The following is a 144,179-nucleotide window of genomic DNA, read 5'->3' as shown; positions in this document are numbered from 1 at the left end:
AGCAAAACTCCTTTACTACTTTAAGTGTCTCATTTCCTAATCTAATCCCCTCAGCATCAACCAATTTAATTTGACTACATTCCATTATCCTCGTTTTGCTTTTGTTGATGTTCATCTTATATCCTCCTTTCAAGACACTGTCCATTCCGTTCAACTGCTCTTCCAAGTCCTTTGCTGTCTCTGACAGAATTACAATGTCATCGGCGAACCTCAAAGTTTTTACTTCTTCTCCATGAATTTTAATACCTACTCTGAATTTTTCTTTTGTTTCCTTTACTGCTTGCTCAATATACAGATTGAATAACATCGGGGAGAGGCTATAACCCTGTCTCACTCCTTTCCCAACCACTGCTTCCCTTTCATGCCCCTCGACTCTTATAACTGCCATCTGGTTTCTGTACAAATTGTAAATAGCCTTTTGCTCCCTGTATTTGACCCCTGCCACCTTCAGAATTTGAAAGAGAGTATTCCAGTTAACGTTGTCAAAAGCTTTCTCTAAGTCTACAAATGATAGAAACGTAGGTTTGCCTTTTCTTAATCTTTCTTCTAAGATAAGTCGTAAGATTAGTATTGCCTCACGTTTTCCAACATTTCTACGGAATCCAAACTGATCTTCCCCGAGGTCCGCTTCTACCAATTATTCCATTCGTCTGTAAAGAATTCGCGTTAGTATTTTGCAGCTGTGACTTATTAAACTGATAGTTCGGTAATTTTCACATCTGTCAACACCTGCTTTCTTTGGTATTGGAATTATTATCTTCTTCTTGAAGTCTGTGGGTATTTCGCCTGTCTCATACATCTTGCTCACCAGATGGTAGAGGTCTGTCATGACTGGCTCTCCCAAGGCCATCAGTAGTTCTAATGGAATGTTGTCTACTCCCGGGGCCTTGTTTCGACTCAGGTCTTTCAGTGCTGTGTCAAACTCTTCACGCAGTATCTTATCTCCCATTTCAGCTTCATCTACATTCTCTTCCATTTCCATAATATTGTCCTCAAGTACTTCGCCCTTGTATAAATCCTCTATATACTCCTTCCACCTTTCTGCCTTCCCTTCTTTGCTTAGAACTGGGTTGCCATCTGAGCTCTTGATATTCATAAAAGTGGTTCTCTTCTCTCCAAAGACCTCTTTAATTTTCCTGTAGGCAGTATCTATCTTACCCCTAGTGAGACAAGCCTCTACATCCTTACATTTGTCCTCTAGCCATCCCTGCTTAGCCATTTTGCACTTTCTGTCGATCTCATTTTTGAGACGTTTGTATTCCCTTTTGCCTGCTTCATTTACTGCATTTTTATATTTTCTCCTTTCATCAATTAAATTCAATATTTCTTCTGTTACCCAAGGATTTCTATTAGCCCTCGTCTTTTTACCTGCTTGATCCTCTGCTGCCTTCACTACTTCATCCCTCAGAGCTACCCATTCTTCTTCTACTGTATTTCTTTCCCCCATTCCTGTCAATTGTTCCCTTATGCTCTCCCTGAAACTCTGTACAACCTCTGGTTCTTTCAGTTTATCCAGGTCCCATCTCCTTAAATTCCCACCTTTTTGCAGTTTCTTCAGTTTCAATCTGCAGTTCATAACCAATAGATTGTGGTCAGAATCTACATCTCCCCCTGGAAATGTCTTACAATTTAAAACCTGGTTCCTAAATCTCTGTCTTACCATTATATAATCTATCTGATACCTATTAGTATCTCTAGGATTCTTCCAGGTATACAACCTTCTTTCATGATTCTTGAACCAAGTGTTAGCTATGATTAAGTTATGCTCTGTGCAAAATTCTACAAGGCGGCTTCCTCTTTCATTTCTTCCCCCCAATCCATATTCACCTACTATGTTTCCTTCTCTCACTTTTCCTACTGACGAATTCCAGTCACCCATGACTATTAAATTTTCGTCTCCCTTCACTACCTGAATAATTTCTTTTATCTCGTCATACATTTCATCAATTTCTTCATCATCTGCAGAGCTAGTTGGCATATAAAATTGTACTACTGTAGTAGGCATGGGCTTTGTGTCTATCTTGGCCACAATAATGCGTTCACTATGCTGTTTGTAGTAGCTAAACCGCACTCCTATTTTTTTATTCATTATTAAACCTACTCCTGCATTACCCCTATTTGATTTTGTATTTATAACCCTGTAATCACCTGACCAAAAGTCTTGTTCCTCCTGCCACCGAACTTCACTAATTCCCACTATATCTAACTTTAACCTATCCATTTCCCTTTTTAAATTTTCTAACCTACCGACCCGATTAAGGGATCTGACATTCCACGCTCCGATCCGTAGAATGCCAGTTTTCTTTCTCCTGATAACGACGTCCTCTTGAGTAGTCCCCGCCCGGAGATCCGAATGGGGGACTATTTTACTTCCGGAATATTTTACCCAAGAGGACGCCATTATCATTTAATCATACAGTGAAGCTGCATGTCCTCAGGAAAAATTACGGCTGTAGTTTCCCCTTGCTTTCAGCCGTTCGCAGTACCAGCACAGCAAGGCCGTCTTGGTTAATGTCACAAGGCCAGATCAGTCAATGATCCAGACTGTTGCCCCTGCAACTACTGAAAAGGCTGCTGCCCCTCTTCAGGAACCACATGTTTGTCTGGCCTCTCAACAGATACCCCTCCGTTGTGATTACACCTACGGTACGGCCATCTGTATCGCTGGGGCACGCAAGCCTCCCCACCAACGGCAAGGTGCATGGTTCATGGGGGAAGGATGCCTCGTATAAGGAGGAGAAATGCGTACCATCACGTTTCCGACTTTGATAATGGTCAGATTGTAGCCTATCGCGATTGCGGTTTATCGTATCGCGACATTGCTGCTCACGTTGGTAAAGATCCAATGACTGTTAGCAGAATATGGAATCGGTGGGTTTAGGAGGGTAATACGGAACGCCGTGCTGGATCCCAACGGTCTCGTATCGCTAGCAGTCGGGAAGACAGGCATCTTGTCCGTATGGCTGTAACGGATCGTGCAGCCACGTCTCGATCCCTGAGTCAACAGATGGGGACGTTTGCAAGACAACAACCATCTGCACGAACAGTTCGGCAACGTTTGCAGCAGCATGGACTATCAGCTCGGAGACCATGGCTGCGGTTACCCTTGACGCCGCATCACAGACAGGAGCGCCTGCGATTGTGTACTCAACGACGAACCTGGGTACACGAATGGCAAAACGTCATTATTTCGGGTGAATCCAGGTTCTGTTTACAGCAACATGATGGTCGCATCCGTGTTTGGCGACATAACATTGAACGCACATTGGAAGCGTATATTCGTCATTGCCATACTGGTGTATCACCTGGCTTGATGGTATGGGGTGCCATTGGTTACACGTCTCGGTCACCTCTTGTTCGCATTGACGGCACTTCGAACAGTGGACGTTACATTTCAGATGTGTTACTACCCGTGGCTCTACCCTTCATTCGATCCCTGCGAAACCCTAAATTTCAGCAGGATACTGCACGACCGCATGTCAGGTCCTGTACGGGCCTTTCTGGATACAGAAAATGTTCGACTGCTGCCCTGGCCAGCACATTCTCCAGATCTCTCACCAACTGAAAAGTCTGGTCAATGGTTGCCGAGCAAGTGGCTCGTCACAATACGCCAGTCACTACTCTTCATGGACTGTGGTATCGTGTTGAAGCTGCATGGGCAGCTGTACCTGTACACGCCATCCAAGCTGTGTTTGACTCAATGCCCAGGCGTACCAAGGCCGTTATTACGGCCAGAGGTGGTTGTTCTGGGTATTGATTTCTCAGGATCTATGCACCCAAATTGCATGATAGTGTAATCACATGTCAGTTCTAGTATTATATATTTATCCAATGAATTCCCGTTTATCATCTGCATTTTTCCTTGGTGTAGCAATTTTAATGGCCATTAGTGTACAATGCTGCCCAGAGCCAGGCAGTGGTGTTCTCAAGAAAGTTGCTGCCACCTGACCTGCCGCCGGTTACCATCGCGGGAGATCCCATCCTGTGAGGCAAGACCGGCCGCTACCTTGGAGACACACTAGACCAAAGACTGACATGGCTGCCGCACATCAAAGACGTCAAGGGCAAAGCACCAGCGCGACTTCGAGCACTATACCCTCTGCTCAACCCGTTGTCCTGGTCGCCTCCACACCACGGCGTCACACTACACCCGACGCTAATCAGGCCATTGTTAGAATACGCGGCGGTGGTGCGGGAAAACGCGGCCGACACCAACGTCGAGACCCTGCAGAGGGTTCAAAACCGGGCTCTGAAGCTCGCTCTGCGCCTTCCATACAGATATAGCATCCAAATGCTGCACGAAGGTACTGGCATCCCACTACTGCGATTCAAGTACAAGCAGACAGCACGCCAGTTTTATGCAAAGACGAAAAACTACGAGAACCAGCTCATCAAAGACTTGGGCCAGCAGATCCACCGTAGGCCAACCACGCTCTGGCCTGACCTACTGAGGGAACAGAAACCTATCCCACCAGCCTGAGGAAGGTCTAGCAGCCATCCTCAAAAGAAGAATATCCAAGAAGCGAGGCACAACTACCCCAAACCAAAGAATAACTGTAGGAAAAGCTCACCAGGCGCTTAACTTACTCACAGTCAAGCCCAGGAAAGGCTTGTCATTTTGAGAGAGCGACCCGAGTGGGAGGCACGAAGTTTGACCATTGGCGGTAGCGTCGCGACATGATGTGGTCAGTATGTCCGAGCGGTCGAAGCCACGAGCTGCGCTAGGAGGGCCTGCGCAGAGCGAAGATACCGGAGTACTTCACTGAAGTCTGTGTCGGCTACAAGCAGCAGGCCGACATCCCGTCGGTTGGTTGGCAAAATGCGTGTCGGACGACCGTTCGTGGCCTGGCTGTCCTCTTCTACCTGGCTTTCATCGGCGCCACTCACAAGGGAACCTCCCCATCGCACCCCCCTCAGATTTAGATGTAAGTTGGCACACTGGATACGCCTTGAAAAACTGAACACAGATCAATCGAAAAAACAGGAAGAAGTTGTGTGGAACTATGAAAAAATAAGCTAAATATACAAACTGAGTAGTCCATGCGCAAGATAGGCAACATCAAGGTTGTTAGAGCTCAGGAGCGCCGTGGTCCCGTGGTTAGCATGGACAGCTGCGGAGCGTCAGGTCCTTGGTTCAAGTCTTCCCTCCAGTGAAAAGTTTAATTTCTTTATTTTCGCAAAGTTATGATCTGTCCGTTCGTTCATTGACGACTCTGTTCACTGTAATAAGTTTAGTGTTTGTGTTTTGCGACCGCACCGGTAAACCGTGCGATTAGTAAACGAAAGGACGTGCCTTTCCAATGGGAACCGAAAACATTTGATCGCAAGGTCATAGGTCAACCGATTCCTTCACAGGACAACACGTCTGATATATTCTATACGACACTGGTGACGGCATGTGCGTCACATGACAGGAATATGTTATTGACCCACCTAACTTGTACACTTGGCGAATGGGTAAAAAGATTCTTCTACCTTACCCGATTTCGGTTTTCTTGTGGATGTGATAATCACTCCCAAAAAAGTGATGAAAACATAAGAGTTTGTCACATAAACTGAAAATAAAAAATTAAACTTTTCACTTGAGGGAAGACTTAGAACCAAGGACCGCTCGTTCCGCAGCTGCTCACGCTAACCACTGGACCACGGCGCTTCCGAGCTCAGCTTAGCCTAGATATTGCTTATCTTGCGCATGGACTACTCAGTTTGTATATTTTGCTTATTTTTTCGTAGTTGCACACAACTTCTTCCTGTTTTCTCCATTGATCTGTGTTCAGTTTTTCAAGGCCTATCCACTGTGCCAACTTATAACTAAATCTGAGGGGGGTGCGATGGGGAGGTTCCCTTGTCAGTAACCGCTGCGACGCACCGTGGATCCATGGTACCGCTTGCTGATAAAGGGGAGTGACATTCTGTAATCCTCGTGGTGACTTGTGTCATTGTCTACCTGCCTTCCTTATTATTTTCTGGTTTGTACCCGACCCCTAGAGTTTTACTCGGTCGGCTGTTTGGTCGTTAATATAGGCCACAGTATTGTACTAAGATACTAACTGTCGTTTGAAAATTTGTCCCGCTATTATATTGCCTTCTCCTCTGCCTCCCTCACCCCTTTGGGAACTCCCCCACCAATACAAGCAGAGATGTACTCACTCTGCTTACAAATAATCAGTGTTCTTTCTTTCCTTGCGCAGCAGGCGAAGTCTAGAACATTGTACTTATTGTTTTTCTTTATTCTACAGCAGCTACATCGGAGGAACATGCTTCGCTGGCAAGGGCACCACTAGTCATCGTGTGAGGAGCTGCAGCCACCGCCGCCACCTCTCTCGCTCCCGCTGCCCCCCCACCCCGCTGTTACCACTGCCCACAACACTGCTCTGGCATTCACAGATCACAGTTCCTCTGGCAAGTAGGTTACGACTGCAGCAAACAGGCCTCTCACTCTGGCCTGATTCCGCAACATCTCCCCCTCCTCCTTCAACATCAAGACCTCGCTGATCTTGGGAGATCCAGCACACAACCCTCAACACATCACCCCAGGCAGCTTTGTCATCTAATTGCAGTTCTAGTATTAGTAATAGCAACGACCCTGTGGCTAGTAGCAGTTCCCTCTCCTGTCATTTTACTGAAGGACATCAGGTCAGTGACACCATACTGCAGTTATAATACTTGGTGACTGCAGGTGTCTTTGAGGAGTGAATCTAGTTCACGAGGATTAAGAATCCGGCAGGAAGTTACTGCGATCCTGTTGGTTTTCTAAGGGTATGCCTTCCTGTCATTGAAATGGATCTCCTCTAAGTAGTCAATGATCCACAGTATCCCACTATTAGTTGCAGTGTGGTGCACTGTGTCGAACCCCCCCCCCCCCCCCCCTCACCCTCAGAGTTGCCTCTGGTATTGAAGACACAAGTCTTCATTATCTCTGGGGAGAAAATGGCATGATAGCGTGGAGCACATCAATCACCAAGTGGTTTCGTGAGTCCACCTTGAGTGTTATAATGGACTGGTTTTCTGTGATGAAAGTTAGAGGGTCAACTAAAGCACTCAGCCTAAATGCTACACCTGGACATCCATACACATGTCTATGATCCGGTAAATGGAGAGTCCTGCTATATCAAGATTCCTAAGGATGTAGCTGCTAAGAGGGCATGCATTAATGTCGAAAATAGGAAGGATCAGGCTTGCTTTGCATGGCTCGTGAGAGAAATTACATGAGATATGCAGTTTGCACATCTGAGTATGGTAGATGACACGGCATTAATAAGTGTTATAACTTTGATAGTATCGAGTTTCCTGTCAAGATCCAGAACATACCTAAATTTGAGGTGCAGAATACTGAAGTATCGGTTCATGTTTATGGCCCGGAGAAGAAAAGCAACTCAGATGAAGGACAAGCATATGTCATCGGCCCCTCCATTTCTCAGAATTGGCCAGTGAGAGTGACATGCATGTGAACATGCTACTCTTCTCTGAAGATGATAATTATCGTTATGTTTGGATGAAAGACATGTCCTGACTCCTATTCTCTCAATTGATCGACGACAGGTGTAAAATGCATATTTGCTTAAGGTGCCTGAATTATTTTTCCCAGACAAGTTATTAACAGAGCATCTAGTAGATTGTGCTTATAAGGACCCGGTACATGTTGTGTGCCTACTGAGGAAGACAAATTCATAAAGTTAAAAAATGCTCACGATCAGGAGCGATGCCTGTGTGTAGTGTATGTCGCCTTCGAATGCCTTCCTCGCTCCTGTGACCCGCTGTGAAGTGACTCTACTGCCTCACACACCACCTCTACAGAAAAAGATGTACCCTATGTGGTAGCGTACCAAATTTTATTGTCCTGTAATTTGAGTCTTAACCACTACAAATGTTATGTTGAGGATAATCCTGTGGTTTGGCTGGTCACTGAACTCAAAAAACTTTCATCTGAGGTTGATAAGCTTTACAGCGACAACGTTCCCATGACCAAATACAGAAGGAAAGTGAAGGTTTGCACATAACGTGACTGACTGTCATATTTGTGGGCTACCGTTAGATAGAAAAGCGGATATTCCTCATAGGGACCACTGTCATCTTGCAGGGAAGTTCCGTGGCGCAGCTCACAATACGTGCAATTTCAAGTACTAGTTAACAAGGCAAATACCCATTTTCTTCCATAATTGAAGTGGGTATGATGCTCACTTTCTAGCTGAGCACTTGGCTCATTTCGGCATGGAGAAAGATCAGGTCATTGTCCTACCTGAGAGTGTCGAGCAACAAATTTCATTCTCCAAACGAATGACGCCAACAATTACTCTCCGCTTCTTTGACATGCTACATTTTATGAGGCGCCACTTCAGAAAGTAAGTGAAACTCTAACCCGGAGGAATAAACATGCTCCAGCTACATTTCCCGACAAGGAAAAGTTTCAACTTGTGAGTAGGAAGGGGGTTTTCCCATATGAGTATGTAGACTTTATGGCGAAACTCGACGAAACCAGGCTACCTGACATAACTGCATTCTCCAACAACCTTACAGGCGATGCCATAACGGTTGCAGAGTATAAGCATGCCTCGAAAGTTGTAACCTCCCAACATTAAAAAATATAATAACCTCCTAACAGTAAAAAATATAATTATGTCATTCACATTCTAGCGTAACCTACCAACAGAAAAATTGCGTAACCTATCAATAATAAAATGTGACTAATCTCTCAATAAAAATGTGATTCACTTATAAACTTTCAATAACTGACTGTGAATTTAAACTGGTAAATTTTGGACGTCAGCAGTGCTGCGTCATGGCCCTGAAAGATCATACTGAATAAATAGAAAATTCTTACATTATTCAAGTCGCCGGATAACGCGTATATATCTGCTCCTATATGAAACTTTTCTGGCACAGCCCAGTGGAATGCTGGCCGATAGATTTGTCATGTATAAAATGAAACAATTGATTTTTCTTTACAATAATCGTGATGACCATGGATTGAAGAAATTAGTAAATTCTTTAAATTGAGATGAATGATTGTCAAAAGCTAATTTCTATGAGAAAGATTATTATTAAGAGATTTTTTGAAAAACATTTACTTGGGACTTGATATAACAATACTACATATGCGCGAGGCTGCTTTTACCTTATACTACAACACTCAGGCTCCGCCATCGCTCCACACGACCAGCCCAGCCAACTCGATACACCAGACTGCAAGCTACTACTACTACTACTACACAGTTCCTACTGCAGTCAACACTGCTCTCTGGTCTGAGATTCTCTTATAGCTTACATATCGCAGGCAGCGCGTGAGCAATCCATCGAAATTACATCTGCTCGAGTGCGCTAGGAACAAATTCCTTAATGATGCACCTCTTACAAGGTCTGTCGTGAATTAAACATCTCCACTTTAGGAGAGTACGCACAGCTTTACATGGACACAGACGTGACTTGCGGACTTTATTGAGAAATTTCAGAGTCTACGCATTACCACATATTCTCTGGATCCCGCCTTTTATTACATGGCGCCTGAGTTGTCTTGGGATGCAATGCTCAAGGAAACGAATTGCAGCATCGAATTATTGACTGATGCTGACATGGTTCCTTTCTTGAGCTAGGGATCTGTGGGGGACTTTGTAAATGTGTCCATAGGCGTGCGAGGGCAGATAACCCACGGATGGGTGACAGGTTCAACGCATTGATCCCAGTTAAATAATGGAGTCAGATGTAAGTAACTTACATGGACACGCCATTCAACAGTCACTGCCGATTGGTGAGTATTAACGGGTGCCCAAAGATGACTGCAAAGGATTACGTGGAAAAATCGTGGAGGGAATGGCAGCTGTTTCTGATGTAGAGTATGTGGTGGAGGCAGAGCTGACATACCCTAATAGCTTGCATGATGTCCACGCCAATTTGCCACTGTGTCCAGAACAACTAGTTCCATGAGGAGGCTCCATGCCAAAAATGGTAACAACACTGAGGAATAAGTGGAGATACATTATTCGTTATTGTAATCTCCAGTAGTGTCTCAGCTTGGGTATGGAGCTGGCTAGAATCACCTGGGCTATCTCCTTCAAGCAGTCCCCCTGGTTGAAGGAGTGTATTGAACTGAATACGAGATGGAGAGTTTCTACAACGTGTGACTTTGAGAAAGAGTTTTATAAATTAATAAATAATTCAATTTTCGGGAAAACAATGGAGAATTTGAGGGAACGACGCGGAATTTTGAATAGAACCGATTGGGTTGGGCGTTATGGTGTAATAAAATGCATTGCCAGACAAAATTGTCAGCGGGTCACCATATTCAGTAAGAACTATGTTGCTGTGGGGATGGCGAAGACTGCATTAAAGTTTACGAAACCTATTTATGTGAGGACGTGCATACTAGACTTATCCAAATTCCATATGTACCGCTTTCATTATGAGTTTGCGAAAACTCATTTCACAGATCCAAAATTACTTTATGCAGACACAGATAACGTCATCTATTGGGCCAAGAACTGCCATCCATATGAAATAACAAGGTACCATGGTAACGAATTCACCACATCCTCATACACAGCCGATAATTCTTATGGTATCGTTCCACAGAACAAGAAGGCTAGCGGCCTTATGAAAGACGAGGCAAATGGATTGCCGATTATGGTTTGCAGGTCTGAGATCAAAAACATATACGTGTCACACATTGAAAGGTGCCACCTACAGGCGGGCTAAGGGCGTGCATCGAATGGCATCGAGAGCCCTCTCTATCGAAGACTATTTGCAGTGGCTGTACAACAATGTCCACGGTGAGGTATCGCAGTCGCCACATATGGCACGGCAAGCTAGTATTCGATCGAGAGGACACGAGGTGTACACTGTGCTGCAGGCTAAAATTGGCCATTAGCCTGATGACAGGGTTGAAACTATCCCGTACTCACACTACTCACTTGTATCGATAGAAGGGGAGGGGGACTCTGACAGAGGAGGAGAATAAGTGAGTGTGCGTCTGTGTGAGTGTGAGTGTGTGTGTGTGTGTGTGTGGTGTAAATATTTATATATTTTTGTGAATTAAGTACTCATGTGTATACACACACAATGTATGGAAAACAAGTAAAAAACGTGTATGTACGTGCACCATGTTTGAGAAAAAGTAAAAAAAGCATAAACAAAAAATTGTTATATTTATTTGTTAAAAATCATAAAAAGAAAGAAAGATTTGCATATATTTTTTCATAAACGACATATGTGTACCCTATATATTGTATATACACACAGCATGTGCACCTTGTAAATAGAATAGTTTTTAAGTTTTCACCTGCCACTAGCCATTCAAATCAGATTAGTTTTTAACTGTACATATCTGTGTAGCTCACAGTCCATCAGAACTATTACTGTAAAAACATATGCTATTGATGTTGTGGAAATTAGTTTCTAAGTGTATACAGTCCATCACAGTTATTGTAAAAACTATGCTACTGGAACTGTGGAATTTAGTTGCAATGGCAAAAAAAGTATCACCGCATTAGTTTTTACTGTAGATATTTGGAAAGATTATAAACATTCTCATCCAGTGCTACTGAAAAAAATAGTAAAAAAAAATTCTCGACCAGTTTTACTGTTGTAGCGTTTAAGAATTTCTGCATTGGAGTAGCAGGGTCAAGTTGTACCTCAAGAATTATACTGAACCTCAAGAACTGCACTGTACCTCAAGGACTGAATTGTAGTCTCAAGAACTGAAATGTAATCTCAAGAATTGAACTGTATTTGTGTGAACTGAATAAACGAAAAAATTCGTTACTAGATATCTTTGTTGTTGTTTTTTACGAAAAAGCTATCCCCTATTGCATTATGTATGTATATATAAAGGCTGCACATGATACAAATGACAGTAGTTTTTCTGAAGATGTGTGCTATTAAGGAGATGAAGTTTAAGATAGAGAATAAGAAAATACTGGGGCTATTCGGAAAGTAAGGTCGCGAAATGGAAACCACAGTGAAAATCAAAACTGTTTTATTTGCAACAGTTAGCTACATCTTCCAGCTACTTTCCTACACAGTCGCCGCTCAGACTGAATCTGTCGTAGCGTTGTACCAATTTTTCAATTCCCTCGTTATAGAAGATAGCCGCCAGCGCTTTTCGTCAATTTTCTGCTCTGGACTGCAGCTTGTTGTCCGTGTCAAAATATTGTCTTAGCCAGCGCTTCATTTGAGCAGAGATGAACCTCGGGGACAGCCAATTATGGACTGTATTGTGGGTGATTAAACACTTCCCATCGAAAACGCTGTAGGAGCATCTCTATTGCCCCTGCAGAGTGCGGCCGAGAATTGTCGTGTAGAAAGAAACTGCATGACAGTTATGTGGATTGCATAGCTTCAGGCGAAATCTTTCGCCAGGCTCTCATACTTGGCGGGAGACGCTAATTTCTAGCAATCTTTATGTTCTCACAGTGAGCTCAGAACTGAAAAGAGCGACGTGATGCGATCGACGGGCATACTAGACACAGAGCCCAACGCATCTGTGCGAAGCTTCATCAGATTTTCACTGTATTTTCCACTTCGCGATCGATCGTTCCTTACTTTCCGAATAACCATCGTATATAAAATTGTTGCTTGGAATTACGCCTATTGTGCAGCACGAATTGGATTATAGGAGCACCAAAGACATATAGTAAACATGTTTAAACTTATATCTACTGTGCTTGAAGAAAACCACAGAGATAGTATCTGGACGAAACTGAATACTATCATAGTGGAAACAGGATGAAGAAAGTCATACACATATTATGAGGTAAAATTCATTTATTTCTCATCCAGCTTAAAAGTAATTTTACATTTTCGTAAGCAGATACAGAACACTGTTTTCACACATCTTCTTCCGAGTTGATAGAGAGGAGGACAGACGTAGAATTCCAGTTCTTGAGTAGCAGCAAACTTTAAGGTACGACGCATCCATTAAATCTCCTGCTTCCTCTTCAAGTAGATGATAGTCGGATAATCGAAGCGACGTCACCATATCTTTATAGGGTATGTCAGGATCATCCCTGTAAATTCCGTGGTGGAAATGTGTTTACCAGTTTGCACTCTTCCGTGTTTTAGCGCACTTCACATCCTTGAAAGACGTCGCTGACACAATGCTCGTTGGGAATCTCTTTTATTCTATCATTTGCTGTGCATGCCATATCTTTAAATATTAACTGTCTACGCTCATCATCATACAAACCATGATGTAAAGAAGTAGCTCATTACAAAAGTAGTAGCACCTCACTTGGCTACGGAACAGACATTATTACTATTGAACTTTTCAGCTATACATCCGATACAGTACATCTTAATTGATAGTGGCCCATCAATGTAACATCGCGCATTCGAGTCATAGTACTTAAAGCAGGGCCCATACGTTTAAGTGGGTTCAGTCCTTTTAAACACGTCAGGTAGCAAATAAAATATATGCGCCATATATCACATAGTAATGGAATAGTTGTGTAGGTGACATGTAGTAATCAAAAGCGTTCACGTGGCGACGACTCTTAATTAGTTTCATATTAATATCCTAGATCACATTACACACATTTCGTCACCAGCTCAAACACACTGTAAGTAGAAAAGTTCTCTTCTCCCAGCGAATCCGTTGTTCTGAAGTCTAACTGTTGTAACATATTAAGGAAATAAGAGGTCTAGAATAGTTCTCTAATGTGTGGCTACAGTTCTGTTCTTGAATAAGTAAAACTAATGCAGTCACTATCCAACTTCAATAGCGATCTAAAGCATGACCATATGTTGCACAATACACCCACTACCACTCCTCAAATTCACTATTACAATTATGGCATTACCTAATTCAGAGACATACTGCACACACTTGAATAACTGAATGACGATGGATTCATAGTGATTATCCAGTTACATACAGCTGGTGCTGTGAAAGGGAGAAACAGACAAGTCTACTGTACGCTTGGAATAAAGCGTTATTTGCATTCAAGCCTATAGGAGGTTTCTACATAACATGGTATTCCTTTACGAAAATCAAGCTTCTGCACACACGATATAGGATCTAAACAGATCTGTGTCGTTAAGGAGCCGTTACTCGCACATGTAACAAACAAAATCTTTCTAAGACGCTCTAACACACTCCTTTGTTTTTTCATAACAAACTCAATGTTGCCAGCTGGAATCGCTCCGTCTTGGAGTGAACCTCCCCCTGCTCCAAAGTTTTAAACAGGTACGGTGCTTAGCAACAGGAACTTAAAAATGTGCTTGGACTAAAACAATTTGGTGGTTTCTCCAGCAGATGGCTTGGGCCCTGAAAATTAACTCCAGATGGATGTAGTCTAGTCTCTATTGGACCCTCAATGGTTTCTCAGTCAGGGGAAATTTGTATGATCTCGGTGGTGGTAGGTAGGTCTACGGTAGTTATGCATGGAATGCACTGACACAAGAATCCCCCCCTCCCCCCCCCCCATTGGCAGTCTGAATATATATAAGATTCTACTGTGTGTCTGGGTTTACAAGTATCAAAAAAGGAAAAAGGTTTCGTGGAAGTGGTAAAATGAATAAAATCAAAAAAGACGGTAGCGCTTTTTAAAATTTTAATTACATCCTTTATTCATCTATAAATATGTGGTGGCGGAAGACTTTTATGCTACTGGGCAGTGTGAAAACGACACCCAGCTGGTGAGAATGTGGACGTATCATATTCTTTCTTTATACACCTATAAATGATAGTCAGAAATGTTATGCCGCTGCTTGAACGGAAACGTACTGTGGCTTATGTTCCGAAGCTATGCGAGGGGTCAACTAGATCTGCTGTGGTGTACAAACAGGACGGGCAATACGGCTGTAACAAAATGGATACACATCTTCTCATCGTCTGGATCGGTGGTGTCTTTTCAAACCTTTCGTCCGCGCTGTTGATTATCTCATAGTGCCCGACGCCTGTGCTTTTATAAAACTTGTTTGATAGAGTTTTGCGGGATGCAGCATCTTCAGCAAGCGCTGACTGGAAGACTTATATTTCCTAGAACTGAAGAGAGTCGAGACACGTAGCTGCTGTGAGTGTGGACATACCACAGTTTTTTCTGGTGCTGTACACATATAAACGATAACTGCACTGCTTTTCTGAAATGTGTGTATGTTACAGTGTAAAATTACTGTGGGTTATGTTGCAGCATGTCCAGAGAAAATTATTGTGTGTCCTATCATTAGGGGGTATGAGAGACGTTTTAGGTGGAAAAATTATGTGCGCTATAGACATCGAAATTTCAACGTGAGATTCGTTCCAGAACCACAGCCGTCAAGAGGAGACATTTCCAGTACATCGGTCGCTGTCAGACTGCAGTGGCAACCGTAATACGTAACTGTAGTTACACTGATAATTACGTGCCTTGTCCCCAATATTCCTGTGAGTCTGGAGATAATCGTAGAAAGCACAGCAGCAAGCATGCAGGTCGGGGCCAGAAACAGTATCTCAGCGGGTGCCTTTGTTGCGGGCTGGGACTTGCCCATCCTTTGTACACCGGTTCTGAAAGCCCGAGAAAGCCTTCCAGTCTGTTGCGGCTTATGAAGATTTGGCTCGCGGTTTCCACTGGCCGGGTGAATAGTGAACTAATACCCAGTTTGCGTTGAGTACCCTTCGGGACCGAGTGTATCGCGTGTTTACTCCACAGACATTTTAGAAGATTCAATGTGACGTGCTCGGAGTATTGGTAGTATTCGAACTCCTACGTGTCAAGTTCTCCCAGGACCATCTCTCTCGCTGACACGCGCTTCCACAGTTGCGGTCACGGATCGTGTTTACGACGATAGTTTCCTCCTCTGAGTGTTGGCGTTGTACCGCGGCCTGGTTCGTGAGTACGTGGGATATAAGAGTGTTTTCAACGATCTCAGACATCTAGCCGTGAATGGATCGTGTTTCTCAATAGATCACAACGGTATTTGTTGTTGTTACTATCCTATCACGCGGTAGACCCTTTCCTCCCTCCTTCTTCGTCCTGCTGTAGCTGAGAGAACCAGTTCACTTAGGAATTCTATAGTACCTTTAAAAAAGAAAAAAACACTTAGCAGACCTGTAGTCGTCAGGAACTCTATAACCGTGAGGGTATAAATTCACGTCGAAATTTTAAATTCCAACTATCATTTCATACGTCACCCATCCCAATCATGACGTGAGATGATAATAGGTTTGGATTATTTGATGAAATTTCTGTCAAAACATATCAATGCTCTACATCTACATCTATATACATACTCCGAAATCCACCATACGGTGTGTGGGGGAGGGTACCTCGTACCACAACTAGCATCTTCCCTCCCTGTTTCACTCCCAAACAGAACGAGGGAAAAATGACTGCCTATATGCCTCTGTACGAGCCCTAATCTCTCTTATTTTACCTTTGTGGCTTTTCCGTGAAATTTAAGTTGGCGGCAGTAAAATTGTACTGCAGTCAGCCTCAAATACTGGTTCTCTAAATTTCCTCAGCAGCGATTCACGAAAAGAACGCCTCCTTTCCTCTAGAGACTCCCACGCGAGTGATACCCTTCATCGATGGTTCGCAAGATATCATCTGAAAAAAGGGCGAGTTGCGTTTCGCAGGAGCGATGCTTTCTAAAGCCGTGCTGATGCATGGACAGCAACTTCTCTGTCTCAAGGAAATTCATTATATTCGAACTGAGAATATGTTCGAGAATCCTGCAACAAACCGATGTTAAGGATATTGGTCTGTAATTTTGAGTATCCGTCCTTCTACCCTTCTTATATACAGGCGTCACCTGCGCTTTTTTCCAGTCGCTCGGGACTTTACGTTGGGCAAGAGATTCGCGATAAATGCAAGCTAAGTAAGGAGCCAATGCAGTAGAGTACTCTCTGTAAAACCGAATTGGAATCCCATCAGGATCTGGCGATTTATTTATTTTCAACCCATTCAGCCGCTTCACAACCCCACGGATGTCTATCACTGTGTCCTCCATACGGAAATCTGTACGAGACTCAAACGGCGGTACGTTTATACGATCCTTCTGCGTGAAAGATTTCTCAAATGCTAAATTTAAAATTTCAGCTTTCGTTTTGCTGTTTATCGATGCAAAATACTTTGCCGTGTCGATCTTTTTTTTATTTCGAGTAGTTTTAAACTGGCGAAGCAAATTGTTTAAACACTATATCAACGATTTAATTACGATTTCCTGTGGCCCATCTTCTGTAGCACCATTAGTGACATTTTCAAGATGTGATATTCCGCACCAAATTTAATAACTTCTGAAGCAGTTCGTGAAATGGACCACAAGAAAGTGCGCCAGTAAGGCTGGGGCAACTTAGAGCCCACGGCGGAATGAAATATCCAATGCACGGGTCTTTCTCTTCTCTCTCTCTTCTCTCTCTCTCTCTCTCTCTCTCTCTCGCTCTCCACTATGTATGCAACGATCTTTCTTTAAACTGTATTTCGTGTCAGACTGCTACTAACTTTGTAACATTATCAATTTGTGTGTGTGAAATAGCTACTTCATCTGCCTTTTATCCCCTACATCACGATTATGTGACCAGAAATTAATTTCGGCAGTATTTCTGGGTCGATTACCTGTCAGGTATTTGCTCTGAATGGAAAGTGTTTCTCATGTGTGCTGGTATGTGAGAGGTTGGTTCATGGCTACAGACCATTTTAGGCGGCGGGGGAACCCGTACAAGAATTTCTCAGCTATCAATATCAAAGAGTTGCCACTACCTGACACTTTTGCTCAGGGATTAGCGCGGTACTTCACGTAGCTGTGGAGCCGCCGACATCTGTTGTGGGCCCTGGAGTGTGTGACAAGACAGCATGTCCAGGTGGCAAGATGGAGAAAGTTTTTCAGATATGTTTAAGCGTCTGTGACACTGTAATTACGATTCCTTATGTGATCTGAATGAAGAAAGTGTCGCAGTTGTTTAAACATTCCTCATACCGCAATCTATTTCGTGACAAATTCTTTAAATAAACTATATTCCATACACCACTTTATAACCCATAAATTGTTTAAATAAACTATATTCACATATTGTCTAAATTGTTTACACAATATACTGTACACTGCAATCGGTTTCCCACCAAATCACCAATCAACTGAGTCTTTTTCCCACCAATTTCCAGATGGAGGACGGGAGGGAGTTGGCTGTTGTGGGGGGTGGGGGGATGAGGAGGAGAGGGTGGGTGTTAGGGGTTTGTTGGAAAAGCACTTCAGCGAAGAACAACAGGTTAAGGATTTGTCAATCAAAAGGACGGATATCCTCAAGGGGTGACAAGTCATTCTGCAGAAGAGTAGATTAAGGACCTGTCAATCAAAAGAGAACAATAGGTTTGCCTCTGAATGTATACTTGTCCCTGAATATAGTCAACCCACACTAACAAACTGTCCTTAGGTCCTTGTTGTCCCACTACTAGTAGTTTCATACGTGAATTTCCTATAGCAACATTCTGTAGCTGCGACAATGCTAATTCAATTTTCTTTATTTCTGATCTTAACATATTCAAGCGACCATGCTATTTTTCCCATTAGTGTGCGTTTTGGGGAAGTTCTGCTATCATACAAATTGTGAGAAATTCCTTTGTTGCAATGATTGCCTTCGTCGGTCTGTTTAAAATCTCGACATAAAAGGTAATGAATAATGCAAATTGAACAATACAAGTCAAAGAACTCTGCTGTCCCGAGCCAAAACAACTGGAGATAAAGTTTCTAAACCTATACTTCAACAAACACAAATAAAAACAGAAATTTAAAAAATGGTAAAAGACACATGTACTATGGTTTGGATTTCTCACACTATTAGTGTGTTTAACCTGTATGATTTTTCCGAAACATTACTGCTGTTATTTGTTTATTTATTTGTTGGATATATTTCATTCCCTGTCTTTGCTTCCAGTTTTTACGCCTTTGAGCACACACACACACACACACACACACACACACACACACACACACACACACACACACACACAGCTTTTATCCAATAGTGTCATGGAAGTTATACCATGACGTCGAAATACCTGTCCTATCATCCTGTCCCTTCTTCTTGTCAGTGTTTCCCATATGTTCCTTCCTCCCTATCTTTTTCTTATCTAGTGGTCAATCCAAGGAATGGTTTGTAACAGTTACAAGTGCAGCTTGTCTCCATTCTGTGCGTCTTTCAGCTTTTCTCTTCATATCTTTATAAGTGTTACATCCCACATCTTTCACGATTTGATCCATGTACCTCAGCCGTAGTCTTCCTCTTGGTCTTTTTCCCTCGACATATCCCTCCATGATTGTGTTCAGGAGTCGTTTATGTCTTAATAGATGGTCTGTAAATTGCACTCTTCTTTTAACAATGAAACTCCAGAAGCTTCTCTTCTCACCTACTCTTTCCAGAACCACTTCGTTTGCGACCTTGTCGATACATTTTATTTTGAGCATGCGTCTGTAGGACCACATTTCAGAAGAATTTAGCTTCTGGTCTTCCTCTGTCCCGAGAATCCATGTTTCACACCCATAGCATGCCACAATCCACACATATGATTTCAAAAATCTTTTCCTGATTTCATGGCTGATGCTCTTAGATGTTAAGATGTTCTTCTTCTTGTTAAAAGCAGCCTTTGCTTGAGCAATTCTACTTCTCACTTCTGCCTTGCTCCTTCCAGCCCTGGTAATATTACTGCCAGATAAGTAAATTTATCAACTTGTTCAAGCAGTTCATTGCCTACATGAACTTAGACTTTCACTTGATCTTTTTTTGTCGCATGCCATTACTTTTGTTTTTCCTTTATTAATTCTCATATTATATTTTTCCCCCATAACTTTATCCATTCTATTCAGTAGGACTACAAGATCTTCTTCACTTTCAGCTAGGACAGCTATATCATCGGCATATCTTATTATATCTATTACTACACCTGTCTGTGAATTTTCCCTTACTTTTTCAGCGCCTCTTCAACGTATAGGTTAAAGATAACAGGGGATAGTGCGCAACCTTGTCGGACACCTTTCCGTATCTGCACCTCTTCTTGTTTTGTCCGTCCACGGATAACTGTTGTCTCGTTTTTGTACAGGTTCCATATCTTTTTTCTATCTTTATTGTCTGTTCCTACTTTTTTGAGTACCTCAAATATCTGATCCCATTTAACATTATCAAAGGCTTTCTCTACGTCTACGAAAGCTATGTATGTTGTCAGGTTCTTATGTAGTCGTTTCTCTATTATTAGTTTTAGAGCAAATATTGCTTCTATGGTTACTCTATCTTTCAGGAATCCAAACTGGTCTTCGGAGAGTGTAGCTTCGACTTTTTGTTCTATGCGTTTTAGTATAATTGAGGTTATTATTTTAGAGGCGTGAGTAACTAGGCTGAGCGTCCTATAATTTTCACATCTAGTAGATTTGCCTTCTTTGGAATGGGGATCATAATGTTTTTCTGAAAGTCTGTAGGTATTTTACCCTGCTCGTACATGTTGAAAATAAGGTTATACAACTCCTGATTCAGTTTTGCTCCTCCAGATTTCAGAAGTGCAGCTGGGATATTGTCTATGCCAGGCGATTTGTTGTTTTTCAATTTTTTCAGAGCTAGTTCAAACTCTTCCTTTAATATAGGTTCACCTATGTTGTGTACATCTACTTTTGTTTCTTCTTCCATGATGTTTTCAGACAGTTCTGGTCCGCTGTACAGTTTTCCTATATATTGTTTCCATCTTCTTACAACTTCATCATTGTCATCCAACATACTGCCATTTTCATTCATCACAGCCCTACACTTATTTCTTCTGTCTCCAAAGAAATGTCTCTCACACTTATAGGCCTTGTCAATATTTCCCTTTCTCATGTTGTCCTCAAATGAAATACAGAGATCATCAAAGTATTTTTCCCTTGCTTGTTTTGCCTCTCTGTTGATTCTGTTTTTCAGGCTCTTGTATTTCTCTTGGTCTTCCCTCTTCACAGAATTCTTTAATTTCCTTCTTTCTTCCATCATATTTAGTAGGTCATTAGTGATCCGTTCCTTCCTTTTCTTTGTACTTTCTTTTCCTATTACTTCTTCTGCTGCTTCTAAAATACAAGTTTTTTATTTTTTCCCAGCAGCTTTGGATGTCATTGCAGCCCTCTGTATTTGTTTTCATGTCTGTTTCTAGTTGATAGTGCTTCAGTGTACTTTCATTTTTCAGGTTTGGCAAATCCCATCAGTACACCTAATTTTCAGTAACCTTCTATAGCTTTTGATTCACTTCCATACAATCCTCCTGTCCGCATCTCGTGGTCGTGCGGTAGCGTTCTCGCTTCCCACGCCCGGGTTCCCGGGTTCGATTCCCGGCGGGGTCAGGGATTTTCTCTGCCTCGTGATGACTGGGTGTTGTGTGATGTCCTTAGGTTAGTTAGGTTTAAGTAGTTCTAAGTTCTAGGGGACTGATGACCATAGATGTTAAGTCCCATAGTGCTCAGAGCCATTTGAACCATTTGAACCATACAATCCTGTGGTCAAAATGTACATTCTCAGAAACTTCATCATCAAATTAAGGTCGACGTTTAATGCTAGTAGACTTCCTTGGGGCAGGTTTAAAGGAGGCTGTTTTATTTGCCATGACGATTTTCGAGAGGTTTTGCCCATAAATGTGAATGAAGTTGTGAATTTGATGTATGTAGTCAACCTACGTGGTATCGATATAACCATGTTCTTTGTAAGTCTGTTACTGAGACCGCAAATGTTGTTCAGAGTGGTTACTTCTTTTGGAGAGAGTAGCAGGCAGTAGGTGTTAAACAATCTAGCCATGTTCTCGGTTTGAAAAGGATGGAAGCTAGCCTGCCGTGTATTGGAGGCAGCATTATATAAGAAATATTTTGTAGTAATATGTTTTGAGGAAAGAAAACAAGATTATATCGGTAGAAGAATGTTAAAAGCAGAAATTTTAAGGGCGAAAAGTTGCAGAGCGGACAAGCGTTCCGTGTGTACAGGCAGGCCAACAAATTTAATTAGTATCAAAGTTCATGTCCACTGTAAGGAACAGTGATTGTTGGAATGTATTGGTGAAAATATATGATAGTTCAGAGGCTTAATAGCAGTAGAATGTCTCAGTAAAGTACTGTCTTCTGAGCCTTCAAGCACTTTTGTCAGGAATCCAGATGCGTTCTTTTTATGTTCATTTGCCGTGTAATTAGAATAACACTTATGACACAGTGATTGTTTGCAAGACTAAAGATAAAGATTAACATTACTCAGGGTCAACATTTTAATCTAAGTCATTTGTTTTGCAGTCAAATAGCATATGTAAATTTCATTGGAAACAGATTGTTTTCTCGCAGGTGGGTTGCTTTATGTACTGGTTAGTCTGGATTTCGCATCGTGTGGCGAGAACTTCATATACTTCAATTCAAAGTTTAATTTTAACACAGTTCTGTATTTCGATATCAAGTTAAATTTTACCCATTTTTCAGATACCAACCAGACAGTTACAAGCACGAGTTTAGAAGTTTTACGTTAATCTTTCAATGTGTGTTCTTTTTGTTTACAATAGTCTGATTTTTATGCTCTCTTTGATTTGTCCTTCATGTGTTTTTTGCTTTCAAGGTAACGACATTTTACATAGAAATGAATAATGAAGTTGAGAAGGAGAGAAATATTGCTCTGTGGTCTCTTATGTAACTTCGCAAGAGCGAAATCAACGCTAAGGCTTTTGTCTCCATGCTAATAAGTTTTTCAGTTTAAAAATAGCTGCTATCATTTCGTTTTGTTTTAAACCTGAAGTCTTATCACTAAGAAACAAATACGGTTCTTGGACTTACTGGCAGTAGACAGGATTGTACTCGTTCATATGGATCGTACCAATTATTCACGAATGTAAAAATCAGATAATATCATTTATTCACAATCTCATCGAAGAAACGTAGCTATCAGATTTATCTAACGCATATTTCTTTGGATGAGTTTTATTAATGGTAATGTTCTGATTAAAGAAAAAGGGTTAAAATAATTAATATTCATTTGTAATTTTAGCTCTGTTAGTATCTTGTTCTGATACAGAGGCTTTCTTACATACATTTCCCAAGAAAATTTTTCAGTCTCAAGTTAAACGAAAGTTAGTAACAACCTGAATACTAAAATATCAAAAAGGCAAGAAAGATTGCATCATCTTGTGCCCATTAATGAATGAAGAAAAGAGGCCTGTAGAGAGTAACACTAAACATGACGCTTTACTTCGTGGCTTTCTAGCTAGTAACCATATTTTCCAAGCAGATAACATTTCAAAGATATAACAAAACAGAAATTTTTATACATGTTATTTTTCATATTATGATTTTACATCTATATCTTAAATTCCGAGTTATTTGTTTACACTACGGATTCATCGCTTGTTTCTTGGTATCAGCACTGAATAGGAATATCTTTGGAGTAAGCATACGGATACGCTGGACAGAATGTCTATTACCAACATACATTTCTTCAAAAACACGTGACTGAGGTGTGACGTAAGGCTCATCCATAAGCGCTCTGCACATTCTGGATGTCGTCACATCACTAGTACAGACAGATCAGTTCAAAACTGTTGTGTATTTTGTACACGGGTTTCATAGGCCTCTTAACAATTTGCATTCAATAGCTGGAGTGAATTTGTCTTAGAGCTATGAAAAGATAAACGCAAGAGCATTTCGCTTGACTGTGAAAAAATTTTTGAAAAATTGTCATAACCTCAGTTATTTCCTTTGTTCTACTGATTTTTTTCCAATCGCGTGTATTTATTTTACAGTAGTAACAAAGTTCCCACCACTCTGTGAATTATAGTGTGCCATTAATAATTTATTTCCGCTAAGAATGAACATAAATTGTACCAGAAAGTAAAAATCGAAGAATTTCGTTCCTATAAATATTTGAAAATATGAACGTCTAATTTTCTGCACGTCATATGTTAACATTCGAAATTTTTCAGGACGCGTTCACGATTGACAATTGTCGTTTATTAAAGCAGTCTTGGCTCAATGAGAAAATGCAATACGGAACCTAAAATTTACAGTTGCCTTATGACATACAAATCTTTCTGCAAGTGAGCATTGCTCGTAATTAGTATACGTTCGTTTTGCTGATAGAAAGCAAGCTCTCACATTACCGAATTTATTCAGCACTTATAAATATAAGACCACCCACTCACATATATTAGCTCTACGATTTTATTCCTGTGTCATGTTAATCTACACATGGAACGCATCTTATTAATACGATAACCATAATTAAATCTTTATGGTACTTTCACTCTTTTGAGAAATTTAGATTTGCATCGGTAGCCGCATCAGTTCCGTACCACTGTTGTTACTAACGAATGAAGGTGTAAATACCGGGCAAATACGTGCAATATTAAAATTATGGTCTTACTGTTAGCATAAAATGTAAAAAACAGTTTCGTACAAGCGCTTTTTGACTATTTCGGTTTGATGGTCGTCATCTGCAGTACAGTCTAACTCTATGGTCACCAGGGTTTGTAACACAACACGTCTGCCATCTCTCGGTTGGCAGTTCCTTTTAGTACAAACATTATTGCTTGGATGCACCACAGTTCGCTCTCTAATCATCTATACGTTATAAATCTCTTGCCGTCATGGTACAATTCAAGGAAACAAAGAAAATATTCTATAAATTTCTCTCTTAACTCTCCTCTCTTTGGGGGTAAAATGTTGGCTGTTAAAACTTTCTATCAGCACGATTGAATACTACTTATCTCCGGGTCGAGCGCCAGGACATAGGTGTACGTTAGCGACGTCGGCTAAAGACGTAAATTAAACACAGTTTTCTTTTGTACACAGTATATTGTTACACTCACTTCTCTGAAATTTCATTCCAATTTATTAATCACTGCTTCACCTCCTTCGTTTTATATATATGGTAAATGCATATTCCCCGAAATTCTTCTTGTTTTCTGGGTGAATACGGAAAAGGAAGTAGCTACGCAATTCTCATTGACGTGGTCACATGTTTGCATGCTGAAAACGTCATGAGGTCCCGCACTATTGCAGCAACTTAACAGTTACAGCTATAGTATTACGATTAGAAAGCAACCCAACTGTAATGTTAAACAATGGAAGCGGCGAAATACAGAAAGTGAACTTTTCGGACGCGAAATCGTTGTCGTGGTTTCATGGTATTTATTCACCAGTTAAATCATAACAACTGCAAGTAGGCTGTTTATGTTTTCTTATTGGTAACGCCACGTAGCACTCTGTATGAAAATCACTGGCTGTGCTGTGTGCGGTCTGTGGCTGCTTTGCATTGTTGTAATACTCGCCATTGTAGTGTTGGGCAGCTGGATGTGAACAGTGCGTAGCGTTGCGCAGTTGGAGGTGAGCCGCCAGCACTGGTGGATGTGGGGAGTGAAATGACAGTGTTTTGAGAGCGGATGATCTGGACGTGTGTCCATCAGAAACAGAATATTTGTAAAAATGAATGTCATGAACTGCTATTTATATTATGACTTTTGAACACTATTAAGGTAAATACATTGTTTGTTCTCTATCAAAATCTTTCATTTGCTAACTATGCCTATCAGACGTTAGTGCCTTCACTAGTTTGAATCTTTTATTTAGCTGGCAGTAGTGGCGCTCGCTGTATTGCAGTAGTTCGAGTAAAGAAGATTTTTGTGAGGTAAGTGATTTGTGAAACGTATAGGTTAATGTTAGTCGGGGCCATTATTTTGTAGGGATTATTGAAAGTCAGATTGCGTTGCGCTAAAAGATATTGTGTGTCAGTTTAAGCACAGTCATGTATAATTGTTCAAAGGGGACGTTTCATATGTCGACCCTTAGCCGAGGATACCTCAACGGAATCTTCTGATTTTTTCTTGTAGTTTGTGCAATTAGTGCAGCCTTTGTTTATTGCTAGCGCGTAATTATAGAGACAATTTCCTTTGTAGTTGCAGTTTTTCATTGTTGTACAGTAAAACAGTTGTGGCATGCATCTAGATTTGCAGGAAGTATTGCACAGCTGCACTTGCAATTAACGAGATACTATTTTCAGTGCTATGTTAATGTGTTCTCTTATTTTTGCTCTTCAAATCAAAGTTATCGTGTGAAATATTGTGACAATAATGGCGTGTGAAAAACGTAATACTAGGCTCCAAAGTAAACTGAGAAATGACAATGAAGACGAAAGCAGTGTGTTAGCGCCACCGTGTAATGAATTAACTAATGTTCAAAGTAGTAATTTGGTAATTGTGCATAGGGAAATGGAGCGGGCTGCAAATAATGGTGTAGGCAGTGAAACAATTAGTGAACAGGGAAGCATTATCAATCGATCGGTCGGCAACAGCTTGCGTCAGGAATCCGAAATGACAGGACACAATCATGCAAATACTGTAGATTCAGGTTTTGCGTCCTCGCCGTTTTCTCAAATTAGTCAAGACACATTTCCTACTTTTCAAATTGCGAATATTGCCGGTTCAAATGCATTGCCGAATAGCACTGAGGAACATGTTTCAGACACCAGTGCATTGTTATTACAATTAATGCAACAAATGGGACAAAAGCTTCAAAAGTTAGACACAATGGAACAACACCAGAGATAAACACAGCAACAGTTGGACACAATGAAACAAAATCAGAGACAAACACAGCAAAAGCTTCAAAAGTTAGACACAACACTTGAACAAACACGTGAAGATTTAACTACTGAGTTACATAACAGTGAATCGAAATGTCAAAAAGTCTGTAATGACGTAAAAACACAAATTTGTGAGCATTTCCAACCTATTTTTTCGTGGCATGAAAATGCATTACAGAATCACGAAGCAGCCATAAAAGAACTGCAAACCATTGTTCATGAAAATCATGAGACCTTGTGGGCTAAAATTGACTCAGTGGCATCTACCGATTCGGTTACGCTACTTGCAAAAACTCAGGAAAATTTAAAGAACACAGTAGATACGATTTCAACACAAATGAACACTCTGAAACTTGGTTCAGAAAAACACACTGAGGAAATAAGTACACTATCGGTGAAAGTAGCCGAACTTTCGGATCAGTTCACTAACTTATCTGCAAAGGTAGATGATGATCTGAATGACACAAGACCTGTAGCCATCACTGACACAGAAGAGTATGAACAAATTAAGAAATTCAAACAAAATCAGAATCAAATTAATACGCAACACCAAAGAGAAATCCGGGAAGTACAAGATCAGTTGGCACAAGTAATACAAAAATTACATATTTCAGTGGAGACTCTCGATCCAACACGGGAAGAGGGACTTAGAAATACGGAAAAGCCACAAAATAATAACACAGGGCATTTCGGAAATTATGAAAGAAATTGGTAAGGTGCTCCGAATTTTGAGATGGAACCGCTGACACGACGTGACAATGACCGATATGCTACTCGCCGACACGATGATTTTGACTATAAGCTGTTCATTACTACACGTAAATTCAAAACATTTAAGAATTCTGGCAACGACATTCATCCACAAGCGTGGCTCCATCAATTCTCTCATTGTTTTCCTCCCAACTGGTCATTAGAGCACAGATTAGAATTTATGTGTGGCTACTTAGAGAATGAACCAGCTGAAAGAATGCTATCGGTCATTCACGATTGACACAGTGAAGGAGAATTTTATCATGCCTTCCTCTCAGCATATTGGTCTCAAGCTACACAAGACCGAGTAAAACATAGCATCATAATGATGAAACATTTCGAACAATCTGAATTTTCCAGTCTTGTGAAATATTTTGAAGACATGTTGCACAAGAATTAGTACCTGTCAAACCCATACAGCCCCTCAGAACTCATCCGCATTTGCTTAATCAAACTACCTGAACATTTACGACATATTACTTTGGCAGGAAGTTGCAAAGATGACATTGAAGCTTTTCAGGGACTGTTACAAGAATTGGAAATTGACACTGACAATCGCGGAACGCGGAAACAGGAACACAACAATTACAGGTCACATCCGTCACAATTCCACGATGAAAGAAATAATAACTGGACACGACAAGGCTATTCTCACAACACAAATCGTGACCAAAACAGACACCACCCGTATGACAACCGTTGGCTGAGTAGTAATAATTACAGGGAAAGATCACCTCTCCGTAGTAATGAATATGACAGAGACAATCATAGAAACAGGCAATATGACAACCAGAACTATTATTATCACGGGAGACAGAATAACTTCAGACGCAACGGTCCAGCGCGCAGTTACGATTCAGGGAGAAATTCTCCACCACGTGAACGACAAGAAAGAAACTATGGAATCTACCGACATGACGACAGACGATATGATCGTAACGACAGACCTGAATTGCATCAGAACTGGCGGGATTCAAACAAGGAGGGGCCCTCTCGACAAGGTGAATTTGTAGAAGTTAGGTCTCCAAATCCCAATAACGACGCGCGCCAAAAAAGAGACAATAGGCAATGACTCATACCGCTGGCAGCCACAAAACGTACTTCTGAAACTGACGACGCAGCTGCCGTAGCCAGTAATTATGAAAAATGGAAGACATTAGGGACATCTTACTCCAGGAACACGACGTAAAACATACAACATTGCATATCCTGTGATTCACATTACAGTAAATGACGTAAAATTTACGGCAGTACTTGACTCTGGCAGTCCCATTTCAGTAATTAGTGAAACAGCCTTTAGTAAATGCAACAAATCGAACGATTGCCCCACGCTTCCGTTACGTAAGATTAAATTATAAGGTGCAATCGTTGGAAAAAGTGTAGATGTACGCCAAAAAACCAACTTAGAATTCTTTTGTGAAAGCTACTGCTTGTCTATGAACTTTCTTATTGTTCCATTATTGTCGACGGAAATTATATTGGGAGTGGACTTTTTGAATGAATACAAAGGAATCTTAAACTTTCACGATGCTGAAATAAGTTTAGAGAAAGAAGGTAAGTCAATAGCTTTGAAATTTGAAGATTGGCTCTCAAACCATGACAAAGAAATTAATCGGCTTTACCTCCTGTTCGACAACAGTTCGGAATTTTCTACGGAACTTGACACTAACAATCACTCTGCAAGTACTGACAGGAATGATATCGACGGCGCGTTTGATAGTAATGAGTTAATTCAGAATAAAATTCAAACATTTGAGAATTGTAATGACACCGATAGGCAAGACCTTTTTGAGATTTTACAACCACATTCCACAGTTTTTACTCACAAAACAGGAACAATCAAGGGATTTCAATACCAATTTCGTGTTCGTGAGCATACTAAATTTTGTGTTAGACCATATGTTATTCCAGCACGTTATAGGGACCGTGTTAGAACAGAAATACAATCTATGCTTGACGAGGGCATTATTGAGCCTGCAGTAAGCTCATACAACAATCCATTACATGTTGCTGAGAAGAAAAATGGATCGATCAGACTTGTCTTAGATTCGAGACAAATCAATACTATCATCATTCCTGAAACAGACAGGCCGCAAACGTTAGAAGAACTTCTTCAAAATTTTAATGGTGTAAAAGTGTTGTCTTCTATTGATCTCAGATCCAGCTTTTATCACATCGAACTTCATCCAGAATGTAGAAAACACACAGCTTTCCTTTGTTTCGGCGTTTGTTATCAGTTTCGGAAACTTCCTTTTGGTTTGAACATTTCTTCGGCGGCATTCATTCGCGGGCTAAATTCCATATTAGCTGAGTTCTTAAAACGTCACATCACCTTATATGTGGACGATATTCTGATAGCAGAAGCCTCATGGGAACAACACAATCGCATCCTCAACAGCGTGTTACATATTTTAGCAGAATCTGGAATTACAGTTAACTAGGAAAAGTCTGAATTCGGTAGGACAAAGGTGAAGTTTTTGGGACATATTATTTCTTTTGAAGGCATTCAGCCGGATCCTGAAAAGTTAGAAGCAATCAGTGCCATTCCAGTTCCATCCACAAAAAAAACAAGTCCGCAGTTTTCTAGGTCTCGTAAATTTTTACCGTCGTTTTCTGAATATGCAAATTCTAGTTACACCAAAACTTTGTTCTCTCACTGGAAAAAATACTATTTGGACCTGGGACGAACAAGCACAGTTGGAATTCAATTCTTTGAAAGAATCGCTACTTAACGCGCCAATACTAGCTCATCCAGATCTGTCACAAGATTTCTGCCTTAGCACGGATTCTTCTAAAGTCGGTCTTGGTGCCCATTTATTTCAAGAAGCCACAGAAAATGACACTACTGTTCAGAAAACCATTGCTTTTGCTAGCCGAGTGCTAACAAAATCTGAAAAAAATTATTCCGTTACTGAATTAGAAGCTTTAGCTATCGTTTGGGCATTTAACAAATTCCGTTTCTTTCTTTCTGGTAAGCACGTAAAAGTATACAGTGATCATCGTGCATTACAATTTCTTATGTCTTCAAAATTAAATCATGACAGGTTAAAACGTTGGGCATTGTTTCTGCAAGAATTCCACTTCACAATAGTCTACATTCCCGGCAAGGAGAACATTGTTGCGGACGCACTGTCACGCGCACCGGCTGGGCTTGAGAAATGTAACAGAGAAGGCAACCTCGAGAAAAATTTCAGTATTCTTTACATTCAGAAAGTCGACTTTGAAAACTTCATATCCACATCTTTAATGGACATTGCTCATGAACAAGATAAAGATCCGATTTGGAAAGACATCAAAAGCAAATAGCATGAAAAGACACACACACAGATTCGGCATTATTATCTGGTTAGAAACAACATACTGTTCAAACGCAGCACTGTTGATGACAAGCGATGGGTACTTTGCATTCCTGACGATTTTGTTAATAAGCTCATTTGGTACATTCATTTCAGCTATGCACATTTTGGCCCACGAAAATGTTATCATATTCTTCGGACGACTTGTTATTTTAACAATATGGAAAAGAGATTTCGAAGAGTCTTGTCTATTTGTAAACTTTGTCAAAAGGCGAAACCATCTACTATCTCACATCGTGTTCCGTTGTTTCCTATCATTCCTTCTAAATTAAAAGAATTTGCTGCTGTTGATCTGTTGGGACCCCTTGTCAGAACATCGAATGTATTTTCGTACGTTCTAGTCGCTGTTGAACTTACTTCAAAATTTGTTTCTTTCACTCCGTTACGTAAAGCCACTGGACGGTCTGTATCTAATTCCTTTGTTAAAAATTTCTTACGTGAATTGGCCACGTTGCTAAAGTCATTTCAGATAACGGACCGCAATTCAGATCTGCTGTTTGGTCACGCATGCTTCGGAATCATAAAATCAAACCTGTTTTTATTTCATTGTACTCACCACATTGTAACCCGTCTGAACGGATTATGAAAGAAATCAATAAGCTTTGCAGACTTCATTGTTACAGAAAGCATCAGCATTGGGACAGATATTTACACTTATTTCAAAACGTGCTGAATGAAATGCCTCATGACTCCACTGCTTTACCACCTACTCTTGTACTGAAGAATGAAGAACCACCGAACAGAATCAGAGAGCTTGTACCTTTCCCGAATACACGTAAACTTCGACACAATGACATAATTGATTTGGCTATTAAAAATATAAAATCTGCAGCAGACAAAGGGAGAAAACTACACGGTAAAGCAAATGCAAAGAAATTATATATTGGTCAGAAAGTTCTCATTAAAGCTCATTCATTGTCACATAAGAAGTAACACTTGAGTCACAAATTCTTTCTAGTTTACAATGGACCTTACAGAATCCGACATATACCACATGATAATTGCGCTGAAGTTGAAACTCTGCGTACTAGGAAGAGTAAAGGTTTACACCACATTTCACATGTAAAACCGTTTATGAAAGATAATCTGGTTTTTAACTATGTCTTTGCCATATAACTTTTCACTTTACATTACTAGTATGCTTTGTCAGACTTAGAATCTGTTACATGCATCAATGTTTGAAGTTAAATATCCAGTCAAGAACCAAGAGAACTTATTTCAACAGAAATTACGAACGCATTGTTATAGTGAACAGACGACATAGTGTTGTTATTTGTACATTTTTGCTTGTTAGTTGCACGATTACGTAACGACTATAAGGCTCACATACTTAGAACATTTACCAGTGCTGCTAATGAGATTTTAATGCAACATTTTGGTTTACTTGAAAATACATTCTGGATTTAAAGTACTTTCTGTGAGATACCAGATGAGACAGTGGTTAGTTTATGTGACAGCTACACGATTTTATCACGACGCTACTAATGAGTGACAATTTACAATGTTGGTTTTGCGGTGTTTCTGTTTTATACCTGCACAGTTTTTCTGAATTATTCTGGAAAGTAAAACATGTTTTAGTAGTAACTTTTGTGGTATAGCTACAATGAGACAGCCTTTTCCATAGCACAACAATACGTTACAGCACAGTACTTTCTTCATCATGGCAATAAGCGTAATAACTAAGATATCTATACGCAAAGCATTCACTTTTGTTTATCATGAGGTAAGTACATTGACTTCTGCAGAACTTATCTTTCGGGGGACGATAATTACGACACTTCCACAGAGATTATCTTATAACAAGACGCACAGTTTAGCGCTACAGTACACGTATTTGAGTGATTAATTTTGTACTTAAATCATTTATTTTTAAAGATATTTGAAGTACAATGATACAAAGGTTTTCCGTGATACATTTCATTCCATTGCTGTAATCTGTAACACCTGCGGGTATAATTACATTAATCCTCAGGAGGGTACATGCTTACTTTGTGTACCATGTATCTGGCAAACACAAGGAGCCCTAGCTAATATGGTATTTGCTTATACAACTTTACACATCGGTACCATATTTCTCTAACATAAATTACACAGCTATCTGATCATTTAACCGAGAGAGACAAACATTTTTTTTTACTACGTCAGTGACAGACGTTTATGCAATTACACAGCTGGATAACTTCACACTTATGAAATTGTATTTTGTCTGTACTGTGTGAACCCTTCATATTTTTCGGAACCATTGTGATACTATGAGAGCTTTGAATGATATATCTGGTATGGGATCATGATTTTTTAAGTACGTTTGAGGTAGATGACACTATTGAAATGAGCAGAGAATTTTTTTTAGGTTTTGAAATTATTGGAGGAAGCTACGACGATTTTAAGAATTGTTTGAGATGTTATGATATTATTATGACGACGATGTGTATTATGCTGTTAAGATATGTTTATGATCAATAAGATGATGCTACCGTATATGAGGAAATTGATTATGCTATGTATTTCTTATGATGAAAAATTGAAGAAGTGTCGACGAATATGCATATGTATAATAAGGTAAGGAATAATGAATAGTGGTGAGGGACTCTGATTTGTGCAAAAGGATGTTGGAAACCAAGAGTCGTACTTTAAGAATTATGAAATGTGTGTACATGCGTGAATGTATTACAATGCTGTCGAAAATTTTTTGGACACTGTTATATTTATAGGATTCTATTTTCTACACATTTGTAAGGCAAATTCTCAACCTGTGAAAATATTTTTATATGAGACTGTCACTGTAGCGGAAACTGCTGTTGTAAATATTTCAGTAAGAAAGGTAAGTGACCTTGACGTAATGCGTTTTGGGCGCCCAGCTGAGAGATAGTCGTCTGACAAAAGAAAGCCATTAGGTGGAGAAAAAAAAAGAGACCATTATCATCGTTATTGACATTTCTTTGTCGAAAGCATCGCAAATACGACACGCTCAAACTTGAAAACAGATGATTACACTGTGCAGCTCTTAATTTATCATATTTACTAAAATGCCTAATGAAATGATGAGAAACATTTTACATCTATTGTCTTTGCAGTTGACAGATTGCTCATTTTGTCTAATATCTAGTTTCTAGCTGCACTGCAGCATTGGTTAAAATAAAATTTTATAGGTGTACGAATATAAATATTTTATGCCTACAGATCCAGTAAATAATAATTTCATAATCTACTTCAAAAAAACGAGGGAACACAAAAAGACATTTCCCTTCACAGGAATTACATACATAAGTTTTGTCAATGACTGGGTAACTTATTTAGTAGTGTAAGTTAAGGTGATGCATCACCATAGTGTTAACATGTGACATAGGTATTAGACATGGCCATTTTTATTATAATATTTTTTCTGCTTGAGCGTTTTCATGTTTAGATATAAGTTATTGCATTTGCTGCTGCTGTTTGCCAGGCGTAATGTTACTGAATTTGACTTTGTATTACTCTGTTAAGCCAGTTTTACTACGGATTTATTTTTCTTGTTTGCTGCGCATTACCTTATATTAGTTGTAATATTGCATTTGCTTTGCTAATTTATGCTGCTTGCTTTGCCAATTAGAATTTTTGTCATTGCTGTTTGTGTTAATTTGTTATGTGCTGCTGCATTGCCTCGTCCCTTGGTATATATATCTGAGCTCAGTAGATTTAAGTTAGCTTAAGAGGGGGTGGACTATATAAGAAACTAACTATGATGAATTGGAAGAAATGCATTGAGAAGACATAAGAAAATGGTTTGGCCAAAAAAAAGTAGTGTACTAGGAGAAAAACTATTTTTGAAAGAGTATGTGAACAGAATACAGAAAGCAGGCTTAGATAGGACTTTTGGGAATAATGATGAACGAAGGGAGATCTCCATGCAAAATACTGCAGTAAAACAAACCATGTCCTTTCCTTTTGTGTCATCCCTCTATGTGTTTGTGTACCCTTGTGTATTTGTGTTTTTCCTGTCTTTATGTGTTTAGCTAATGAGAGCTATGTTGTAGAATTTTTCTAATACTATGTTATTTACTTTGTAAAGATGTTTAGATATTATTTATTCTGTTTTGTTGCTCATATGTGAAGGTGATGTTACAAAAGTTATTCTGATCTTCATGTATGTACTTATGTAACACTGTAACACTTATGTAAAACTGATGTACATGTTTATTTCTACTCTTTTGTAAAGTCTGTGTTACTACAAATGTTATCTGTATTGTTATGTTCTTTAATGATGTATTTTGTACCTTTGTTATTGTATTTTTAAGTTATCATATTGTAATTGTTACCAGTTCTTCAAATTAAGTATCATTTCACTGCACACATTTCTGTTGGTCATAATACACTCCTGGAAATGGAAAAAAGAACACATTGACACCGGTGTGTCAGACCCACCATACTTGCTCCGGACACTGCGAGAGGGCTGTACAAGCAATGATCACACGCAGGGCACAGCAGACACACCAGGAACCGCGGTGTTGGCCGTCGAATGGCGCTAGCTGCGCAGCATTTGTGCACCGCCGCCGTCAGTGTCAGCCAGTTTGCCGTTTCATACGGAGCTCCATCGCAGTCTTTAACACTGGTAGCATACCGCGACAGCGTGGACGTGAACCGTATGTGCAGTTGACGGACTTTGAGCGAGGGCGTATAGTGGGCATGCGGGAGGCCGGGTGGACATACCGCCGAATTGCTCAACACGTGGGGCGTGAGGTCTCCACAGTACATCGATGTTGTCGCCAGTGGTCGGCGGAAGGTGTACGTGCCCGTCGACCTGGGACCGGACCGCAGCGACGCACGGATGCATGCCAAGACCGTAGGATCCTACACAGTGCCGTAGGGGACCGCACCGCCACTTCCCAGCAAATTAGGGACACTGTTGTTCCTGGGGTATCGGCGAGGACCATTCGTAACCGTCTCCATGAAGCTGGGCTACGGTCCCGCACACCGTTAGGCCGTCTTCCGCTCACGCCCCAACATCGTGCAGCCCGCCTCCAGTGGTGTCGCGACAGGCGTGAATGGAGGGACGAATGGAGACGTGTCGTCTTCAGCGATGAGAGTCGCTTCTGCCTTGGTGCCAATGATGGTCGTATGCGTGTTTGGCGCCGTGCAGGTGAGCGCCACAATCAGGACTGCATACGACCGAGGCACACAGGGCCAACACCCGGCATCATGGTGTGGGGAGCGATCTCCTACACTGGCTGTACACCACTGGTGATCGTCGAGGGGACACTGAATAGTGCACGGTACAGCCAAACCGTCATTGAACCCATCGTTCTACCATTCCTAGACCGGCAAGGGAACTTGCTGTTCCAACAGGACAATGCACGTCCGCATGTATCCCGTGCCACCCAACGTGCTCTTGACGTGTAAGTCAACTACCCTGGCCAGCAAGATCTCCGGATCTGTCCCCCATTGAGCATGTTTGGGACTGGATGAAGCGTTGTCTCACGCGGTCTGCACGTCCAGCACGAACGCTGGTCCAACTGAGGCGCCAGGTGGAAATGGCATGGCAAGCAGTTCCACAGGACTACATCCAGCATCTCTACGATCGTCTCCATGGGAGAATAGCAGCCTGCATTGCTGCGAAAGGTGGATATACACTGTACTAGTGCCGACATTGTGCATGCTCTGTTGCCTGTATCTATGTGCCTGTGGTTCTGTCAGTGTGATCATGTGATGTATCTGACCCCAGGAATGTGTCAATAAAGTTTCCCCTTCCTGGGACAATGAATTCACGGTGTTCTTATTTCAATTTCCAGGAGTGTATATGCACAGTATGTCAGTAGTTGGGACTGTTAGTGCTTGCACGTGTGTTGATAATTCAGCAAGGGACTGGATAACAGCATTGCTGGTTCTAAAGACATTTCAAAACAATTATTTGTGAGTGCACAAGTGGTGGTTTATGGACTTGCTATATTGTCTGCAAGACTCTTCGATGGTGATTGTGCACCTGCACAGTCGCAACAGATGGTTGCTGGCCGTCTCTACAAGGACTACAGTGGGTCTTCATCTCTGGTGGCCCACCAATACCATTATTTCTACAAGGACTGCAGTGGGTCTGCACCTCTGGTGGCCCACCAATACCACAATTTCTGCCAGGACTACAGTGGGTCTGCTCTGCGATGACCTACCTACCAGTAATCTTCAAAACTTCGACTCACTCTGCTGTGGGTTTGCTCTGTTGTGGCCCATTACCTGTCTGCATGTCGAGAGTCAGCACTGTCTTTCCGTTGGAAGGACACCGCTACTTCTTCAAGACTGCATGGAAATCCACTACTTCCATGTGCATTTTCTTTTACTGCCGAGACTTTGAGAAAAACACTGCAATTTTACTGTGCTGGATGATCAGGACTGTCTTTATGGACTGTGAGAAAATTTTAGCTTTTGACCAACATTGTATCAATAAGTGTGTGTATTTGATATCTTTGTTATTGTAATTATGAAAATTGTTTTCAAATCTGTATTGGCCACTGCCCAAAACTATTTGTAAAATTTTTGTGGAGAACATGGGGGCTATATAAGTAGGCTGTTTATGTTTTCTTATTGGTAACGCCACTTAGCGCTCTGTATGAAAATCACTGGCTGTGCTGTGTGCAGTCTGTGGCTGCTTTGCATTGTTGTAATACTCGCCATTGTAGTGTTGGGCAGCTGGATGTGAACAGCGCGTAGCGTTGCGCAGTTGGAGGTGAACCGCCAGCAGTGGTGGATGTGGGGAGTGAAATGGCAGTGTTTTGAGAGCGGATGATGTGGACATGTGTCCATCAGAAACAGAATATTTGTAAATATGGATGTCATGAACTGCTATATATATTATGGCTTTTGAACACTATTAAGGTAAATACTCCGCTGCAGAGTGAAAATCTCATTCTGGAAACATTGTTTGTTCTCTATCAAAATCTTTCATTTGCTAACTATGTCTATCAGTAGTTTGTGCCTTCAGTAGTTTGAATCTTTTATTTAGCTGGTAGTAGTGGCGCTCGCTGTATTGCAGTAGTTCGAGTAACGAAGATTTTTGTGAGGTAAGTGATTTGTGAAACGTATAGATTAATGTTAGTCAGGGCCATTCTTTTGTAGGGATTATTGAAAGTCAGATTGCGTTGCGCTAAAAGATATTGTGTGTCAGTTTAAGCACAGTCATGTATAATTGTTCCAATGGGACGTTGCACAACGATGCAGTGTGGTAGCAGCAGTTACATGATTTATTCTCTGTATTCTGTTAATTGATGAAGTACAGCAACCAGCCAGGTTCTATAAAGATTTTTTTGATATAGCTTCATTATTGACTGTATAAGTAGTGGATGGTTGCTTTATTTCTTCATGTAACTTAATCCGCAGCCACAGAGCCAAACAACCATTATCATATAAATTAGTGTGTATTACATATTTACGGCGAGTGACGTCACATACAAGGAAAAGGCAACTAACAACTAAAAGAAGAAAGCTGTTGCTGCCACAATGGATAAAGCAGTCACACCCTTAACAGCAGCCAAAGTAGCCATACTCTGCTAAAGGTGAAACCGGTCTGCAAGCGTAAAGAATAAGCTAATATTCTAATAATGATGTTTTCATTTAACATTGACTTAAGCACTGATTTCAGGTGACGTTGAGGAAAGCTGCAATTCGATGTGTAGAGCATTCGTATACTGCGATTCCAGACGCAATACATTTAGACGCCCTTACATGTTTCAAAGAAGTCGAAAAATTGTTTCGCTCTTGCAAATTCAAAATTCTCAACAAAAAATCACAATGACAAAAAGTGCTGAAAACTTCAGCTGATATTACGCACGCTTATAAAAAAATTTTTAGAGAAATTTCGAAGCACAATAAACTGTTATTAGAAAATAGTATTTATAATTCGGCGAGATCGATTTCCTTTCTTCATGTTCGATTTGTCCTCTGTAGAGTCCAAGTCTCTAATTTATAAATATGATATTGGCTTGAGGTCGTAGTCGTTGCAAATAACTTCCTCTTCACAACTTTCCATGTAATTATTTTATCATCCTCGTTGGGAAATACCTTCGTTTTCAATAGTAGCATCACATATCACTTGAGTCTAACTTTCAACTTTGTCCGTCTAAAACTTGTTATTGACTACACTCATCAACGTGAGGTCCAACAAAACACTACTAATTTACAAACATGTTTGTATCGAAGATGACGCCAAATATAAACCAAATTATAAAAAAGTTTGTCAGGCTTCAATATTGATTTTTGAATTGTACCAGTTTGGCTATTTTGCGGTATTGATTTTTTCAGTAAGTTCCATTTGCAGTTACTTACAATTTTGACATTAGAATTTATAAACCTTCTGTTAAATTTTAACTATATATTTTGATCTTTACCGACAACAAGGTCGCCTATGTTCATATAATTTACGTATTTTGAATAAAAATAGTATAAAATTATAATTTGACTGAATAGTTATCCAAATCGTCTCAAAATGACGGACTTGTCGTTCAAACATAAGACATAAAGGGCTTTTACAAATCTGTAGAATTTATACACTACTATCGGAAACTACATTGGAGCAAAACTCTGTCAGAATAGTAGAGCCGTTAGGATTTCTGTAAACAACACCACTGACTTCAGCGTAACATAAATTGTGATTGGAAGTGAATCTATACGCAGCATCTGGTTCTTAGCTGAGAGATACAGCAGACAGGACATGAGTTGGTATTACTCAGTATGATGTATTATGTACGTATTATTTACTTCTCTCTGTTGAACTAACAGAGAAACTTTGGAAAGTGAAAGCATGCGTATTTACACTGGGTTTTTACTTTAAATATATTTAAATATATTTATTTTTATTAATAATATTAAGAAGGAGAAACATTATTATCATGTTCTGCCAACCACCGAAGGAAAATTCAGTTAATATTACTAACAACGTTTCCGAAATTTTGTCTTAGATATTTTTTGGTCTAGTTAAGAAACTAAAAAGAGATTATTCTATATTGTCAGACATGATGCAGCATACAGGAAGAAAACCAGAGAGGCGCTTACAATATCTGCCCCAAATTACAGCATATAGCGTTTATGGTAAACGCACGGCATAAAGTAGCGGTTGAGTCAAGCTTATTCCTCTTGAAGACAACGATGCAATTTTCAGCGAAAAGAGGGTGTTCGCTAAAGCTCTTAGAGCGAAAACTTGTGAAGGAGGTATTACCGGACGCACTAGATGCCTCTGAACCTCTTTATTTAGGGGTACATGGCTTGATGCTACTTCGTCCTACTGAGTCCACTTGTAAGAGTTAAAAAGGTTCGGTTCTCATTTTACCGTGAATCATTAAAGCAGCCAAGACAGACTGTGTAAATCCGATGGCATTCTACAGATGTTTCAAAATTTGTAGAATGGTTTACGAAAGGGCGTATGTGGGCCGAACAGATAATGGATCATAAATGTATTCTCTCTTACATGAAACGTAGGAGTAAGAAATTCGTAGTGTCATTAGTGGATTTCGAAACAACTCCTCTCGAAATCCTGAAAGACTTGTGCCTGGATAACAAAACATCGAGAGACCCTTGCGGACACCACCTACAAAGTGACACTTCTGGGAGAGATTTCATGTGATTTTGAAATCAGGGTGAGGATAAGGCAAGAAGATGGACTCTAACTTCTACTTATCAACTGTCGAATTGAGAAAGTCATCCATGAGTGGCAAGGAAAAAAAAAAAAAAAAAAACAAAAACCATGATTACCGAAGTTTCTGAAAATTGGTTAAGAGTTACCTGCAGACAGATGAATTGGACAGTTGACTGCCTAGCAGCTGACGTCGTGTTTTTTCTTCTGATTCGCTAGATACAGCTGCAAAACAAACCAATGAACTGAAAATACAGGCGACGAAGCGTAACTCGCATCGTTTCGGGAAAACGGAATTTGTGATGAACAGCAAACCAGCGCCCAGACTGCCGAAGGGAGAGGAAACTGAAATTAAACGGATGGAAAAATTTTAGTACACAGGAGGATCGATAGATTCCAACACTTTCGAGAGAGAAGGCTTTGCGTCACTGAATGGGAAGATGGAAAAGTCGTGTCGACTAATCAAACGTGGCTACAAGAAGAAAGCCATATCTATTAACCCCAAGATACGACGTTGCAGTTGAATAATAGACCGGAGTTTCTATATGCCACAGAATGCCTAGCTTTTAATTGAAAAGGCTTGTTTGAGAAGTCAGAAACTAGAGAAAGAGTTATTTGGAACAAAATCCAGTCGAAGAAAATAGTAAATTCAGAATGATAATTTTTGTCACAATTTTGTTTCCCCTGAAGGCAAAAGCATTTTGCAGCATCCAGAATACCGTTAAAGAATGTGGGGAAGCAGGAACTCAATGGCAGCTTGTACACACAAATCACCAATCAGCCGACTGCAATGGAACATCCCTTCCTTTGGCGTCTGCCTTGGAAATGTACGATTTAGTTACGAAGAGTAGTGGCCTGGTGACGTTGGAAACGCAGTTTTGATTAAAACGCATGTGGGAGAGGCCAGGAAAGAGGGGTCAAGTGTTACTCGTGTGGTTGCGTCGTCTTGGTGCTAGTGGGATAACCAAAGAAATTTTTGGGACAAAATTTTCCTATCGACATTACTGTATCGAGTCTCTGTCGATCCACTGTGGAGTGGGACAGCAGCTAGTCAAATACTGCACAAAGAAATTCGCAAAACAGCTGTGCAAATTGAGAAGTTGTTTTATTTTCGCTGCCAGTTTCGGTAGCGAGGAAGTCTCCGAAGGAAGCACTTGAGGTACGAATCCATGACATCCAGAAACAGATGGGGCCGGTATGACAACATAGATAATTTTTGTGAGGTGCATATGGGGTCTGAGCATGGGATATGGAATTGCCGAAACTGGTACCGAAAATAAAATAAAGTAACTTATCAATTTTCGCGGATTCTTTGTTAAATAATTATTGCATAGAAGTGATGTCCTCTAATATCACTTAAGGGAAGCTTTTCGAACTTCAGGATTGATTTGGGCACGAGGGAAAGTTATTTATCATAGAACACTCGGAAAACATTTAGAAGTACTTTATAGTGCAATGGACGCGGCTGTCAGTCGTTATCAAGGTGAAATTATTTCCCCTGACGCTAGAATTTGCTAATAAATTGCCTGAGCTGGGTTTTGTGTTGTTTGTTTCTTTTTAAATGAGCGTTTTATGTAGATTTCTTTTATATTTCCCACGTTCTAAAGCCCATTACTGAAATTTTAATCCATGTTTCTGGAATTTTAATGGATAAATGTTTAATTTTTAAGGTTGGAAAGCAAAGGGTTTTGTTGCACTAATATTTGTTCACTACGAGCTGGTTTTCTGCTTAGTATGCCATCACCAATTGCTGCCTGATGATGACCTAAAAAGCAGCAAAAACAAACAAACACCGTCCGAACAGGCCTTACAGCCCCAACGACACCGACATCCTTAGTCCTTTGGCGTTACCGGATGCGGATACTGAGGGTCAAGTGGTGAGCAAACCACTCTCGCGGCCGTTTTCGTGACCGTTGCCTCTTCTTTGAAGTCGAGTAGCTCCTCAATTTGCCTCACAAGGGCTGAGTACACCCTGCTTGTCAACAGCACTCGGCAGACCCAGACAGTGACTCATCCAAGTGCTAGCCAAGCCCGACAGCGCTTAATTTCGGTGATCTGACGGGAACGGCGTTACCACTGCGGCAAGGCTGTTGGCAAAAAAAGCAGAAAACCGATTCGTAATAAACAAGTACCGCCACCAACAAAAGTAATTTCCGTATGTGAGCTGTATCTGTGCTGTCGGTGTCAGACGCCAGTCAAATATACAAGGCGTTTATAAATGAATATCGGGGATTTAACGCTTTATAATATTTATTATATTAAACTTACAGTTATAAATGATATATCAAATGAAAGAGCAACTCAAACAGTTTTACCGAGGACCTTATAAATGTTCAATGTGAGCACCATTTGTCACACGGCACACATCAAGTCTATAGCCTAGTTCTTCCCAAATGTTGATAAGTGTGTCTTCAGTGATTGTAACAACAGGTGCTTCAATCCGGTTTCTTAATTCAGGGAGGTCTGCTGGTAGCGGAAGCACGTACACACATTCCTTGATGAAGCCCCAAAGGGAAAAAAATGGTTCAAATGGCTCTGAGCACTATGGGACTTGATATCTATGGTCATCAGTCCCCTAGAACTTAGAACTACTTAAACCTAACTAACCTAAGGACATCACACAACACCCAGTCATCACGAGGCAGAGAAAAACCCTGACCCCGCCGGGAATCGAACCCGGGAACCCGGGGGCGGGAAGCGAGAACGCTACCGCACGACCACAACCCAAAGAAAAGAATTGCATGGCGTTAGGTCGGGTGAACGTGGAGGCCATGAAAAGCAAGCCCTGTCACTGGGCTCCTTGCGGCCTATCCAGCGCTTGGCTACAGTGTTCAACCAGTCGCGTACTTCACTATGCCATTGAGGTGGCGGACCATTTTGCTGGATGTCCCAAACACAACTGTTGCTCTTTCATATGAGATATCATTTATAACTGTAAGTTTAATCTAATAAATAAACTACAGGCCATTAAAATTGCTATACAACGAAGATGACGTGCTACAGACGCGAAACGTAACCGACAGGACGAAGATGCTGTGATACGTAAACAATTAGCTTTTCAGAGCATTCACACAAGGCTGGCACCGGTGGCGACACCTACAACGTGCTGACATGAGGAAAGTTTCCAACCGATTTCTCATACACAAACAGCACTTGACTGGCGTTGCCTGGTGAAACGTTGTTGTGATGCCTCGTGTAAGGAGGAGAAATGCGTACCATCACGTTTCCGACTTTGATAAAGGTCGGATTGTAGCCTATCGCGATTGCGGTTTATCGTATCGCGACATTGCTGCTCGCGATGGTCGAGATCAAATGACTGTTAGCAGAATATGGAATCGGTAGGTTCAGGAGGGTAATACGGAGCGCCATGCTGGATCCCAACGGCCTCGTATCACTAGCAGGCGAGATAACAGGCATCTTATCCGCATGGCTGTAACGGATCGTGCAGCCACGTCTCGATCCCTGAGTCAACAGATGGGGACGTTTGCAAGACGACAACCATCTGCACGAATAGTTCGACGACGTTTGCAGCAGCACGGACTATCAGCTCCGAGACCACGTTGTGGTTACCCTTGACGCCGCATCACAGACAGGAGCGCCTGCGATGGTCTACTCAACGACGAACCTGGGTGCACGAATGGCAAAACGTCACTTTTTTGGATGAATCCAGGTTCTGTTTACAGCATCATGATGGTCGCATCTGTGTTTGGCGACATCGTGGTGAACGCACATTGGAAGCGTGTATTCGTTATCGCCATACTGGCGTATCACCTGGCGTGATGGTATAGGGTGCCATTGGTTACACGTCTCGGTCACCTCTTGTTCGCATTGACGGCGCTTTAAACAGTGAACGTTACATTTAAGATGTGTTACAACCCGTGGCTCTACCCTCCATTCAATCCCTGCGAAACCCTACATTTCAGCAGGATAATGCACGACCGCATGTTGCAGGTCCTGTACGGGCCTTTCTGGATACAGAAAATGTTCGACCGCTGCCGACCTGCAAATTCTCCAGATCTCGCACCAAATGGAAACGTCTGGTCAATGGTGGCCGAGCAACTGGCTCGTCATAATACGCCAGTCACTACTGCTGATGAAATGTGGTATCGTGTTGAAGCTGCATGGGCAGCTGTGCCTGTACACGCCATCCAAGCTCTGTTTGACTCAATGCCCAGGCGTATCAAGGCCGTTATTACGGCCAGAGGTGGTTTTTCTGGGTACTAATTTCTCAGGATCTATGCACCCAAATAGCGTGAAAATGTAATCATATGTCAGTTCTAGTATAATATATTTTTGTCTAATAAATACCCGTTTATCATCTGCATTTCTTCTTGGTGTTGCAATTTTAATGGCCAGTAGTGTACTATAAAGTGTTAAACCCCGATATTGATTTATAAACACCCTGTATATATCTCTGTAAGAGAGTGACGCCTCCTTGACGTTCGTTTCAGTGCGGATGCACTTACATCATCATAACACCTACGGAAATCAATTTGCGAGTGGGAGATAAATGGATAAAGCCCATTGCATTACAGCGTTCGATAAGCTGGAAATGTGAGTTGGTCAGATATCCAGTCCTAATGGCCGATGTGGTCACCATAGAAATGAGCGCCACCTGGTACATCGTCGTCACTGGCAAGTACCCGGCGCGACACAAACTCCAAGCCATTGCCCTGGCGGACAGACCCCTCTGCCTGAGGTGTAATGTGGGCGACACGGATGAACGCCGTCTCGTCTATGGCGTGGCGGTGGAGATATGGTTCCTTCTCCAGCAGATACTGGCCCTTTATCTCCGAGTGCCAGCCACCATGATCGTCCCCAGTATGTTTCTCTGTCGGGACGAGACGTATTTTCGACCATCAAAGATGCACGCGGTCTCCTGGATAAAGGTAGGGCCGTTCTTTATATTTTCAGAAATGAAGCGAAGAACGTGATAGATTTTTACACGATTTTGATAACATGACACCATATAATGAGACGGTAATTGACTCTAAATAATGAAAAATGTGAGGTCATCCACATGAGTGCTAAAACGAATCCGATGGGTTTTGGTTGCACGATAAATCAATCAAATGAAAGGTAGTAGTTGTAATTCACTAAATTACATGCCCATATCGTTAACGTCGATATGCAGTAGGGTTTTAGAACATATATTGTGCTCGAACATTATGAATTACCTCAGAGAAAACGGTCTATTGACACACAGTCAACATCGGTTTAGAAAACATCGTTCCTGTGAAACACAACTAGCTCTTTACTCACATGACGTGGTAAGTGCTATTGACAAGGGATTTCAGATCGATTGCATATTTCTGGATTTCCGGAAGGCTTTTGACACTGTACCACACAAGCGGCTCGTAGTGAAATTGCGTGTTTATGGAATATCGTCTCAGTTATGTGGCTGGATTTGTGTTTTCCTGTCCGAGAGTTTCGTAGCAATTGACGGAAAGTCATCGAGTAAAACGGAAGTGATTTCTGGCGTTTTCCAAGGTAGTGTTATAGGCCCTTTGCTGTTCCTTATGTATATTAACGATTTTGGAGACAATGTGAGCAGCCGCCTTCGGTTGTTTACAGATGAAGCTGTCGTTTATCGACTAATAAAGTCATCAGAAGATCAAAACAAACTGCAAAACGATTTAGAAAAGATATCTGAATGAGGCGAAAAGTGGCAGTTGATCCTAAATAACGAAAAGTGTGAGGTCATCCACATGAGTGCTAAAAGTAACTCGGTAAACTTCGGTTACACGATAAATCAATCTAATAAAAGCCGTAAATTCAACTAAATACCTAGGTATTACAATTGCGAACAACTGAAATTGGAAGGGACACATACAAAATGTTGTTGGGAAGGCTAACAAAAGACTGCGTTTTATTGGCAGGACACTTAGAAAATGTAACAAACCCACTGAGGAGACTGCTTACACTAGGCTTGTCCGTCCTCTTTTAGAATACAGCTGCGCGGTGTGCGATCCTTCCCAGATAGGACTGACGCAGTACATCGAAAAAGTCAAAAGAAAGGCAACACGTTTTGTATTATCGCGAAATATGGGAGAGAGTGTCACAGAAATGATATAGGATTTGGGCTGGACATCATTCAAAGAAAGGCGTTTTTCGTTGCGACGAAATCTTCTCACCAAATTCCAATCACCAACTTTCTCCTACGGATGTCAAAATATTTTGTTGACACCGACCCACATAGGGAGGAACGATCACCCAGATAAAATAAGGGAAATCAGAGCTCTTAGAATAACAGAGCTCTTAGAATAACAGAGAATTGTGCAGGTGGTTCGATGAACCCTCTGCCCGGCACTTAAATGTGATTTGCAAAGTATCCATGTTGATGTAGATGTAGAAATATAAAGGCCGTAAGCTCAACTAATTACTTAGGAATTACAATTACGAACAACTTAAATTTGAAAGAACACATAGAAAATGTTGTGGGGAAGGCGAATCAAAGACTGCGTTTTATTAGCAGCACAGTTAGAAGATGCAACATTTCTACCAAACAGACTGCCTACACTGTGTTGTCTGCCCTCTTTTGGAGTACTGCTGCAACGCGTGGTATCCTTATGAGATAGGATTAACGGAGTACATGGAGAAAGTTGAAAGAAGAGCATCACGTTTTGTATTGTCGAGAAATAGGGGAGAGGGGGTCACGGATATGTTTCAGGATTTGGTGTTTCTCCTTGTGGCGGGACCTTCTCACGAAATTTCAATCACCAACTCCTACAAATGAGAAAATACACTCCTGGAAATTGAAATAAGAACACCGTGAATTCATTGTCCCAGGAAGGGGAAACTTTATTGACACATTCCTGGGGTCAGATACATCACATGATCACACTGACAGAACCACAGGCACATAGACACAGGCAACAGAGCATGCACAATGTCGGCACTAGTACAGTGTATATCCACCTTTCGCAGCAATACAGGCTGCTATTCTCCCATGGAGACGATCGTAGAGATGCTGGATGTAGTCCTGTGGAACGGCTTGCCATGCCATTTCCACCTGGCGCCTCAGTTGGACCAGCGTTCGTGCTGGACGTGCAGACCGCGTGAGACGACGCTTCATCCAGTCCCAAACATGCTCAATGGGGGACAGATCCGGAGATCTTGCTGGCCAGGGTAGTTGACTTACACCTTCTAGAGCACGTTGGGTGGCACGGGATACATGCGGACGTGCATTGTCCTGTTGGAACAGCAACTTCCCTTGCCGGTCTAGGAATGGTAGAACGATGGGTTCGATGACGGTTTGGATGTACCGTGCACTATTCAGTGTCCCCTCGACGATCACCAGTGGTGTACGGCCAGTGTAGGAGATCGCTCCCCACACCATGATGCCGGGTGTTGGCCCTGTGTGCCTCGGTCGTATGCAGTCCTGATTGTGGCGCTCACCTGCACGGCGCCAAACACGCATACGACCATCATTGGCACCAAGGCAGAAGCGACTCTCATCGCTGAAGACGACACGTCTCCATTCGTCCCTCCATTCACGCCTGTCGCGACACCACTGGAGGCGGGCTGCACGATGTTGGGGCGTGAGCGGAAGACGGCCTAACGGTGTGCGGGACCGTAGCCCAGCTTCATGGAGACGGTTACGAATGGTCCTCGCCGATACCCCAGGAACAACAGTGTCCCTAATTTGCTGGGAAGTGGCGGTGCGGTCCCCTACGGCACTGCATAGGATCCTACGGTCTTGGCGTGCATCCGTGCGTCGCTGCGGTCCGGTCCCAGGTCGACGGGCACGTGGAGACCTCACGCCCCACGTGTTGAGCAATTCGGCGGTACGTCCACCCGGCCTCCCGCATGCCCACTATACGCCCTCGCTCAAAGTCCGTCAACTGCACATACGGTTCACGTCCACGCTGTCGCGGCATGCTACCAGTGTTAAAGACTGCGATGGAGCTCCGTATGCCACGGCAAACTGGCTGACACTGACGGCGGCGGTGCACAAATGCTGCGCAGCTAGCGCCATTCGACGGCCAACACCGCGGTTCCTGGTGTGTCCGCTGTGCCGTGCGTGTGATCATTGCTTGTACAGCTCTCTCGCAGTGTCCGGAGCAAGTATGGTGGGTCTGACACACCGGTGTCAATGTGTTCTTTTTTCCATTTCCAGGAGTGTATTTTGCTGACCATGACCTACATGGGGAGGAGCGACCATCATAATAAAATAAGGGAAATGAGAGCTCGCACTGATAGATATTGGTTTTGGTTTCTTCCGCGCGCTGTTCCAGACTGGAATAATAGAAACTTAGTGTGAAAGTGGTTCGATGAACCCTCAGCCAGGCACTTAAGTGATCTGCAGAGTAGCCACGTACATGTAGATGTAGACGCCTTAAATAACCGTCCACATTTGCTTAGTATCTAGCGAGCATTTTTTCCAACCGGCCCCGCAGTTTGAACCTCCCCGATAAGCGGGCTGGCTCTGAGTACTATGGGACTTAACATCTGTGGTCATCAGTCCCCTAGAACTTAGAACTACTTGAACCTAACTAACCTAGGGACATCACACAACACCCGATAAGCGGGGTTGGCAGGTGAAGCTACGTTCTCAAGACCATCAAAGGCCCGGAGTTCGCTTTCCGAAGGCATGTCCCCTACTGAAATCCTCAAAACGAGCACTGGGTGATTCGTTTCCGCACACAAGGAGCATCTCTTGAGATATTTTTTACCTGTTTCCTATGTTAAATAAAGGAGTTTCCGTTATTTTATTTACACTGTACAACTAAAACAGACTGCCAGCAAATTGTTTCCTTAGTTACCTGTATTCTGTAAATTCTAGTCAATTGATACAAGTTATTTTTAGAGGGACTGCCGTTTCATGTAAGAAGTATGATTAAAAAAGAAGTGGTTAAGGCAACCGCTCATGAGAAGCGCCAAAATCGTGTTCGAGACCCAGTTCGGCATAAATTTTTAACTTTCCCCACTACATTACCGCAGTGCCCTGTGTGGCTGGAAGTCACAAATTCTCATTCATCCTTTCCCCATTCTCCATTTCATATAAAAGTAATTTCTATCAGGAAGAGAACATTTCAGGTTTCCTCTGTAGAGTACAACAAATGAGCATCATGGATGTGATTGGATTCTCACGAGCCAAAGCTGGTACTACTTGAGCTGTGGCTGGATCATGTTATGCGTTGGCTTAAACCTTGATTGCTATTCTGTGTTTAGTCTCCCGCGGTTATCGCTATCATGCTGTTATCTTCTCTCTCCACGAGAGGCAGCAGCGGTGTGTTTCTATATTCGCATCTTGTACTATCTTTGGCCTGGCGCTTATAGTTTCCGGCTGTGCTCAGTGCGAGCAGTTGGTCGGTTGGCGTGGAGCAGTGAGGAAATCTCCGCGGCGCGTAGGTTGGCCGAGGCGGCTGGCGGCGTCCACGCGCGGTCGGAGTGTGTGGTGCTGTTCCCATTGCTACGAGGTCTGTGGTTCACCGATCCTGGACACGAAAGTAGAGTTTTGACTTAATCTACCAGCAAGTCACGACTGTTCACATTGTGTCGTTTGGATTTCGTTGTCGGCTGTTGGGACATTCCCGCGAGTAACAACGTGGTTTTTCAAGTTGGCACATTTTAGCCACCCTCCGGTGCTTGTTTATTTTGAATTGAAGTGCACCAGCGGAACCTTCTGCCTTATGGCCGTTAACGTTCCGGTTACCTACCCTGGCCGTTGACGTAAATTCAGGCAGTGTACTTTCCTCTTCGAGGTGTCGCTGTCGTGCGTGGTGTGTACTTTGACAGCTCAATGTATAATTGGTTGTGGGCGCCAATACCTTCTACGTCGTTCCATTGAACTCCCTGTTGTGTGCTGATCGGGTGGACTGGAAGTTGTGGCGAAATAAATAAAAAAAACATTTGAATTTATTGGTTTTTTGAAAAGAGGAAAAATTATGGATATGGAACTGTAACTTTAGAATTTTTGAAAGGCTTTTTTACGGTTTGTATTGACCGGCATGAATGCGGACAAATACAGTGCTGCGTGAAATATGCCTGTAATATAATTTACCATTCCGATTAATTGCATTTTGAATTCTACGTCATTGTTGATTGAATCAGAGTTCTCACCTTAGACGTAGAATTAGTCCTTCTGCCACAATATTAATTCATCAGTCGCCATCGATGTTCTTCTCTTTGTTGGCCGTGTGTACCATCATGAGTCGGCATCGGTTCACTTCACGAAGACGGTGGAAACCACGGAATACAATGCTACGTCACTTTAAATAATTTTCGTAACACTTCGATACTTTTCACTATTTTTTATTCACAACACAATAACACTTGCTGTGCTCGTCGCACAAACCATAATTACTAACTAGATGGCTGCCTTTCAGCACAGTCCAAAAAATCACGTCCATCCTCCACAAGGCAATAATCGAAAGTGTCTCTTAGCTCCTTCTTGGAGTATGAAACAAAAGAGAATCCAATGTGAACATTACAAAGATTATAATCTACATGCCTCTCAATTTAATCTTTGGCGCAGCTTTTAAGGTAGTGTATGTCTCTGCGTCGGAATGTGTCATTACAAAGTTATCTTGTTGGTGGGTCCGTTGACGGTCTGTCGGTTGGGTTGTCGTCGGATCGAGAATGGTTGGGTCGACTGCCTGTCACACCTAAGCGAGCGTTAGTGTTTGAATTCCAGGCCGACCCTCAGAAACTTCTGAGCGCCGTTGGGTGTTCTTATTTGTTCTTTAAATTAAGGTTGTTTTGCCCTCAAGGCGTAATATTGTTTGGGTCTTCAGCCTAATTGAAGAACTGTTTTAAGATAAGGCCTATTGGCTTTTTAAAAAGTTATTTTGGTTTGAGTCTTATGAGATGGGGTCTCGAGCCGATTCTTTTTAAAAAAATTAAAGTTGTTTTGCTCTTAAAATGTGAGATTGTTTGGGCCTTCAGCCTAATTGAAGGAACTGATTTAAGATAAGGCGTTCTGCCTTTTAAATTTATGATTTTGGTTTGAGTCTTAAGTTGTTTAAATTAAAGTGGTCTTGCCCTTAAGGCATGAGATTGAATGGCGCATTCATCAGGTAAATTAATGCTATGTTTTTTCAAACTTTCTTGGCTCTTGTACTGTTTGGTGAAATAAATAAAGTTGTACGTTCGAGTGTAACTGACAGCCGCTTATTTTGGCCCCTTTCCACAATTTAAACTACCTGTCCTGACCTGCAGGTTTAGAAGGGCGTCTCACTACTTAAAAAAAAGAAACGTAGGACCGAAATGGAGAGCAGGAAACTAAATGAAACCTCTCGGTTTTGGACGGTATGTGATGTTATATCAGTGTTACAAATCGGATAAAATTTAACAAAGGATTTGGCGGTATGAGCCCACTTACCAGTACAATGTTGCACTGTCTCTAGCTTGGATGAATGCACTATGTCGGTTGGGAAGGGTGACATAAAATCGTTGTATCTTCTCCTGAGGCAGGATGGTCCGCAAATGTTGTAACTGGTGCTAGACATCCTGGAATCTGCCACTGGGACGGAGTTGACGTACAAACTGTCCCCACAACTGATCTGGCGATGTTGCTGGTCATGGGAGCACATTAAGATCACGCAGGCAGTTCATAATGACATGTACCATGGATTGACGAGCGTTGTCCTGTTCAAAAATGGCACCACATTACTGTTTCCTGGGGGGTAACACAGGAGGACGCTGGATATTCGTCACGTACAGCAGTGCCGTCAGAATTAATCACCGGAAGTCATACCTGACGGCAGCCCAGGCCACGACACAGAGTAAGATCATTATGCCTCTCCAAAGCATTAGAAGAATGGGACATCATCACAGGTCACCGCCATATTGGCCGACGATGGTCGTCCAGGATACCGCAGGACCGCGATAAGTCATGCTGGTCACGGAACAACTCCAAACACAGCCGTTTGTGTTGTGGTGACTGCAGCCTACTCTCGGGACGGTAATTTCCTGATCTCATTACTGCTAGTCCCCGATCAGTACTGCGGGATGACAGAAAGTGTTGCAGTTACATTTTTCAAACCAACAGACTTCATTCGATTTTACAGTTTCATAATATTATCATACAGTGCGGTTTCTACGTTGATGCTGTTGATTCTATCGCTGAGTATTTAAAGCCCCTTCTTGCACAGTTTGTGGACACTTGGCTGTCGGACAGATTAGGACACTCTTGGTAACCAGGAACAAAACGCTTGCGCCTGAGGAGGAATCTCCAGCCTCATTTCCTTGTCCAGTCGTTTGTACTGAACTTGAAGTAATAAGTTGTTGCGTATTTGGCTCACCTCTCTGGAGACATAATCTACGATCTGCGCTCCACAACAATAGGCCCAGGGATATTAAAAATCATGTCCACTGGAATAGGATTTATTGAATCTTTCTCTAATTCTGGTTCAAAAATGGTTCAAATGGCTCTAAGCACTATGAGACTTAACATCTGAGGTCATCAGTCCCCTAGACTTAGATCTACTTAATCCTAAGGATATCACACATATCCATGCCCGAGGTAGTATTCTAGCCTGCGACCATAGCAGCAGCACGGTTCCGGACTGAAGCGCCTAGAACCGCTCGGCCGAAACGGCCGGCTTCTAATTCTGGTAAAAGTCTGGGACAGAATTTGTATTGCAACCATTGTTTCCCTCACCCTCTTTCCTCGTTTGCCATGCCCGTTAGATCTCTTTTTGCGGACGATATGGCCCAAAGTGGGCATAGACTTTATACAATTTGCATGTGAGGCAGTTTTCCTCTACTCTTTCTGTCATCATAATAATGACTGGTTTGATGTAGCCTCCCAAGACTTCTTCTCCCTCGCTAACTTGTTCGTCTCAGAGTAGCACTTGCATCCAACGTCCTTAATTATTGCTTGGATGAATTCCAAACTCCCCTGCAGCGATTATTCTCAAAATCTCTCTCTGATTCCATGGAAGTCGTTCTTTGAAGTCTTAATTCGGACCATTATCATCCTGTCCCTTTTTACTATCAGTATATTCCACAAATTCCTTGCCTCACTGATTCTACGAAGAACCTCCTCATTTCTTATATCAGTTCATCTAACTTCCAACATTCTATCGAATCTCTTCTCTACCAGTATTTCTTCAGTCTATGATTTTCTTCTGTGTAATGATGTGATCAACATGTACCTCCTCAGAAATTTCTTCCTCAAGTTAAGGCCTAAGTTCGATCAAGAAGACTTCTCTTATTGCAGAATGTCTTCTGTGCAGCCGCGCGGAGTAGCCGTGCGGTCTGGGACGCCTTGCCACGAATCGCGAGGCTCTTCCTGTCGTCGATTCGAGTCCTTCCTCGGGCATGGGTGTGAGTGTTGTCCTTAGTGCAAATTAGTTTAAGTTAAATTAAGTAGTGTGTAAGCCTAGGGACCGACGACATTAGCAGTTTGGACCCACAGGAAGTTACCACAATTAAGAAATTCATTGTCCTCTGTGTATAAGCTAGTGTGCTTCTTATACCATCCTTCATTCATCCATCACGTGGGGCTTCATTTCGAAGCTCGCAGACTTCATTTACCTCTCTGTTTGAGGGACTCCAACTTTGGTGCCAAATCGAGTGAGGTGGCGTAGTAGGTTCGCACACGGGATGACGATGGTTCAAATCCGCGTCCGTCCATCAGGATTTAGATTTTCCGTGAGTTCCCTAAACCGCTCCAGGAAAATTCCGGGGTGGTTCCTTTGAAAGGGCACAGCTGTTTTCCTTCCGCATCTATCACACAATCCGAGCTTGTCCTCAGTCTCTACTGACCTCGATGTCGACGGGTCGGTAAACCGAATCTTTCTTTCTTTTTTGACGTTAATTTTATTGGTAATCTAATTCCTGCTACTTCTCACTATATCCGTCTTTCTTTCGTTTACTAATAGTCGGTATTCTGTAGACTTTCAATAGCATTTTACAAGGTTTGAAGATTTTCCTAACTTTGACTAGGGATAACAGTATCATCAACGAATCTTATCAGTGATATAATTTCTTCCTGAATTTTAATACCACTCGCGAACCTTTGTTTTATTTCCCTTTCATTGCTTCTTCTGTGAATATACCGAACAGTAGTCGAGAAAGGCTGCTTCCCTGACTTGCTCTTTATAATCTGAACACTTCTTCATTTTCTGTTACCGTACCTTTTTGGTTATTGTACGTATTGTACATTACCCGTCTTACTCTGTAGCTTCTGTCTATATTTATCTGAGACTTTCAAATATCTTACAGCATTTTACATTGAAACTTACTGGCAGATAAAAACAGTGCTCCGTAGCGGGACTCGAAACTGGGACCTTTGTCTTTAGCGGACAAGTCCTCTACCGACTGAGGCATTCAAGCGCGACTCACAACACCCCCTCATAGCTCTACTTTCGCCAGGACCTCTTCTCCTACCTTTCAAAGCACCCTGACTCGAGTTTAGGTTCGGTATACAGTTTTAATTATCAGGAAGTGTCAAATCAGTGCACACTCCACTGCAGAGTGAAAATTCATTCTGAAAATCAATTTACAGTTAGTATATACCATTTCAACAATTCAGTCTCCAGGATGTGTACCCATGATGAGCGTTAACGTTAATGAGCACAAACTTTTTTAATCCTACTCATGCCACAAAAAGCGAAAACTACCTTTTCAACTTTTTTATGTTTCAAGATACTAGCTATTAATTTTGAAATTAATTTCCAAACATAAAAAAGGAGTTGCCCAGAAAATATTATTTTAGGTTAGATTTAAAACTTGCTCTGCTGCTTGCCAGACATTTTATATTACTTGGCAAATGAAAAAAAAATCGTTGTTATATATTGAACTCCTTTCTGAGACAGAATGGAGACAATGGATAGTAAATCTTCGTACATCCATATTTAAACTGGATGAAGGTGAGACATAGCTGGTATAATTTTATATTAAAATGAAATTCCTCCAGCTGTACTTAAGATTTTTTTATTTACTTCTCTACTAGTTTCGGGTCGGTAGGTCAAAGATCTTTGAACCACTCGTTTAAACTTCACACTAGTTACTGTCCGCCATCCATGTGGAGCACGTGTTGATCTGACCGCGGATTTCTAGACTGACTGAGCCACACACAACTGATTTCATCAAAGTGTACGGGCCTGAAGATGGCGTTGACGCACCGCCGAAACTAGTAGCGAAGTAAATGAAAAATCTTAAGTACAGCTGGAGGAACTTAATTTTAATAAAAATGGGTAATAAAGGTCATTTTTTCCTCTTTTGCTGTAACTATGGTTGTCACTATCTCCTCGTTTCTGAACACTTTTTATAGGTCAACAAATCGTATGAATTTTTTTATTTCTCTTAATCTGCTTCCATTATCGACCACAATGTCACAACTGCCTATCTGGTAACTTGAACTTTTCTAATGCAAAACTAATCGTCATGTAAAAAGCTTCTCGATCTCCTTTTCCGTTCAGATAACCTTTTAATAATATGGTTCTGAGCACTATGGGACTTAACATCTGAGGTCATCAGTCGCCTAGAACTTAGAACTACTTAAACCTAACTAACCTAAGGACATCACACACATCCATGCCCGAGAAAGGATTCGAATCTGCGAGTGGTCGCGCGGTTCCTGCCTGAAGCGCCTAAAACCGCTCGGCCCCACCGGCCGGCTTAACCTTTTAATAACTCACAACTGTCTCGGCTAGCAGACATCTTAGTTTGTTTCGGATGCGAGTTGCTTAGTTGTATGATGATGATGATATGGATGATAGTGATGGGATTTAACAGCAGGACGAGGAGGTTGTAGCTTCCGTGGATGATATTACAGGCTGACGGTGTGTGGGTTGCGTGCGAGGCGAGATGAGAATATTCCCCCCTGACGCGGATCAGGGGCTATCACTGGCAGCGCTGATGTAATGGGAGGCAGCCGGCGGCTCAGAGGCGCATCAGCGGGAATGTGTCAGCGCCCAGACGGCGGTTAATGGCCACCGGCAGCGCCGCCACTCGGCGCGTTACACCGGCCGTGGCGGCAGCCACCTGCCGCGCTTACGACCGCCTAACGTCCACCGCACCGTCTGCGGCTCTCCACATTACCGGAATGGTGTGCGGCCAGTGCGCATGTTCCACACGCGTTGTACATGTCGCAGAGGCTTGAACGCGGTGACTTCAAATTCACTGTCGCAGCTGGATCACTCCATGGGACTCGAAAAAGCGTGGAAAGTGATATGCTGTTTCACCGTGCTGAAAGATGGAAGGAATGTAGTCAGGGGGTGTACAAGGGAAACGAAGGCAATGTTACAGAAATGGAAGAGAGAGTAGACGTAGATGAGGAGGGAGATACGGTAGTGCGAGAAGAGTCTGACATAGCACTGAATGATCGAAGGCGAAACAGGCTACTGCTGTAGTATTTATAATTTTGATTTGGAGCCCCTTGTATTGGCCGTGTTTGTAGTTAAAATTGTTGGATGCGAGGTCCGCCAGTTATGCAAAACACCGTTTTTCTCAGTACCCAAACGTGTTTCGGCACCACTATGCCATCATCAGTGATTCAAAATGGCTCTGAGCACTATGGGACTTAACTTCTAAGGTCATCAGTCCTCTAGAACTTAGAACTAATGAAACCTAACTAACCTAAGGACATCACACACATACATGCCCGAGGCAGGTTTCGAACCTGCGACCGCAGCGGTCGCGCCATTCCAGACTGTAGTGCCTAGAACCGCTCGGCCTCGCGACCGGCATCATCAGTGGGTTTTAGTTTTCATTTATTCTGCATTGTGAACATTTTTGTTAAATGATTATAAAATTATGTGCATTTTTAGTTCAAACAACAGATCGTATCTTTTTGGAAATACCTTTACATTTGGAGTGCATGAATATTCTGGATCACTTGTGTGTTAATTACTACAGGTGGCTTTTCATCTGTAACCAAACGATGTTTATGGGATTTTTTTGTTTGTTTGCTGGGATTTAACCTATCTTCTAGAATATAATTCAGTTTTTCGCGATGTTTTGCGCTTATATTCGTTTTTACTTACGTTTTCGGTTTCTGAGCACTATGGGACTTAACTTCTGAGGTCATCAGCCCCCTAGAACTTAGAACTACTTAAACCTAACTAACCTAAGGACATCACACACATCCATGCCGGAGGCAGGATTCGAACCTGCGACCGTAGCGGTCGCGCGGTTATAGTTATATGGTTATGGTGTCTGTTCTTTCGGACATGTCCGAAGTATACAGTTCTGGCAACACTGGCCATGACCTTCTTCTTATGTGCGAATGCACACATATTCCCCGACCTCTTACGGGACTTAGTAAGAATGTCTTCCATGAGTAATGAGTGTGTTGGGGCGGGACACTACGAATGTAGTGTGTGGACACACAAGGTGAGAATGTGGGTATCGCGGGTGGCGTGCGCGAGATAGTCCGTGCAGTCGCGCTGTCATATGTGCCCTAGGTGGCTGAGATGGATATAGCGTCTGCCATGTAAGTAGGGGATCCCGGGTTCGAGTCCCGGTCGGGGAACACAGTTTCACCTGTCCCCGTTGATATACATAAACGCCCGTTACCAGCTGAAGGTATTAATATAATTCTAATTTTGTTCTAGGCGGCTGCAGGTTATCAATGGTGTCTGTTCTTTCGGACACCATATCCATATAAGTATATCTATTAATTTCTGTCGTACGGCCATAATCACGTCGGACACCTTTTCAAATGAAACACCGGAGTAGTAATGTCAATTCTACCAATGCGTTGGCCTTTCTGACCGTCACCACCCTCTTGTCGGCCAATGTTGATTAATTAATTTTAGAAGTAAGTTACTGATTTGTGCGGCTGGTCTCATTTTCACAGCACTTGCCACGCTGAGATAGTGAGACACTGCAGCTAGAGATAGCGATCCTCGAATTTAAATAACCAATTTTGTTAGAAAAGTTATCTTTTTGTTGCTTTTCGTTGTTGTGAACTGAAGGTTCGATATTCATTTCCTTTCTTTGGTTTAGCTTTTCATGATCGTCTAGAGAATGACTGGATTGCTTCAACGAAATCATGTAGACATTAGTGGACTTTCTAGTAAATAACACGTATATTTTCAGTCATTTCACTTCACAATACAAATCAATATAACTCACATAACCTATTATTCCATGCTCGCACCTCGAACTCATACAACCAACAGAACAAAAAACAAAGATTTACCTCTAACAACACGTAACAAAGAAGTTGTTATCATATATCGATCTATAATTGCAAAATCATCTTTGGAACATATATTTCATAAATAAAATATAAATAATTGTATATCTTTCTCGAGAAGTGAATAATCATCATTGTAATTACGTCAAGTGTTTATAAAAATTGACATTTAAACATTTTCGCATAGCTATGTAGTAGTGGATTTTTGGATAATATGTTTTCAAGACGGTATCGGTCGTTTCATATGACACAAGTTTGGTTAGTACATTAACTCACTGTAAGCAGTTTGTTGTGTACATAGTTGCACGTAGTCAGCATGTACACAACTTTCCCGCTAGAGCGCGCCCCGCTAAGTACAACAGCGCAAGCGCAGCGCTCATCCGTCTCCACACTACGAGATGGCGCTGCCATAGAGACGGACCAAATTCTGCTTCCGCCAATCCGCGTATTGATATGTAACGCAGCCAATGAGATTGCTGCTAACGTAGAAACTTTTCTCCTCGCGGATCACACTCACGCAGTGATACATGAACGTGCGAGGTATTATAACGGGTGTACAGACCTCCAATTAGTCAGTCTGCATTTGTCTGCATTAGCCTGCACCAGTCTGCATTTGTCTGTACCAGTCTATAGTCAAGTTTCAGTCTGTGCGTAATAAGATTACCATATTCCTGTACATAGCCATGAAGATAAATGTATAGACACTTTTGTCAAGTATCAGAGATATGTGAGAATAAGATTAACGTACCAATACCAAAGGAACTTCAGATTGTCAATTGTAAATAGCATCCAGAACCAAGTTAAGTAATTTTTATGCTTGTTATTATTTTAATAAATGTGTGTGAAAATTAATCAACTTCTGTTTAAAGTTGGTCACCGTCAATCTGCTACTCTAAGCGTGCAAGTGGGATTCTATCGTCTGACCTAACGGCAGAAGATAAACACGCCACGATAAGACCACGAAACATATTGCTGACACTCGCCTACTTCGTTAGGGCGACAAGTCAAATAATCTGATGGTGTGTGTACTGAAGATCTTACAGTACCCACACCATACAATTTTATTATACCTTTTATACTGTGTGTACGCTTTACTACCGCCGTCTGTATACGTGCATATCGCTATCCCACGACTTCTGTTACCTCTGTGTATGGTGCAGGAGAAATACTTCAAGACATCAGAAAGAATGTAATAACTCAAATTACAACGAAAGAAGGTGCTGAAAGATGTGAATTAGGAATTTAATAGTTCACGTTAGCTAGATATTAACACAAATTTCTTACAGAAGAAAGGAAAATATGGTAGAATTCGACCTTGTGGAAAATGAATTCGGGATCTGTTGAAATTAAGTGGTACCACTACGACATTTCCTAGAAGTTAGATTAAAGGAAAGCAAACCTATGTTTATGGCATTTGTAGAGTTGACTGGAATCACTCTCAGATATTCTGAAGATAGCAGAGATAAAATACAGGGTGCGAAGGTTTATATGCAGGTTTTGCAGAAACCACACTACAGTTACAGGAGTCGAAGGGCATGAAAGGCATGCAGCAGTTGACAAGGGACAAGACAGTGTTATAGTCTGTCCCTGATGGTATTCGATTTGTATACTGAACAAGCAGTATTTTTTTCCTTTATTGTTATTTCGTTCCCCGGCGCCCCATATGGACAGGGGGTGGGCTGTCTGCGGTACAGTATTCCGTTCTACAGCCAAGAGCGCTCATGAAAAGAGAACAAAGGCGATAGAAACATCAAAATGTGAGGGCAGATTACACTATAAGTTAAAAAGATGATTGATGGACAGCTAAAAAGACGAAGAATACATACAGTTTAAAAACACACTTGCGATGAGGTGAAATTCTTCTATGCAAAACTCTGGAGCACTGCACTTGCACTTGACATCTGAAGAATCTGAACTGGGTGAAAAAGTATTCTCGGAGGAGATAATGTGTTCCATAGAGGTTTGGGGGGGGGGGGGAGGGGTAAGGAGATAGGGGTCTGTTAGGTGGGGAAACTATGGAGATGATAGGTAGGAGGTGAAGCAGGTAGTGGCCATTAGGACATTGGGAAGGACAGAGGGTGAGGTGGAGGAATGGTGTGTGTGGAGGGTCGTGGCACAAGACGAAAGGGATAAGGGTGGGTGTCGAGGAAAAAGTAGAGAGCAGCCCTGATGTGGGATAGGTGGGAACAGGTTAAAGTCGGTAGGAGGGATAAATATCAGGGTGGAGTTCGTGGTCTGGGAGAGGGTTTTGGTTGGGTAAGGAGGAGTAATGGTATGCAGGGAGGGTAGGAGAACAAGGAGAAAGAGGTTCGGGTGGGTGTAGAGGCAACAGGAGAGAGGAGCTCTGATATGGAGTGAGATAGGTGGAGAAGGTTTAAAGTTAATGGGAGGGATAAATATCAGGGCGGAGCTCATGTTCAGGGAGAAGGTGTTGGTTGAAGTTGCATTGGGATAGGGTATGGAGCGTGTGGAGGTGTAGAGACGGAGGGATGTGTGTGTGAAGGCGCGGCAGCGTACCAAGGTTGGTGACGAGAGGGGAGACAATGGGGTTAATTGGAAACTAGGTTGCTAACAGTAAAAGAGATGCGTTGGTGTGGGATGTGGGTGAGGAAGAGGAGCAAGCAGTAAAGGGAACCAAAGAAAACTTTGGAGAATGAATCAAAGTTCACGGAGAAAGAATAAAAACTTCGATCTTTTCGTGGAGGAACACAATGATACAGAATTTTTTGGAAGAAATTTCTGCCAGTTGACTGTCAACTGTTCATTTATTTTACACAATCATGATTTCCGCTTTGTAGCCATTCTCAAGTGCATGTTGAAATTTTAAAATACGTCTGACCTGTCTCTGATACGTCATCGTCGATAAAAACGTATTTCTGGTCCTACAGATCAGCTGTCATATTACAAAATATGAGTATGTATCCAAGATACATAATATGACTGACTTTATACACAATGAGAAATCATTAATATAAAGTTTGGCACATTACTGGTTTCTCATTGTGCATAATGTCAGCCATATTATGTTTCTTGGATATGTACTCGTTTCATGTAATACGACAACTGGTCTGTAAGACCAGAAATACGTTTTTTCGACGATGACACGTCACAGACAGGTCAGACATATTTTAACATTTCCACATGCAGTTGAGAACGGCTACAAAGCCGAAATCATGGCTGTGTAAAATAAATGAACAATTCACAGTCGAATGGCGGAAATTTACATTTTTTTAAGAAAAGGAAAAAAGTGCTTTGAGTTTCGTCGATGATATGGAAATTTTGTTCAAGGCAGTAAAGGAACTGGAAGAGCAGTTGAACGGAATGGCTAGCGTCTCGAAGCAACTTATAACTTGGACATCAACAAAATAAAAAAAAAGGTTAATGGAATGTAGTCAAATTAAAGCAGGAGATGTTGAGGGAATTAGATTAGGAAGGGAGACACTTATATTGGCGGATGAGTTTTGGTATTTGAGTAGCGAAACAACTCATGACGACCGAAATGGAGAGGGTATAATAAAATGTAGACTGGTTGTACCAAGGAAAGCATCTCTGAGAAAGAGGAGTTTGTTAACAAACGAACTGGAGGTACTCATCTTGCGCGCAGCCTTTTACGGAAGTGAAACGAGGACGATAACGAGCTTAGACAAAAAGAGAGTAGAAACTTTTGAAATGTGCTGCTATATAAAGGTACTGAAAACTGGATGGGTACATAACGTAATTTATGAGGGGCTGCTGAATCGAGTTAGGGAGAAACGAAATACACTCCTGGAAATGGAAAAAAGAACACATTGACACCGGTGTGTCAGACCCACCATACTTGCTCCGGACACTGCGAGAGGGCTGTACAAGCAATGATCACACGCACGGCACAGCGGACACACCAGGAACCGCGGTGTTGGCCGTCGAATGGCGCTAGCTGCGCAGCATTTGTGCACCGCCGCCGTCAGTGTCAGCCAGTTTGCCGTGGCATACGGAGCTCCATCGCAGTCTTTAACACTGGTAGCATGCCGCGACAGCGTGGACGTGAACCGTATGTGCAGTTGACGGACTTTGAGCGAGGGCGTATAGTGGGCATGCGGGAGGCCGGGTGGACGTACCGCCGAATTGCTCAACACGTGGGGCATGAGGTCTCCACAGTACATCGATGTTGTCGCCAGTGGTCGGCGGAAGGTGCACGTGCCCGTCGACCTGGGCCCGGACCGCAGCGACGCACGGATGCACGCCAAGACCGTAGGATCCTACGCAGTGCCGTAGGGGACCGCACCGCCACTTCCCAGCAAATTAGGGACACTGTTGCTCCTGGGGTATCGGCGAGGACCATTCGCAACCGTCTGCATGAAGCTGGGCTATGGTCCCGCACACCGTTAGGCCGTCTTCCGCTCACGCCCCAACATCGTGCAGCCCGCCTCCAGTGGTGTCGCGACAGGCGTGAATGGAGGGACGAATGGAGACGTGTCGTCTTCAGCGATGAGAGACGCTTCTGCCTTGGTGCCAATGATGGTCGTATGCGTGTTTGGCGCCGTGCAGGTGAGCGCCACAATCAGGACTGCATACGACCGAGGCACACAGGGCCAACACCCGGCATCATGGTGTGGGGAGCGATCTCCTACACTGGCCGTACACCACTGGTGATCGTCGAGGGGACACTGAATAGTGCACGGTACATCCAAACCGTCATCGAACCCATCGTTCTACCATTCCTAGACCGGCAAGGGAAGTTGCTGTTCCAACAGGACAATGCACGTCCGCATGTATCCCGTGCCACCCAACGTGCTCTAGAAGGTGTAAGTCAACTACCCTGGCCAGCAAGATCTCCGGATCTGTCCCCCATTGAGCATGTTTGGGACTGGATGAAGCGTCGTCTCACGCGGTCTGCACGTCCAGCACGAACGCTGGTCCAACTGAGGCGCCAGGTGGAAATGGCATGGCAAGCCGTTCCACAGGACTACATCCAGCATCTCTACGATCGTCTCCATGGGAGAATAGCAGCCTGCATTGCTGCGAAAGGTGGATATACACTGTACTAGTGCCGACATTGTGCATTCTCTGTTGCCTGTGTCTATGTGCCTGTGGTTCTGTCAGTGTGATCATGTGATGTATCTGACCCCAGGAATGTGTCAATAAAGTTTCCCCTTCCTGGGACAATGAATTCACGGTGTTCTTATTTCAATTTCCAGGAGTGTATGTGGCACAATTTGACGAGAAGATGCGATCAGTTGTAAAACACATTCGGCGGCACCAAAGGGAATTAGGGAAGTGTGGAAGCTACAAATTGTTGCGGGAAAACAAGGGATGAATACCATAAGCAGATTCAAATGGATACAGGTTGCAGTACTGACTCAGAGATAAAGATAAATCAATGTCTTTTCTTGATATTGATTTGGGTACGCAATATTAAGAGATGTGTTGGAATGATCCTTCGAAATGTGGAGTTTTCTTGTAGTCTGTCTTCATTGTGCCCAAGTACTGGACTGTGTTAGAGTGACCGAGTTCGCAGCTGTGTACACTATCAGTCCCAAATTTGTAATGGGATACGGAGAATGAGAGGCCTTATGAGTAATCAATTACAATGAGTCACCCATTTCCTCTCGTTGGTGTTCAAGAAGACGGAACGGAGGTCAAGCAGCTGCTGTCTAAGCAACTAACAGCAGTAATATTTAACTTATATACATGTGCAAACTTTCAGCCACGAAAGGTGAGCTGCGCAGTGTAACCGTTCGACGACCGCGTGAAGCTTCCACAAACTACATTCGGTTGCTACAAACTTAATATACTTATGCCATATTGAACGTTATACATAGTCACTGTGAATAGTATCGAAATGCATACAATCCTACACTTTGTAGTTATATTTTCTATGCAAAGTTAGGCACGCAACCAAATTTCGTTAGCAGTTATTAACTGTTCTCAGGTATATGAATTGTAAGGTAGACTTGAGCTTACTTAGTTGGATACTATTTCGTTTTCTTGTTTATTAAAATAAGTTTGCCTTCAGACGAGAGCTACAAAAAATGGTTCAAATGGCTCTGAGCACTATGGGAGTTAACATCTGAGGTCATCAGTACCCTAGAACTTAGAACTACTTAAACCTAACTAACCTAAGGACATCACACACATCCATGCCCGAGGCAGGATTCGAACCTGCGACCGTAGCAGCAGCGCGGTTCCGGACTGAAGCACCTAGAACCGCTCGGCCGCAACGGCCGGCCGAGAGGTACAAACATGCCCATTCCACAAATAATTACAGTAAGGAACAATTTGATTGCACACTGCATCCCCCTGTCTCATACACTCATTTTTATACTAAAGGACCTGTATTGTAGACACTTTGTTACATTCAAGTGCTCAGATACTTTTCACTTGGACGGGCCTGCCATGATTTATATAAAACAAAACCAATACGTTACAAACCTTGTGGTAGCTACTGTTACTGATAACATTGGGCAACAATGAAAGTGTTTCGGGCTTAAAAATAGTAAATTTACATGTATTTCCATCTGCTGAATTAAAAAAATCACCATAAAAATGACAGATTAGCTCTTGTTTTGAAGATAAAGTGACATTTGATTTTTTAGAGTGAAGATTTTAAATTTGGGGGGATTTTTTTTTTTTTTGGATTTGGCACACCTGTGAAATAACAAAACACAAATGCTCTTCAGCTGTTTGTAAGTCTTACACATAGATACTGCTACTGTGACTGTGAAATACATGTAGTTTATACTCTAATTAATGCAAAATTTCTGGTTCGCGAGTGCTTTTTTAGTGTAAAATTTGTGAAATGCCACGATAATGTGTAAATATGGTGAATAACTTTTGTTATATTTGTGGTGAAATAACATTTTCCTCACAGGAACGCAATCTGTCGCCTCTTTTAAAGACTGCCTATCAGTATTATTTCGGTATGAAAGTAGGGGACCAGGATAAGTTTTGGGCTCCACATATATGTTGCAACGCATGTTCAGTTACACTGGAGAATGGCTGAAAAAGAAGAAACGATCTATGGCTTTCGCTGTGCCTATGATGTTGCGGGAGCCTATGTAACGCCGGAAATGCATATCCTCCTATTTCCATCTATTGTACTATAATTTTTTTTCCTTGGTTTGTTACCTCAAGATATGACGTTTCTGTCTCTTTATGTATATCGTAATTGTTTTACTGTTTGTATATATATATATATATATATATATATATATATATATATATATATGTGTGTGTGTGTGTGTGTGTGTTGGTTTGTTTTGTGAATACTATTTGTATTTATACGCTGGGTCTGGCCTAGGGAAAACTATGCTATCGAACGAATACATCGATAGGTCGCGTGGAGAACGAAAGTGTTTAGGATCTTTGGTAGTGTTAACTCTGCCGCGTGGAGCGCGGGCAGAGCATGGGAGAGTCTGGCTGGAGTAGCAAGTGGAGCAGGTGTGTGGTGTGAAGCTCCCGCGAGTTGCCGCGCTTTCGGGGTTTGGCAGCATGTAATTGCGCTCGACCTGCGATGATAGTTTCTGACATGGTGTCGCGGACGGGAAGCATTAGCTGGCGCACATCAAGAGCCCGTTTCGTCTGGTGACCGTGTCGAGAAGAAGGCGCGCCAACATCCAGCTTCTGCAACAGCGACGGCCGACAATGAGTGACTGTCGCCACATCCTCGATCGACGGCTTCAAACCTTCAATCAACCAACAAGGAAGACTGGAAACACGTAAAGTTTTAGAACTGTATGGCAGACCTCAGCTTTTCAAACTTTTAAAATTGTTGCATCACAAAATTACAGCTACTTAGCATGAACCTTTGTTGCTCATTGTCCCAATTGCATTACCAAGCAGGGTCCCTTCCTTTTACGAAATGAGCCCGAGTGTCGTTGAAATTCAAACGCCAGCATAATTCCATTTCACTGCTTTAATTTCAAAGTTCAGTTAAAGTATTCATAGCTGGCTACAATACTTAGATTACACAAGCACAAATTAAGAGTGCTAGTTTTGTTACCATATTTTAGCTTACCTGTGACTGCAGCTCAGCTTGGTACGTATTAAATTTTACTATTGTTAATTGTTCAGAATCATTTAATTCAAGTTCAATGTTAAATCTCTTATTTCTAAATTGCGTAGATTCAAGTAGCTTTTGAAATGATTGTTGAGGTAGTCCAAGACTAACCGTATTTTACTGAATTTCGATGTGCTTCAGAAAGGAAGCTCACTATTAACGTCAGTCACTAAATTAACTTTCGATTTTCCGGTTTTATTAATTGTTTTGCTAAATTAAGTGTAGCGAAATTTATTACTTCTGACAAACTTTCAGTTTTCACACTACACTTGTCAACCTTCAGTTGCCACGCTTCTAGTGCTAATTATATGTGTAATAATCTTTCTTTTTCAGTTACTATAGTAATTGTCCTTAGGACTGGCGACCGTAATTTCCCCCAAATCTCAAATATCTAATTACCGCTAGTTGATTGTTAACGTAACGGCCGCACATTTACTTTCTTTATTAACTTTACCCCTATCTCAAAATTAATTTCCACCAGTTTCATTAGCATTTTTCCTTTCATTTAGATGTAACCCTTTCCTCCCTCTTTACCGACAAATTAACCTCGGTGACGATTGCTTTTCCCAAATTTCCATTAGGTACACGCGGTTTAATTTTTCACTGTCATTAAGGTCGATAAGTGAGGGGGAGGTTACACCTACAAACCATACAGATGACTGCTATTTCTGCCTGACTCCACCTATAAAGGCTGGACTGTCTATGAAGAAAAGACGAACAGTTCAATACCCGAATCTTCCATCTGCTATTCGACCCATTCCACATTCGAATAGTTAACCAGTTCCTACTCCACCCGAAAATTGTGCGTTTGGAGTAGAAAATGAAGACAGTGTGGAACAAGAAGAACCAAACAAGCCTTCCACATCCCATGACCCTGATTTTGAGGGAAAAGATGATAAACCGCACTGACTGCGTCAAGCGCAATTGAGCGATCTCATTAGAGACCTTGGCCTGTCAAAGGAGAATGCAGAAATTCTTGGATCTCGACTACAGCGATGGAATCTTCTCCAAAGTGATGTGAGAATCTCACAGCACAGAAAACGTCACATGGAACTGCTTCTCTTTTTTGAGAAGAAAAATAATCTTGTTGTTTGCTGCGACATTAATGGCTTGATGAAATCTTTGAATTTGGACCATGATCCAACTGAATGGAGGCTATTCATAGACTCCTCATAGTTTGAAAGCTATGTTACTTCACAACGGGAACCTTCTTTCATCTATTCCTGTTAGTCATGCTGTTCACGTGAAGAAGACATAAGCAAATATGACAGCTCTCATGGACTCAATTAAATATCATGAACACAAATGGAAAATCTGTGGTGATCTAAAAGTCATTGCCATACTCTTAGGAATGCAACTGGGTTACACAAAACATTGCTGCTTCTTATGTATGTGGGATAGTACAAATAGGAAATTGCATTGTATTGAGGAAGACTGGCCTGCAAGAAATCTTCACCCTAGCGAGAAAAACGTCGTTGCCAAGTCCCTTGTGGACCCAAAAGACGTTTTCTTTTACCCCTGCATTTCAAGCTGGGTTTGATGAGAAACTTTGTTAAAGCTATGAACCGAGAAGGACGGGCCTTTAAGTACATAAGAGAGAAATTTTCGAAATTAAGTGATGAAAAAGTTAAGGAAGGCATTTTTGTCGGACCACAAATAAGAGAACTTGTAAAGGATCCTGCATTTGACTAAGTTTTGGAGGGGAAAGAAAAGGAAGCTTGGGAAGCCTTCAAGTGTGTTGTTCATGGATTTTTAGGCAACAAAAGAGATGACAACTGCAAGCATTTGGTGACAGTGCTCCTGCAAAAATACCGTAACCCTGGATGCAACATGTCCCTTAAGATTCATTTTCTCCACTCCCACCTAGACTTTTCCCTCCTAGTTGTGGAGCTGTTAGTGATGAACATGCTGAGAGATTAGATCAGGTCATTTCTGTTATGGAACAAAGATAACAGGGCCGTTGGAATGAATTAATGCTTGCGGATTACTGTTGGTCTTTGTGTAGGGATTCTGCGTAACTCCATTACAAGAGGCAAGCTAAAAGACGACGAAGTCAATAGGCCACCACATGATTCTCTTCAGACACGACCATCTGCGAAGCATTTTTCCAGCAATTTAGAACTCTTAACATGTAATTACCAGTTAAAAAAATCAAATGCACTTTCATTGTTGTTAGCATGTATGTAATTAAAAGGTATCCCTTTCTCTCAATCCGTTAATATGTAATACTCCCACCTTGTGTATATCATAGAAACTAGAGCCAATAAAAAATTTTCATTGTCATATTTGTTTTTGTCAACCCAAAATTAGTAGGAATTGCCTCATGAAGTGCTCGAAACATTCAAAAACTATTTTTTTATTGCCTAGTGTAATTTAAAGACTATTCCCACAAAGCAAACCGTATTTTTTCGCGCGATAAAATGAGCTATTTCAAATGGTAGCCAAAGCTAAAGAAGTGGATCTGTCCCTTTCGAAATATAGGCTTCCAAAAAGGGGCAATATTAAATGGAAAAGTTCTTTTCTTTATAATCTCTCTGAAAATGAGTAATTATAATGGCTAGAACTTGGTGACATTGTTAATCATATAGCACTTTACATTCTTACAAACGAAGACATTCGTAAATCTTACGGAAAATTTAATGGCCAAACGCTGGGAAATATATAATTCGAAGATTTTTTTTCACGCTTGAGTGCAGACTTTTTTTTGAGTCACCGGTTTCCTGACTGGTTTCATGCGACCAGCCACGAATTACTCTCCCGTGCCAACCTCTTCATCTCATAGTAGCACTTGCAACCTACGTCCTCATTTATTTGCTGGATGTATTCCCATCTCTGTATGCCTCTACAGTTTTTGCCTTCTACAGCTCCCTCTAGTACCGTAGACGTCATTCCCTGATGTCTTAACAGATGTCCTATCGTCCTGCCCCTAATGCTTGTCAGTGTTTTCCGCATATTCCCTTCCTCTTCGATTCCGCAGAACCCACACATTCCTTACCTTACAAGTCCACCTAATTTCCAACATTTGTTAAGAGCACCACATCTCAAAGTCTCAAATGCTTCGATTCTCTTCTATTTTGCCACAGTCCATGTTTCACTACTATGCAATGCTGTGCTCCAAACGTACATTCTCAGAAATTCTTCCTAAAATGCAGGCCTATGTTTGATATTATTAGACTTCCATTGCCCAGGAATGCCCCTTTTGCTAGTGCTATTCTGCTTTTGATGTCCTCCTTGCTGCCTAGGTTGTAGAATTCCTTAACTTGATCTACTTCGTGGCCATCAGTACTGATGGTAAGTTCATTGCTTTTCTCATTTCTGCTACTTCTCATTACTTTCGTCTTTCTGTCCATATTCTGTAGTCATTAAACTGTTCAATCCATTCAACAGATCATAAAATTCTTCTTCACTTTCACTCAGGATAGCAATGTCATCAGCGAATCATATCATTGATACCCTTTCACCTTTAATTGTTATTCCGCTTCCTGAACCCTATTTTATTTCCATCATTGCTTCTTCGTTGTGCGTATTGAATATTAGGATGAAAGACTACTTCCCTGTCTTACACCCTTTTAAATCCGTTCACTTCGTTCTTGGTCATTCATTCTTATTATTCCCTCTTGGCTCTTGTACGTATAGTACACTCCTGGAAATGGAAAAAAGAACACATTGACACCGGTGTGTCAGACCCACCATACTTGCTCCGGACACTGCGAGAGGGCTGTACAAGCAATGATCACACGCACGGCACAGCGGACACACCAGGAACCGCGGTGTTGGCCGTCGAATGGCGCTAGCTGCGCAGCATTTGTGCACCGCCGCCGTCAGTGTCAGCCAGTTTGCCGTGGCATACGGAGCCCCATCGCAGTCTTTAACACTGGTAGCATGCCGCGACAGCGTGGACGTGAACCGTATGTGCAGTTGACGGACTTTGAGCGAGGGCGTATAGTGGGCATGCGGGAGGCCGGGTGGATGTACCGCCGAATTGCTCAACACGTGGGGCGTGAGGTCTCCACAGTACATCGATGTTGTCGCCAGTGGTCGGCGGAAGGTGCACGTGCCCGTCGACCTGGGACCGGACCGCAGCGACGCACGGATGCACGCCAAGACCGTAGGATCCTACGCAGTGCCGTAGGGGACCGCACCGCCACTTCCCAGCAAATTAGGGACACTGTTGCTCCTGGGGTATCGGCGAGGACCATTCGCAACCTTCTCCATGAAGCTGGGCTACGGTCCCGCACACCGTTAGGCCGTCTTCCGCTCACGCCCCAACATCGTGCAGCCCGCCTCCAGTGGTGTCGCGACAGGCGTGAATGGAGGGACGAATGGAGACGTGTCGTCTTCAGCGATGAGAGTCGCTTCTGCCTTGGTGCCAATGATGGTCGTATGCGTGTTTGGCGCCGTGCAGGTGAGCGCCACAATCAGGACTGCATACGACCGAGGCACACAGGGCCAACACCCGGCATCATGGTGTGGGGAGCGATCTCCTACACTGGCCGTACACCACTGGTGATCGTCGAGGGGACACTGAATAGTGCACGGTACATCCAAACCGTCATCGAACCCATCGTTCTACCATTCCTAGACCGGCAAGGGAACTTGCTGTTCCAACAGGACAATGCACGTCCGCATGTATCCCGTGCCACCCAACGTGCTCTAGAAGGTGTAAGTCAACTACCCTGGCCAGCAAGATCTCCGGATCTGTCCCCCATTGAGAATGTTTGGGACTGGATGAAGCGTCGTCTCACGCGGTCTGCACGTCCGGCACGAACGCTGGTCCAACTGAGGCGCCAGGCGGAAATGGCATGGCAAGCCGTTCCACAGGACTACATCCAGCATCTCTACGATCGTCTCCATGGGAGAATAGCAGCCTGCATTGCTGCGAAAGGTGGATATACACTGTACTAGTGCCGACATTGTGCATGCTCTGTTGCCTGTGTCTATGTGCCTGTGGTTCTGTCAGTGTGATCATGTGATGTATCTGACCCCAGGAATGTGTCAATAAAGTTTCCCCTTCCTGGGACAATGAATTCACGGTGTTCTTATTTCAATTTCCAGGAGTGTGTATTACCTGTCTCTCCCTATAGCGTACCACTATTTTTCTCAGAATTTCGAACATCTTAGGACATTTTACATTGTGAAAACGCTTTTTCCACGTCGACAAATCCTATGAAGTTTTTTTTTGTTTTTTTTTGTTTTGGTTTTAGGGCGCAAAACTGCTATGGTCATTAGCGCCCGCCCTATGAACGTGTCTTGACTTTTCTTTAGTCTTGTTTCCATTATCAACTGCAGTGTCAGAATTGCCTCTCTGCTGCCTTTACCTTTCCTAAAGCCAAACTGATCGCCATACAACCCATCCTCAATTTTCTTTTCGATTCTTTTGTATATTATTCTTGTTAGCAACATGGATGCGTGACCTGTTAAGATGACTGTGCGATAATTCTCGCACTTGTCTGGTCTTGCAGTCTTCGGAAAAGTGTGGATGATATTTTCCCAAAAGTCAGATGGTATGTCGCATAGTGATACATTGTACACACCACCGTAAATGGTCGTTTTATTGCCACTTCCCCCAGTGATTTCAGAAATTCTGACGGAATTTTATCTATCCCTTCCGCCTTACTTAATCTTAAGTCATCCAAAGTACTTTTAAAATCTGATAATAATACTGGAGCTCCTTTATCTTCTATGTCGACTCCCGTTTCTTCTTCTTTCACATCAGACAAATCTTCCCCCTCATAGAGGACTTCTGTGTACTCATTCCGCCTATCTGATCTCTGCTCTGCTCTTAACGGTGGAATTACGGTTGCAGTCTTAATGTTACCACCCTATTAATTTCACCAAATGTTATTTTAACTTTCCTATATGCTGAGTCAGGCCTTCCGATAATCATTTCTTTTCCGATTTCTTCGGATTTTTAATGCAGCCATTTCGCCTTAGCTTCTGTGCACATCCTGTTTATTTCATTCCTCAGCGACTTGTGTTTCTGTGTTCCTGAATTTCCCTAAACATTTTTGTACTTTATTTTTTCATCGATCAACTGAAATATTTCTTCTGTTATCCATGGCTTATTCGCAGTTACTTTCCTTGTACGTATGTTTTCCTTTCCAACTACTGTAAATCTTGAACGCAACAATTTATAAGTTACTTACTATATCTAGCAGCGACTTGCTGTAGCAAGATTTACATGGAGCCCACTGTTGACTACTGTGCAATCTTTTGTTAAAAAGGACAGAAAGTTCTAAATTTGGAGCACGACTTTTTGATCACTCTCACTTGAAATATTTTGTGAGTGCGTTAGGTGTTAGAATCTACATATCAAATTTCAATAAAATCTGAGATATTAGGGTAGGGAGGCTAGACCATTTGGCGTGGAATAACACAGCGCACTGTCGTGCCAGTACAGCCTGAGACCGTAATCGAACAGCAGTTGTCGATTTGGTTCTTTTAGCAACGTAATTACTGAGAGAAAACATAGAACAACAATCAAAAATTCCACCAAACTTCAACTGGAACGAGTACATGCCTGAATGAAAGTTTCATTCTGTATGTAATGTGCAACGGAGAGCCCCAGCAGGAGTAAAATAGCTTCTTTGTTGTCCTTCCGAAAACTCAATTTCTGTTCATCACACTTACAGATTAATTCCACCCCTTTTCTGTGTCCCAACAAAGTACAGATCTGTGGATTTGGCTGTTCCTAACTCCCTGGAGCCGGAACTAAGCGGTACAGCGACGAACACGCGAACAAAGCTCTTTTCGTAAGCAGAAGACTTCTCCTCAGCGTTCCGCTGTCGTCACAGGTGACCCGTAGACGCGAGTTTAATTTAGGGACTGAACGCAGTCGGCGCAAGAGTCGGCCAGCTCACGTCGATGGAAACTGCCCGCAGTGATCCTTGGGTTTCCTTAAATAGCTGTTCTCCAGGAAGAAACGTGCTGCCCACTAGTAGCTCTTGACCGGATGTAGGCGTGCTCTTCCGATGCGGCCAGCCACCTCTTGCTGTTGGCTGGCGAGGTACACTATGTGATCAAAAGGATCCGGACACTCCCAAAAACATACGATTTCATATTAGGTGCATTGTGCTGCCACCTACTGCCAGATACTCCCGCGCGGCTCCCTCTGTCGGAGGTTCGAGTCCTCCCTCGGGCATGAGTGTGTGTGTTGTCCTTAGTATAAGTTAGCTGAAGTTAGATTAAGTAGTGCGTAAGCTTAGGGATCGATGACCTCAGCAGTTTGGTGCCATAAGACCTTACCACAAATTTCCAAATTTTTTCCAGATACTCCATATCAGCGACCTCAGTAGTCATTAGACATAGTAGAGAGCAGAATGAGAAGCTCCGTGGAACTCACAGACTTCGAAAGTGGTCACGTAATTAGGTGTCAGTTGTATGATATGTCTGTACGCGAAATTTACGCACTCCTAAACATCCCTAGGTCCACTGTTTCCGATGCGATAGAAAAAGTGGAAACTTGAAGGTACACGTACAGCACAAAACCATACAGGCCGAGCTCGTCTGTTGACTGACAGAGCCCGCCGACAGTAGAAGAGGTCGTAATGTGTAATAGGCAGACATCTAACCAGAACACCACACAGGAATTCCAAACTGCATCAGGGGCCACTGCAAGTACTATGACAGTTAGGCGGGAGATGAGAAAACTTGGATTTCATGGTCGAGCGGCTCCTCGTAAGCCACACATCACATTGGTAAATGCCAAACGACTGGTCGCTTGGTGTAAACAGCGTAAACATTGGACGATTGAACAGTGGAAAAACGTTTTGTGATGTGACGAATAACGGTACACAATGCGGCAATCCGATGGCAGGGTGTGGGTATGGCGAATGCCCGGTGAACGTCATCTTCCAATGTTTGTAGTGCCAACAGTAAAATTCGGAGGCGGTGGTGTAATGGTGTGGTCGTATTTTTCATGGATGGGGCTTGCACCCCTTGTTGTTTTGCTCGGTACTATCACAACACAGGCCTACGTTGGTGTTTTAAGCACCTTCTTGCTTCCCACTGTTGAAGATCAATGCGGGGATGGCTATTGCATCTTTCAACACGATCGAGCACCTGTTCATAACGCACGGCCTGTATTGGAGTGGTTACATGACAATAACATCCCTGTAATGGAATGGCCTGCACGGAGTCCTGACCTGAATCATGTAGAACACCCTTGGGATGTTTTGGAACGCCGACTTCGTGCCACGCCTCACCGACCGACATCGATACCTGTCCTCAGTGCAGCACTTTGTGAAGAATGGGCTGCCATTCACCAAGAAACTTCCCACGACCTGATTGCGATAGTGGAAGCTGCCATTAAGGTTAAGGCTTGCCTAACACCATATGAAGCTGTCATCAGGGCTAAGGGTGGGCTAACGCCATATGAAGCTGTCATCAAGGCTAAGGGTGGCTAACGCCAAATTGAATTCCAGCATTACCGATGGAGGGTGCCTCGAACTTGTAAGTCATTTTCAGCCAGGTGTCCGGTTACTTTTGAACACACAGTGTACCTGATCGTCCGTAGCTCTCGGGGCGCCTCCTAGCAGTCTGGGCCGCTTGAACGTTGCTTTCCGTGAGTCGAGTATTATAGCCGTCATGTGTGTTGCGGCTGGTGCCCGTGGGCGCTATAACAGTTTAGAAACTTCCTGACTGTTTGAAACTGCAGGCCGGATCGGCGCTCGAACATGGAACCTTTACATTTTACGCTTAGTGCCCTTATGCACAGGGATATCCAAGCAGTACTCGCAACACGCCCTCAGTGATTTACTTATGTCAGTATCTCTCTTCTGTCTTCCAAACTTCAATGAAATTCTCTTGCTCACCTTGCGACGCCATCACACCTGGAAGAAAGGCTGTCATGGAGGAATTGCGCAGTCATGCTCTAAAGGGTTGTTTCCGGGATGAAACTCTGCTCTGCAGTGCGAAGTTTCTGGCAGATCAAAAGTGTTTTAGCAGAGAGCAGCAAGTCAGACTGAGGTTTGTCAATGACTCGAATGAAAAAATCCGGACCAACGATATTGAAGTCACCAAAAGATGGATCGAATACTTCAAACAGCTTCTAAACTGTGATGAACACAAAGTGCGGTTGGATTTCCAAATCACTACTGACCCACATTAACGACCACCCACACTGGTTGAGATCCAAACGCAAATGAAATGGTTTAAGAAGAAAGAGAGTCCAGGTGAAGACGGGATACAGGCTGAAATTATCCAGGCAGGAGGCGAGAAACTTGCAGGAAGACCACACCGGCTGATACAATCTGGACCAAAGAAGAACTACCAACAAAATGGAAAACGGTTCTGATGTGTCCAATTCATAGGGAAGGTGACAAACTGGAATGTGACGATTACCCAGGAATCTCCCTACTATAAGACCCTGTACAACTGCCTCACACACAGAGTTCAGTCCTCGGCAGAATCAGTAATTGATGAATACCAGTCTACTGCACTGGCCGCGTGGCTAGAGGCATTATGTCACGGATTGCGCGGCCCCTCCTGTCGGAAGTTTGAGTCCTCCCTCGGGCATGGGTGTGTGCATGTTATTCTTAGCGTAAGTTAGTTTCAGTAGAGTGTAAGTCTTGGGACCGATGACCTCAGAGGTTTGGTCCCTTAGGAATTCACACACATTTGATGAATACCAGGAAGTTTTCGGCCAGAGAGGTCAACAGTATTTCACATCTTCGTTCTCCACTAGCTCACTAGAAAACCTAGAGAACACGATAAAGATTTACACATTTTGTATGTGCAGTTGTCTAAGTTGTCTGAGTGAGTTGGGGATGCTACAGAAACTCACAACCCAGGTAAAGATGTATGAAGGTAAGGCGGTAAGGCGAAGATGGAAAACCGAGTAGGTTGTGACGGATCACAGGCAAGTAGATGGTTTACTCCCTACGCTGTTCAATATTTCGCTTGAGAAGACCATACGTCAGAATTGTAACGATAACTTCGAAGGCATCTTAGTCGAAGGAAACAACCTGGAATACCTGGCCTACACAGATGGTGTCTGCATACTCTGCAGCTCTTGGGAGGAACTGCAACAAATGACCAGGGCACTCGAAGTGGCAGCCCGCAAATTTCGGCTGCTCATAAACAAAGACAAGATGGATTACCTTCTTACGAGTCGTTGACAAGGTGAAGATACTGGACAATTAAAGTCACTGCGGGTGAGAGACTAGACCTACACTAGCGTCCACGAATATAAGCACCTGAGAGTGCTATGTACAGAGAACGCATCATACGAGGCAGAGAACGACGCTAGGATCCAGGTAGAAACCGATCCATCTACAGCCCAACACAGTTGCCTCGGTCCAGATGTCTTTCGGGACGCTTCAAGATTCAGCTACATAAAACCCTTATCCAACCCGTAGTACTATAGGGCTGTGAGGCGTGAGGTATCCAAAAGCAAGACTTTCATCAACTTCTGGTACTTGAATGAAAAGCGCTGCGGGAGATCTTTGGCCCGATGTGAATAGTGGATCAGACACAACCATAAGCTAGATGGACCGTACCAAGATGCCAACATAGCAGGAATCATAAGAACTAAGCGACTACAGTTGGCCAGACGCGTGACTCGAATAGAAGACAGCAGATGGAAGATGGGAGACTCCCGGGGTAGGAAAAGGAAGAGGTGGAAGGATGGTCCCTGTGGAGAGTCACAAAAGTCAGCGGCAAATGCGGACATGTGGCAGACGTCAGCAGTTGATAGAAGACGATGGAGAAGGAAACTTTTTTTTAGCAGTGCGTGGTCCGTTGGGTCTGTTCGAGTGAAAGAGGAAGATCTTTAGCTGGCACTCCAGAGCGGGAGGTATTTAGGCTGTCGAAGCTGAGAGGTTCACAGCCCCAAGAGGACCAAACAGCAGACACAAAAAAAGAAAAAAAAAGGTTCAAATCGCTCCAAGCACTGTGGGACTTAATATCTGAGGTCATCAGTCCCCTAGACTTAGAACTACTTAAACCTAACTCACTTAAGGACATCACACACATCCATGCCCGAGGCAGGATTCGAACCTGCGACCGTAGCAGCAGCGCGGCTCCAGACTGAAGCGCCGAGAACCGCTCGGCCACAGCGGCCGGTCAGCAGACACAACGAACAGACTTACACGTATATTTTCATACTTAAGCACTTTATGTAACACTCAATTCTGTTGTCTAACGAATTGCTTCTGTCCTTCAGCTTGGTTTTGAGTGCTACAACACGGTCGAAAAAAAAATATGTTCTAGGAGTGCCAAAGAGATCATGTACTTGAGGAAGAGGTAGTTAAAACATAAGGTATCGAATTTCTGAACAGGAAAGTGCGTAATGCCTAATTTTGCTGCCCTGAACGGACATATTTCTTTTCTTAATGATTCACTATTCGTCACTTGGTCCACTATTTGGTTTTCAGTTATGGGATTAAGGGTCCCTGCGATAAGTAGTCTCTTCCTGCCATGTTCTGTTCTTGCTGACTGGGCTTCAGAGATACTCAGTGCTGCTGCTTCATATACGACTACTGGGCATACAGACACCTTGTATGTGGAAGCGGAAGTGAGGTGACCTGCTCCCTGCATCCTTGACTCGTCCAGTTTCATCAGGTTCTATCTGTTCATGGTTTTAGCGATGTTTTCGGTAATGTGTTGTTTATAGGGCAGAAGATCGGCTAGAATGACACCTAAATATCTTTCTGTTCGAAATCTTTCCATTTGTTGTAGCCAGACTGCTACTGGTTTCACTACTTCCGTGAAGCGCTAGACAAAGAATTTTATGTATGTTCTGGTGCACTTTGCTTACAGTGGAAATTCTGGCACACTTTGTTTGCATCACACGACTGGGGTCAGTGACCTCGTGACGCCAAATCCTTATCAATAACGTCTCTGATTACCTTGAACACATTATGTCACCATCCTTATAAGTGACGTTGTCATATTTCTCAGTGGGAAGCCACACACCCTTCTTTATTTCTAGCCAGTCATAGCACAGTATTAAAAATAAAAAATGTGGGAAGTAGCCCAATCTCATTAAGAGAAAATTTAAAAGCCTCTCCCTGTCACCTTCCCTACCTCCAGTCAACCATAGCACAGCAATGAAGACGCAACTGATGGAAGCAGGCAAGTTGTACTTTATGCTTCACGCCCTCCTCTTTATAGTCGATCAGAGAGTAATATTTAAATGATTCGTAAAAATAGTGTCAGTTGCATTATTTCCGAGTCGCACGTCAAATGACTGCCCTTCCTCTCCTGATCTCTAGCTAATCAGAATGATGAAAACATACCAGTTGTGTGCTTTATACTCCTACCCCTTAACTCTTTCCAAACAATCCGAGTGTAGTGTATAAACTGTGTCCAATTACATTATATAAATAGAAACCAACTGTGTGCTTTATAATCCCCTTTTTCCTTCGAACCAGATATAGAGCAGTATTGCAAATACAAGTTGATGGAAATAGACCAATTGTGTATATTATACACCACGCCCTTCCAATAAATGCTAAACAGTAAATGCTGAACAGTAAACATTAAACGCATAATGGTAAACGCTAAACAGTAAACCCTAACTGTTTAATAGTAAATGCTAAAGGATAAATTCCGAATGGTAAACGCTAAACGGTAAGTGCTAAAGGATAAATGCTGAATGGTAAACGCTGAACGGTAAATGCTAAATGGTAAAACTAAACGATTAATGGCTAATAGTAACCGCTCAACAATAAACGGTCAACGCCTAACGGTAAACACGAAACGGCAAATGCTAAACGGTACACTCTAAATGCTTAACTGGAAAATCTAAACGGTCACCATTAAACGCTTAACGGCAAATGGTAAACGGTAAATACTAAATGTTTAATGGTAAACGATAAACGCTAAATGTAAACGCTGAAAGGTAAATGATAAACATAAATGCTGTTGCAGTATGCAAGTATAATTAGAGATCTCTTCAAAAAATGTATGACGCATAAAAATTCTGTCAAGTTAATTTTTTTTTGTGAAAGACAAACATGATTGTGTACTTCAGAATACCTCTGGCATGAAATTAAAATGATTCAAAGGTCAAACTAACGCATCATTTAGGTACACACATCTCTCTGTATGTCTTATGTCGAAAATACTAGACACATCTGTGTCGTTTCTCATGCAAAGTTGCTATTTCCTGTCTCTCGCACAGCTGTAACAAAATTATCGTATTGTTTGAGTATATTACTGACAAGGGAACATTCCCAAGTGTCAATAAACGACCTTGTTGAAACTTGGCGTCAGTGTAGAGGGAGCAACATAGTGCAATATGTATCGTTTTGTTTGTGCTCAATTTCACTTTTAAGGGGTAAAACACATGCCGAACAGTAATTTGGCATTTTAAGTTTATAGGCAATATTTTCGAAACGATGATACATAAAAATGTTTTAAACATAGTTCTTGATATGTAATTAATGGTCTTTAAAACTGTGTAATCAACTTTCGGAAGAATTTAAAATTTTAGAAAATACCTCACCACCACTAATTATTTTTGAAAAATGAAAACTTTTGTTACAACATACATTAGAGAAGCTTTGAAGCCACTCTCGTGCAATAAAGCTGAAACATCATTTTTGAGGAATAAGCTGTACACAATTTGCTGCAGAGTATTTTCAACACATCTAATTAAAATATCTAAACGTTTATTACTATTTTACCTATATTTGTTTTATGTTTTAAATTTTATACTCAGAACAATTGACCTACTTTGAATATCCTGCCAAATTTTTTAATTTTCTGCCATTTGCTGTCTTGGATTTTTTGAATTTCCCGCCAATAGCGTTTACTGCGCCGTGACTGTAGTGCCACCTAGAGGAAGACCTGGAACTGTGCAGTATGCACCAAGTTCGTCGTAGCATTACTATCCGCTAGTGTTATGTCGTGTCTCTGTGGTGCAAAGTGACGAAGTGGCATGGGTTTGGTTTGAAACGCCACTTCATCTTCAAGTTTTATGGTTTGCACTTGTAACTGTTAACAACTTAGGTGGTCTGTTGGATGAGGTTCCCCAGAACCACTGGACAGTGTTGCGGCCCCAGGTTCAAGCCCTGGTGCAGCACATAGTTTTAATCTCCCAGGAAATATCAGCTCAGTGCAGAATGGAAATTCATTACACTGTCCACAGGCTTGATCCTCCCCACCCCCTGGTTTCCTCCTTCCTCTCTACTGCCCACCCATTGCTGGGCCTCTATCACTGTATCCCTCCATCTCTCCACCTCCACACCCTCCATCTCCTTCATCAGGGCAACTTCCAGCGCCTCCCCCTCCCAGATGATGAACTTCGTGGTGACATATACCCTTCCTTCCAACTATAATGTGGCGGCCTTGTTCCCCCCCCCCCCCCCCCCCCGCTCCCCAGGGCCCCCTTTTTCCTCACCCTCCTTCTCCCAGAACGTATTTTCCTCCTTCCCCTCTGAGTTCCTGCACCCCTTCCTCGGCTGTTTTCCTCTCCCATCCCTTCCCTTCCCAGCCCTCCTTCAGCCCACCCCCCCACCTCATCCCCCTTCCTATCCCCTCCTCCTCGCCTCCTTCCCATTTCCCTTGTCCTCCCCTCACATGTAGATCCTCCCAGGCTTTCATTTGGTATCAGAGTGCTACGTTAGTGTTGTGTTTCGGTGCCGTTCTACAGTGTCATCTAGTGATGTGAGTTTTGTGCGCTCGACCTGTTTAAAGTCCACGTCAGTCCCTTGAAACGCCACCCGTCATGTGGCTGTTTTACTCGTTCTACGAACTTTTATGCTTCGGTCGTACTTTGCCTGGTGCCTCTTAATGTAGTGTGTGGTTTTTTTGTGTAACATACTTTTTTAGATTTTTATCTCCGAGTTACAGTCACCGCTTTCTATGTCTTATTTGCTTCTGTTCCACTTTTTTTGTTTCTATATTCCGCCATGTTATCTCCTGTCTATTAATGTGTCTTGGCTGAAGAGCAGCGGTTATGCTACTGTCAGCCCGCCCCTGATGGGAATGGAAATGACAATAAAGGGGAAAAAATGGAAATTCATTCTGGGAATTTATGATAACTAGCATAATACTTGATACTGAAGTCAATGGCGGATTGTAACCACATTCTCGCAATTACCTAATACAAGAACTCATATGCGTGTCTACGTTAACTACACTACTGGCCATTAAAATTGCAACACCAAGACGAAATGCAGATGATAAACGGGTATTCATTGGAAAAATATATTATACTAGAACTGACATGTGATTACATTTTCACGCAGTTTGGGTGCATAGATCCTGAAAAAATCAGCACCCAGAACAACCACCTCTGGCCGTAATAACGGCCTTGATATGCCTGGGCATTGAGTCAAACAGAGCTTGGATGTCGTTTACAGGTACAGCTGCCCATACAGCTTCAACACGATACCACAGTTCATCAAGAGTACTGACTAGCGTATTGTGATGAGCCAGTTGCTCGGCCCTCATTGACCAGACGTTTTCAGTTGGTGAGAGATCTGGAGAATGTGCTGGCCAGGGCAGCAGTCGAACATCTTCTGTATCCAGAAAGGCCCGTACAGGATCTGCAACATGCGGTCGTGCATTATCCTGCTGAAATGTAGGGTTACGCAGGGATCGAATGAAGGGTAGAGCCACGGGTCGTGACATATCTGAAATGTAACGTCCACTGTTCAAAGTGCCTTCAATGCGAAAAAGAGGTGACAGAGACGTGTAACCAATGGCACCCCATACCATCAAGCCGGGTGATAACGCCAGTATGGCGATGACGAATACACGTTTCCGTTGTGCGCTCACCGCTATGTCGCCAAACACGGATGTGACCATCATGATGCTGTAAACAGAACCTGGATTCATCCGAAAAAATGACATTTTGCCATTCGTGCAGCCAGGTTCGTCGTTGAGTACATCACAGGCACTCTTGCCTGTGATGCAGCGTCAAGGGTAATCGCGGCCATGGTCTCAGAGCTGATAGTCCATGCTGCTGCAAACGTCGTCGAACTGTTCGTGCAGGTGGTTGTTATCTTGCAAACGTCCCCATCTGTTGACTCAGGGATCGAGACGTGGCTGCATGATCCATTACAGCCATGCAGATAAGATGCCTGTCATCTCGACTGCTAGAGATACGAGGCCGTTAGGAACCAGCACGACGTGCCGTATTACCCTCCTGAAACCAGCGATTCCATATTCTGCTAACAGTCATTTGATCTCGACCAACGCGAGCAGCAATGTCTCGATACGATTAACCGCAATCGCAATAGGCTACAATCCGACATTTATCAAAGTCGGAAACGTGATGGTACGCATTTCTCCTGCTTAAACCAGGCATCACAACAACGTTTCACTAGGCAACGCCGGTCAATTGCTGTTTGTGTATGAGAAATCGGTTGGAAACTTTCCTCATTTCATCACGTGTAGGTGTCGCCACCGGCGCCAACCTTGTGTGAATGCTCTGAAAAGCTAATCATTTCCATATCACAGCATCTTGTTCCTGTCGGTTAAATTTCGCGACTGTAGCACGTCATCTTCGTGGTGTAGCAATTTTAATGGCCAGTTGTGTAGAGCTTCCACTATCTGGTCAAAGGTATCTGGACAGTTATAAGTGGACATGAATATGATGTATTTCGGCCTCCGCCTTTGTGACGACTTCATCTCATCTTGGGACAGTATCAGTGAGGTGTCTGAATGTCTATGGAGGAGCGGCTGCCCATTTTTCTCAAGAGCCAAAATTGGAGAAGGCAGTAATGTTGGACATTGAAGTTTGGAGTGAAGTCGAAGATCTGCATCTTCCCATAGGTGTTCTACTGCTTTCAGGATGGAGCTCTGGACAAGTCATTCCATTCCAAGAATGTAACTGTTCACAGGCCATTGCCTCACTGATGCTGCTTGTGACACTGTCATGCTGATTCAAAGAATCATCGTCTCTGAACTGCTCCTCTACCACATGCAGTACGCAGTGATGTCAAATGTGTCTTTATGCTTCCCTGTTTAGCTTTTACTTAAGCGATGAGGGAACCACATCGTAACCATGAAAAACACTCTCATACAATAACACCAGGTCCTCCATATACCACTAGTAAGATATGTTCTGCAAAGCCAGACGCTTTCGTCGGATTGCCACAGGGTACACAGTGACTCAACTCCAAATTACTCGTTTCTACTCGTCTTCCATCACATGACGTCTCTTTTTAAACCACCTCAAGTATCCATTGATATTGACTAAGGAAACGTGAGGCTTATGAAGAACTCCTCCACCACTGTGCCCCATTCTTTCTATGAAGGCATGCTGAAAAGTAATGCCTCCCAATTTTTTTAAAAAGTGTTAAAGCTTTTTAAACTGAACAAACTTTATTAACATTCTACATCTTTATACTTCATGTAGGCTATACATGTACACATGTCTCAACATGACACCCTGGCGACGAAAACATTTCTCCCAAAGAGAGATCATTTTGTTGACACTGTTACTTTAGAATATTTGACTTTGTTAACTGTGCCAGAACTTCACCTCTGCATGCACGGCTTCCCCATCCTTCCCCTATCAAACTGAAGTCCTCGAAGGTGTTCTTTAGTTTCTGGAACCAGACGAAAATCTGCTGGTGAAACGTCCCCTTTGGAAAATTTTACAAGACTGTGCTTAAACTGACACGTAATATTTTTAGCGCAACGCAATCTGACTTTCAAAAATCCCTACAAAAGAATGGCCCTGACTAACATTAACCTATACGTTTCACAAATCACTTACCTCACAAAAATCTTCGTTACTCTAACTACTGCAATACAGCAAGCGCTACTACTGCCAGCTAAATAAAAGATTCAAACTACGGAAGGCACTTAACTACTAATAGGCACAGTTAGCAAATGAAAGATTTTGATAGAGAACAAACAATGTATTTACCTCAATAGTGTTCAAAACTTCCCCCATGAACCATGGACCTTGCCGTTGGTGGGGAGGCTTGCGTGCCTCAGCGATACAGATGGCCGTACCGTAGGTGCAACCACAACGTAGGGGTATCTGTTGAGAGGACAGACAAACATGTGGTTCCTGAAAAGGGGCAGCAGCCTTTTTAGTAGTTGCAGGGGCAACAGTCTGGATGATTGACTGATCTGGCCTTGTAACATTAACCAAAACGGCCTTGCTGTGCTGGTACTGCGAACGGCTGAAAGCAAGGGGAAACTACAGCCATAATTTTTCCCGAGGACATGCAGCTTTACTGTATGGCATGGAGAGCTGCATCAAACCAGTCTCAGGACTGAAGACCACAACAACAACAACAGTGTTCAAAAGTCATAATGTATATAGCAGTTTATGACATCCAGTCTTACAAATTTCAAAACTCCGCCATCTCTCTCCCCACATCCACCACTGCTGGCGGCTCACCTCCAACTGCGCAACGCTACGTGCTGTTCGCATCCAGCTGCCCAACACTACAATGGCAGACAACAATGCAAACCAGCCACAGACTGCACACAGCACATCCAATGATTTTCATACAGAGCGCTACGTAACGTTGCCAATAAGAAAACATAAACAGACTACTTACATAGCCCCCATGCTCCCCAACAAAAAATTTTACAAATTGTTTTGGGCACTGGCCAATACAGATTTGAAAAAAATTTTCATAATTACAATAACAAATATATCAAATGCACACACTTATTGATACAATGTTGGTCAAAAGCTAAACTTTTCTCACAGTCCATAAAGACAGTCCTGATCATTCATCACAGTAAAATTGCAGTGGTTTTTTTTCTCAAAGTCTGAGCAGTAAAAGAGAAGGCACACAGAAGTAGTGGATTTCCATGCAGTCTTGAAGAAGTAGCGTTGTCCTTCCAATGGAAAGACAGTGCTGACTCTTGACATGCAGACAGGTAGTGGGCCACAACAGAGCAAACCCACCGCAGAGTCAGTCGAAGTTTTGAAGAATATTGGTAGGTAGGTCGTCACAGAGTAAACCCACTGTAGTCCTGGTAGAGATTACAGTAATTGTGGGCTATCAAAGATGCAGACCCACTATAGTCCTTGTAGAGATAATGGTATCAGTGGGCCATCAAAGATGCAGACCCACTGTAGTCCTTGTAGAGATGGCCAGCAGCCATCTGTTGCAACTGTGCAGGTGCACAATCACCATCGAAGAGTCTTGCGGACAATATAGCAAGTCCATAAACCACCACTTGTGCACTCACAAAGTTTTTTTCTAATTGTCCTTAGAACCAGCAATGCTGTTAATGAGTCCCTTGCTGAATTATTAACACATGTGCAAACACTATCAGTCCCTACTTCTCACATATTGTCCATATACTATGACCAACAGAAACGTGTGCAGTGAAACATAACTTACAAGTTACTTAATTTGACGAACTGGTGTCAATTACAATTTTATAACATAAGAATACAATAACAAAGGTACAAAATACATCATAAAAGAACATAACAATACAGATAACATTTGTAAGAAACAGGCTTTACAAAAGAATAGAAATAAACATGTACATCAGTGTTACAGGAATTATGACATAAGTAAATATATAAAATAATGAGAATAGTTTTCGAAACATTAATTTCACACTTAGGCATAGAGACAGAACAGAGTTAATAATGTCTAAACATCTTTAAAAAGTGAATAACATATTATCAGAAAAATTCTACAATGTAACTCTCATGAGATAAACATATAAAGACAGGAAGAACATAAATACACAAGGGTACACAAACACATAGTGGGATGACACAAGGAAAGGACAGTGTTTGTTGTACTGCAGTATTTGGCAAACAAAACTTTCTTTACTTCTCGGACATCTCCCTTTGTTCTTCATTATTTCCAAAAAGTCCTATCTATACCTGCTTTCTGTACTTTTCTCGTATAACCTCTCAGTGCATTTCTTCAAATTCATCACAACTCCTTTTCTTATATAGTCTACCCCCTCGTAAGCTAACTTAAATCTACTGAGCTCGGATGCTAAACTAAGGGACGAGGCAATGCAGCAGCACAAAACAATTAACACAAACATCAATGACAAAAAATTCAAATTGGCAAAGCAATTGCAATATTACAACTAATATAAGGCACTGTGCAGCAAACAAGAAAAATAAATCCATAGTAAAACTGGTTTAACAGAGTAATACAAAGTGAAATTTAGTAGCACTATGCCTGTCAAACAGCAGTAGCAAATGCAATAACTTATATCTAAACATGACATAGCTCAAGCAGAAAAACTATTACAGTAAAAATGGCCATGTCTAATACCTATGTCACATCTTAACACTAGAGTGATGCATCACGATAAGTTACTGTAGCAGAAAAGTTACCAAATCGTTTAAAAAATTATTTATGCAGTTCCTGTGAAGGGAAATGTCTATTTGTGCTCTCCTTTCTAAGAAAGTACATCATAAATGTATTCTTTCCTGGGTCTGTAGACAGAAAATAGTGATATTAGTACATCTATTAAATTTTATAATAACCAATGCTGCAGTGCAGCTAGAAACTAGATATTAAACGAAATGAGCAAGTATATATAGCCTATATAGAGCAATGCATGAAACGTCATTCACTAGGCAAATGGCGTCTCCAAAGGCAAAAGAATCTCTCAATTAGAAAGACAATAAATGTAAAATGTTTCTCATCATTTCATTAGGCATTTCAGTAAATATCATAAATTAAGAGCTCCACAGTGTAATCATATGTTTTCAAGTTTGAGTGTGTCGTATTTGCGATGCCTTCTACAAAGAAATGTCAATAGCGAGGATAATGGCCTCCCCCTTTTTTTTACCTGTGCCTCTGAAAAGGCACACACTAATGGCTTTTTCTCTAGGTGTCTGACACAGCTGGCCGCTCAAGACGCATTACGTCAAGGTCACTTGGCTTTCTTACCGAAATATTTACGACACCAGTTTGCACTACTGTGACAGTCTCATATAAAAATTTCACAGTTCGAGAATTTGCGTTGCAAATCTGTAGAAATAAATCCTATAAATATAACAGTGTCCAAAAAATATTCGTCGGCATTGTGATACATTCACGCATTTAGACACATTTCATAACTCTTAAAGTACGATTCTTGGTTTCCAACATACTTTTTCACAAGTCAGAGTACATTTTCGTCGACACTTCTTCAATATTTCATCATAATAAATACGTAGCATAATCAAATTCCTCATATAGCATCAGCTTATTGATTATAAACATACCGCAACAGTGTAATACACATCGTCATCATAACATCATAAAACCTCAGCCAAATCTCAAAAAAGGCGTAGCTTTCTGCAATAATGTCAAAACCTAAAAAAAATTCTCTGCTCATTACAATAGTGTCATCTACCTCAAACGTACTTTAAAAATCATGTTCCATTACCAAATACATCATTCAAAGCTCTCATAGCATCACAATGGTTCCGAAAAATATATGAACAGTTCACAAAGTACAGAAAAAATACAATTTCATAAGTATGAAATTATCCAGCTGTGTAATTGCATAAACATGTGTCACTGATGTAGTACAAAGAATGTTTGTTTCTCTGTCAAATAATCAGATAGCTGTGTAATTCTGTGTTAGAGAAATATGGTACCGATGTGTAAAGTTGTATAAGCAAATACCATATTAGCTAGGGCTCCTTGTGCTTGCCAAACACATGATACACAAAGTAAGCGTGTACCCCCCTGAGGATTAATGTAATTATACCCTCAGGTGTTACAGATTACAGAAATGGAATGAAATGTGTCACGGAAAACCTTTGTATCATTGTACTTCAAATATCTTTATAAATAAATGATTTAAGTGCAAAATTAATCACTCAAATACGTGTCCTGTAGCACTAAATGTGCATCTTGCTGTAAGATAATCTCTGTGGAAGTGTCGTAGTTATTGTCCTCCGAAAGCTAGGTTCAGCAGAAGCCAATGTACTTACCTCATGATAAACAAAAGTGAAATGCTTTGCGTATAGATATCTTAGTTATTACGCTTATTGCCGTGATGGAGAAAGTACTGTGCTCTAAGTATTGTTGTGCTACAGAAAAGGCAGTCTCATTGTAGCTATACCACAAAAGTTACTACTAAAACATGTTTTACTTTCCAGAATAAAACAGAAAAACTGTGCAGATATAAAACAGAAACACTGAAAAAGCAACATTGTATATTGTCACTCATTAGTAGCGTCGTGATAAAATCATGTAGCTGTCACATAAACTAACCTCTGTGTCATCTGGTATCTCACTGAAAGTACTTTAAATACAGAATTTATTTTCAAGTAAACCAAAATGTTGCATTAAAATCTCATTAGCAGTACTGGTAAACGTTCAAGTATGTGAGCCTTATAGTCGTTACGTAATCGTGCAACTAACACGCAAGAATGTACACACACAATAACACTGTGTCGTCTGTTCACAATAACAATGCAGTCGTAATTTCTGTTTAAGTAAGTTCTCTTGGTTCTTGAATGGATAGTTAACTTTAAAACATCGTTGCATGTTAACAGTTTCTAAGATTGAAAAAGAGTACTAGTAACGTGAAGTGAAAAGTTTTGTGGCAAAGACTAAGTTATAAAGCAGATTATCTCTCAATAAGCGGCTTTATATGTGAAGTGTGGTGAAATCCTTTACTCTTCATAGTACTCAGAGTTTCAGCTTCAGTGGAATTATCATGTGGTATATGGTACATCGGTAAAGAATGCTAAAATTTTACTCAAGGTTAGCGTCTATGTAATTTTTCCCTGAGCCAGCTGGCGCACTTGGCTGCCTGCGGTGCGAGTCATTGTCTGTTTCCTTGTTGGCGCGCGTCGTTATTGGGATTTGGAGGTCTAACTTCTACAAATTCACCTTGCCCAGAGGGCCCAGCCCTGTTTAAATCCCGCCAGTTCTGATGAAATTCAGGTCTGTCGTTATGATTATATCGTCTGTCATGTCGGTAGTTCCTATAGTTTCTTTCTTGTCGGTTAAGTGGTGGAGAATTTCTCCCTGAATTATCACTGCACAGTGGACCGTTACATCTGAAGTTATTCTGTCTCCCGTGATAATAATTGTTTTTGTTCCCATATTGTCTGTTTGTATGGTAATCTCTGTCATATTCATTACTACGGAAATGCGATAGCCGGCCGAAGTGGCCGCGCGGTTCTGGCGCTGCAGTCTGGAACCGCGAGACCGCTATGGTCGCAGGTTCGAATCCTGCCTCGGGCGTGGATGTGTGTGATGTCCTTAGGTTAGTTAGGTTTAACTAGTTCTAAGTTCTAGGGGACTAATGACCTCAGCAGTTGAGTCCCATAGTGCTCAGAGCCATTTGAACCATTTTGAAATGCGATATTTCTCTGTAACTATTACTCTGCCAGTGGTTGTCATATGGGTGGTGTCTGTTTTGTTCACGATTTGCGTTGTAAGAATAGCCTTGTCGTGTCCAGTTATTATTTCTGTCGTCACGGAATTGTGACGGATGTGACCTGTAGTGATTGTTTTCCTCTTTTCGCATCCTGCGACTGTCTGTGTCAATTTCTAATTGTTGTAAGAGTCCCTGAAAAGCTTCAATGTCGTCTTTGCAACGCCCTGCCAAAATAATATTTCTTAAATGTTCAGGCAATTTCATTAAGCAAATGCGGATGAGTTCTGAGGGGCTGTATGGGTTTGACAGGTACTGTTTCTTGTGCAACTTGTCTTCAAAATATTTCACAAGACTGGATAATTCAGATTGTTCGAAATGTTTCATCATTATGATGCCAGGTTTTACTCAGTCTTACGTGGCTTGAGACCAATATGCTGAGAGGAAGGCATGATAAAATTCTCCTTCACTGTGACAATCGTGAATGGCCGATCGCCTTCTTTCAGCTGGTTCATTCTGTAAGTAGCCACACATAAATTCTAATCTGTGCTCTAATGACCAGTTGGGAGGAAAACAATGAGAGAATTGATGGAGCCACGCTTGTGGATGAATGTCGTTGCCAGAATTCTTAAATGTTTTGAATTTACGTGTAGTAATGAACAGCTTATAATCAAAATCATCATGTCGGCGAGTCGCATGTCGGTCATTGTTACGTCGTTTCGGCGGTTCCATCTCAAAATTCGGTGTACCTTGCCAATTTCTTTCATAATTTCCGAAGTGCCCTGTGTTATTATTTTGTGGCTGTTCCGTATTTCTATGTCCCTCTTCCCGTATTGGAGCGCGAGTGGCCTCTGAAATACGTAATTCTTTTATTACCTGTGTCAGCTGATCTTGTACTTCCTGGATTTCTCTTTGGTGTTGCGCCTTAATTTGATTCTGATTTTGTTTGAATTTCCTAATTTGTTCGCACTCTTTTGTGTCATTAAAGACTACCGGGTTTGTGTCATTCAGATTATCATCTACCTTCGTAGATAAATTATTTAGCTGATCAAAAAGTTCTACTACTTTCTCTGATAATGAACTAATTTCCTCCATGTGTCTTTCTACTGTGTCCTTTAAGTTTTCCTGAGTTTTTGCAAGCTGCGTAACCGAATTGGTAGATGTAACTGAGTCAATTTTAGCTTGCAAGGTCTCATGATTTTCATGAACAATAATTTGCAGTTCTTTTATGGCTGCTTCGTGATTCTGTAATGCATTTTCATGCCGAGAAAAAATAGGTTGAAAATGCTCACAAATTTGTGTTTTTACGTCGTTACAGACTTTTTGACATTTCGATTCGATTTTATGTAACTCAGTAGTTAAATCTTCGTGTTTGTTCAAGCATGGTGTGAAGATTTTGTTCCATTGCGTCTAACTGTTGCTGTGTTTGTCTCTGGTGTTGTTCCATTGTGTCTAACTTTTGAAGATTTTGTTCCATTGTGTCTAACTTTTGTAGCCTTTGTCCCATTTGTTGCATTAACTGTAATAACAATGAACTGGTGTCTGAAACATGTTCCTCAGTGCTATTCGGCAGTGCATTTGAACCGGCAATATTCGCATTTTGAAAAGCAGAAAATTTGTCTTGATTTATGTGAGAAAACGGTGAGGACGCAAAACATGAATCTACAGTATTTGCAAGATTGTGTCCTGTCATTTCGGAATCCTGAGGCGAGCTGTTGCCGACCGATCGATCGATAATGCTTCCCTGTTCACTAATTGTTTCACTGTCTACGCCATTATTTGCCGCCCGCTCCATTCCCCTATGCACAGTTACCAAATTACTACTTTGAATGTCTGTTAATTCATTACACAGCGGTGCTGAGAAGCTACGCTCGTCGTCACTATTATTTCTCAGTTTACTTTGGAGCCTAGTGTTACGTTTTTGGCACGCCATTATTGTCAGAATATTTCACACGATAACACAGAAAAGCATAATTTGAAGAGCAAAAATAAGAGAACACATTAACGTAGCACTGAAAATAATATCTCGTTAATTGCAAGCGCAGCTGCGAAATACTTGCTGCTAATCTACATGCATGCCACAACTGTTTTACTGTACATCAATGAAAGACTGCAACTACAAAGTAGATTCTCTCTACAATTACGCGCTAGCAATAAACAAAAGCTACACTAATTACACAAACTACAAGAAAAAGAATCAGAAGATTCCAGTGAGGTATCCTCGGCTAAGGGTCGACATATGAAACGTCCCCTTTGGAAAATTTTACAAGACTGTGCTAAAACTGACACACAATATTTTTAGTGCAACGCAATCTGACTTTCAAAAATCCCTACAAAAGAATGGCCCTGACTAACATTAGCCTATAAGTTTCATAAATCACTTACCTCACAAAAATCTTCGTTACTCGAACTACTGCAATACAGCGAGCGCTACTACTGCCAGCTAAATAAAAGATTCAAACTACGGAAGGCACTTAACTACTAATAGGCATAGTTAGCAAATGAAAGATTTTGATAGAGAACAAACAATGTATATATTTACCTCAATAGTGTACAAAAGTCATAATGTATATAGCAGTTCATGACATCCAGTCTTACAAATTTCAAAACTCCGCCATCTCTCTCCCCACATCCACCACTGCTGGCGGCTCACCTCCAACTGCGCAACGCTACGGGCTGTTCGCATCCAGCTGCCCAACACTACAATGGCAGACAACAATGCAAACCAGCCACAGACTGCACACAGCACATCCAGTGATTTTCACACAGAGCGCTACGTAACGTTGCCAATAAGAAAACATAAACAGCCTACTTACACTGGGACTAAGTGGGGATGATCGATGACGGTGAACCCAAAGCGTCAGATTGTTGCAGATGACGCAGCGTTCGTGTGTGATCTGGCATTCTCAATCTGAAGAGGAGGTGCTCCATGTGTGGATGAACTCTTCGAATTGGAGCTTCCAGTTTTCTGACGAATTACAGCTCGCTGTTTTTCAGTCACAGATATGGTTACGTTACACACAGTCATGCTACACGCTGCAATTCGGAGCCCTCTAGTGGGGAAGGGTTGCCACTTGTGTCAGTGAAGCGGCAAAGTCGACCGACTAATATGTATGACCCGTAGTACCTCAACCGATATTGAGAACAGAATAAAAATTTCTAAGGCATTACTTTTCCGCACGCCCTCGTAACTTCCTACGCACATTTACTGTGCCATCTGCACTGCTGGTGGTACTTTGGAACTCACAAGTGAGTCCTTACGCTGATTCCATACACTTTTTTCACAATAACCCTCCACAACATTCGAAAAAATGCAACACTCAACGGTCCCCGTCCGTCGGTACATCAGGTTCACCTGGTGTTGGTCTAACTGTGAGTGTTCTCTGCATTTCTATTTCGCATTCACACTACCAATAGTCGACAACTTGTGAACGAATTGTTTCGGGGCGGCATTGTTGTATAAAACATTCTCGGAGTTCCTGCCGCCTCAGTCCAAGGTAAAATCTCGGGATTTCGACGATTTCGTTCATGATCATCTCCAGGAGCAACTGACTGTAAAAATGGCTGCTGTAGTGGCCTTATATAGCCCAAAGACGGCTTCTAATTCGTCGGTCGTTACGTCATACTGTCGCAGATGGTGTCAACGACTGTGCTAGTGGCACCGCCGATCCCACCGTAAGGTTAACATTGAGACGAATATCTCTGGCTCTTCTCTGCATCAAGAGCTGAGCTCGCTTCCATGCACCGCTCAGATAATATCCGCCGTCATGGTTGAAGTTTTTCTCACACATTCTTATTTGTACAGCCTCTTTAATTATAGACGCCCAGTATCTGGGACCCTGGGACAAAACTTTGGTGTGGCCGAGCGGTTCTAGGCGCTTCACTCCGGAACCGCGTGACTGCTACGGTCGCAGGTTTGAATCCTGCCTCGGGCATGGATGTGTGTGATGTTCTTAGATTAGTTAGGTTTAAGTAGTTCTAAGTTCTAGGGGACTGATGATGACCTCAGATGTTAAGTCCCATAGTGCTCAGAGCCATTTGAACCATTTTTGACAAAACTTTTGTTTCATTAAACAGTATTTTATGTTTGTTTGTGAGGCTGCGCTCAGCAACTGCGGATTTCTCCAGCTCACAACTTTTAATATGCCATTGATTTTCTGCACAGTAGTCGGAAAAGGTGTGGATTCACTGAACGATGTAATTGCTCCCGCATTCACATTGGATGTTGTAAACTCCAGGAATCCTGAGACCGAGACTGTCCTTCACACGGCGTAACATCTGCTGTATCTTCTTAATATGTCAGAAAAGAGATCTGATACGTCTTCCCAGGACTCTGCCTGTTTTGCTGGATGTAGCGCCGTAGAATGGAAGGAATGCAATCTGTGGCTCATCACGTAAATGTTCAACGTTTTCGCGTTTCCTTTCTTGGTGAGTGCTGACTTCGTATCACGTGACCCATAGCCGTTATTCAGGAACACGTACTTGAGATGAATGATTTCGGAATCCAAGTGGTCTTCGTAGGAAACGGTTTTTGCTCTGTGTACCAGTGTATTTAAAGCTGCTCTCTTCTGTGCTGGGTGGTGGAAACACTGGGCGCTCAAATATGAATCAGTGTACGTCGGCTTGCGGTACACCGAGTGTCCGAGACGTCCATCTGACTTTCATTGTATCAGACTCGAAAATCGACAGCCTTCCCGCTTTCTCTGTCTCGAAGACGGACTGGATGTTTGGGTGGATGCTGTCCATATGTCTCTGGAAGTGCTTAAGAGCTTCTACGCTGCGTGGCCGGACCACAAACGTGTCATCAACATAACGATAAAATAAAGATGGACGAGAGGGAGCTGAATTTAATGCATGTCCCTCAAAATGTTACATAAAAAAGTTGTTCCGGCCACATGGCGTAGAAGCTCTTAAGCACTTCCAAGAACGTATAACAGTATGCATCCAAACATCCAGTTCACCATCATCACAGAGAAAGAGGGAAGGCTGCCTGTTTTATATGTTCTGCTACAATGAAAGTCGGACCGACGTCTCGGCCACTCAGATTACCTCAAGCCGACGCACACTGATCTACATTTGAGCCCCCAAAGTTCTCAACAGTAAACCCCTCTCTTGTAGCATCTGTCACTGATCGAGTTGGGTGAGACGCTTTCTAGCTTAGTAAAAGAATCAGTAAAGGAATGCGCTGCTCTTTTTTTTGGATATTCGCGGTTTTCAGTGTCAATATTATCTAGTACGAACTCAAAACTGACGAGCGATATTCAAGTACTCGTCGATCGAGTGTTTTGTAAGCTGGCTCCTTCTCGAGTGGTCTCACTTGCTGAGAATTCTTCATATGAACGTAACATATGCTTTACCTGCGATTAGTTTTATGTGGTCGTTACACTTTAACTACCTCTGAACGTGAACTCTCACAAGGGAACGATCCAGTCTGACATGGCGAAAGCTATACTGAAATTTGTTTACAGAAGGAAAGACAATATCAGACTTTTAGCAGCTAAGACAACCGTTTTTAGAAATGTTGAAAACTGCCAAACTCGTACCTCACCAGACTGCTAGAGAAATGACAACCCCTTCCATAGCTGTAGCAGACAGCAACCACGCAACACAGCGAACACATATCCTTGGTTGACGGCACATCCTTAAATAGATAACAAAACACAGTACACTCTTAAGTTATAAACCAATTTAGTTTTCCGTTGATGGTTTTCCTGACAGTTGTACACAGTTTCTGTTCACTCGAAGTTGCAACTCATTTAATATCCATAATAATTATCAGTTAGCTTCGTGGTACCATGAAGTGTTGACAATGGAGATGAAGCAATTAATTATCTTTGTGATTTATTCGTATACGCTTGCTAATAGCATCTGTCTTTGTGCAGGTCCAATGTTTCACAGTAATGTGGAGTCCAATTAATGTTTTCAAAGATAACGTATGAAGTATGTGGTATTCAATCGAAGTGACCTACTTCTCCTGAAGACCTACATGTGTATTATTTATTAGTTAATTTCGTGGGCATTCGTTGGAATGAGGCCGTCATTTCGTTAGAAATCGTGGAACATTAGATGAAACAGGAAACAGTATTGTAGTGTCGCGGAATAGTAAAGAGCTGGAATCGTGGAATATTGTCAAAGTTTCGTTGCCTATGCCGAGAGCCAGAGGCAGTAGGTAGGAGGATTGCACATATATCGGAATGTGTCGTCACGCAGGGGCAATGGCCTGGTTACACACAACAGGCGATAGAGAATTGCTTAGCCCGCAGGTTTGTGTTAGACGGAGACTTTCGTAGAGTACAAGGCAGAGGTATAGCGTCAGCTGTACTGCATTTCACAACTTCGCCTAAGTCTGCCGTAACAACACGTAACTCTGTCGCAAGAACACCTAAGGGGCGAGTACGACAGATGAAACGGCAGTGTAAGTGGAACGAATGCGTTCATTACAAACGAGCCTGACGTCAGGACGTCGCTCGTGCTTCCTTTAAATACGCCAGCTTTGATAGCAACAAAGCACTCGCAGTTAGACTTGCAGTTCGATGTGTACTGGGTCGCTGTGTAGCGCTCAGCTCGGTGATCGACATGTTAATCTTTATTAAGAAGATGTTGCAGTAAGGGCGGCCCATCGAGCAGCAGACGTGAGGGGACAGTACCAGCTCTGGTCCTCTCTGCTGCAGCTGTCAATCATCAACCCAGTATTAGCAGACATCGCGGCAGACTCGCTCACAGCCAATATGGGCCACATCAGTGAGCCGTCGTCGAGATCGTGCGGGGCCTACGCCCTGTGCATCCGCCATCACAACCGGGTGAGCCGACGACGCTGGGGGACTGCAGCCCGTTCCGCCCGTCCACCGTGGGTGAGCCACCAGGAGGAGCAGGGAAAGAGACGGGGTGGGATAGAGTACACTCCGCACTACGAGAACGCCTCTCGTGCCGACAGCGTCGGGACTCCAACCCGGAGCCACCTACGCGCATCTGCTTGCTGTCCGCTGCCGAGCCGACCGGCCAGCCGGACGCCGCCAGCCACGCGTGGCCTATGTAAGGGCATTCCTCCGCTACGTCACAGCACGCGGTGCTGCGCTAGCAAGACTGGTGCGGCCCGGATCTGGTGTCATCGCTACGAGTCAGCAAGGACTCGGGGAAGGAAGGTCGTTGATATCACCAAGCCACATTGAACTCGGCAGGAATAAAGGTGTTATGAATTAATAATGTTTCTTTGGCGTTTCTGACGCTTCTACAGCCATTTCCTAGCATCCTGACAACTGGAGATGTCACCGCTCGGCCATCCAGTCCACCGTAGGCGTCCGGGACCTACAGTATGGAAGATTCCGTGAATTGTGGTTCGAACGTAGATTGTTGAGCTAATTAAATCCAGAACAAAAATATAGAACCTTCCAAGCCCAAAGAATAAATCTACAGTAATAGTTGTCAGTGACACAGAAAGGGCTTTTTGGTTAAACGAAGGACGGAACGGTGTGCGAAGCCAGTTTCGTTTCGTTAAATCTGAACATACATTGTATATATGGCAGAAAGATTTGCAGGAAGTAAAAAATATGCACCAAAATGAAGCTCACGAAACCGTGAATGAAAAACTATTCGAAGAATTAGGCCTGCTCATGAAAGTCAGTGCACCATTACCAAGAGAGATCTACGGGTGTGGACGTAATGAATTCCATCTGGGATGAAGACTATTGATTTCCAGGCTTCTTCGGCCTGGTTAAACAAATTCAGGAAATTACATACGGCAGAGAAAGCCGCAAAATTACAAAGTTGGCCTCAAGTAAACGTGTAGAGGAGATGTCATTAATAGGTAATACTACAGAGAAATTCATAGCTCACATGAAGACGAAGATTCTTGTTATCCCCTAAAATGTTTTGTCTTAGAACTGCGTGAAAACTGCAGTTTATCATTCCAAGCGGAAAAAAGAGTTGCCTGTGCAGCTGATGACTGCTATGACACATTCGTAAACAACAATACCAGTTATATGCATCAGTGGATTACTGTTTCCGCAGCTTTTTATCTGTCTTCAATAACCTAAAGTCATATTAAGTCCAAAAATTAGAAAAAGGATTGTTTACTTGCAAAAATCTTGTATCGATGTAGCAAAATCTGGTAAAATGGGAGAGAATAATTTTCAGTGTTACATCTGAAACGTCTTCTTACCATTTGCAGAAAATAATTCATTGCTCTTGTTGGGCTCTTGGCCCTAACAGACACCTCTGTCTTTAGAAGGAGAACAGAAAGATTGTTAACATAATTAGAACTCCACCCACAACTAATAGCGTGATTCAGCCTCTCGATTAAAAAAAAAAAAAAAAAAAAAAAAAGAAATATTTCTACAGTGCAAAGCAATTTTCACAAAATTGTCGGACAATATTATTTCCGATAGTTCTTCGTCATTTTAGATTTATCAGCGTAACGAGGATAATGGAATATAGTCGAATTAAATCAGGTGATGCTGAGGGAATTAGATTAGGAAATTATTAAAAAATTAGCATAAGGACTGTGCATTAAAGTAGTAGATGAGTTTTGCTATTTGGGGAGCAAAATAACTGATGATGGTCGAAGTAGAGAGAGGATATAAAATGTAGACTGACAATGTCAAGGAAAGCGTTTCTGAAGAAGAGAAATTTGTTAACATCGAGTATAGATTTAAATGTTAGGAAGTCGTTTCTGAAAGTATTTGTGTGGAGTGTAGCCATGTATGGAAGTGAAACATGGACGATAAATAGTTTGGACAAGAAGAGAACAGAAGCTTTCGAAATGTGGTGCTACAGAAGAATGCTGAAGATTAGATGGGTAGATCACATAACTAATGAGGAGGTATTGAATAGAATTGGGGAGAAGAGGAGCTTGTGGCACAACTTGACAAGAAGAAGGGACCTGTTGGTGGGAAATGTTCTGAGGCATCAGGGGATCATAAATTGAGCATTGGAGGGCAGCGTGGAGGGTAAAAATCATAGGGTGAGACCAAGAGATGAATACACTAAGCAGATTCAGAAGGATGTAGGTTGCAGTAGGTACTGGGAGATGAAAAGGCTTGCAGAGGATAGAGTAGCATGGAGAGCTCCATCAAACCAGTCTCTGGGCTGAAGGCCACAACAACAAACAGCGTAACAGTATTGTTAAATTTCAGTCATTTCTGCCTTTGTCACTTTGCATCACTACGCTTTACGAATTTGGTCAAGTATGCGATACACAGATAATAATCAGAACAATGGTCACGATCGTTTCTTACCCCATTCCAGTTCTGTTTAAATAAAACTAGTAATGACTGTGAAGTGTCTGAATGCATTAATTTTTTCTTACCAGATGTGCCTGATAACGATAACGTTTTTTTTGTCATCCAGTAGACACTTTGAATTTTTGTAAAAACTACAGGCAATAAACAAGGAACTACTTCACTCTTACTAAAATACTCATTATTCAAAAATTTGCTTAAGAACTGTGCTACAGGAATTGTTATAAGATATTTAGTCCGAACATATAAAAGATCCCACTGATGGAAGTCGACTGTAAGGCAATGTGATACACTGCCTTGATTTTTACACTGATACCCACTTGGGTAACGATTAAATCTGCAACAGTTTAGCCGTCGATATGAACTACATGTTGTTGAAAAAATTAATGACAAGAGACATTTTTGGTACGGTTCAACTGCTTAAAATTCGTGTGTGTGCTGTTTGGACTTCGCGCAGCGCGGTGCTATCTTCTATTGTCACTGCTGCGTCTGCTTATTCGCCGACTCCGCGCTGCGTAGGAAGGGCTGTACAAACCACTGATATAAGCGGTTCTTCGTGTAGCAAAACGGAGTAACTTTAACATTGTTAAATACATGCAGAGCACCTTAGCAGCTAAAATTTTGGTGGTGCGTTTCTTTCGATGCATTCTTTCTGCGTGAAAATTTTCAGGATAGGTTTCGACATGTCGGATTGCCACATTAATAGATGTGACTGCATCCAGTAATCGTGCAATCGTCTAATCATACGATAATTGGTATTTCTGCATATTATGCGCAAAACTTTACGTTTTTTTAAGTTGAGAATCGACTGGCAATCCCTGCATCCACTGTCGATCTTCTACAGGTATTCCTCCATTCCGCTGCAATTTTTTAGCACTGCGATTTCTCTGTACGTAACAGCATCATCTGCGAAAATTCTCACAAAAGTTGTGAACTAGTAAGTAGGATTTTGGAACACATACTGTGAAAAAACGATCTATTGAAAAATAAATAGTACGGATCAAGAAAATATTGTATCTCTTTATTGGCACTAAGTAAAAATGCTGTCGACAGGAGATCTCAAGTTTATTCCATAGTTCTAGATTTCCAGAATAATTTTGGCACCCCTCCTCTCAAGCAGCTCCTAATCAAACTGCGTGCCTCAGTTTACTGTCAGAAAGATGGCAGTTCGTAGTGTACGCTGCGAACTTCTACTTCCCGTTTATTAGCAACAGGAAATCACCGAGTGAAAAAGAAATGATATCTGGATTTCGCCAAGGAAGTGTGTTAGGTATTCTGACAATATGAGCAGCCCTGTTAGATTCTTTCTAGAAAAATCATCAGAAGATCAAAAGGAATTGCAAAAAGATTTAGGCGAGGTATCTGTACGGTGCGAAAAGTGGAAATTAGCCTTAAACAGTAAAAAGTGTTAGACCATCTAAATGATTACTAAAAATTTCGGTTGCACGACAAATCGTCCTCTGTTGGATAGGAATGGCGGTTATAGCTGAAACAACCGCTTTTCGCTTATATCGCTTTTTTTCCGCGCCAGTTTATCTGACTGTTAAAACCGCTCACAATAACTAGTTGCTGAATTAACCGATCTTCCGATTTTTATTCCTATTATTTCCCGTAATAAACTTAGAAATCGAGCAAAGATTGAAAAATTTTGACCCACTAATTTTCAAGGTACATAGAATAAAAGTATTAAATTAAATTGGCAAATAAAACTTAGTCCGTCTATCGTTTACCGTCTTTCTCGAAAGGCGGTAAGTGATTAAATATTAAAAGAAAATCACTAGTATTTTCTATCGATCCCAATTTTTCGAAACTTTGCTCAAAATCTTATTCTAATAGGGGATCATAGCACTCTTTGGGCATTGTGAAAAGTTATTGCCAAGAGGGTGAAAACTGAGCCTGAAGAACTCTTCTGTTTTTCATCCAAATTTGTCTGTTTTCGAGGGCTACAAACAGATGAAGCAATATTATGTAGACGCAGGCAGCTGATCAGCTACTTTCTATTTTTATTGTATACTATGAATGATGGAGCATTAAGTTTTTAAATTTATTACTGTTACCATTATTTCCTTCCTCTTATTATTTCATAGAAGCGGCAGACAAATCTTTAGTCTTTTAAAACAAGTGAAGCTTTGTGTTTTATTGGTATATCACTTCGTAAAAAATATTTCGATACTAGGTTTGTGCCATTCTGCAGTGCTACAGCGAGAAAATACCGTATGGATTAGGTGGGGGAAAGTCTGCGCTTATATGCGTACCTTAAGCCATGAGACACTGCAACACGACATGAAGATGGTATCTGTACTTTAGGACATGTGACCATGCAGCTCTCTAGAATGAAATGATAACTAAATCAATACCCTAAGCTGTCGAAAGGCGTTGATATACATCAACGGGGACAGCTGAAAATGTGTGCTCCGCCCGGGACTCGAACCCGGGATCCCATGCTTAGTTGGTAGACGCTCTATCCATCTTTTTTTTAAATCTCATTTTGTTCATTATTGGTCGTTGTATTTGTTCTGGGTGTACGTCCCACAGCGCTTGTTTAAGTTCATCGTGGATCCATTGACTCAGTTTCTTATTACAGAGGGCAGCTAACCCACTGACCGAAAACGCAGAGCTACCGTGCCGGCGATCTGAGCCACCGAGAACACAGAGGATAGTGCGACTGCAGGGATTTATCCCTTGCACGCCCCCCGTGAGACACACATTCCCAACTTTAGATCCACACACTACATTCGTAGTGCCCCTGCCAACTACACTCATGACTCGCGGCAGACAATCTTACCGAGTCCCGTAAGAGTTCGGGCAATGCGTGTGCATCTGGACAGAAGAAGGGGGTCAGTGGCCTGTTAGCCTTAACTATATGAAGATGTTATTTGTTCTTCCGGACATGTCCTTGTGCGCTCTGTGATATAAGTGAACCAAATTGGTCCTTGGTACGACCAGCGAACGGGTGTGTCACACACTGAAATCTACCGTGGTTAAAGAGAGGATATAAGACAGGAATTTACTCTTTCCGCCCTTTTTTTCAATGCGTAAGGCGAAATAGCAATTTCGAAAACAAAAGAAAACTTCAAGAGAGTGATTGAAATTCAGGATGGAAAGATGTAAACGATGAGATTCGCTGACGACATTGCTGTACTCAGTGAAACTAAAGAACACTACAAGTCTTTTTGAATGGGTTGAACAGTTTATTGAGTGCAGAATATGGATTGATAACCAACCAAAGAAACACGAAACAGATGAGAAGTAACAGGAATGAGAGTTAACATCAAAATTGAAGATCACGAAGCAAAATAGCACATGACGAATGAAATACGGCGAACACAAATATCGGATTAGCCCAGGCAAGGAAGGACTCCCAGCCCTTAATTTGCAGCACAGTTAGTTAGTTAGTTATGTGTTCCATAGATCAATAGCACGGAATAGTTGTTATGATGTGGAACGTGTCAAATGAACAAGTTCAAATGGCTCTGAGCACTATGGGACTCAACTGCTGAGGTCATTAGTCCCCTAGAACTTAGAACTAGTTAAACCTAACTAACCTAAGGACATCACAAACATCCATGCCCGAGGCAGGATTCGAACCTGCGACCGTAGCGGTCTTGCGGTTCCAGACTGCAGCGCCTTTAACCGCACGGCCACTTCGGCCGGCAATGAACAAGTAATGCGCACAGGAAACAAGTATTTTTTGTTTACATTATAGTGTTATACCTAAATATTTCTATTATCTATCCCATTCCCTTAAATGGCAGAAAATGCATATATTATATCTCCAGATTTATTTACTCATATTCAAGAATTCATCTATGGTATAGAAGGAGTTGTCCAGGAGGTATGATTTCAATTTGTTTTTGAAACTGTTACTGCTGTCTGTCAGACATTTTATTTAATCTGGCAATTTTTCAAAAAGTTTTATAGCAGCGTATTTTACCCCATTCTGTGCCAAAGATAGGTTAAGTAAAGGATAGTGTAGGTCTTTCTTTTTTCTGGTATTGTAATCATGAATGTCGCTGTTGATTTTAAACTGGTCCATGTTGTTGAGAAAAAATTTCATTACTGAGTAAATGTGCTGGGAAGTAGTTGTAAGAATTACTAACCTTTTAAACAGATGTTTACAAGATGTGCAACTATGAACCCCACACATTATTCTAACTACTTTCTTTTGAGCAGTGAATACCTTTTGCCTAAGTGTTGAGTTGCCCCAGAATATTTATCCGTATGACATCAGAGAGTGGAAGTATGCAAAGTATGTTAGCTTACTAATTTCTACAAAATTTCTGTTGTATGGAGGTGGTTCAAAGACTGTGGGCAAACCGTAAAAGAAGAAGCGCTTGAGATGCTGTAGAAGGATGTTGAAGATTAGGTGGATCGATAACATAAGGAATGAGGAGATTCTCCGAAAAATCGGCGAAGAAAGAAACAAATGAAAATTACTGACAAGAAGAAGGGACTCGGCGAGAGGTCATGCGTTAAGACATCAGGGGATAACCTCTGTGGTACTAGAGAGAGCTGTAGAGGATAAAAACTCTACAGGGGAGAAAGAGAATGGAATGGATCAAACTGATAACTGAGAACGTAGTTTGTCAGTGCTACTCTGGGCTGAAGAGGTCGAAATTTGTGGAGGGCCGCATCGAACTTCAGGAGACTGATAACGCAAAAAAAAAAAAAAAAAAGGAAGGGCGTTCTTAAACACAAAAATTTCAGTGTTAGTTATTGACTGAACTGTTCGGTAAACATAAAGTGGAACAGAAATTTTCGTCTACGAATTATCTGTACTCTTCGCAGGCGAAGTTTCTGTTGTTGTTGTGGACTTCAGTCCTGAGACTGGTTTGATGCAGCTCTCCATGCTGCTCTATCCTGTGCAAGCTTCTTCGTCTCCCAGTACCTACTGCAACGTATATCCTTCTGAATCTGCTTAATGTATTCATCTCTTGGTCTCCTTCTACGATTTTTACCTTCCACGCTGCCCTCCAATACTAAATCGGTGATCCCTTGATGCCTCAGAACATGTCCTACCAACCGATCCCTTCTTCTAGTCAAGTTGTGCCACATATTTCTCTTCTCCCCAATCCTATTCAACACCTCCTCATTAGTTACGTGATCTACCCACCTTATCTTCAGCATTCTTCTGTAGCACCACATTTCGAAAGCTTCTATTCTCTTCTTGTCTAAACTATTTATCGTCCATGTTTTACTTCCATACATGGCTACACTCCATACAAATACTTTCAGAAACGACTTCCTGACACTTAAATCTATACTCGATGTTAACAAATTTCTCTTCTTCAGAAACGCTTTCCTTGCCATTGCCAGTCTACATTTTATATCCTCTCTACTTCGACCATCATCAGTTATTTTACTCCCCAAATAGCAAAACTCCTTTACTACTTTAAGTGTCTCATTCCCTAGTCTAATTCCCTCAGCATCACCCGACTTAATTCGACTACATTCCATTATCCTCGTTATGCTATTGTTGATTTTCATCTTGTATCCTCCTTTCAAGACACTATCCATTCCATTCAACTGCTCTTCCAAGTCCTTTGCTGTCTCTGACAGAATTACAATGTCATCGGCGAACCTCAAAGTTTTTATTTCTTCTCCATGGATTTTAATACCTACTCCGAATTTTTCTTTTGATTCCTTCACTGCTTGCTCAATATACAGGTTGAATAACATCGGGGAGAGGCTACGACCCTGTCCCACTCCCTTCCCAACCACTGCTTCCCTTTCATGTCCCTCAACTCTTATAACTGCCATTTCGTTTCTATACAAATTGTAAATAGCCTTTCGCTCCCTATATTTTACCCCTGTCACCTTCAGAATTTGAAAGAGAGTATAACAGTCAACATTGTCAAAAGCTTTCTCTGAGTCTACAAATGCTAGAAACGTAGGCCTTTGCGAAGTTTCTATTAGCACCGAAATGTCACTGTGTTAATGCAGCACAGTTGGATACTGGCAACGAGCGCGGTCACGCTCGCTGCTGTGTAACATCAACTGCGGACGAGTGAGCCGGCACTGCATTTGCGCCAGTGGCGTGACGCGGCGGGGCGCAACGGCAAGTTGAGACGTCGCGTCCGAAGTTGAGGGCGCGCCCCGCAGCGGGGAGGCCTAATGGAATAACTGGCGGGCCGCAGACTCCCGCTGACAGCGCCGGCAAGGAGTGACTGGCGTAATTAAAGCCGTTATCGGGAGTGAGGTGGTGGGGGAGGGGGACTGGAGTCCAGAACAGAGTCTGCGGATCACCGCGCGCCCTGCCTGGTGCAGAACTGTGGTACGTGCAGCAACAAGTCGCGAGCATTCACACAATACACTAGTGAAGGACACAAATCAGGCCTCTGAATAATATCACCCATTTTAGCGAAAATTGACTATCTTATCAAAAGTATGCCTTTGTGTAATGAGGAACTGACCTCAACATGTCACAGAATGGGATCCGCCAGTATAAAAAGGTGTGGATGTTCAAATTCAAATATGTGTGAAATCTTATGGGACTTAACCGCTAAGGTCATCAGTCCCCATGTAATGCCGGAAATGCATATCCTCCTATTTCCATCTATTGTACTAGAAATTTTTTTCCTTATTTTGTTACCTGAAGATATGACATTTCTATGTCTATATATATCGTAATTGTTCTACTATATATGGTGTTACAAAAAGGTATGGCCAAACTTTCAGGAAACAATCCTCACACACAAATAAAGAAAAGATGTTATGTGGACATGTGTCCGGAAACGCTTAATTTCCAAGTTAGAGCTCATTTTAAATTCGTCAGTATATACTGTACTTCCTCGATTCTGATGATCAAATTGTAAATTTTCACAATCAACATGTGTGGGCTGACGAAAATCCGCACGCAATTGTGCAATCACGTCATCAACACAAATTTTCTGTGAACGTTTGAGCAGGTATTGTTGGTGATGTATTGATTGGGCCCCATGTTCTTCCACCTACGCTCAATGGAGCACGTTATCATGATTTCATACGGGATACTCTACCTGTGCTGCTAGAACATGTGCCTTTACATGTATGACACAACATGTGGTTCATGCACGATGGAGCTCCTGCACATTTCAGTCGAAGTGTTCGTATGCTTCTCAACAACGGATTCGGTGACAGGTAGATTGGTAGAGGCGGTCCAATTCCATGGCCTCCACGCTCTCCTGATCTCAACCCTCTTGACTTTCATTTATGGGGGCATTTGAAAGCTCTTGTCTACGCAACCCCGGTACCAAATGCAGATACTCTTCGTGCTCGTATTGTGGACGGCTGTGGTACAATACGCCATTTTCCAGGGCTGCATCAGCGCATCATGGATTCAGGACATTTTGAACATTTCCTGTAACAAAGTGTTTGAAATCACGCTGGTACGTTCTGTTGCTATGTGTTTCCATTCCATGATTAATGTGATTTGAAGAGAAGTAATAAAATGAGCTCTAACATGGAAAATAAGTGTTTCCAGACACATGTCCACACAACATATTTTCTTTCTTTGTGTGTGAGGAATGTTTCCTGAAAGTTTGGCCGTACCTTTTTGTAACACCCTATATATATACGCATTTATGTCGATGTATAATTGGTTTGTTTTGTAAATAAAATATTATTTGTATTTTTACGCTGGGTCTGGCCTAGGGAAACCTATGCTATCGAACGATTACAACGATGGGTCATGTGGAGAACCAAAGTGTTTAGGACCTTTGGTAGTGTTAACTCTGCCGCATGGAGCGCGGGCAGAGGACTGTCTGGCTGGAGTAGGGCGGTGGAGCAGGTGTGTTGAGTGACTCTCCCGCGAGTTGCCGCGCTTCCGGGGTTTGGCAGCATGTAATTGCGCTCGACTTGCTATGATAGTTTCTGACACGGTGTCGCGGACGGGAAGCATTAGCTGGCGCACGTCAAGAGCCCGTTTCGCCTGGTGACCGTGTCGAGAAGGAGGCGCGCCAACATCCAGCTTCTGCAACAGCGACGGCCGACAATGAGTGACTGTCGCCACCTCCTCGATCGACGACTTCAAACCTTCAATCAACCTACAAGGAAGATTGGAAGCACGTAAAGTTTTAGAACTGTATGGCAGACCTCAGGTTTTCAAACTGTTTCATTTGCATAACTAAAATTACAGAAACTTAGCATGAACATTTGTTGCTCATTGTCCAAATTGCATTACCAAGCAGGGTCCCTTCCTTTTCCGGAAAGAACCCGAGTGTCATTGAAATTCAAACGCCAGCATTAAAGTAATATCATTCCATTTCACTGCTTTAATTTCAAACTTCAGTTAAAGTATTCATATTTAGATTACACAAGCACAATTTAAGAGTGCGAGTTTTGTAACCATATTTTAGCTTACCTGTGACTGCAGCTCAGCTTGGTACGTACTAAATTTTACTATTGTTAATTGTTCAGAATCATTTAATTCAGGTTCAAAGTTAAATCTCTTATTTCTAAATTGCGCAGATTCAAGTAGCTTTTGAAATGATCGTTGAGGTAGCTCAAGACTAACCTTCTTTTATTGAATTTCGTAGTGTGTCAGAAACAAAGTTCACTATTAATTTCAGTCACTAAATTAACTTTCAGTTTTCCGGTTTTATTAATTCTTTTGCTAAATTAAGTCAGAGTATAGCGAAATTTATTACTTCTGAGAAACATTCGGTTTTCACACAGCATGTGTCAATCTTCAGTTGTCACGCTTTTAGTGCTAATTATACTGGCATTAATCTTTAATTTTCAGTTATTATAGTAGTTGTCCATAGGACTGGCGACCGTAATTTTCCCCAAATCTCAAATATATAATTAACTCTAATTAATTGTTAATGTAACGAAGGCACATTTACTTTCTTTATTAATTTTACCTTTTTCTCCAAATTAATTTCCACCAGCTTCATTTGCATTTTTCCTTTCATCTAGATGTAACCCTTTCCTCCCTCTTTACTGACAAATTAACTTCGGTAACGATTGCTTTTCCCAAATTTGCATTAGGTGCACTCGGCTTAATTTTTCCCTGTCATTAAGGTCGATAAGTGATGGGGAGGTTACATCTAACTTCGACCATAGATACTAGTAGACTGGCCTTGCTGTGCAGAAGCTGTATGGCTAGTGTGGCTCCAACATAAACCACGTGACCTTTGGCAAAACGTGGCGGGATTTCAAATCAGCGGTGTGCCATCCTATGTTTGTATCGTATTTTACCCACATTTCTCAGTTAACTGCCAAACGCTTCCAACAAAAATTACTTTTTTATTTGCGAGAAATTATGTCAGAACTACATTTGACCTGGATTTGTTCACAGTACCATTTATAAAATCTAACAAATACATCAAACGCCCCTCTGGTGGGCAGCGGGACGAAATTACTATAAACTATCAATTAAAGTAAAATGTCGTTAAAATTCTTTTAAACAGTAAGAGTGGGCTCGTGTCAAAACTTAAAACATTGGATTCGCCGCGTTTTGAGCTCTAGTCACTATAGGTGCCAAAATTGTTGACTTTAGGAGCAGGTCGATTTTAGAGTATCAATTTTAGGTGCACTTCAAAGGTTCAGTTCCTGCTATGTTTACAAAAGTTTAAACTATCAGTTTAAAAAAATGATATTTTAGATGAAAGGTTAGACTTTGAAGTTTCAGAAAATAATTTTGGAGCCCACATTTATTCAATCATGTGTCGACTATAGGTGCTCTTACCTTACTATACTTTCACTTGTATGTACAAAAAGGCACGTATATGCAGATGGCTTAAAGTTTTTCCGTTTCAGCGCCTGTATCCAAAGCTGCCTTCGGTTTTCATCCTTAGGGAACCTATGAGTAGGAACGAGAAACAGTTATACTTACTTCTGTAACCGAATTATCACAGATACTTTCCAAAATGTAATATGAATCTGACTTTACAGGCATCACTTTCCACACTTTAATTTACATGATACTCTATTTCAAGTGTAAAAAACATAAAAGTAAAGTCAGCAGATTTCAATAAACGCATCTGCACTGTCATAGAAACATTTACACGTGAAATGTAACGCCATTTCCCCCGCCAAAACGCTGAGTACAGCCATAAGCGCAACACGATACAACCATGTTTTGCCAACATTCACGTGACTTTAGCCCAGAGATGTTGGAGCCACGAAAATGACGTGAGGGCCAGTCTATTATATTTATGGTCGAAGGTCCCTAAGCTTACACACTACTTAACCTAAATTATCCTAAGGACAAACACACACACCCATGCCCGAAGGAGGACTCGAACCTCCGCCGGGACCGGCCGCACAGTTGATGTGTGGAGTATCGTAGTGTTAGTTAAGAAGCAGATCAGCAGACTGGGTCGTTCTGCAGATCTCGGTGACTTCGAAGATGGACTGCTCGCTGGAAGTCACCCGAGAAACGATTACATCATGGACATATCTAGTAATCGACTATTGCAAAAACAGACATGCAGGAATCCTGCACGTGTGCGGTGCACTTGCTCGTGTGCAGTTAACAGGTGTTCTGCGTGCACACAGGGGCAAGCTGGCCATCCGCTTCTCTCCCTTCCCCACCATACCGTCTCTCCGCTCCGCCCTTTGTAATGCGTTTTGTTTCCTAGCTTGCTTTATTGAATGAAGGAATAAGGTTAGTAGGGGTGCTTGAAAGAAATCATGGTTTGACAGAGTACCTATTACCTACGATACGTTTTATTTAATTATCACAGGTGGAGTTTACAATACTTTTAATGTCTGGAAGATATTTCACAAATTATCTGATTTTCTCCTTGCAAACTTGTGTTCATGTGCCCGGTAATGTAAACTAAAAATGCAAGGTCGGCAACCCACTCTGGACCTTCTAACTTGGGATCGTACCTTCCTTTGTCCTTTAAAAACTGATTTATTGGTATTCTCAGCTCAAAAACTCTTTTGAGTACGTTACCGCGGCTAAGCTAGCGGCCTTCACTGTGGTATGGTATGTCATCGTACTCTTCCCCAATTTCAGCTAAATATGTGTGAAACTGTCTGTATGTAAGCCCGATATATGTGTGAAACTGTCTATATGTAAGCCCATGGGATCTCAAATAATTAATTGCCCGAATAACCACTTGCTTTTGCACAGAGTACTTCTTGGTGCAAAATGCAGTGGATGCTGTACAATGATTCTTCTGTACGCTGTAGCCTTTTTCTTAGTAATCCAACGAATACCATTTGTTCCCCTTTCATTGCAGGTGCTCCGTCTGTTGTCACTGACACCAAACGTTCCCAGTTTAAACCGTCTGAATCGACAGCTTCTTCAACGGCTTTTAGGATGTCCACGCCGGGGTCGTGCTTTTTAAAGATATCATATCTAAAATTTCCTCTCTTATGTGCAGAGCAGTGTCCACGACACTGACAAAAATCACTAATTGCGCGGTGTCTGAAATATCTGTGGACTTATCAAGTGCAACGGAAAATGCAATAAAGTCCTGCACTGCACTCATTAATTGACGGTAAACGTCACCTGCCATGACACTTATACGACGACTTACAGTCCACTGAGAAAGAGTGATAGCTCGAAACTAATTTGCATTAAGTGGGCAAAGTAAATCAGCAGCGTCATTGATGCACTCCTTTATAAACTCACCTTCAGTAAATGGTTTTCCAGCTCTCGCTATATTAAGTGCAATCTTATAACTTGCCCGTACCGCTGGGCCATCATTGTTGTCGTCCATAAAAATTGAAAACAGTGCTCCATAAAATGTTAAATCAGTTAGATGAGAGACATGACGAAAGAAAGTCGCAGATCTCTTGTGACAACAGCAACTTACGTAAGATTCATCTAGTGTCGTCAGATCGCTCTTCTTAAGCTCAGTCAACTTCCCCATCCGCTCAGAATCCGACAATAGCATTGTACTCGTCCTTGCGAAATTGATTATGATGGCCTTCAATACTAAACTTCCGCTGACCAGCGAGAATACTGCCACATATTAAACATTTCGAATTTTCACGTTTTTGCACAAAGAAACAAATGATTCTTCCATTCTTTTTTAAAAGAGAGCAAATCTCCACTTCTTCGTTTCCTTGATTCATTCTGCATTTTTCGGTTCTCGAAATACAACGTTCACTACGTAGTGGGCGCCTCGCATCAACATCCGCAGCTTAGCCTGGTGCTACACTGCCGCAACCTGCCGGCTGTCGCCACAGTCCCGTTTGACGGTTGCACGCGAGCAGCACACGTGCAGCGCTGTGCGCTCATGAGCCGCGTGCAACGTTTGACCGCCCCTGCCGGAATGTTACTTATAATCCGTCTTGATTGCAAAAATGTTTATTCACATGTCCGGTTTCGGTTCCACTAGAACCATCTTCAGATCTGAAATGGCAATGATACTAATTTACTATTTCACAAATGCAAACTTTTGTCATCCTATCCCTCCTCAACGAGCATAGCGAGTTCAATCATAACGCCTATTTTAGTATTTATGACGAATTACTGAAATGATCATCGTTACGTTCAGAAGTCCAAGTCGAAGGATGAGAGATGGTACACGGTGAAACAGCTGGAAGATGCGTGCAGCGCCTAACGTCGTTGACGGAGATCTCCTGCACGGCCCTCTTACCCACGGCGACGGACATCAGACGACTGAACGGGTCGCGCCACAACACCGAAATAGCGGGAACCACGGTAGCAGACCATGGAGGAAAACGAGTCTACACCCGACCCATGGATATAGAAATTGCCCTTTGTTTTCGATGGTACAAAAATGATAATTTTTTGTGTATTTTAATTTTGACAAGTACAGATTTTAACCGTGATAAGTACGGATGAACCCCCCATGAACCATGGACCTTGCCGTTGGTGGGGAGGCTTGCGTGCCGCAGCGATACAGATGGCCGTACCGTAGGTGCAACCACAACGGAGGGGTATCTGTTGAGAGGCCAGACAAACATGTGGTTCCTGAAGAGGGGCAGCAGCCTTTTCAGTAGTTGCAGGGGCAACAGTCTGGATGATTGACTGAGCTGGCCTTGTAACATTAACCAAAACGGCCTTGATGTGCTGGTACTGCGAACGGCTGAAAGCAAGGGGAAACTACAGCCGTAATTTTTCCCGAGGACATGCAGCTTTACTGTATGATTAAATGATCATGGCGTCCTCTTGGGTAAAATATTCCAGAGGTAAAATAGTCCCCCATTCGGATCTCCGGGAGGGGACTACTCAAGAGGACGTCGTTATCAGGAGAAAGAAAACTGGCGTTCTACGGATCGGAGCGTGGAATGTCAGATCCCTTAATCGGGCAGGTAGGTTAGAAAATTTAAAAAGGGAAATGGATAGGTTAAAGTTAGATATAGTGGGAATTGGTGAAGTTCGGTGGCAGGAGGAACAAGACTTTTGGTCAGGTGATTACAGGGTTATAAATACAAAATCAAATAGAGGTAATGCAGGAGTAGGTTTAATAATGAATAAAAAAATAGGAGTGCGGGTTAGCTACTACAAACAGCGTAGTGAACGCATTATTGTGGCCAAGATAGACACAAAGCCCATGCCTACTACAGTAGTACAAGTTTATAGGCCAACTAGCTCTGCAGATGATGAAGAAATTGATGAAATGTATGACGAGATAAAAGAAATTATTCAGGTAGTGAAGGGAGACGAAAATTTAATAGTCATGGGTGACTGGAATTCGTCAGTAGGAAAAGGGAGAGAAGGAAACATAGTAGGTGAATATGGATTGGGGGGAAGAAATGAAAGAGGAAGCCGCCTTGTAGAATTTTGCACAGAGCATAACTTAATCATAGCTAACACTTGGTTCAAGAATCATAAAAGAAGGTTGTATACCTGGAAGAATCCTGGAGATACTAAAAGGTATCAGATAGATTATATAATGGTAAGACAGAGATTTAGGAACCAGGTTTTAAATTGTAAGACATTTCCAGGGGCAGATATGGATTCTGACCACAATCTCTTGGTTATGAACTGCAGATTGAAACTGAAGAAACTGCAAAAAGGTGGGAATTCAAGGAGATGGGACCTGGATAAACTGAAAGAACGAGAGGTTGTAGAGAGTTTCAGGGAGAGCATAAGGGAACAATTGACAAGATTGGGGGAAAGAAATACAGTAGAAGAAGAATGGGTAGCTCTGAGGGATGAAGTAGTGAAAGCAGCAGAGGATCAAGTAGGTAAAAAGACGAGGACTAATAGAAATCCTTGGGTAACAGAAGAAATATTGAATTTAATTGATAAAAGGAGAAAATATAAAAATGCAGTAAATGAAGCAGGCAAAAAGGAATACAAACGTCTCAAAAATGAGATCGACAGGAAGTGCAAAATGGCTAAACAGGGATGGCTAGAGGACAAATGTAAGGATGTAGAGGCTTGTCTCACTAGGGGTAAGATAGATACTGCCTACAGGAAAATTAAAGAGACCTTTGGAGAGAAAAGAACCACTTGTATGAATATCAAGAGCTCGGATGGCAACCCAGTTCTAAGCAAAGAAGGGAAGGCAGAAAGGTGGAAGGAGCATATAGAGGGTTTATACAAGGGCGATGTACTTGAGGACAATATTATGGAAATGGAAGAGGATGTAGATGAAGATGAAATGGGAGATACGATACTGCGTGAAGCGTTTGACAGAGCACTGAAAGACCTGAGTCGAAACAAGGCCCCGGGAGTAGACAACATTCCATTAGAACTACTGACGGCCTTGGGAGAGCCAGTCCTGACAAAACTCTACCATCTGGTGAGCAAGATGTATGAGACAAGTGAAATACCCCCATACTTAAAGAAGAATATAATAATTCCAATCCCCAAGAAAGCAGGTGTTCACAGATGTGAAAATTACCGAACTATCAGTTTAATAAGTCACAGTTGCAAAATACTAACGGGAATTCTTTACAGACGAATGGAAAAACTGGTAGAAGCGGACCTCGGGGAAGATCAGTTTGGATTCCGTAGAAATGTTGGAACACGTGAGGCAATACTAACCTTACGACTTATCATAGAAGAAAGATTAAGAAAAGGCAAACCTACGTTTCTAGCATTTGTAGACTTAGAGAAAGCTTTTGACAATTTTGACTGGAATACTCTCTTTCACATTCTGAAGGTGGCAGGGGTAAAATACAGGGAGCGAAAGGCTATTTACAATTTGTACAGAAACCAGATGGCATGAAAGGGAAGCAGTGGTTGGGAAAGGAGTGAGACAGGGTTGTAGCCTCTCCTCGATGTTATTCAATCTGTATATTGAGCAAGCAGTAAAGGAAACAAAAGAAAAATTAGGAGTAGGTATTAAAATTCATGGAGAAGAAGTAAAAACTTTGAGGTTCGCCGATGACATTGTAATTCTGTCAGAGACAGCAAAGGACTTGGAAGAGCAGTTGAATGGAATGGACAGTGTCTTGAAAGGAGGATATATGATGAACATCAACAAAAGCAAAACGAGGATAATGGAATGTAGTCATATTAAATCGGGTGATGCTGAGGGAATTAGATTAGGAAATGAGACACTTAAAGTAGTAAAGGAGTTTTGCTATTTAGGGAGTTAAATAACTGATGATGGTCGAAGTAGAGAGGATATAAAATGTAGATTGGCAATGGAAAGGAAATCGTTTCTGAAGAAGAGAAATTTGTTAACATCGAGTATAGATTTAAGTGTCAGGAAGTCGTTTCTGAAAGTATTTGTATGGAGTGTAGCCATGTATGGAAGTGAAACATGGACGATAACTAGTATGGACAAGAAGAGAATAGAAGCTTTCGAAATGTGGTGCTACAGAAGAATGCTGAAGATAAGGTGGGTAGATCAGGTATCTAATGAAGAGGTATTGAATAGGATTGGGGAGAAGAGAAGTTTGTGGCACAACTTGACTAGAAGAGGGGATCGGTTGGTAGGACATGTTTTGAGGCATCAAGGGACCACAAATTTAGCATTGGAGGGCAGCGTGGAGGTTAAAAATCGTAGAGGGAGACCAAGAGATGAATACACTTAGCAGATTCAGAAGGATGTAGGTTGCAGTAGGTACTGGGAGATGAAGAAGCTTGCACAGGATAGAGTAGCATGGAGAGCTGCATCAAACCAGTATCAGGACTGAAGACCACAACAACAACAACAACAACAAGTACGGATTTTAACTAAGTATCTGTAGAGATAAAAGTAAGTTAGAAAAATCTAATTAATACGGTATGTGCATATATAATGTAACAAATGTAATAGTTTTATAATTAATATAAATGACGTGTATTCTGCCAACCAATTTAATGTGACGCAGCATGTGAAGGTTGCTGTGTGTGTGGACGGCTTACTCCTGTAACCGAAATTGCAGGTACGTTATCGTACATTTGATATTGATCGGATAGGATGAAAAAGGTTTGCATTTGTGAAATAGTAAATTAGTATCGTTGTCATTTTAGATCTGAAAATGGTTCTAGAGGAACTGGAACCGCTATTGTGAATAAACATTTTTGCAATCGAGACGGATTATAAGTAACATTGTAGTCGACTATCGTATAAAACATACTGGAACTTCATGCCGCTTCAATTCAGGGTAAAAAAAAAATGTCTCTTTGCACTATGGGACTTAACATCTGTGGTCATCAGTCCCCTAGAACTTAGAACTACTTAAACCTAACTAACCTAAGGACATCACACACATCCATGCCCGAGGCAGGATTCGAACCTGTGACCGTAGCAGTCGCGCGGCTCCGGACTGAGTGCATAGAACCACGAGACCACCGCGGCCGGCAATTCAGGGTGAAACCTCGAGCTTTCGATGATTTCCACCATCGTTGTGGTCAAGGGCAACTCACCGTCAAAATCGTTGCTGTGGTGGCCTTATGTAGTCCAAAAACGGCTTCTGATTGGTAGGTAGTTACGTCATGCTGTCCCAGAACGTATCAAGCTCAGCGCTCGTGTCGCCACGACTCCCGCCATGGCATAAACATTGCGACGAATAACTCTGGCTCTTCGCTGCATCGAGAGCTCGCTTCCATGCACCGCTGAGATGATATCCACCGTCACTGTTGAAGGTTTCCTCAAACATTCCTATTTCTACAATCTCTTGAATTATAGAGTCCCAGTATGTCAGAGCCTGGGACAAACCTTTTGTTTCGTCAGACAGTATTTTATGTTTGTTTGTGAGACTGTGCTCAGCAACTGCGGATTTCTCCAACTCAAAACTTTTAATATGCCTCTGATTTTCTACACAGAGGTCGGAAATGGTGCGGATGCACTGACTGAAGTAATTACTGCCGCGTTCACACGGGACGTTGTAAATTCCTGGAATCCTGTGGCCGAGACTGTCCTTCTTAGGGCGTAACATCTGCTGTAACTTCCTAAGAGGTCGGAAAACAAACCTGATGTGCCTCCCCCAGGACTCTGTCTATTAGGAATGCAATCGGTGGATCATCACGTGAATGCTCAACGTTTTCACGTTTCTTTTCTTGGTGAATACTCACTTGATATCATGTGACCCATAGCCGGATGCTATGGCCGAGCGGTTCTAGGCGCTTCAGTCCGGAACCGCTCTGGCCCTACGGTTGCAGGTTCGAATCCTGCCTCGGGATGGATGTGTGTGATGTCCTTAGGTTAGATAGGTTTAAGTAGTTCTAAGGCTAGGGGATTGATGACCTCAGATGCTAAGTCCCATAGTGCTTAGATCCATTTGAACCATTCATGTAACCCATAGCCGTTCATCCGGAAGACATACTTCAGATGACTGATTTCGGAATCCAAATGGTGTTCGTCGGGAACGTTTTTGCTCTGTGTACCAGTGCATTTAAAGCCCTTCTCTTCTGTGTGGTTAACTTTGGTTTACTCTTGAAATTCAGAATGTATATATCCCAGAGGAGCGAAAAAAGTATATCACTTCCTCCTACTTATATATTGCGAAAAACCGTAAAGGCAAAGTTAGAGATATTCGAAGATTTCAACGCGATTTGAAGCAGCGGAGGGTATTTCAGCTTTTCTAGCCCTCCTGCTTCGCCCTCTCCTGTGACGTGATTGCGGATAGGTGCGACATTGACATATGCGTAAATGAGACGCTGTTGGGTCCCTTTAAGCCCCCCCCCCTTTCCAACATCCTCGGTTGCACCCATACATCTTTATTGACCTCTTTAAAGATATAACATCGGAGACTGATATACGTTTAACTGAGTAGTGTCTTGTGGATTCTCTAGTGGATTAGGGCAGGCAATTCCTCCGACGTCCCTTAGGCTGCAGTCATAGTGGCTCCGATATCGGTGGATTCCACCAACGACCGACGTCGACTGGAGACGACGGATCTTTTGAAATCAGGACGCCAGTACGTGCGCGGTCACGCTATAGCCGATCTTATCTCCCGACTTCGGAGGACAATCGGTGAAATTCAAATCAGTTTGTTTTCTTCGGTGAAATCGACCGACATTCTCGCACACGAAACATGGTTCAAATAGTTCAAATGGCCCTAAACACTATCGGACTTGACATCTGAGGTCATCAGTCCTCTAGACTTAGAACTACTTAAACCTAACTAACCTAAGGACATCACACACATCCATGCCCGAGGCCGGATTCCCTGCCCTAATCCATAGCGGTCACGCGGTTCCGGACTGAAGCGCCTAGAACCGCTCGACCACAGCGGCCGTCTACGAAATATGGAGCGTGAGAAACGGGTAAGTTTAGTCCAAGAAAGGGTGAGTTTGTGGGATCCTGAGGTTGAAAATATCATAATCCCGATATAGTTCGGAACCTATGGACTGAAATCGCAGGTTTATTCTAAACCTCAAATGAGCAAAATGTTTATTGGAAATTTTAGGCATAGATTATAAGCCCAAAAAATAATTTGTTCAAGTGAAAAGATTGGGGTATATCATACGATTGTAGCTGCAGTAATGGATCTTTGTCGTGGTAGGTTGCGTTAGTTGGCTACAAATTATTATTACTGCTTACTGGAGTTTTATGCAGTAGGGTAGTGGTTCTGTTAACACGCAGTGATTGAAAATGTGGTGTGCGGTATGTATTTCTACTTTTAAGTGCTGTAGCTTATCAGGGTATCTTGTAATACGCTTTACGCTTGTCTTTCACTCGTGTGCTAAATGACAGTGATTGAAGGTTAAATGACTTACGTCTGCTCAAATTTAAACAAATATAGCGAAACAGAGTGTTTATAACATGCTTTTAAAGGTCACCACGAATTATATCGAGTACGTAACAGAACGTCTCTCCCGTCATCTCATATATTCGTAAAACTTGTCCGGTTATTCCGACAACTGAGGACAGAATGAATAGTACTCTCCACGTTCGTCGCGAGACAGGAAAGCTCATTCAGATGATTTCGGGGTCTCTTTAATAGCAGCAACCGCTACGTGGCACTCGCATCCAAGCACAGGACGTCGTGGTATCCACACCACCCTAAGAGGCTAAAATCTAACCTACTTCATACATAGAATAGATTCTAATCGAACCTAACCTAACCTCCTTTGACCGTGTCAACTGGTGAGGGAAATCGGACGCACTGCTCGATGTTATCGGGCGACTTCTGGCGACGGTGACTGACGACCGTTGTCGGTATCAGTGTGAACGCAGTGTTAGGTGGATTTAAGGCGCTAGAGCAGCAGTGGAGCGGCACTTAGCTGAATGGGTGTCAAAGTCTCTGACAGGCACATTTTTAACGTGGGTGTCGCCGAGGAAGTTGCCGATCTGGGGCGGGTCCTAATGTAACCCATTGCTGTTTTATTCACGCTCATGTTAGTGTAGCACTCCTCCGCGATCACGCCACAACAGGGAACGAAGGAGGGGGGCTGAAAAAGCACTAAGAGCCTATGCTGCTTCGGTTGAAGTTCAAATTTCCGCGAATGGTTTTAAACGGTCTTCAGTTGTTCCAAAACCAGAGCTAAAATTGTGTTCGCACTACACTCCAAAGGCGTCAGGTCACGTTCAGTGGGGTTGAAGTCCAACGATGTCCCCAGAGAACAGTGGAATCGTCCGGGGAGTGTCAGTAATGTCGATCGTTGTCAAGAACGTCGTCCTGCTGCTCATCACACTACAAATTGACGTTTTCAACCGCGAAGTGAATGTGGGCATCAATGCCCAATGAACGGGGTGGTTTCATTGACGCCCTTTATGCCACCTCGTGAAACTTTTCACGATGATTCTGAGTGTAGCAGGCAGAAACAGTGATGACATCCAGCAATATTATGGAACGACAGTGAGAGAAACAATATGCATGATCTACAAGGGATGCAAAGAGCAGTGTGGGCTACTTTCACCTATACATGGTCTTTGCCCACCTGGTGCTGATTCATGGTGCAAGTACCGCAAAGCGGAGGCAACGAGTACAGAGGAACAATTTAGACACAAAAATAGCATACCATCTGCAGTGATGGAAGATACAAAACCAAAAATATACAGAGTCAGCTCATCCTGCCCTCCTCTCCAAATGTCCTCATGGTCGAACACAATACCCGAATGAGTCTTTCAGTAATGACATTTGAAACTGTATACCAAAATATGTCTTTGTAGGAATGAAAACTCTATGCCTGGCTGTTTTTAATGCTGTGATAACGTTTAATGACGGAAATCAGGGAGGAATTAGGGTACTAGAGCAGTTTGGTATCACTCCAGGAGCCAACACGCTGCAAGCCTTCCAGTGAATGGATCGACTTAGGATCATGAAAGCCCAGCGTGCACCAAAGAAAATGACTAAAGAAGCAAGAGGCAGGAAAAAGAAGCTTTTAGGTTTGCAGGATGATCAATAACAGGATCCAGACAGTGCTAATTATGGGTCTGGCTGTTTCTAGGAGCTGGTATGCCTCTCTATGTGAGTTAATATTAAATCAAACGTTTAATTTTGATTTCCTGAAAATGTTTTTTTTTAATATTTGATCAATTATCTCAGGAACTAATACGGATACGTATATCTAATTTTATACTATGTTACATCTTAATATGCTGCTGCTACTGAACCGCCAAAACATTTCTACCTATTGTGGTTTTTGCTTAAAGAAGAAAGAGTAGATTAAAAAAAAATATATCAATTTAAAAAAAATCGTAACTAATTATTTTTCTGTATATTACTATTATGGTTCAGTAATCAGGAAAGGAGTGAACTATACTTCCCAAAACCTTCAGATCTCTGTCTGTCAAAGGTTCTGAGATAATGGGTCATCAATAAAGCAAATTTAACACTGTAGGTAAAGGCTGTACATACTCCCCTTAAAAGAAGCTGGTCCCCTATCTGACTGATTGCAGCCGTTTAACCAGTAACATGTTCCCTAGAACCTGGCACTTAAAATAGTTCCTACTCTCTGTCTATGGCCAATGAAGTGGGTTTTCAGCACCGTAGACGAGTCTCTCTCTCTCACTTCTGAATTATTTACGTTAGCCAGTGCTGGTGGCTCTTGCATTGTAACAGTATTGAAAATGTTCAGTCCAGCTGCCAACCGTGAGATTATTGATATGGATGAATATCCTCAATATTGCTTAAATAACAGTTGTATGATGAATTCGCTTCAGTTAGCTGTGTTACACATTCGATTCTTCCAGGGCCTGAATTTGGTGGAGTCCCAAACCATAGAAGGTTGCCTAAATAGGTGTTCTCCTCCACTTTTGCCGTATTACCTATGACAGATGATGTATTTCCAAGAAATCCCTGTTTTCTACAACCTGTTCACATGTGTCCTTCTGGACCTTGCCGAAAATGGCATTTTTCCTCCTTACACATTCAAGTTGTACAAGTTACTCTGACGGTGGCTCTAAACTATGGGTGATCATGTCTGTATTGTGAATTCAGTGACCGGCATCCACAGGTGGCTTCTCAAAGAATGGCGAATTGACTGTGTGTCATTGAACTGTGTAGCTGCTGGCAAGAGCCTTCCCAGAATTCCCCTGTGTGGCTACCGTGAGCTGCTGTGCACCCATGCACTTGAAGCTCAGTTTAATGTGCTTCTAGAGGGACTCTTTCTACGTGAACCATGCAGTTCGATATAAAAATGTAAACTACATTAACTGAGTACTGACAATGACTGGTACTGATACACATCTCACTTATTATTACGGATTAATTATTGCAATTTGGTGTTTTTTACTCTGGTTTACATCGCTTATGGGATAGTTTTGGAAAAAAAAGTCACTTAACAATTTCCTTTCCCTTCACGTGATTTCCAAGTATAATATTAACTATGTAAATAATTTCAGATAAAGAAAAATTTAATTACTGTGAAATAGAGTAGAAAATTTCCAAGTAATTGATGCCATCAGGATATAAATCGAACTCATGGCTTAATTTCTATGCAGTGGTCTAGGGGTAGCGTCTTTGATTCATAATCAAAACGTCTTCGGTCCCGGGCTCGATCCCCGCCAGTGCCTAAATTTTGATAAATAATCAGCATTGGCGGCCGAAGACTTCCGGCGTAAGAAGTCAGCCTCATTCTGCCAACGGTCTTGTCAAAGAGGGCGGAGGAGCGGATAGAGGTTCAGGGCACTCTCTTGTCCTAGGGGTGGGAAATTGCCCCTAAAGGCGGAAGAATCAGCAATGATCAACGACATGAGGATGCAGAAGGCAATGGAAACCACTGCATTAAAGACACGTAACGTGTATCCACAGGACATGTGGCCTGTAATTGAAGAAGTGTCATGATGATCTCTCCATTGGCAAAAGATTCCGGAATAGTCCCCCATTCGGATCTCCGAGAGGGGACTGCCAAGGGGGAGGTTACCATGAGAAAAAGATTGAATAATCAACGAAAGGATAACGTTCTACGAGTCGGGGCGTGGAATGTCAGAAGCTTGAACGTGGTAGGGAAACTAGAAAATCTGAAAAGGGAAATGCAAAGGCTCAATCTGGATATAGTAGGGGTCAGTGAAGTTAAGTGGAAGGAAGACAAGGATTTCTGGTCAGATGAGTATCGGGTAATATCAACAGCAGCAGAAAATGGTATAACAGGTGTAGGATTCGTTATGAATAGGAAGGTAGGGCAGAGGGTGTGTTACTGTGAACAGTTCAGTGACCGGGTTGTTCTAATCAGAATCGACAGCAGACCAACACCGACAACGATAGTTCAGGGATACATGCCGACGTCGCAAGCTGAAGATGAACAGATAGAGAAAGTGTATGAGGATATTGAAAGGGTAGTGCAGTATGTAAAGGGGGACGAAAATCTAACAGTCATGGGCGACTGGAATGCAGTTGTAGGGGAAGGAGTAGAAGAAAAGGTTACAGGAGAATATGGGCTTGGGACAAGGAATGAAAGAGGAGAAAGACTAATTGAGTTCTGTAACAAGTTTCAGCTAGTAATGGCGAATACCCTGTTCAAGAATCACAAGAGGAGGAGGTATACTTGGAAAAGGCCGGGAGATACGGGAAGATTTCAATTAGATTACATCATGGTCAGACAGAGATTCCGAAATCAGATACTGGATTTTAAGGCGTACCCAGGAGCGGATATAGACTCAGATCACAATATAGTAGTGATGAAGAGTAGGCTGAAGTTCAAGATATTAGTCAGGAAGAATCAATACGCAAAGAAGTGGGATACGGAAGTACTAAGGAATGACGAGATACGTTTGAAGTTCTCTAACGCTATAGATACAACAATAAGGAATAGCGCAGTAGGCAGTACAGTTGAAGAGGAATGGACGTCTCTAAAAAGGGCCATCACAGAAGTTGGGAAGGAAAGCATAGGTACAAAGAAGGTAGCTGCGAAGAAACCATGGGTAACAGAAGAAATACTTCAGTTGATTGATGAAAGGAGGAAGTACAAACATGTTCCGGGAAAATCAGGAATACAGAAATACAAGTCGCTGAGGAATGAAATAAATAGGAAGTGCAGGGAAGCTAAGATGAAATGGCTGCAGGAAAAATGTGAAGACATCGAAAAAGATATGATTGTCGGAAGGACAGACTCAGCATATAGGAAAGTCAAAACAACCTTTGGTGACATTAAAAGCAACGGTGGTAACATTAAGAGTGCAACGGGAATTCCACTTTTAAATGCAGAGGAGAGAGCAGATAGGTGGAAAGGATACATTGAAAGCCTCTATGAGGGTGAAGATTGTCTGATGTGATAGAAGAAGAAACAGGAGTCGATTTAGAAGAGATAGGGGATCCAGTATTAGAATCGGAATTTAAAAGAGCTTTGGAGGACTTACGGTCAAATAATGCAGAAGCGATAGATAACATTCCATCAGAATTTCTAAAATCATTGGGGGAAGTGCCAACAAAACGACTATTCACGTTGGTGTGTAGAATATATGAGTCTGGCGATATACCATCTGACTTTCGGAAAAGCATCATCCACACAATTCCGAAGACGGCAAGAGCTGACAAGTGCGAGAATTATCGCACAATCAGCTTAAAAGCTCATGCATCGAAGCTGCTTACAAGAATAATATACAGAAGAATGGAAAAGAAAATTGAGAATGCGCTAGGTGACGATCAGTTTGGCTTTAGGAAAAGTAAAGGGACGACAGAGGCAATTCTGACGTTACGGCTAATAATGGAAGCAAGGCTAAAGAAAAATCAAGACACTTTCATAGGATTAGTCGACCTGGAAAAAGCGTTCGACAATATAAAATGGTGCAAGCTGTTCGAGATTCTGAAAAAAGTAGGGGTAAGCTATAAGGAGAGACGGTTCATATACAATATGTACAACAACCAAGAGGGAATAATAAGAGTGGACGATCAAGAACGAAGTGCTCGTATTAAGAAGGGTGTAAGACAAGGCTGTAGCCTTTCGCCCCTACTCTTCAATCTGTACATGGAGGAAGCAATGATGGAAATAAAAGAAAGGTTCAGGAGTGGAATTAAAATACAAGGTGAAAGGATATCAATGATACAATTCGCTGATGACATTGCTATCATGAGTGAAAGTGAAGAAGAATTAAATGATCTGCTGAACGGAATGAACAGTCTAATGAGTACACAGTATGGTTTGAGAGTAAATCGGAGAAAGACGAAGGTAATGAAAAGTAGTAGAAAAGAGAACAGCGAGAAACTTAACTTCAGGACTGATGGTCACGAAGTCAATGAAGTTAAGGAATTCTGTTACCTAGACAGTAAAATAACCAATGACGGACGGAGCAAGGAGGACATCAAAAGCAGACTCGCTATGGCAAAAAAGGCATTTCTGGCCAAGAGAAGTCTACTAATATCAAATACCGGCCTTAATTTGAGGAAGAAATTTCTGAGGATGTACGTCTGGAGTACGGCATTGTATGTGGTAGTGAAACATGGACTGTGGGGAAACCGGAACAGAAGAGAATGGAAGCATTTGAGATGTGGTGCTATAGACGAATGTTGAAAATTAGGTGGACTGATAAGGTAAGGAATGAGGAGGTTCTACGCAGAATCGGAGAGGAAAGGAATATGTGGAAAACACTGATAAGGAGAAGGGACAGGATGATAGGACATCTGCCAAGACATGAGGGAATGACTTCCATGGTACTAGAGGGAGCTGTAGAGGGCAAAAACTGTAGAGGAAGACAGAGATTGGAATACGTCAAGCAAATAATTGAGGACGTAGGTTGCAAGTGCTACTCTGAGATTAAGAGGTTAGCACAGGAAAGGAATTCGTGGCGGGCCGCATCAAACCAGTCAGTAGTCTGATGACCCAAAAAAAAAAAAAAATGAAGATAACAGACCAGCCGATTTCAATGGAGTGAGAGGTAGGCACGTTTGCCATTGTTCTGAAAGGCGAGAGGAGGAACACCGAGTGAGCATCGGGAATTCTGACATAGTCGTATAATGCTTCAGTGGGACAGGTCTAAAGAGGCTTTCTGGACCTTGTAGGATGTTGACCTACAGATACACTTGTGGTGAAATAAAAAGTAAGACTTAGTTTGAGAGGTGAAATATCTCTTGGGCTCAGAGGAACGAACTTGTTCATGTCCCTGATGTGGCGGAGACACGAAATAGTCTGTCAGTAAAGATACAGTTTTGATAAGAAATAGACAGACTGAAATTGTCGTGTGGAAAGAGATGATATAATGGGCCCCCATTTTGTTTCTTTATCCTCACGGCCACAATTTCTTTTCTATCTGTTTACCTCTTGTTGAGAACACATAGTGAAATATTTTTCACTCACTTATCATACTATTTTTGAGGAACTATGTACGACACAAAGTATGTAATTTGTTTTACAGAACCACATACAGTCTGCGAAAAACGTTGTGCTCGTAATAAGAGCCCCATGGGGTAAGTTTAAAAAAATTATATAAATAATTAAAAGAAAGACACTTTCCTTAAGTCAAATATAATTATAAGTTTGTACAATGTAGAATTATTCGTGAACACCATTCCCTTATTTATTTAGATTTAGTACTAATAGAATTACTATCTGTTTACAAAAACCACACATAAGTGTCAGTATCATAACCGGCGCTTTTGCTGTGTGTCCACGTTTCACAGAAGATACGTTGCAGTCACAGTTCGCCATTATAGTCCTCTGCACCCATTTATTCACTAAAACGTCAATTGCGTTTTTTTAAATAGGAGCCCCCATTTTTAATTACATATTCGTGTAGAACGTAAGGAAATATGGATGTTTTTGTTGGACCACTTCTTTCGCTTTCTGATGGATGGATAGTCACAAACGTGTAAGTACGTGGTATCACGTAACATTCTGCCAGTACGGACGGTATTTGCTTCGTGATACATTATCCGCGTTAAAATCGACCGTTTACCAATTGCGGAAAACGTCGATATCGTGTTGATGTATGGCTATTGTGATCAAAATGCCCAAAAGGCGTGTGCTATTTATGCTGCTCGGTATCCTGGACGACATCATCCGAGTGTCCGGACCGTTCGCCAGATAGTTATGTTATTTAAGGAAACAGGAAGTGTTCAGCCACATGTGAAACGTCAACCACGCCCTGCAACACATGATGATGCCCAAATAGGTGTTTAACTGCTGTCGCGGCTAATCCGCACATCAGTAGCAGACATATTGCGCGAGAATCGGGAATCTCAAAAACGTCGGTGTTGAGAATGCTACATCAACATCGATTGCGCCCGTACCATATTTGTATGCACCAGGAATTGCATGGCGACGACTTTGAACGTCGTCTACAGTTCTGCCACTGGGCACAACAGAAATTACGGGACGATGACAGATTTTTTGCACGCGTTCTATTTAGCGACGAAGCGTCATTCACCAACAGCGGTAACGTAAACCGGTAGAATATGAACTATAGGGCAACGGAAAATCCACGATGGCTGCGACAAGTGGAACATCAGCGACCTTGGCGGGTTAATGTACGGTGCGGCATATGGGAGGAAGGATAATTGGCCCCCATTTTATCGATGGCAATCTAAATGGTGCAATGTATGCTGATTTCCTACGTAATGTTCTACCGATGTTACTACAAGATGTTTCACTGCATGACAAAATGGCGATGTACTTTCAACATGATGGATGTCCGGTACATAGCTCGAATGCGGTTGAAGCGGTATTGAATAGCATATTTCATGACAGGTAGATTGGTCGTCGAATCACCATACCATGGCCCGCACGTTCACCGGATCTGACGTCCCCGGATTTCTATCTGTGGGGAAAGTTGAAGGATATTTGCTATCGTGATCCACCGACAACGCCTGACAAAATGCGTCAGTGCATTGTCAATGCATGTGCGAACATTACGGAAGGCGAACTACTCGCTGTTGAGAGGAATGTCGTTACACGTATTCCCAAATGCATTGTGGTTGACGGACATCATTTTGAGGATTTATTGAATTAATGTGGTATTTACAGGTAATCACGCTGTAACAGCATGCGTTTGCAGAAATGATAAGTTCACAAAGGTACATGTATCACATTGGAACAACCGAAATAAAATGTTCAAACGTACCTACGTTCTGTATTTTAATTTAAAAACTTACCTCTTACCAACTGTTCGTCTAAAATTGCGATCCATATGTTTGTGACTATTACAGCGCCATCTATCACATGGCGAAAAACGTGGTCCAACTGAAACATTCATATTTCTTTACGTACTACACGAATATGTAATAAAAATAGGGGTTCCTATTAAAAAAAAAAATAAAAACACAGTTGATACCCGTTTGACTTATGGCAGCGCTATCTAGCGGTCCAACCATAGCGCCATCTGGTTTCCCCCTTCAAGCTTGACAAGTTTCGTTCTTTGTAGTTTTTTCGTTTGACGCTTGTTTCGTGAAATATTTGGCCCGGTCACGATCAATGGACCACCCTGTATACCACCCTCTCTCTCTTACCCTCTCTCTTTTTCAACTTGCCATAATATGACTCAGAATCAGAATCTTTGGAGAAGTAATTTTCTCTTGCAGGATTTCCTTGGAATCTATTTATTTTTTATTCCTTTTTATGCCTTTTATTCACCTATTACACCTGTCATCGTTCCTCGCAACACTTTTTACTACATTATTCCACTTAACTTTGCTTGCTTTTATGACTTTTTCTTGGAGTTTCTTCCTACATTCTTTCTCTGCTAACACTAGTTTATAAGTAGACGATATACTGAGAAAGCCTTTTCAGACTTAGGGCCCTTATTTCTCCGCTTTTCTTTGGGCTCCAGAATTGGTCTAATGTCTCTTGGCAAAACAGCTTCTTTGCGTTTCTTTGGTATAGGAAATCTGGAGGGACCAACTTTTGATAAATGCTTAGCACATGGAAAAATATCCTGCTTTGCATTCTTCGTGTGCTGACAGGAGAACTCGTGAATTTCACCCCTTGAAAAGATGGAACAGCAGCGTTTGGATAAAGTATTCTGATTTATTTATTTAAAATTTTTTTTTTCTTGTATCATATCTAAGTCAGTCATGTTGTCCCCAGATAACGCCACGTCAGCTTCATAAAGCCCTTCGGTTGCAGGGGTGTATTCCCATCACTGTGAAATCACTGGCAGTGGTTATTCCAGTTCGATAAACCAGATAAGCCTTTCCATATAATTCTGAAATGGAATATAGTCCAACTGATAAGTCATTATAACACATTCACTGCCGGTTATTTCTGCTGTAAAATGGACCCATAAATATCTTGTCCAAGGGTTGTATCCTATTGACTGTAGTAGCAGAGTAGTATATCAAGGTACTCTTTAGCACGTAGTTCGTGTTTGTCACTAGTTCGTGCTGCTGTTGGTGCAACGAAGAAAATCAAAATATCGAGTATGGTGACAAGCCACGCTCTTCTTATTTGTCGTACCACAAGCTACGCCATCATCATCATCATGTGGCATATCCGTTACCCTCCTTCACCCCTTCCCCCTCACCTCTCGAGCCAATAATAGCTCAGTATTAAAACGAAATGGCCAATCATAGCATAGTATTTTAGTGGGCATCAAAACGAGACAGTCAATCAAAATGTACCCCAAACCACCCAACTTGGCTGTGCTTAAAAGTATCTGAACAACCTGGGATTTTTTCACCATGTTCAAAGGACTGCATAAGATGATGTTACTGGGGGGGAACATTTTTCAAAAGCTCCACCTTCGCACAGGGTTTTGTTTTGGTTTGGACAACCACCATCAACAAACAGCGTTTTCTGGTGGTAGGGGTTCTGATTATATTGCTAAGCTAAATGCATTCCAGTCATGTGAAGTAGCACGGATTAATGGTGGACTATCTGAAACTGCTTTTTGCAAACATAAGATGTTGTGGGATATTATTTTTTACGATGGTAATTCTCGTTGACAAGTGTTTCTTAAGCTTCAGATCAACAATATTGCCCATGCGCGTTTTGCAGTGTAACAGAACCAAGTATTATGTATTTTAATGAATTTAATATATTGTACTAAGATTGAACTGTGATCAGTGACTAACCTACAGTTTATGCCAGTACTGTCAATAAGTGAGCCACGTGTATTTTAATACGTAATAGAGACAACTGGATTTGAAAGTGTTTCATTTTACGATCTACTGTGCTTGCAAAGCATGATGCAAAGATCAAACTTCGGTGGTCAAGAATTGCTGCTTAACCTGCAAGCTTTATCAGTAGCGGCAATATGAAGCCATACGTATTTTTTTTATCTTGGAGAAGAACTGAGTTATGACAAAGATGTCATGTGTGTTTTGTGCTCAAAATCTTACATATTAAGAAATAATACAATTTAATTTAGGTGAAAAGTTTGAATTTCGTTACCAATTAAATATCTGTAAATATATTTGCGTATTCTGATATGCAGCCTGCATGAGTTTTGTGCTCAAAACCGTTACTTATTATGGTAAATTATGATAAATAATTTCATTTTGATGCCAAAGATTATATTTTAGAGATACGGAGTTTTCATCTCTGCTTTTTTCACAGTTATCTGTGGATATGTTTCATCTCTGTCTTGCCACACAAGCGTTAATGATAACCTTGTGCTGAATGTAAACATTTTGTACATTACTAAAACATGCAGTGTAAGTGCTGTATCACAAGAAAAATCTCGTCAAAACAACTTCTTCCTTTCTTAAATTGTGTTTGGCCAGTTCATCTGTCTTTTGGCTATTTCTAGTGTGCTCTTACACAGAGTATTTTGATTCGATTTTTGTAATCTTTAGTAACTGTTTATGGGGCATGCAGTCTGTAAACGATTTAGAGGGCCATAGCACCATGGTACCATTCGATAAATATTCCAGCACTCTATACATTAGTTTTGTACATAAGCTGTAGTGAGCCTAGTTAAAATGCAATTAAAAAGCAATATTATTCTGTTAATAATATCTATTATATTTTACAGTATAGAACATGTGTGCTGTAAAATAGAGTTTGCTATGGTGAAACTTTACTGAAAACTTGTAAAACAACAGGTGATGAAAATTTTGTTCTATGAAGCACCAATAACATAAAATCAGATTCAATGGAAACACCCATGATGTATTTTAGCCATGGAGATACCACAGTAACACTCGACAAGCATCCTAGAACTATTTCGATGAAGAAAAATTTCGTTTTTGGTTTTTTGTGCCTTACTTCAAGTGTAGTCCTAATAATGGAATTAATTACATTCTTCCGTGAGCAGACAGTAATCCAGACCGTCTGTTTGTTTGTGTGACTGTCTGCTTAGCATAATATTTTGGCCAACATGTGGTTCCTGCAGATATACACCTGGTCAAGTTATTTTTGCTAATCACCCCATTTAGGACCAAACGTGAAGAGGCAACTGCTTTTTCAGCATTTTACTTTTTAGTCATATGTATTAACGTTTGAAAATAGTTTTGCACACTTAGTTCACAGTCAAGTTTTAGTTACCAGCTAAACGGATGTGTGTGTGTGTGTGTGTGTGTGGAACATTGTGACATTTGACAAGCATCGCAGAAAGCTTAAATGTCGAAAATAAAATATTTGTGGGCCTGTTGTATCTTGCATCATGTATGGTACACAGGTCTAACTTTGCACGCTCATTGGTGCTTGTTAACTTGTACGTTCGTGGCATAATTACTGTGTATGTGTGTGTGTGTGTGTGTGTGTGTGTGTGTGTGTGTGTGTGTGTGTGTGTGTGTGTCTGACGTAGTTTAGATGTTGAAATAATGAAAATTACACCCTTTACGTAACTCTTAGAATAAATACTTTTCAGCATGGTTCAAAAAATTCAAACTCTTTGAGTACTTTTGAGTACAGTCACGATGCGTGCTCTGAGGCTACATTGTGATTGCCTATTTGATTTTAATGGCCACTAAAATAGCGCACTGATATTGGCTATTTGATTTTAGGAATATACTTTTATTGTCTGGTGAGGGGAGAGGAGGGGGAGGAGGAGGAGGAGGAGGAGGAGGAGGAGGAGGACGAGGAGGTTAAAGAGGATGATGATGATGTTGATGATGACTTATCATGTAATATATAAACGAGATCGTGGCCGGTTGCAGTTTTGGATTTTCGAATTTCCTACCACCAACAGCGACTGTAGCACTGCATGAGAACAGCGCCGACTATGGCTGAAACGTGAACAATACGCCAAAGAGTACATTGTTATTCCGCTTAGTACGTAGGATTATGATGAGAACATGGTTATTGCAGGCAGGATCAACAATTTCAAATCTTGAACATGGCAACAGTCAGCAACTGTAGGGAATCATCCGTGCAACTGGGTGGCTGTATGGTTCCGTTTGTATCCATGACGTCATTATCTTTTGTGTGGGTATCAAGCCCATCAAGGATTAGGAGGTCAAGATCTGCTGTGGACTTGGTCTTCTTAACAAACTGACTGAACAAGTTTGTAAATAGAAACCCTTGAATCCAGCCAGAAGAATGGATTCTTCAAGTAGTACCACGTGGGACCCCTTTTATTAAAATGTGTCCGATGTTTTTGTGCTGGGAAATCATCAGTGTGAGATAAAAGTTCCGCAGGCACTCACGCACCACAAAACTATAATAAGACTCCACCTGTCGGTACCACTTAAAGCACCAACCTGCTGTTTACCTCCAAAACCAATAAGTCGAGGGTCCTTGCTTTGCACGATGGTTATGCCTGATTCATCCACAGTGAGTATAAGATAGGGTGGATTATCAAACTAAGCCTCCAGAATATAAATAAAACCCTTTACAGCCTCATTGGTGAACAAATAAACAAGGAAAATGAGATTTCTGAAGGTGTCACGACAGAAAAAAAACAGCTTTGTGGTCGTTTATGAAGTGGTCGAACCAGACCCGTCGTGGTACTCTTTCTCCCACAACTGAGGCGCCAAGCGCCGCATATCGTCTCTTATTAGCCCATAGTGTTTAGTTCCATTACAGTTAAATATTTAGATTCCATTACAATTAAATATTTAAAAAGTTCCTTTTACATATCGGGAAACAAAATCAGCGTCCTCCAAATACTTCTAGTAACTGTTTCTTCAAAATGCAAATTAAGACAGAATAGCACTATAATAATAATAATAATAATGGCGTGTGACGAGGACCTCCCGTAGGGTGGACCGCTTGCCGTGTGCAAGTCATTCTTTTTGACGCCACTTTGGCGCCTTGCACGTCGATGGGGATGAAATGATGATGATTAGGACAACACAACCTAACCTAACCTAACCTAACCTAACCTAACCTAACCTAACCTAACCTAACCTAACCTAACCAGTCCCTGAGCGGAGAAAATCTCCGACCCAGCCGGGAATCGAACCGGGGCCCTTAGGATTGACAGTCTGTCGCGCTGACCACGCAGCTACCGTGGACGGACAGAATAGCACTTTAAGGGCTACTGCATGCACCGAAAACGATGTTGCTGCCTTTTGATGCCTGGTTTGTTCTTTGTTAATCCCTGTAAAGCTCTTATCATATGTTATTTATCCAAAGTCTTTCATTACCACCTATTAGGCGATAACTGTTCGTAAAGCATCTGGAAAAAAAACTGAACGACTGTTCTGTAGTGATTATAATTTGGATCCTTTTGCCGGCCGAAGTGGCCGTGCGGTTAAAGGCGCTGCAGTCTGGAACCGCAAGACCGCTACGGTCGCAGGTTCGAATCCTGCCTCGGGCATGGATGTTTGTGATGTCCTTAGGTTAGTTAGGTTTAACTAGTTCTAAGTTCTAGGGGACTAATAACCTCAGCAGTTGAGTCCCATAGTGCTCAGAGCCATTTGAACCATTTTTTTGGATCCTTTTATACTTGCAGCAGAAAAGCGGCTCGTTATACCAACACCGCCTTCTTTGTAAACGACAGTTTATCATCGTCTACGTTAAGTATAAAGTAACAAATTAATACTGGAACACAATCCTTGGTACGTGCGGTGTACGAGGAAAATATCATAATGAGTGTGTATTTGGATAGGTATAGAGGGTGTCCCAGGAGGAAAGGTCAGTATTTAGAAATATGACAGAAAGGATTGTACGTAGTAAGTCTAGTGAACATGGGCTCTTAAAGTGCGCACCTTAAGAGTTAAGAACACTGATTCAGCTTCGATACTGTGAAGCAAATCTCTTCTACTGCGAGCTCTTTGCTTTCCATATTTTTACAGGTAGAAGTATGGACCAAAACAAGAAAAAATGACCCGTAAACATGGTATTTAAAGCGCTTACCTTACGAGCTACGAGTACTTGCTCATCTTCGCTAATGCGGAACACATCTCTTCTGATGAAGAAGTGATCATACCTCTTAATCTACGCCTTTTAGAGACCATGTTTACCAGATTTTTTTTTTTTTTTTTTTTTTTCGAATGATCGTTCCTGTCATATCGTGAATGTTGACCTTTCCATCTGGTTCTTCCGGTAGTTTTAATAATAATGGCGTAAAACCTTACGTCTAGAAATTTTTGTAGGCGGTGAAAAGAAAATAACCCCCACTACTTACTGCTAAAACTAGCTACTGCGGCAGGGCCCTCTACGGGCGTAACAAAGGACTAGCGCTCGAAATTGAGACATTCACCAACAGAATGCAAGACTTTCTTTACTTGATACTGAGGCGTCTCTGATTACCAGCATGGAACCACGTATCTCGCGTTCATCAACATAATTGGTGCTTTTAATTATTTTAATTTAATAATTGGTGGTTTTAGTTACGTGTGTCTATAAGATGTCACAGATGACGAAAACGTTGCAAATAGAGGTAGAGATCCCTTGTTTGTGGCAGATTGTGAAGAGGTTTGGACGAGGGCAGATCATGTCGCTGTTGGCGTCGAATCTCAGCGGAGTGGTAGGCTGATAGTTTGAAGTGGCAGTTTACTTGAGATTGACAAGCAAACTACGTACAGTAGAGTAGAAAGTGACTTTAATTGGAGCACAAAAGTTTTATTTTGAATGGTGACAATAATTACAGTCTTAGACGTGGTTGGATCACACGAAAGAAGCATATGCCGTCCCATTGCGTCATTCCTCTCCACTTTAACAGTGGGTAGGGCTATGTCAGCTATTGTGAAATATTCTCAGTGTTTTTTATTTTATTATTCACTTTTTAAGTTGTAATGTTTTTTGCCTGATGGGAGTCGAGAATGCTTTTCTGAACGATGCCAGGCAGTATTTCAATATTCTGCTGTTTAGTGTACAGAGTCCTGTGTGGCAGAATAGTTTGTCCAAGTATAGTTACACGTATGTGAAAATGTTCACCTGGGTGTTTTATATCCCCCTGGTGACGCGATTTTGTACAATAATCGGAAGATGATTACTCTGAAATAGTGGCTCACATGAGGGCTCCGTGAATTCGGATGCTACACACATATGGCTGTTGTTATTCAATATGATACTTACGTATACCAAGTTAACTGGAGGTCATAGGGCTTCATCAAAGTAGTCTGTTTTTACCAGACGAATCTGGTACTCCCTTGCTGGTCAGCCGTCTCTTCCCAGGCCTATCGTTTCATTCAAAGTATACGAATGCGTCACCAGAACCTGGGCAGTGAAAGCGAAGCAAATGAGTTTAACAGGCTTCAGTATAGCTGAGCTCGTCGACTCGTCGAACCATTCAGGTGAATGCGAACCCGAGGATGATCGTGGGTGTTTGTAACTTGGCTAGCAACCGCAGCCATGATTTTTTTTCATAGAGACGTCGTACTTCTTACTTCTCACATAATTCACTGCAAAATTAGGAGGTAGGTAAGGTACGAATTTATAGTTTACACCGACAGAAAAACTGTATTTGACACATGTATAAACATAAGTTTTCAGTTATTTAATGCATTGATTGTGAACACCGCTAGTAACAGGCAAAATATCCAAACTGTATTCTATCCTACTTCAAACATTTTTGTGGCATTTAAGAGGTGCTCACACTTTCAGTAGTTTGAATGGTACGTTCACGCAATGTCAGCATCTCTGTTTCTGGTATTAACATATTTCCAAAGGAAAAATTCAGTGGGGTAACGTCTGCCAATCGCGGTGGTCATGGGATTCGGCCATCCCTCAAAACCCATCGTTTCGGAAATCTTTGATCTGTAGACTCCCAGACATACATTGCCCAATGAGATGATGTTCGATCTAGTTGAAACATCACATGAGGCTGCATCTCCTGAAAAGTGGTACTACACCATCTGCACAGTATTAGTAATAGTATTTTTTGTAAGAAGAATGGGAGGATGACTTAGTTGTGCATTCGTGCACCCAACTCGTTGGTCTTCAGACTATCCCCTATGTGCTCATTCACCAAACTTGACTTATCAGTACCTGAAGTACGCACGGTGTGTCTTTTTCAGTGCCTCTTAGATCAAGCGTTGCTTCCTCTGAAAACTCAGTTTGCTGTGAGAAATTTTCATACTATTTCAACTATCCAATGTAATTGGCAAATTGATGTTGTGGTTGATAATCTCGTGATTTCAGTTTTTGCAGAATCTGAGTTTTATAAATATACAGTTGCAACCGTTTGCGTAACACTGTCTGGCGTCACTGATTTGGACTGTTATCGTGTAAACGCTATCTGTAGGTTTCCGGGAACCTCTGCCGATAATGAAGGCAGTTCACAGCTTTCCTTCGTTCCAGCGTTTTTGCGTCCACGCACACTGGACATCTGGTGGCGGTTTTCGGTAAATTATTCCGAACCTTCGTTGCACAGTGATTTCTGATTTCATCTCAGTCAGGCACACAACACATTTTGTTTTTCCTGCGCTGATGCCGCCATTGTACTCATTATTCGGTAGTGGTGCTCTTAGCGAGAGATCAAGATCTGAAACACACAACCACGGAAATTTAATGAGTTTGTTAACACACACACACACAAAAGATACCGTAAATGTATGACACACGTAAATAGCAGTAACTACGTAGTATCAGGATAAAAATTCTGGGACACTCTTTGCCTTGGAATTAACCGTCCCCGAGGAAAAAAAAAACGAGATTTGACCTCTTTAGTCTAGACAAACTGTACCGTTATGTTCTTTTTACTGTTTATTGTATATAATTCATATATTTGTAATTGTTTCATTTAATAATAAGTTTATTAATACACTACTGGTCATTAAAATTGCTACACCACGAAGAAGACGTGTTACAGACGCGAAATTTAACCGACAGGAAGAAGATGCTGTGATATGCAAATTATTAACTTTTCAGAGCATTCACACAAGGCTGGCGCCGGTGGCGACACACACAACGTGCTGAAATAAGGAAAGTTTCCAACCGATTTCTCATACACAAACAGCAGTTGACCGGCGTTGCCTGGTGAAACGTTATTGTGATGCCTCGTGTAAGGAGGAGAAATGCGTACCATCAAGTTTCCGACTTTGATAAAGGTCGGATTGTAGCCTATCGCGATTGCGGTTTATCGTATCGAGACATTGCTGCTGGCGTTGGTCGAGATCCAATGACTGTTAGCAGAATATGTTATCGGTGGGTTCAGGAGGGTAATACGGAACGCCGTGCTGGGTCCCAACGGCCTCGTGTCACTAACAGTCGAGATGATAGGCACCTTATCCGGTTGGCTGTAGCGGATCGTGCAGCCACGTCTCGATCCATGAATCAACAGATGTGGACGTTTGCAAGACAATAAACAACTGATTGGCGACTCCATAGTGTCCTGAGCACTACGACCAGATAATGGGTATACTTGAAAAGAGAGACAGCATTGGTCGTATATTTTTATTATCGCAAAATCGATTTTCTGTCACTGAGTGACCATCTTCAGTGCTGTATTATATAACTTAAATTAGTAAGCACTGGTGTCAATAAGCTTACGGCAATCACATAGACTCTATGTGATTGCCGTAAGCTTATTGACACCAGTGCTTACTAATTTAAGTTATATAATACAGCACTGAACATGGTCACTCAGTGACAGAAAATCGATTTTGCGATAATAAAAATATACGACCAATGCTGTCTCTCTTTTCAAGTATAATAAACAACTGCACTAACAGTTCGACGACGTTTGCAGCAGCATGGACTATCAGCTCGGAGACCGTTTCTGCGGTTACCCTTGAAGCTGCATCACAGACAGGAGCGCCTGCGATCGTGTACTCAACGGCGAATGGCAAAACGTCATTTTTTCGGATGAATCCGGGTTCTGTTTACAGCATCATGATGGTCGCATCCATGTTTGGCGACATCGCGGTGAACGCATATTGGAAGCGTATATCCGTTATCGTCAAACTGACGTATCACCCGGCGTGATGGTATGGGGTGCCATTGGTTACACGTCTCGGTCACCTCTTGTTCGCATTGCCGGCACTTTGAACAGTGGACGTTACATTTCAGATGTGTTACGACCCGTAGCTCTACCCTTCATTCGATCCCTGCGAAACCCTACATTGCAGCAGGATAATGCACGACCGCATGTTACATGTCCTGTACGGGCCTTTCGGGATACAGGAAATGTTCAACTGCTGCCCTGGCCAGCACATTCTCCAGATCTCTCACCAATTGAAAACGTCTGATCAATGGTGACCGAGCAATTGGCTCGTCACAATACGCCAGACACAACTCTTGATGAACTGTGGTATCGTGTGGAAGCTGTATGGGCAGCTGTACCTGTACACGCCATCAGAGCTCTGTTTGACTCAATGCCCAGGCGCATCAAGGTCGTTATTACGGCCAGAGTTCGTTGTTCTGGATACTGATTTCTCAGGATCTATGCACCCAAAGTGCGTGAAAATGTAACCACATGTCAGTTCTAATATAATATATTCGTCCAATGAATACCCGTTTATCATCTGCATTTCTTCTTGGTGTAGCAATTGTAATGGCCAGTAGTGTAGGTGAATCCTTAATAAATTTTGCTGCCGACTGTACAAGATTTGATCTGTTCAACCCAAAACTCCAAGGAATTGAAACGAGAATGGGGTTTGTATGCGTCACAGAATGATCATATAGTCTCCATCACAAGGAGAAGGCTCAGGGGACCACTCAAAAGTTTCAGCCGAATGGCAACCAAAGTAGAATTTTTTTTGTCTTTGTCTTTGCAAACGGAGCTTCAAGTGCATCATGTGCCGAAACGCTTCCTCGCTAACTCCATTTCCCTGCTTCTGTAGCTCTCTGTGGATCTGTAAATCCGGCGTTTCCGCTCGTTCCTTTGGAGCTAGCGGCTCCGTACGTCTCTTGTGAACTTTTCGCAAACTCGGTGAATCCTTAATACAGCGTAAGTGACTCGCTCAAGAGCAACATTCAGATCCGTTTATCTTACTTTTAATTGGTCCTCTCCCGAGTTAAGCTCTGCTGAAAGCTTTAATTATTTAGTGACGGAGAACCGTCGCCTGCAACTGCGACTTTTTCTTCATGCTAGGCTTTTATGGCTGTTGCTACTGCTCCTTGCACGAAATCCTTCTTCACCTGTGGAGCTATGAGCTCCTACAACGGAGTCCACTCCTTCGATCCATAACTCACTCTTTCTGGCTTCACATATTTCTCGGTTCTAAACATTTATGTGGTACGTATATACAACCCGTAATGAGGACATTATTTGGGTCGTGTACCAATTACTGGAGTCATTCCGAAATTAACACATCTAATTTTTTGGTCCAGTTCGAGTGTTCGAGGCCCATTATATTGGTGTGTTACTAATTTGTGAATCGTCCCACTAAATTTCTGTTGGTCTCGTCGTATCTGGGGCATCAGCAGGTGATCGTTCCAAAATGACAGCTGATATAGAGGCGCATGCGGAACAGATTTCCCCAGTTTATATCGATCGATGCTTGCTGAGGTGAATGGAGGCGCTACAGAAGACTTGAGTATTGCCGGGTTCTGCTCTCCAGTAGAGACGATAGGGATGTCCAGAACAATCAAATCCCGTGTCGACCCCCATAATGAATAACGTCTCGATCAACTCACCTATGGCGACCGGTGGATTACCACCAAAGTAATTGTGTGCACAGCTGCAAAGTGACAGACGAGATGCTACCTAACTTTGATTAATACACAATGTGTGTGCGATGGGTCACGCGAACGTTGACACAAGACCAACGAAATCATCGAATTGAAGTTTTTATTCAACATGTGAATGTCACTACAGATATTCTGATTTAGGTTATCACATGTTCGATATGCCAACCATCATTGGCGATGACGTGTTGCAGACGAATAGCGAAATTCTGCATGACGCGCTGAAGTGTCGGAACATCGAGGACGTCCATGACCTCCTGAATAGGTGTGTTCGGCTCTGCAATGGTTTTGGGGTTATTGGTGTACACCCTGTTTTTAATATAGCCCCTCAAAAAGGAGTCGCATATGTTCAGATCCGGAGAATTTGGTGGCCAATCGAAGTGGACTCTGGATCCCCCCAGTGCCAGAATGCGGTACCCAAAGTCCTCCTCCATGCATCAATCACTCTCCTGTTTCGATGGGGTCGAGTTCCGTCTTGCGTGAACGACATCTTGTCGAAATCAGGGTCACTTTGGACACTTCCAGAACCGTCACGTACCGTTCGGTAGTCACCGTGCCATCAAGGAATATCGAACCGATTATTCTGTGAGTGGACACTGCACACCAGTCACCCGTTGAGCGTGAAGAGACTTCTCGACCGTAAAATGCGGGTTCTCAGTCCCCCAAATGCGCCAGTTTTGCTTATTGACGAACCCATCCAAATGAAAGTGGGCTTTGCCGCTAAACCAAACCATACAGGCGCATAATAATTCCCATCATGCCCCGCGGTGAATCGTGCAATTTGAACTTCCTAACGCAAACCGTTCAGAAGTTATGACGATTTTATTTCTCATATTTCCACAATTGTCAACCTGTACGTAAGTGCTTGCTGGATAATTAGAAGCTGAAGGTGGCAGTTTTGTCAATACCATCTTCACCAGCGATGAGACGCGCTATCACAGCTACGGGCAGGAATACGGAAGACAGCCCACAGAATGGCGACGTGCGAATCCTCCAACAAACGAGAAGTTCAAGACAGCCAGCAAAGTGATGTGCAGAGTTTTAGGGTACGCTGAATGGCTGAATACCTAGAGTCAATCCAGGTAACAAGCTGCACTTGGAGCTCGATGGCATCAACCCCTTCAATGCACATTCACCCATCAGCTTTTTGACAAATTTAGTTCTATTGTCCTACGACACCCACCGCATCGCCTCAATTTAGCACGGTCAGACTTCCATCTCTTTGTGCCTATGAAAGATGGACTACGCGGCTAACATTTCCCAGATTTAGACAGTTGATGGCCCTATCTGATGAACAGTATTTCGCATATCGTCTGCACAACTGCGTGAAAAACTGACCAGGTTCGAGTCGGACTGAGTGTCCGTGGAAACTTAATTACCAATATAGACGATTAATCCATTACAGGAATCGAGAATTTCTACAATTTTTACCTGTTATGGCCACTGATACAGACAAGATATCGGTCCCAGGGGTTCCAAGACTTCCGCGAATATTTAATTTCAGTAATACAAAGTGACATAAATTCATGCGAGAGGCAGGTCACCAATATTATAGTAACGAGTGGTTGACTGGGTCGCATCCATAAAAGCTAAGCTTCAGGCTTCATTGCTCATATGACGCGTTTCCGAATTTATTCATCATCGGATATCCAGGAACGATAAAGGCACGTAAATATTGCGTTTCAAGTTGTATGTGAAACAAACATTCACGTCATAGGACAATAGTGTCATTCCTTATTACATGTTTGACTTTACCGTTGCGAGCCAGTCAGCCTGAATGCAGAACTATTGATTCTTTTAATATCAAGTTTGACGTCGGATAACAAATGACACGAGAAATATTGCTTTCTTGTGATATAATTACAAACTAACAATTTTCTGATTTTTTTTCCTTCATTTGTACTGTGAAATATTGCCAGAATTCATCATTGTAGACCAGTGGGAAGTTGTTGTTGTCTTCAGTCAAAAATGGTTCAAATGGCTCTGAGCACTATGGGACTTAACATCTGTGGTCATCAGCCCCCTAGAACTTAGAACTACTTAAACTTAACTAACCTAAGGACATCACAAACATCCATGCCCGAGGCAGGATTCGAACCTGCGACCGTAGCAGTCGCGCGGTTCCGGACTGAGCGCCTAGAACCGCAAGACCACCGCGGCCGGCTGTCTTCAGTCCAGAGACTCCTTTGTTGCAGCTCTCCGTGCTACTCTATCCTGTGCAAGCTTCTTCATCTCCGAGTAACTACTGCACCCTACATCCTTCTGAATCTGTTTAGTGTATTGAACTCTTGGTCTCCCTCTACGATTTTTACCCTCCGCGCTTCCCTCCAATACTAAATTGCCTCAGAATATGTCCTGCCTACCGATCCCTTCTGCTAATCAAGTTGTACCACAAATTCCTCTTCTCCCCAGTTCTATTCAGTACCTCCTCATTAGTTACGTGATCTATCAATCTAATCTTCAGCATTCTTCTGCAGCACAATGGGAAGTACGGTGCAGGTTTTGATGAGCGAGTTTGCGAGAGTGAAAATTTTTGACTTAAATGGCCGTGCCTTTTGACTGCAGTGACTCAGTAGCTGACGCTTATTATACAGCTAAGAGACCATAGACCTTAGTAAGTGACAGAAATTTCAACTTGACACGTATACCCTTACCTGAGAGAAAGGGGTCTTAATTGACGGACGGACGGACAGACAGACAGTGTGATAAGAAATGGCAAAAAAATTGTTTTCGTCTGATATATTTACAAAAATACAGTCCTCGGGTTTTTTCTTTGGTTGTACAGTGAAACCTTCCTTTTTGCCAAATTTGATGATTGTAGGTCGATGGATAGTACTCTGTAGATTTTGATGAGTGAGCTCGCGAGTTCCAAAAGATGTGACATAAGTAGCCTTATCTCTTGATTGCACTGACTTGGAAGATTCCGCTTTTTACTCTGCCAAGTGACCATAGGCCTCAGCATGCGACATAAAATTGACATAGAATCTCAAATTCATACGTCTACCCGTTCCTGAGAACAACGGTTTTAACTGTCCAGCAGACAGATAGGGAGACGGACGGACAACAAAACGATCCTGTAAGGATTCCATTTTTACCGACTGAGATACGAAATCCTAAAAATGACTGCAGGTACACCAAATCTTGTTCTGTTTAATAGTCTTGTAATGTTCTTATAGTCTTATAATGTTCAATGTGTTGTATATTCCATGAAAATAAATTGGGAAGATTACACTACTTCTATTAAAATTTCTACACCAAGAAGCAATGCAGATGATAAACGGGTATTCATTGGACAAATATATTATACTAGAACTGACATGTGATTACATTTTCACGCAATTTGGGTGCATAGGTGCTGAGAAATCAGTACCCAGAACAACCACCTGTGGCCATAATAACGGCCTTGATACGCCTGGGCATTGAGTCAAACACAGCTTAGATGGCGTTTATAGGTACAGCTACCCATGCAGCTTCAACACGATACCACAGCTCATCAAGAGTAGTGACTGGAGTACTGTGACGAGCCAGTTGCTCGGCCACCGTTCACCAGCCGTATTCAATTGGTGAGAGATCTGGAGAATGTGCTGGCCAGGGCAGCAGTTCAAATGGTTCAAATGGCTCTGAGCACTATGGGACTTAACATCTATGGTCATCAGTCCCCTAGGGCAGCAGTCGAACATTTTCTGTATCCAGAAGGCCGGTACAGTACCTGCAACATGCGGTCGTGCATTATCCTGCTGAAATGTAGGGTTTCGCAGGGATCGAATGAAGGGTAGAGCCACAGGTCGTAACACATCTGAAATGTGACGTCCACTGTTCAAAGTGCCGTCAGTGCGAACAAGAGGTGACAGAGACGTGTAACCAATGGCACTCCATACCATCACGTCGGGTGATACGCCAGTATGTCGACGACGAACACGCTTCCAATGTGCGTTCACCGCGATGTCGCCAAACACGGATGCGACCATCATGATGCTGTAAACAGAACCAGGATTCATCCGAAAAAAATGACGTTTTGCCATTCGTGCACCCAGGTTTGTCGTTGAGTACACTATCGGAGGCGCTCCTGTCTGTGATGCAGCGTCAAGGGTAACCGCAGCCATGGTCTCCGAGCTGATAGTCCATGCTGCTGCAAACGTCGTAGAAATGATCGTGCAGACGGTTGTTGTCTTGCAAACGTCCCCATCTGTTCACTCAGGGATCGAGGCGTGGCTGCACGATCCGTTACAGCCATGCGGATAAGATACCTGACATCTCGACTGCTAGTGATACGATTCCATATTCTGCTAACAGTCATTGGATCTCGACCAACGCGAGCAGCAATGTCGCGATACGATTAACCGCAATCGCGATAGGCTACAATTCGACCTCTATCAAAGTCGGAAACGTGATGGTACGCATTTCTCTTCCTTACACGAGGCACACAACAACGTTTCACTAGACAACGCCGGTCAACTGCTGCTTGTGTATGAGAAATCGATTGAAAACTTTCCTCATGTCAGCACGTTGTAGGTGTCGCCACCGACGCCAACCTTGTGTGAATGCTCTGAAAAGCTAATCACGAGGATATCACAGAATCTTCTACCTGTCGGTTAAATTTCACGTCTGTAGCACGTCATATTCTTGGTGTAGCAAATTTAATGGCCAGTAGTGTAGTTTCAGAATTACCCTTCTATATTTACTACCCTGAGGCAAGCAGGTCTTAGCGACAGAACATTCGCGAAATGAATGCAAAACTGTTTGAAATTTGTGAAATACACTGAGGAGCCAAAGAATTATTATGATAACTCTCTTAACAGCGAGTGGGTTCAGCTCTGGAAAGCAATATAAGTGTATGTGGTCTGCTGTCAACAAGTCATTGGTATGTTTGCAGAGTTGTGTGGTACCAGATGTCTACGCCGAAGTCATGGATTCCCGTGGCGCTTTGAGGGCGCCGAACTGGAGCCCGATATCGTGAAAGATATTTACTGTCGGGTTCTGATTAGGCAAAATTAGTGGCCAAGACATGAACGTGAAGACTGTGATACTCTTCGAACCAGTGCAGCATGGTTCTGGCCTTATGACACGAACGGTTATCCTGCTGGAAGATGCCAAGGCCACCAGGAAAGGCATCAGTCATGAAGGGATGCAAGTAGGTCTTAATAATGTTTACGTATTTCACTGCTGCGGCCCTGGCATGCATTTCTGCCACATGTCCTATGGAAGCCAAGGTTAATGTCCCCCACAGCATAATACTGCTCCCACTGGCCAGCGTACGTGGTGCGGTGCGTATGTTGAGCGCCGGTGACAGCGCATCCTCACACGACTGTAGCTCTGGTAGAACAAGAAACGTGTAACCTGTTCAGGTGGCGTGTTTCCAAAGATCTACCATTTAATCTCCGTGACGCTGTGCACACTGCTAATGGCCGCTGTCGTTGCGTCAACATGGGAACACTTGGGGCTCGTCTGCTACGGAGTTCCACGTGAAACGTCCCCTTTGAACAATTATACAAGACTGTGCTTAAACTGACACACAATATTTTTAGCGCAACGCAATCTGACTTTCAAAAATCCCTACAAAAGAATAGCCCTGACTAACATTAACCTATACCTTTCACAAATCACTTACCTCACAAAAATCTTCGTTACTCGAACTACTGCAATACAGCGAGCGCCACTACTGCCAGCTAAATAAAAGATTCAAACTACGGAAGGCACTAACTACTGATAGGCATAGTTAGCAAATGAAAGATTTTCATAGAGAACAAACAATGTATTTACCTTAATAGTGTTGAAAAATCATAATATACATA

The sequence above is a fragment of the Schistocerca nitens genome, chromosome 7, assembly GCF_023898315.1.
Source record: "Schistocerca nitens isolate TAMUIC-IGC-003100 chromosome 7, iqSchNite1.1, whole genome shotgun sequence".
Classification (NCBI taxonomy): domain Eukaryota; kingdom Metazoa; phylum Arthropoda; class Insecta; order Orthoptera; family Acrididae; genus Schistocerca; species Schistocerca nitens.
This window is presented reverse-complemented; position numbering follows the sequence as displayed.